The 144179-nt window shown below is 46.4% G+C and overlaps 1 protein-coding gene across 1 annotated transcript; it reads right to left on the reverse strand.

The window, feature by feature from the left end:
• Positions 1–1436: 1436 nt before the first annotated feature.
• On the reverse strand, positions 1437–108044 carry CAPN2 (calpain 2). The gene is made up of 21 exons (XM_088461859.1): positions 107683–108044; positions 100248–100317; positions 86235–86353; positions 77418–77551; positions 76472–76640; positions 74567–74650; positions 73796–73881; positions 73509–73583; positions 55586–55746; positions 52760–52929; positions 45652–45663; positions 45243–45454; positions 44766–44802; positions 43531–43596; positions 38812–38869; positions 27033–27097; positions 24258–24326; positions 19898–19976; positions 10618–10734; positions 9708–9766; positions 1437–2107 (listed from the first exon to the last, which is right to left on the reverse strand). The coding sequence occupies exons 1-21, from the start codon at positions 107917–107919 to the stop codon at positions 2084–2086; spliced, it is 2103 nt and encodes a 700-aa protein (XP_088317985.1). The 5' UTR covers positions 107920–108044; the 3' UTR covers positions 1437–2083.
• Between the last annotated feature and the right edge of the window lie 36135 nt (positions 108045–144179).

Genomic DNA, 144179 nt, shown 5'->3' on the forward strand with positions numbered 1-144179 from the left:
TTCAAAACCATAGCCAAAAACCTAATCCTGGTCAAACTACACCACCATGCCAAATTTGGTGGAGCTAGGTACAAAACTCTGGCCGTGCATAAAGGACAGACAGACACTCTCGTTTAATATATAGATAGAACAGCTGCAAATTGGGCACTTGTGGGGGAACGAGCCAAAATCAGGGTTTACATGGAGCTTGATGAGTTACCTCCTGTTCTTCTGATCCGCAGTGAATCTGTCTCACTCTTCCCATTGGGCCTATAGGAAACGTTCTCAACTGGTGTTGACACCTTTCTCCCTTGAACTTCCCATTCATGTGCACTGAATTTGTGTGGGAGGAGCATAGACAACCACTCACCTAGTTTCCAAAAGGCCAGCCAGAAATGGTGTGGGGCTGTTAGAGAAGGCATGGACATTAGCAAACTCCAGACAAAGCTAATTTTTTATAGAATGGTGATTGGATTATCAATTTAATTCTCTCATGGCGTGCTCGCTGTCAGATACTGTGATCTCTGCCTTTATGCTGGAAAACACCACTTCTGTTTTTTTTATTTTTTAGATTTTTATTTTTCAAAGTTATAATTTGCTTTTATAGTTTATACACATTCTGTAGTTGTAGTGTATATAGCAGACGTGCAGCTCCTGACATTTCCAGTAGGGGCGCCCATAGTGAGGCCTCCTGGCATGGCCTCAAATGCTGGAAAATAATAAATACCTCCATCTGAACATGCTGGTAATGGTTACATCAGCGCTCATGGTTAACACAATTCATGCTGCCACCATGAAGAGTTAATTGGGAGCCCTGACGATTACAGTACCACAGGTATTATTACTCAAACAATAATATCACACATATACACCTGGGAATGCTAATCTCTGTTATAAATTCATGGAGATCACACTAGAATGAAGGATTTTTAATTAGAGAATAAAGTACTCCAATGCCTAACGGTTACAAAAAATGGATTAAATTACACTAATATAAATATATGAAAATGAGTTTCAGAACCTGAAAAGAAAATAAGACAGAAGTTGTAAATTAAGATTATGGGCCAGATGCACTAAAGATTTAAGAGTGATAAAGCGGAGAGAGGTAAATTACCAATCAATCAGCTCCTGTCATTTTTCAAAACAGCCTGTAAAGTGACAGGAGCTGACTGGCTGGTACTTTATTTCTCTCCACAGCTTAGTACATAGACCCCTATGAGTTCTGAAACTGCGGTCACCACTTTGGACGTGGGCTGGTGCATCTCACCCTAGCCGGGTTCTGCTCAGGAACGCACCTGGAATATTGCTTTCCTCTGTATTTTATACACTGGGCTGACCCCGCGCCTTGCAGCAGCCCCCTCTTCTCATGGTGTTTTTTTTGCATTATAACAACACGGGTAGATAAACCAGTTATTCCTAACCTCTAGCCCAGCTATGGAATAAATACAGATGAAACCTTGTTATTTCATTTCTTTTATTGACCAGTATTTAAAATTAAAGTTACAGAACATCCAGAGCAATGCTCATAGTATATAAATACATCTCTTCCTAAAATATAGCACTTCCAGTTTTGCATAGATCGTTTTATTGGTGAGCATGGAGACTTCTTTGCCTAAAACCACATCCCCTGTTACTATAACACACACCACCACCTTAATGTACCGGTCTGACGCACACACAGACAGCCATTAGACTTTCAATTCATTGGATATTATATATATATTTAATAATATACACACTGTATTCTCTCAGTGATTAATGCTGCCTGTTTGTGGTCAGTGGCGTCACTATATAATCCATCCTACGTCCAGTATTCTAAGCAATTATTCTCATGGATAAACCAGTTTGGTTGATGCTGTAGTAGCAACGAGCTTAAAGGCAAAGGAAAGGTCACTTCCAGATACATCGTCCTAGTAACCGCATGGCGGGACCCTCTACAGAATAGGGGTTTACATTCCTGCGTAGCGGCAGTAGAACATATTCGGGCCTAGTCCCTTTGACAGAAAGTTGTCACAAAAAGGCACAGAGATCCTAAACATAACATCTTGTACATTTCTTGTAGTCTGGTTTCTCCCGGTGCGTAGTGAGGGCAGCGTCGGTCTCCTCATAGTACGGTGTACGACAACCACTGAAAGGACAAGCGCTCACGTTATTACAGGTCTCCTGACGCTCTTACCTTACAGTACATTACAAAATAAGTTCTTCATCATGGATGGAGGTGCTGACAAACTGTAGCTCAAGTTGCTCCTCATTGCTACGGAGCATACAGGACAGCGGGACGGGAATATGACAGGATGGCCGCAGGCCGGCCAGGGTAGCAGCAGGATTATTATTTAACTACGCACTACCCATGGGCAGTATATAGTCACCAATAGTGTGCATAGGCTGCTGTGATGTTTCTTATTCAAAGTGTATTTTATTTTCCAAGAGGAATCACATTTAGAGTATTATAAGGGTTATACAGGAGGAAAACAGTAACTGAAATCTCTACTTGTGTAAAACTACTTTGAAGAAACTGCACTTTGGCCTCTCTCCAAATGAAACGCCTGCATTCTCCATACCCTGGACACTACTTACTAAACACCCTATTTCTACTTCAGGGTCCATAGGGGGTCCACAGGGTTGACCTTGGGGTTATAGCTGGAACAGGATCCATGGGCACCACACAGTTAAGCTTTTAGCTCCCAGGATGCACTTGGGTCCTCCTCTATACCCCGCCCCCGAGCCACAGGCACCTCAGTGTAAGCTGGTGCCCGGCCGGAGTCGGTCACCGCGCAGGGGGGCTGCAGGAGCAGCCCCCAGAAGCTTTTTATTTTAAGTTAAATTTTATTTATTTTTAATCTATTTTTACTACAGACGGCAGCGAAGGGCTGTCTGTACAGACGCCCACGCTGCCGCTCTGATCCCCGACTGGCGCCGCGACGCCAGTACTGATCTGGGGATCGCGGCGGGAGGACAGAGTCCGTACTAGCCGGACTCTGTCTACCTCCCAGGACTGCTGCCGGAGTCGCCGGGGATTCAGGTAAGCCGCGCGTCGCTGGCTAGCGGCGGCGCGCGGAATGCCTTAAATGCAGTCCTTTAGCCTCCGGTCCTGGGGACAGACCGGAGGCTGCTGGCAGTGGCGGTGGGCCCCCCCCATAACCCGTGGGACCACTAGACCACCAGGGATAACCGGCAAGCGGGAAGCCAGCATCCCTGGGGTTAATGGCCAGCCAGGGGAGGAAGCCTTCCCTGTCAGCGGCTCCTCCCCTCAGCTCAGCACGCCTTTCAGCACGCAGTCTGGCGTCGCTGAGCTGCAGATTCCTCGGCCACTCCTCCTCTGAGGTCTCCAGCGGCCATTTTCCCAGTGGCAGCGCAGATCTCAGGGAGCACGCGGACCGGTCCCCCTGTGTACCTCTCCCCTGATTAAGGACAGTGTACACAGCAACTATAGCCCTCCCAGACACTGAATCTGGGCAGGTTGATTGTAGTGTAAAGGTGCAGTGAGTATATCTTCCTGCATGGTATGTGACTTTTTGCTAGTGCTGCCTGTCTCTGCTTATTTTCCGCTTACTGTCAGCTTATACCTATCCCTTTACTTCTCCTACAAGCCCTGCAGGTGTGTGGGGGAGGGGCGTTTCTACTGACCTCACTTATATAGATCACGTATTTGTGAGGTCCGTCACATATAGTTGTGTGCTACTCAGTGCCATATTGTGGGCTGTTGTTCAGCACACCGGTGAGTGCGTTTTACTTCTACCCTGGTGCCAGATATATAATATATTCTGTCATGTCAGACGAGGAGGTTGAGCGCTCAGTGGCTCCGGTGTTGGCCTCCTGCGGACGCTGTTCTGCAGGAGTAGATAGGGAGGATTTGTCACAGGATGGCCTGTGTAGTCGATGCCAGGTGGCTCCTGGCCCATCCAGACCTTCTCTGGCGCAGGAACCACCGTGGGCGATGTTTTCTCAAGTGCTGGTGTCTATTGCAGACCGTCTGTCGGTCCCGACTGCTCTCCCTACTAGGGCGGTGCCCCAGCCGACCATCCCCCATTCCCCGGGTGTCCCGCAGTTATTGCGGAGTCCTCCTGGGTCTCAATCAGTTGGTCCCTATGCGGGGTTGCCTATGTATATACAGGCTTCCCCTGTGCCGCAGCAGCCTGTGGTACCTTTTCAGGCCCCTATGGCGACGCCTCCACCATGGGTGGATGTGCTCTCCAACTCCGTGCAAAATTTGGCGGCCGCTTCCTCGGCTTTTCAGTCAATGTTGCAGACTGACATGCCTTCTAGGATTTCTAAACGCCCACTCATGACACGGGCTGCTCAGGTATCGGACTCAGAGGGTTCCTCAGATGATGGGGAGGTCCCTGATGACACTGACTCGGACGCCTCGGTCCAGGAAATGGATACCAAGTCGTCCATTAATGTGCGAGCACTAGTTAGGGCGGTGCGAGCTATTCTTCTTATAGAGGATGAGGCACCGGTTCCTAGGTCGAAGTTTCCTAGTTTAAAAAAAACTAAGGTGGCTTCTGCGGTGTTTCCCCTGTCGGATCAGTTGACGGATCATATGGCGGTAGCTTGGCAGGCGCCCAGTAAGAGATTCCTTCCTCAGAAGCGGTTGGCTTCTAATTACCCCTTCCCTGAGGCACATTGTAAAAAATGGGAAACTCCACCGGCGGTGGATTCCCATGTCACCCGTTTAACTCAGGGCGCCACCTTACCATTACCGTCGATATCCTCACTGAAGGATCCCACGGACAGGAAAGTTGAGACTTGCTTAAAGTCTATTTACTCCCTCTCCGGGGCGGTGGCCCGACCGTCCATGGCCATTTCCTGGGTGGCCAAGGCCATTGAGGGGTGGGCCAATGCATTGGAAGATACCTTCCCGGACGACGCTCCGGATGTCCAGCGGGCGTTGTTGGGACAAATGAGGGACGCCGCTTCTTACATTGGAGAAGCTTCTTTAGATGCTAGTCTGCTGACCTCGCGGGTATCGGCTGCAGCGGTGTCTGCCCGCCGATCCTTATGGTTGCGGTCCTGGAGAGCGGACTCTGATTCAAAGAAAGGTCTGGAGGCCTTACCTTTCAATGGGGAATTACTATTTGGTCCGGACTTGGACAAAATAGTGGACACCCTGGCTAAATCCAAGTCGGCCTTCCTCCCTTCGGCGGCACTGCCTGCTAAGGTTCGGAGTTCGGCTTTTCGTTCCTTTCGGGTTCAGGGTAAGGCGAAAGGTCAGTCCTTCCCGAGACAGTCTGCGAGTAAGACGGCCTCTAAACCCAAGAAGCAAGCCTGGAGTGCTCGGCGCCCTTCTTCCAAGCAGGAAGATAAACCTGCGGCCTGATGGGACGGGCCTCCCTCTGGGGGACCTCAGAGTGGGAGGCCGACTTCTTCTATTTGCCCAGTGCTGGCACAATACCACCACGGATGCCTGGGTTCGAGAAGTGGTCTCCCAGGGGTACGCCCTGTCTTTTCGGCACAGACCACCCCACCAGTTTTTCTGCACAAGTCCTTCTCAGAACAAGACCAAGGCGTTACAGGTTCAGGAGGCTATAGAGTCCTTGCTGAAAGCAGGGGTCATTGTTCCCGTTCCTCTATCACAACGAGGGACGGGGTATTATTCGTCTCTGTTTCTGGTGCAGAAACGCAATGGTTCTCATCGCCCTATCCTCAACTTGAAGTCTCTGAACAAATTCCTCAGAGTTCCCAAGTTCAGGATGGAAACGTTACGTTCCATCATTCTGGCGATGGAACCGGGGGATTACATGGTGTCCCTGGACATCCAGGACGCCTACCTCCATGTTCCGATAGCATCTTCACACCAGCGGTATCTGAGGTTCGCTATCCTTCAACACCACTATCAGTTCCGGGCGCTACCCTTTGGTCTCTCCACGGCACCGAGGGTGTTCACGAAGATTATGGCGGTCATGGCCGCACATCTTCGGAACCAGAATGTACGGCTGCTGCCGTACCTGGACGACCTCCTGTTGCTGGCGAGCTCCCCGGAGGTACTGCTTCAACATCTCCACCTGACGATCGCTTGCCTGCAAGCACACGGGTGGTTGATAAATTGGAAAAAGTCCTCTCTGATTCCATCACAGCGGATGGTTCATTTGGGAGCCCTGCTGGATTCGCGTCAGCAAAGGATCTTCCTGACTCCGGAGAAGGTCGCCTCACTACAGCTGCGGATACGCAGTTGCCTGAGCCGTTGCCGCCTGTCGGTCCATTCGGCTATGAGAGTTCTGGGGTCCATGGTGTCGACATTCGACATGGTGGAATTTGCCCAGTTCCATTCCCGGCCCCTGCAGGGGCTGATTCTATCAGAATGGAACGGGTTACCTCACCGGATCCGCTCTCAGGTGCTGGTGTTGTCTCCGGACGTTCGGCTATCTTTGGCTTGGTGGCTTCAGACAGCTCATCTGGTCGAGGGGCGCCCATTTTGGATCCCGGACTGGGTCCTGCTCACGACAGATGCCAGTCTCCGGGGTTGGGGGGCAGTGACCGGCTCTTTGTCGCTTCAGGGTCATTGGTCAGCGGAAGAAGCACTTCTCCCCATCAACATCCTGGAACTGGGGCAGTATACAAGGCCCTGCAGTCGTCCGGCCCCGCTCTTCACGGAAGGGCGGTACAGGTGCAGTCCGACAACGCCACCACGGTGGCGTATATCAATCACCAAGGCGGAACTCGCAGTCAGGCAGCGATGTCGGAGGTGTCTCGTATCCTGTCTTGGGCGGAGGGTCACATTCCAGCGATCTCGGCGGTCTTCATCCCCGGAGTCCTCAATTGGGAGGCGGACTTCCTCAGCCGTCACGACGTGCATCCCGGGGAATGGTCGCTTCACCCAGAGGTGTTTCAGCTACTCGTGGACAGGTGGGGACTGCCGGAGCTGGACTTGATGGCCTCCCGTCACAATCACAAGTTGCCCGTTTACGGGTCAAGGACAAGAGACGCAGGTGCAAGTCTGGTGGACGCGCTGTCGGTGACATGGACGTTTCACCTGGCGTATCTGTTTCCTCCGATATCCCTGCTTCCTCGGGTTCTGCGGAAATTCAAGCAGGACGGCGGCATGCTCGTGCTGGTAGCTCCGGCGTGGCCCAGACGTCCTTGGTACTCCGATCTGAGGAGCCTCTCCATCGACGCTCCGTACCTTCTTCCTCAACGTCGGGACCTGTTGTCTCAGGGGCCCTGCCTTTACCCGGATCTGGGTCGGCTGTCTTTGACGGCGTGGCTCTTGAGACAGCCGTCTTGAGGTCTCGGGGCTTCTCCAGTTCGGTTATTGGTACCATGCTCAGGGCACGCAAGCCTGCTTCAGCACGGATTTATCACAGAGTGTGGCACACTTACTTTCAGTGGTGTGAGTCCAGACTTTATGATCCTCAGGTGTTCCGAGTTTCTAGGATCTTGGAATTTCTTCAGTCAGGATTGGATCTCGGCTTACGCCTTGCATCTCTGAAGGTTCATGTGTCCGCCTTGTCCGTGTGGTTTCAACGGCGGATTGCAATACTACCAGACGTTCACACCTTTTTCCAAGGTGTTCTCAGGATCCAGCCTCCCTTTGTGCCTCCTGTGGCTCCTTGGGACTTGGCGGTGGTGCTACGGGTCCTGCAGGGTCCTCCGTTTGAGCCTCTTGAGGCGGTGGAGCTCAAGTGGCTGACATTTAAGACGGTTTTTCTCCTGGCAATTGCTTCGGCCAGGAGGGTGTCTGAATTGGGGGCGCTTTCCTGTCGCCCTCCTTTCCTGATTTTTCACCAGGACAGAGCGGTGCTCCGCACTCGTCCTGAGTTTTTGCCCAAAGTGGTCTCGAAGTTCCATATTAATCAGGAACTTGTTGTGCCAGCTTTTCAGTCCCCTGATCTTTCAGCTGGTGAGACTTCCTTAGATGTGGTCCGGGCGCTTAGAATTTATGTAGACCGGACGGCTTCGGTTAGGAAGTCTGATTCCTTGTTTATCCTCTTTGGTTTTCACAAGAGGGGTTGGCCTGCCAACAAACAAACGTTAGCCCGTTGGCTTCGTTCCGTTATTTGTGAGGCTTATGCACAGGAGGGCTTACCTGTGCCAGCCTCTGTTAAGGCTCATTCCATTCGTTCTGTGGGTCCCTCTTGGGCTGCTAGACGTGGCGCTTCTGCTGTTCAGCTGTGTAGGGCGGCCACTTGGTCTTCAATTCAAACGTTTTTGAGGTTCTATGCGTTTGACACCTTTGCCTCTCAGGATGCATCCTTTGGGCGCCGGGTACTCCTTTCAGCACAGGAGCGTCCCCGCCCTTAGTTGTACTGCTTTGGGACATCCCCAAGGTCAACCCTGTGGACCCCCTATGGACCCTGAAGTAGAAAACAAGAGATATGGTAAGAACTTACCTTTTGTTATCTCTGTTTCTACGAAGTCCATAGGGTCCACAGGGCGCCCGCCCTGACGCACCTGGCTTCAAATGGGCTGTGTGGCTGGTCACCAGTTTTCCGTCTCCTATTGCTGTGAGTATGGTTTCTTGTGTGTTCCAGTCTTCCTTCTCTCTGTTCCATATTCTCCTCCGGCCTAGGCTGCTTACCAACTGAGGTGCCTGTGGCTCGGGGGCGGGGTATAGAGGAGGACCCAAGTGCATCCTGGGAGCTAAAAGCTTAACTGTGTGGTGCCCATGGATCCTGTTCCAGCTATAACCCCAAGGTCAACCCTGTGGACCCTATGGACTTCGTAGAAACAGAGATAACAAAGGTAAGTTCTTACCATATCTCTTGTTATATAGCTCCTGGACACTCTCCCCAACTGGACCTCAGTGACCTGGCGTTGAAAATCTGTCCACCCACCTTAAATCAGGGCTTCAGAGATCCAGGCCGGGCTCAGGGGAAGGGGGCGTGACCTAATTACAGGAGGCATGCCTAGTCTCCTTAGGGAAAAACAAAAAAAAAACCCTTTCTGCAGTGGTGCGGAGAAGGGGGGGGGGGGTGATGTGAGCCCCTCAGTCCGGTGCAACTGCAGGGGGGAGGCACGACCAGTGTGAATGCTACTCCCCACAGCAGCAAGCCGTCTCCCACTGCAGCCCAGCACACGGCAGTGTGTGCTGGGCTGCTGACAGGTAGGGGGAGGAAGGCGTCAGACCCAGAACCCTCCAGCAAGCCCAAGCAATTAGTACCCACTCCCCCTGACCCAAATACTATAACATTGTCCCCTAACACTAAAACCCAAACAACCCTAATCCCCTATTAACCTTAATCCCTAACCCCCAATACCCCCCCCCCTAACTCTAAAACGCTAACACTAATAATCTAACCCAAAAGGGGCAGACTAGGTGGGCTAAATGGTCCTCATCTGCTGTCAAATTCTCTGTTTCTATGTAATATAAATAAAAAATGAATGTATAGAAGTGTGAATGCTACGGATTTGTGCTATTGCCAGTGACTTATGGTGCCTGTTTCACTTATCATTGTCACATCAATAACTTCTAAACTGCCCGGTTCTCCTAGTGTGGTTTCAGGTAGTGAAATTGAGAGATGAAAGCAGGTTCTAAGCTGAGCCTCATTACAAAAGTCAGTATTACACCAAAAAATCTATTTACTAAGACAAATTCCTAGATGAAATTGAAGTCTGGGATCCTTTACTGCAGATGGAGAACAAATACAGAGTTGATATTGGTTTGTCTAAAATATCACTTTGGGATCTGTAGGTGACTGTGGCAGTAATTACTAGTAACCACTAGATGGTGCTAACATTTTCTGTATCTGACACGTGACGGATCATATCAGGAATTAGTTTATACTCACAGAAGTCATGCTGAGCGGCACCACCCCGCTGTTGTCTACATCCATCTTCTTGAACAGTTCTGCAGATTAGTAAGAGAGAAATAAATTCATTTGGAGAAGACAGAGGCAGCGGACAGGGAGGTTTGGCAGAGACCAGCGCCACTGTATCAAAATGGGCTCAGGACTGCAAGATATGGGGCGCAGGGATTTAAAACCAGAGGGGTGAAAATAACATTGCAGGTGTGGGCAACCCCCAGCTGCCATGGAACTACAAGTCCCAGCACGGCCCACTGGCTTTTGTGAATTGTGGGCCTGATTCAGAGCCGGACGCTATTTGCGCTCACTTGTTCAGAAAAAGGGGCTGGCTATTTAAATGAACCGTTCGCTCTTTGCGGTCTGTTCACGCCTCTATGTCTGAATGAGCGAACAAAACATGCGAACATAATTTTGAAAAAAACGCCCCCTGGCCGCTCGCATCATACGTCATGTCCGCTATTTATTAGATTAATCGAGTACATCGAAAGGCGTATGAACTGCTCGCTATTCTTGTGGTTTGGTTTTTCCTACCACAATCATGAGAGCAGTTCTGACTATAAAACAACCCAGTGACGTGGTCAATGAGGCTGCTTTGTTAACTATGCACACCCATAAAACGCCCGATTTGACCTTTGAGCACGCCTGCGTTCGGATCTCCACTCCCCGTTTTCAAGCACCTTCCCCTGTTACCACCCAAAAACGCCTCATTCTGTCACTCAAAATAGCAGGCATTCGCTATTTAGCGAGCACATGATTTTCGGCCGCACTGACTGGTATGCGCATGCTTATTAAAATCCGTACACATGCGCAGTTGTGCAAACATTGCTCGGAACGAACGAGCGACCGCTTACAAGCGGCTCTGAATCAGGCCCTGTGTCTATCGCCTGTCACTTACTGAACATGATCTCCAGCCTCAGCAGACATCTCACAAAGTTATCGAAGTCGATGGAGAGGTCGTCATCTGCGAAACGGGCCACGAGCAGCTGGTGGAGCTGGGAGTTCAGCTTAAATCCTGCAAGTACAGCAAGGAAAACGTGAGAGACCACGTACAATGTCACCAGGGGCGCTGGGGGAGGGTCCAGTCCCATCCGACAACCCAGTTGTGCCACCTTAAGGGGTGGGTGAGTGCGGGTACCAGTAGTTTCCTATTGCATGTGCCAAAGCTTTGTCGGCAGCTGGCATGGTCTGGTCACAGAATCTGAGGCCACGTGGCCCCAAGAAGCGGCAGCAGCAGCGCCATCTGCAGTATTTGTGCAAATTAAAGTTGTCACCTCACGGCCGCACTCCACGCTTTGTGGCTCGCTACAAGGTTATATTCCCCATCTATGCCCACTTGGATGGCAGGGAATGACACTGTACACTGGCTGATGAAGTCGGTCCTCTCCGTGAAGGGGATTTAGACATTACCATGATTGATAATAATAATAATTAGTGTAGGACACTTGGAGGGGTATTCAATATGAAAGGTTAACTTCCCTGGCGAAGTTAACGTTTCATATCGGAGTTTTTTTCTGCGTAAAGGTATGGTGCGCGCTCCCGCTTATCCCCGTATTCAAAATAAAATTAACGAAAACGGGAAACTCCGAAGTTGGATTTGCGTAAAGTAACGAATTTTTCCTTAAAATAATTGTAAGACCCCCCTAAAGTTGTAAAAACATGGGGGAACACTATGGATACCCCCGTTTTAGCCTTTAATTGAAAGTCGGGGATTTAAATAGCCGCAGCAGGTGTTTTTTCCCGACATTGAAGAAGTGATGCAGAAGAGCACTTAGGTTATTTTTTTCGTTTTTTTAAGTGGTCCCATCAAATTTGGGGTACATGAAAATGGGTACTAGCATATTTTGATGTCACTAAAGTAATTTTTTTAAAATTCTGCATTTGTGCACCTGCCGCTATAATTCTATTCTAGAAAACACCTGCCGCATACATGCAGAATAGCCCTGAACCTATTTCCCTATTGTTAAACGATTTTTTCCCATTTTTTTTTTGCACCCCAATTTTTTTATTACTTTTTTGGGGTGTCCCTATTTTTTTTAAAAACTTTTTTTGACACAGTTCTTTTTTTTTTTTACCAATTATATTTTTATTAGATACCGTAAATAAATTGAAATATTATAATAATCTCAACAATAACATATACAAAAAATAAAATAAAATAATATTTAAAAACACAATAAAATAAAAGGAGGGGGACAAAAGAAAAAGAGTAAATAGCTAAATTTTTGATACTACACACTCAGAAAATACATACAAATATCACATTTTCAAAACGGTATTGTATAACCCAGTTCTATATCGACAAAACAATACACTTTTGGAACTCAAGAGACAATATTATTGGAAGGAGAATGTAGTATTCCAATATCAGTTGGGCCAGGTCTCAAGGGATTTCCTCCCAGACTATCCCTATATTCTTTCCATTTAAACCACAGCATATGGGGCGAAGAGACCGCAGTAGAATAGTTACTGTCCGCTGTCTCAAAATCACAATGGCAATTTACTTTATTTATTATATGACCTAAGCTGGGCACACAGTCTGTTCTCCACAATTGAGCAATAGCAGCTTTTGCAGAAATCAGAATGTGCCCCAATATATATCTATCTCCCTTTGATAAGTTCCCTGGGAAAAAATGAAACAGAGCAATAACCGGGTCCAGTGGTATCCCCACTCCCGCAATGTCCCCAATCAAGGTGAACACTTCGACCCAAATAGGTCTCAGTAGAGGGCATGACCAAAATACATGGAAGATACTGCCCACTTCTCCACACTTTCTCCAGCAAAATTTAGAAATGGATGGCCAAATCTTATGTTGTTTCTCAGGGGTGAAATATGATCTATGGAGCAATTTTAAGAACATTTCTGAGTGGTTCATACAACGGGACATCTTATAGCAGGTTCGAAAAACCATTTCCCAATCTTCCTTTTCCAATGTTCTTGACCAATCCTTCTCCCATTTTTGTAATGATGTGAATTTGTTTGGTCTATTCTCCGTTATTAGCTGTTGATACCACCATGTAATGCCACCTTTTTGAGTAGAGGACTGGAATTGTTTTAGTATATACCCAGGTAAGGAACTGTGTTGGAGATTGAGGGAGGGTAGGCTCTGAACCCAATGCCGCATCTGCAAGTATTTAAAAAAATCCTGTTTCGGGAGACTGAACTTACTCTGAAGCTCAGAAAAGGAGATAACTTTTCCACCCGACATCATATCCCCCAATGAATTAATTCCTGCAGCATTCCAAGACTCCACCTGTAGGTTTCCAATTAGTCTAGCTATACAAGATAATGAGAGAGCAGTTGTCGGTAAGGAAACATCTTCACGCTTAATAACGAATCTATTCCATGCCTGTATTGTGGCACCAACTGAACCAGAGTGCCTGGAACTTGGGGGCTCTGCGGCGACCGGAAGCCATAACAAATCTGGGAGAGCTAGGGGTTTAACGGCCTCCGATTCCCACGCAACCCAAGGTTTAATGTTATCCTCCATAAACCAATCTCTCGCCTGATTTATCAAACAAGCATACTGGTATTTCTCTATATCTGGGAATGCAACTCCTCCTTCAAGTTTAGGTAAAGAGAGAGTTGCTCTTGCTATTTTCGGCCTACCCCCTTTCCAGATGTATCGGCCTATGGCTTTGTTAAATTTATTGCACATAGGTTTAGGAAGAACTCTGGGAATAGTACGAAACAGATACAGCAGTTTTGGCAGTAGCACCATTTTAAAGGCAGCTATTCTGCCCAGCCAGGATACTTCATGTAGCATCCAGTCTTTCAAGGCCACTTCAAAATTGGCCAGTAGAGGGGCATAATTGCATTCAATTATATCTTTGGTTCTAGTCAGGCGCACTCCTAAATATTTCAGGGAACATGATACCCATGAATAGTTAAAGGATGATTTTAAAAATTCTAATGTGTCCGTGGGGATATTTATTGGGAGGGCTTCGGATTTATTAGAATTAAGCTTATATAATGAGACCCTTGAATAAGCATCCAGCAGATGGTGTAGAGCAGGGAGGGAGTCTCGGGGATTATACAGACTAATCAAAACATCATCCGCAAATAGACAAATTTTGTGGCTAGTATTCCCCAGCTTAGGGCCCTGAATTTCATGTGACCCTCTGATTTTTTCAGCCAGAGGCTCAATTGCTAGCGCGAAAATTAATGGGGAGAGAGGACACCCCTGACGGGTGCCATTAGAGATGCTAAAATTAGAGGAAAGGCAACCGTTTACATATACCCTAGCTGAGGGGACCGTGTACAATGCCAGAATGGAATCTACAATTAATCCCTGAAACCCAAATTTCGTAAAAACCTCCCGGAGGTAGCCCCAGTGTAGTCTGTCGAAGGCCTTTTCCGCGTCTAATGATAAGAGTAGTAGTTGTTTTTGAGCCTTCTCACAATGTTCTATAATATTAAAGGCTCGTCTGGTGTTATCAGGTGATTGGCGACCCATAACAAAACCCACCTGGTCTGCATTAATTAAAGATGGTAGCAGTGGGTTGAGTCTTAAAGCTATTAATTTGGCGAAGAGCTTAATATCAGCATTTAGTAGAGCAATGGGCCTATAATTCTGAACCTCAGTGGTGGGTTTGCCTGGTTTATGAATGGCTATAATCTGGGCTTCTAGCATCTCTTTGGGAAATATTCCTGACTTGGTAGCTTCATTAAACACTAGTAAAAGTACCGGCGCCAAATCCGCCTTGTAAACCTTATAAAAATTAGAGGGATATCCATCAGGACCAGGGGCTTTATCTAAGGGCATGAGATCTATAGCTTTCTCAACCTCTTCTATGGTCCACGGAGCATTAAGAGTTTCACATGTGGCCGAGTCTAGGACAGGGAGATCTACATCCCTGAGGAACTCTTTAATTCCCTCTAAGCTTGGTTGAGGAGTTAAAGGATCCTCCCGTAGATTATATAATTTAGCATAATACTCAGCAAAGGAGTTTGCTATTTTAAACGGATCGATCACCCTACCCCCTTTCGATTTATTAATCGAATATATCTTTTCTCTAGCCCGCTTTCCTCTTAACTTACGGGCAAGTAATCTCGATGCACGGTTTCCAAATACATAGAACTTCTGATTCAAACGGGCAAGGTTCCTATGCACCTCCTGTAGTAAAAAGACATTAAGTTGCTTGTGTGCCCCAGCTAACTCTTTATATATGGTTTTATTTGCTGGGTCCGCTTTATGAGCTGTTTCTAGTGAGTTAACAACCTCTTCTAAGTTTGCCCATTTTAATCTATATTCTCGTTTAAACTTGGCGGCAATTTGTATTGCAGAGCCCCGAACAACAGCCTTCAAGGTGCACCAAAAATTAAAGACAGAGGTCTCATCTGGTTTGTTATTGATTAAGTATTCCGATAAGGACTTCTGAATATGTTGTTGAGCCTCTGGCTGAGCAAACATATGTTTACCTAATCTCCACGGGCCAGGGATATGTTGTCTATGTGCAATGTCCCATGAAAAGAAAATAGGGGAATGATCAGACCATGCCATAGGCATAATATCTATTTTTTTAATAGAAGATAGCGTAAATTTATCAGCTAGTACTAAGTCTATTCTTGAGTACGAGCCATGAACATGTGAGAAAAATGAGAAATCTCTATCTGCTGGATGTTTAATTCTCCAAATGTCATATAGCTCATATTCTGCAAGGAGCTGTCGGAATCCTCTAGAACACTCGGTAGACTGCCGATTCCTGGGCAAACTTTTACTGGACCTATCTAACAAGGGGTCGGGCACAAGGTTAAAGTCTCCCATAATAATAATGGCACCTTTACTGTATTTCTGGAGAAAAGCACAAAATTTCCTACAAAAATTCAATTGACGTGTATTGGGGGCATATAGGGACGCTATGGTAACCTCCTTACCCTCTAATTGACCCACCAGCACTAAATATCTCCCTCCCGGGTCAGAATATTGTTTGTTCAGTACAAATGAACAATGTTTTGAGATAAGGATTGCTACTCCAGCTTTCTTAGATGGACCGCTAGCCATATAGCAAAGGGGAAATCTATCATTATTAAACGCTGGTGGAGAGGAGACGCAGAAATGTGTCTCCTGAACTGCTACAATTTGAGCCTTTAATTTATGGAAATGATTTAAAGCGAGCCTTCTCTTATGCTGTGAATTAAGCCCTTTGGCATTAATTGATATCAGATTAACCATAATAAAGTATTATGAGATAGTTGAAAACCAGTGGGAATTTGTAACCCCTGAGCTGTGTATAGCGACAATTTGAATCAGTACATCTTGGCCTACTACAATCAAATAATAAAAAAACAAAAGGGGGAAGAAAAAATAAATGAATAAATAAAAAACAGAAAAATAAAAACACAATGATAAAAATTAAATAACAACAAAAAGATAAACTAACTGAAATGCCCTCACTTGAGGTCAGAGACGGTTGCCTAACCATGGCAACACGATTGGGGTACATGGGAAATTAAACACATGTCATACACCACCTTAAACAACATTAGGAATACAAGGTCATAACTATAACCTAGATCAGCGGAACTTCTAGACCTGAGATAAGATAACTTGAATTTCTCCCCAGCCTACAGAGGAACCCATTTAGACACTATGACCAACATAATAACAAAGAATCTAACTCAATATTACAGTCTTACGGTTCTTGAGACTAATCAACTCTACCATATAGGCATGGGGAAAAAACAAAGTTATTCGAAATCATTACGATTCAGCAGTCGACCAGTCCTTCTGAATATGGCGAAGAGGAGAGCATCTAGAAGAGGACACTTCTACCTTCATCTCTGAAAGAAATTTCTCACCCTCTTCAATAGAGGAAATGGTGGTCAAGGAGCCATTGCGTGAGATGAGGAGTTTAGTAGGAAAGCCCCATCTGTAAAGAATATCAGCTTTTCGAAGGGCAGAAGTGATAGGTTGAAGTGAACGTCTCTTTAGTAGAGTAGCCTGCGATAGATCTCCATATAATTGCAACTGGCCCATAACAGCGGCCGTTTCCTCCGATGGACGACCAGCTTTCAACAGAGCCTCTTTAATATGGAAGAAGTGCATACACATGAGGACATCTCTTGATGCGTTCTCTGGTGCCCTTTTGGCTTTGGGGAGCCTATGAATACGGTCAATCAAAAGATCAGTAGATTTCGCAGAAGGAAGAAGCTTTTGAAACAGAGACATTGTGTAATCGTGGAGGCTGCTATTGGATATATTCTCAGGAACGCCTCGTAGCTTTAGATTATTTCGGCGTGAACGGTCCTCCAAGTCACACACTTTATCTTTGAGTGATGCTATTTCATTCTGCATTGCTTCATGCATTGTGATGAGATCGTTATGTGACCCCACCACTTCACCCATTTTCGTCTCCAAATCATCCGTACGACCTCCAAGATCATCTATGGAGTGTTGACAAGACTGAAGAGTAGCCCGAAATTCAGCTGCAACTTCATTTTTAAATTGTGAGAGGAGTTTTTTCATTGTACCCACTGTAAGAACTTCTCCATCCTCTGAAGTATCCTGAGAGGGGCCCGGAGGTGTCGCCCCTTCGCTTTGTGCAGGTTGAGATATAGCGGACCCCTTTCGTGCTGCAGACTCCTCAACAGCCTTTGATTTAGGAGATTGAGATGAGGCTTTGAAGAAAGAAATTTGAGAGACAGGTTTCTCGACTCTCGGCTTCTTAGGCGCCATGTATGATATTAAGATTGTTGCAGAATAGAAATATGAATTAGCACAGACACACCAACATGCAATGACTTCAATATGCTGAACTGATCTCAGGTCTTACTATAGGCGGTATTGAACATGTGTTAAAGTGAAGCAGCGACTACATCTCACTGAGTTCAGAATATACTTGCAGAGTAATTACTGATAGATTTGATCAAATAAAATAAAATTGGCTGTGCTCAAGCAGAAGAGTCGGCCTGAATACTTTCCAAAATGGCCACCGGACCTTTATAGAGATCTCATTTCAGGCCCGGCTGTGCTGGGGAAAATCTGCCCCTGACTCTTGGATGTCAGGACTGGGGGAAAGGCAGGAGGGGAGCAATCTCAAGCCAGTTTATATCAGGCAGCCTAAGCCACCTACTCACACCAGCAGGACAGCGCAGTTGACAGATGCAGGCTGAGTGCAGGACGCCCAGCTACTAATACAGCCGACTCCTGGGGCCTGTTAATCCTCCTTCTAGAGGGTAAGGTGAGCACCAGCAGTCCCTCAAAGAGATCTCCGGAAAATGCGGGGCAGGAGAGAGAGGCTACCTTAAGGCGCGAGTTGCGCGTTACCGCGGGGCGCTCCGGCGGGTCCCACTCCAAATCCAGTCCCCGGCTTCACAGGTCTGACAGGCCTCAGTGCGTTGCTATGCGCCGGTGGTCGGCTGACACTTTCCCCGGACTTCTGACACAGCCGCAGGTGTCCCAGCAGACTCCCGAGAGGCCCCGCAAAGCGCTTCAGACCTTTGGGGTCCGGGAGAGGGTCTCATTAACCCCTTTTGTAGGGGATTCAGCAGGAGCCCACAGGGATTGTGTCCACTCGCGTCTGCAGTCAGGCCACGCCCCCGACACAGTTCTTTTTTAAATGTCAATCTCAGGGGTGCAGGCTATTTTTTTTAAGCCTGCACCCCTAAACCCCAATTCTGCACTTTTTTTCGACACCTATTCAATGGTGAAAAGTTATCACCGTTTTTTATCAAAGAGTTTTCAAAACTGCGATAAGTCTTTGGTTTTAGTTTTACACCGTATTCAATTTCAGTGATATTAACGCAAAAAACGATGTTATCGCACCCATATTGAATACCCCTATTGGTCTCTCTGCAATGAGTCCGTAAAGTACACAAGTACCCAATTCTATAGTTATTACAGGACCCCAGCTTGAATATGCTTCAGCACTTACATACCAAAATACAGATTCATTATTTACTGAAGTTTTGCAACAAATTACACTGTCTAGTAATATACTCACCTAGGACATTATGAGAAATCCCATGTACAGTAATTCTGGTCATTTCAGCTAGAAGCTCGTTTGAGCAAAATGAAAAACAAACCCCCTCCCTCTGCCTGAGATTATTCACCCAGCAGCACCGTGGTTAGTACACGATTCTAAATAACAGATCTCAGGGCAGACTCCGTACCATCTGGACCTTAGGCAGGAGCCTGGGTTGCCTAAGGGATGTCCTGGCTAGAACTCAGGTTACAGATATATAACAATATGGTCCAGACGCCAAGTGTGGTGTATATGGAATAAAAATAAATAAATCACAGTCCTCAAACAGCAGTAATGGCTGCACACCTATAGAGAGGTTTTCGACAACCCTCTCGCAACGTAAAGAAGCCAAAAGAAAAAAATATAGGTGGCGCTTAACCACACGGCACTACAAGTATAGGTGTATATATAACCCTTTTATTGATGTATAGACTGAAAACTCAACTACTGTTACATAATTAACATTAAAAAACTCCCGGGAGTGGGGTGGCTTACCAGGTCCTGTACATTTTTGACCGAAAACGCATCTTAGTCACAATCGCATACGACAATCCGCTTCAGTGGACGGCACTGATTAATGTGATATACGACATATGTGTGCGATGAAATCTGTATACAAAGCACAAACGGAACTTGGCGTGATAAATAGCTGCGGCCGCTGCATCGTAACGCTTTGTATACAGATTCCGTCTCAGTCACACAGATATACAAGTGTTACATATCAAATTAATCAGAGCAGTCTCCTGAAGTACTTTGCCGCATCCAAGCGCGACTTAGATGCATTTTTTGGATGAAAGAGAGACGCAGAGGTGCACGGGACCAATAAGGGCTGTTTGGCGTAATTACAGCAATAGTGTATGAGGACACATCTGTACATTTAGGTAGTGGACAGAGACATTATTTGTATAAACCGCACCGCCCTAGATTATTATTAGTGATCAATGTTTGCATTTTTTTTTTTACTATGAAAAAATGGTTCCGGTACTTACCCAAAGTTACAAGTTAATACAAGATCTATAGCAGTTCCGCACTCTGGATAAGGGTTCATATATTTATTTTACTAATTTCTGAACTCATTTAACTGATTTCTTACTGTTTCTGGAACCCATTTTGAAAATGAAAACAAAATAATATAAAAAAGGTGATGTGTATCCCCCCCCCAAAAAAAAAAAAAATCACTGGCAATAAATGGGGTCTAAAAGTCTACTTACCTGCTTTCTCAAGGGCTTTCCTCATCTCAAAGGAGCTCATTGTCCCCGATCGATCCACGTCAATACTACGGTAAATTGCCTACATTAAGCAGCAAAAAAAAACCAAACAAACCATCAGTACTGCTTCTGGCCAGTAGATGGCAGCGCACCCATTCACTAGTATAGCTCAGCTGCAGGAACAGAACTAAAAGGTTATAGACAATGGATGACTGTGAGGTCAGGTACATATTATGACCCATCATGTAGGTGTTCACTGTAGGTGTTTCCTGAGCTCCATAACTGAGCCTAGCAGATGTTACCCACTTATCCAATGATGTAGTCATTAGTTTGATTAGGCAAGAATGGGTTGGCCATCAGTCCGTATATTCCCAATGCTTATAGTTTGTCAGAATTTGTGGGTTTTTGTTTGTCCACCTGCCTCTTGAGGATTGACCACAAGTTCTCAATGGGATTAAGGTCTGGGAGTTTCCTGGCCATGGACCCAAAATGTTGATGTTTTGTTCCCCGAGCCACTTAGTTATCACTTTAGCCTTATGGCAAGGTGCTCCATCATGCTGGGGGCACCTGGAAAAACGCTTGTCCGGAGAAGGAAAGGTGAGCGCTACCAGTAGTCAAGTGGCTCGGGGAACAAAACATAAACATTTTGGGTCCATGGCCAGGAAACTCCCCAGACCTTAGTCCCATTGAGAACTTGTGGTCAATCCTCAAGAGGCAGGTGGACAAACAAAAACCCACAAATTCTGACAAACTCCAAGCATTGATTAGGCAAGAACGAGCGGCCATCAGTTAGTATGTGGTCCAGAAGTTGATTGACAGCTGCCAGGGGGAATTGCAGGGGTCTTGAAAAAGAAGGGTCAACACTGCAAATATTCACTCTTTGCATAAACGTAATGTAAATTGTCAATAAAAGCCTTTGACACTTATGTAATGCTGTAATATTACCTCAGTATACCATAGTAACATCTGACACTTATGTAATGCTGTAATGTTACCTCAGTATACCATAGTAACATCTGACACTTATGTAATGCTGTAATGTTACCTCAGTATACCATAGTAACATCTGACACTTATGTAATGCTGTAATGTTACCTCAGTATACCATAGTAACATCTGACACTTATGTAATGCTACCTCAGTATACCATAGTAACATCTGACACTTATGTAATGCTGTAATGTTACCTCAGTATACCATAGTAACATCTGACACTTATGTAATGCTGTAATGTTACCTCAGTATACCATAGTAACATCTGACATTAATGTAATGCTGTAATGTTACCTCAGTATACCATAGTAACATCTGACACTTATGTAATGCTGTAATGTTACCTCAGTATACCATAGTAACATCTGACACTTATGTAATGCTACCTCAGTATACCATAGTAACATCTGACACTTATGTAATGCTGTAATGTTACCTCAGTATACCATAGTAACATCTAACACTTATGTAATGCTGTAATGTTACCTCAGTATACCATAGTAACATCTGACACTTATGTAATGCTGTAATGTTACCTCAGTATACCATAGTAACATCTGACACTTATGTAATGCTGTAATGTTACCTCAGTATACTATAGTAACATCTGACACTTATGTAATGTTACCTCAGTATACCATAGTAACATCTGACACTTATGTAATGCTGTAATGTTACCTAAGTATACCATAGTAACATCTGACACTTATGTAATGCTGTAATGTTACCTCAGTATACCATAGTAACATCTGACACTTATGTAATGTTACTTCAGTATACCATAGTAACATCTGACACTTATGTAATGCTGTAATGTTACCTCAGTATACCATAGTAACATCTGACACTTATGTAATGCTGTAATGTTACCTCAGTATACCATAGTAACATCTGACACTTATGTAATGCTGTAATGTTACCTCAGTATACCATAGTAACATCTGACACTTATGTAATGCTGTAATGTTACCTCAGTATACCATAGTAACATCTGACACTTATGTAATGCTGTAATGTTACCTCAGTATACCATAGTAACATCTGACACTTATGTAATGCTGTAATGTTACCTCAGTATACCATAGTAACATCTGACACTTATGTAATGCTGTAATGTTACCTCAGTATACCATAGTAACATCTGACACTTATGTAATGCTGTAATGTTACCTCAGTATACCATAGTAACATCTGACACTTATGTAATGCTGTAATGTTACCTCAGTATACCATTGTAACATCTGACACTTATGTAATGCTGTAATGTTACCTCAGTATACCATAGTAACATCTGACACTTATGTAATGCTGTAATGTTACCTCAGTATACTATAGTAACATCTGACACTTATGTAATGTTACCTCAGTATACCATAGTAACATCTGACACTTATGTAATGCTGTAATGTTACCTAAGTATACCATAGTAACATCTGACACTTATGTAATGCTGTAATGTTACCTCAGTATACCATAGTAACATCTGACAAAAAGGTTTAAAAACAGTGAAGCCGCAAACTTTGTGAAAACCAAAACTTGTGTAATTCTCAAAACTTTTGGCCATGGCTGTAGACAGATGCTTGCACGGGTCAGTGCGATCTGTGCTACAAGCACCTTTGTAATAAAATAAATTAAAAAAAAATCAATAAAGATACAGATGCATGGAAGGATCAGTTAGATACGTCCGTGTATCTGTGGAAAAAAAAAAACCATTAATGAAAGTGTAAAAAGAAAAAGAAAAACAGCGTGCACCCCAAAAGCACAACCAGGCCTGGGCTTTTCACAGCCGGTCCCGGTTGTTAAAATGGGTGTAGTAGGTATTACCGACGGACGCATGTCCAGCGGTTCAACTCCCGACAGCGGCAGCCCGGCAAGGGTGAAAATCCAGGTCGTCCCTAAGGTAAGTATCGCTAACCTAATTCCCCCCCCTAACATTAACCCTCCCTTAGGGGTGCCTAACCCTAACCTCCCCCCCAAGTGTCTAAACCTAACCCCCTTTCTCCACCGCCTAAACCTAAGTCCCCCGGGGGGGGTGCTTAACCCTAAGTCCCCCCCACCCCGGCTGTCCCTGCCCGGCATCGCCTCGATTGGGATGCCGGGTGTTGGTCTTCCGGCGTCTGGTTAATGACAGGCGTCATTAGTACCACGCCGGGATTAGAACGCCTAGAAGCCGGCGGTCGGGATTTAGACCGTCGGCTTCCAAACTACATACCATTAAAATACAGGGGACAAAAGACCTAGGCGTCCCCTGTATTTAGCACAACCAGTACTGGACTCTGAGACGGTCCTGGTTATGGAAATAGAGGGGACAAACAGTGTAGGGGTCCCTTGTATTTTCCATAACCAGCACCAGACTTTTTCTAGCGGGGGAGTAATGCCACAGCCAGAGGAACCCTTTCACCGGGTCCCCCGGCCAAAGCATTACCCCTGACCGCTAGTCAGTCCAAGCCAAAGACCCATGAGGAGGTGGAGACCCCCCCAATAAAGGGGTTCCCCTCTCCAGGGCAACCCAGACCTAGGCTGATAGCTCGGCTATTCCCGGCAGCCCTGGTGCGGTGGGTGCATCTGTGTCATCCATGACATCGTTCACCGTGCGTACACACAAAAGATGTGTTGCAAATCGTTGAAAGACAGCTCATGATCTTTCTGCATTTGAAGAGATCACAGACCACGACCAACAACGCATCAGCATAGTTATCATGCCTACACACGGCACTATTTGTCGTTCCAATCAGTCGAAAACTGCACTATCATTTCAAATATCGTACAGTGTGTGGGGGCCTCAACAGGAGGGGTCTAGATGCACTTCTAGGGAGGTATTTATCAATACTTGGAGAGAGAGAAAGTACCAACCAAGCAGCTCCTAATTATCATGTTACAGGGCTGTGTTTGAAAAATGACAGTGAGTAGCTGATCGGTTGTTACTTTATCTCTCACAATTTTATCTTTCTCCAAGACTGAATAAATACCCCCCCATGTGTTGGTATTAGGTTCGATGTGCCGTTTGTCGCGTTTCGGAATGACACACTGTGCTACCCCTAAATCACCCATTTTTGTTTGCTACAATAGGGGCAGGCACAGAAATCGTGATTTAGAGGGTACTGTATATGACAATTATACACGCTGCAATACAACACGGGCACATCACGCCCGCAAATCGTGGCAAAGAATGGCTGTCAAACTTCTGTGACGTTTACAGTCTGCTTATAGGGCGTGCCTTTCACTAATATCCGTTGATAAGTATATTGTACATTCAGAGGTACATACTTCTGTTTAATATATGCAAAGAGGATAAAATAGGTTTACGGTGCATTTTGCCTAGTTTACCCCTATGACGTTACAGGACGACAGAACTACATGTAACACTTACTTGGTATTTCTGTAATTTGGACCAGAGAATGTTGAATTCGGTCAGCCCTAGTTTTCCGGTCCCATCAGACTGTAACAATGTTTCAAGTTAAAGAAAAAACACATAAATGAAGACAAAGCTTTTCTGCCAATCACAGCTTGTGTATCAGTTACCCAGGATTCCTTCACCAAACCAGGGGCCTCTTTGTACGCTTGTCCATGTAGTGCAGCACAGCCCAATACTGTGAGGGCCACATTAGAAGGGGCCTCAATATAATGTAACTTAGCATAAATACATAAACCACACTTCATGCCATACAATATATCTGTTACTATCTTTAAAAAGTCCCAACAGCAACAAAATTGTCGGGGAGGGGAGTACAGCTATGCAAGGCCAGAGGCGTGGTTATACACAGGGGGAGGCACAAGGTGCCTCTCACCCACCTCTGTAACAGGTTTCTTCTCTTAACTCCCCCCACCCCCCTTCCCTGTTACAACACATTTCCCTACCCTGCATATTACTCATTTATTCTAATATGAGGGGCTGCGTAATGTGAGGGGCTGCGTAACGTGAGGGGCTGCCAGACAACGAAACGCAGCCTCACGAGCGGATACTTTACCCCCGAGTCAGCACTGACAGGCGGTCTAGCGAATTTGCGGGGGGAGATTTATCAAATCTTGGAGAGTGATAAAGTGAACACAGATAAAGTACCAACCAATCCACTCCTGTCATGTGGATTGATTGGTACTTTATCACCCCCCCCCCGCAGCCTAACCCTCACCCCCCCCGCAGCCTAACCCTCCCCCCCGCAGCCTAACCCTCTCCTCCCCACAGCCTAACCCTCTCCCCACCGCAGCCTAACCCTAACCCTCCCCCCCCCGCAGCCTATCCCTCTCCCCACTGCAGCCTAACCCTCTCCCCCCCACAGCTTAACCCTAACCCTCTCCCCACCGCAGCCTAACCCTCTCCTCCCCACAGCCTAACCCTAACCCTCTCCCTACCGCAGCCTAACCCTCTCCCCACCGCAGCCTAACCCTCTCCTCCCCACAGCCTAACTCTAACCCTCCCCCCTACAGTCTAACCCTAACTCACTCCCCACCGCAGCCTAACCCTAACTCACTCCCCACCGCAGCCTAACCCTAACTCACTCCCCACCGCAGCCTAACCCTAACTCACTCCCCACCGCAGCCTAACCCTAACTCACTCCCCACCGCAGCCTAACTCTAACCCTCTCCTCCCCGCAGCCTAAGTCTAACCCTCTCCCCACCGCAGCCTAACCCTCTCCCCACCGCAGCCTAACCCTCTCCCCACCGCAGCCTAACCCTCTCCCCACCGCAGCCTAACCCTCTCCTCCCCACAGCCTATCCCTAACCCTCTCCCCACCGCAGCCTAACCCTCTCCTCCCCACAGCCTAACCCTACCCTTCTCCCCACCGCAGCCTAACCCTCTCCCCACCGCAGCTAAACCCTCTCCCCACCGCAGCTAAACCCTCTCCCCACCGCAGCTAAACCCTCTCCTCCCCACCGCAGCTAAACCCTCTCCTCCCCACAGCCTAACCCTAACCCTCTCCTCCCCACAGCCTAACCCTAACCCTCTCCCCACCGCAGCCTAACCCTCTCCCCACCGCAGCCTAACCCTCTCCCCACCGCAGCCTAACCCTCTCCCCACCGCAGCCTAACCCTCTCCCCACCGCAGCTAAACCCTCTCCCCACCGCAGCTAAACCCTCTCCCCACCGCAGCTAAACCCTCTCCCCACCGCAGCTAAACCCTCTCCCCACCGCAGCTAAACCCTCTCCCCACCGCAGCTAAACCCTCTCCTCCCCACAGCCTAACCCTAACCCTCTCCCCACCGCAGCCTAACCCTCTCCCCACCGCAGCCTAACCCTCTCCCCACCGCAGCCTAACCCTCTCCCCACCGCAGCCTAACCCTCTCCCCACCGCAGCCTATCCCTATCCCTCTCCCCACTGCAGCCTAACCCTCTCCCCACTGCAGCCTAACCCTCTCCCCACTGCAGCCTAACCCTCTCCTCCCCACAGCCTAACCCTAACACTCTCCCCACCGCAGCCTAACCCTCTCCCCACCGCAGCCTAACCCTCCCCACCGCAACCTAAAACTCTCGCCCCCGCAGCCTAACTCTAACCCTCTCCCCGCAGCCTAACCCTCCCCCCTCCACAGTCTATCCCTCCCCCTCACAGCCTAATCCTAACACTCCCCCTTGTTCCTAACCCCTAACCATAAACCTAACCCTCCCCCTAACCCTAATACTTAGCATTGGGATGCCAGCGGTTGAAATTCTGAAGCCAGGAATTCCACTGCTGTCGGGATTTCTGGTGCCGGCATCCTGACCGCCGGGATGGTAACGACATCCCTGCTGAATAGGCCCCTTACTGCTTAACAGATTATCTGGGGGACCATCCCTAAAATATACTAAATTACATAATAAAATTATCCTCACAGTGACCGCAGGAGGCACTTGGCGTCTGCCCCTCACAGTGACCGCAGGAGGCACTTGGCGTCTGCCCCTCACAGTGACCGCAGGAGGCACTTGGCGTCTGCCCCTCACAGTGACCGCAGGAGGCACTTGGCGTCTGCCCCTCACAGTGACCGCAGGAGGCACTTGGCGCCTGCTCCTCACAGTGACCGCAGGAGGCACTAGCTCTTGACAGCATGCCCTGCAACAGTTTTTGCAATCCCTAATAGCGGGGCAGGGCATGCTGGGACTTGTAGTTTCACAACAGCTGGAGGGCCACCGGTTGGTCAGGTAATTGAGGCGTGTAGCACCATTGGGAGGATACATCCAGCAGATCCACGATGGTCTTGCAGGTTTCTATACTGAAGCCGTCAGATCTGATGTCATCCTCTAAATGAGACAACAAACAGCAGCAGCCGGTTACCAGATATAATGATCTCTCTTACCACATTACTAACCCTATAATCTCCGACACGGCAGCATAAAGGTGACATTACCTGTGTATTACATAGTATCTATATTACGGCAGTGTCAGAACACATTACTAACCCTATAATCTCCGACATGGCAGCATAAAGGTGACATTACCGGTGTATTACATAGTATCTATATTACAGCAGTGTCAGACCACATTACTAACCCTATAATCTCCGACACGGCAGCATAAAGGTGACATTACCCGGGTATTACATAGTGGCTATATTACGGCAGTGTCAGACCAGCATTACTAACCCTATAATCTCTGACACGGCAGCATAAAGGTGACATTACCCGTGTATTACATAGTATCTATATTAGGGCAGTGTCAGACCAGCATTACTAACCCTATAATCTCTGACACGGCAGCATAAAGGTGACATTACCCGTGTATAACATAGTGGCTATATTAGGGCAGTGTCAGACCAGCATTACTAACCCTATAATCTCTGACACGGCAGCATAAAGGTGACATTACCCGTGTATTACATAGTATCTATATTAGGGCAGTGTCAGACCAGCATTACTAACCCTATAATCTCTGACACGGCAGCATAAAGGTGACATTACCCGGGTATTACATAGTGGCTATATTAGGGCAGTGTCAGACCAGCATTACTAACCCTATAATCACTGACACGGCAGCATAAAGGTGACATTATCCGTGTATTACATAGTATCTATATTACAGCAGTGTCAGACCAGCATTACTAACCCTATAATCTCTGACACGGCAGCATAAAGGTGACATTATCCGTGTATTACATAGTGGCTATATTAGGGCAGTGTCAGACCAGCATTACTAACCCTATAATCTCTGACACGGCAGCATAAAGGGGACATTACCCGTGTATTACATAGTGGCTATATTAGGGCAGTGTAAGACCAGCATTACTAACCCTATAATCTCTGACACGGCAGCATAAAGGTGACATTACCCGTGTATAACATAGTGGCTATATTAGGGCAGTGTCAGACCAGCATTACTAACCCTATAATCTCTGACACGGCAGCATAAAGGTGACATTACCCGTGTATTACATAGTATCTATATTAGGGCAGTGTCAGACCAGCATTACTAACCCTATAATCTCTGACACAGCAGCATAAAGGTGACATTACCCGTGTATTACATAGTGGCTATATTACAGCAGTGTCAGACCAGCATTACTAACCCTATAATCTCTGACACGGCAGCATAAAGGTGACATTATCCGTGTATTACATAGTATCTATATTAGAGCAGTATCAGACCAGCATTACTAACCCTATAATCTCTGACACGGCAGCATAAAGGTGACATTACCCGTGTATTACATAGTGGCTATATTAGGGCAGTGTCAGACCAGCATTACTAACCCTATAATCACTGACACGGCAGCATAAAGGTGACATTACCCGTGTATAACATAGTGGCTATATTAGGGCAGTGTCAGACCAGCATTACTAACCCTATAATATCTGACACGGCAGCATAAAGGTGACATTACCCGTGTATAACATAGTATCTATATTACAGCAGTGTCAGACCAGCATTACTAACCCTATAATCTCTGACACGGCAGCATAAAGGTGACATTACCCGTGTATAACATAGTGGCTATATTAGGGCAGTGTCAGACCAGCATTACTAACCCTATAATATCTGACACGGCAGCATAAAGGTGACATTACCCGTGTATTACATAGTGGCTATATTACAGCAGTGTCAGACCAGCATTACTAACCCTATAATCACTGACACGGCAGCATAAAGGTGACATTACCCGTGTATAACATAGTGGCTATATTAGGGCAGTGTCAGACCAGCATTACTAACCCTATAATCTCTGACACGGCAGCATAAAGGTGACATTACCTGTGTATAACATAGTGGCTATATTAGGGCAGTGTCAGACCAGCATTACTAACCCTATAATCACTGACACGGCAGCATAAAGGTGACATTACCTGTGTATAACATAGTGGCTATATTAGGGCAGTGTCAGACCAGCATTACTAACCCTATAATCTCTGACACGGCAGCATAAAGGTGACATTACCCGTGTATTACATAGTGGCTATATTACAGCAGTGTCAGACCAGCATTACTAACCCTATAATCACTGACACGGCAGCATAAAGGTGACATTACCTGTGTATAACATAGTGGCTATATTAGGGCAGTGTCAGACCAGCATTACTAACCCTATAATACCTGACACGGCAGCATAAAGGTGACATTACCCGTGTATTACATAGTGGCTATATTACAGCAGTGTCAGACCAGCATTACTAACCCTATAATCACTGACACGGCAGCATAAAGGTGACATTACCCGTGTATAACATAGTGGCTATATTAGGGCAGTGTCAGACCAGCATTACTAACCCTATAATCTCTGACACGGCAGCATAAAGGTGACATTACCTGTGTATAACATAGTGGCTATATTAGGGCAGTGTCAGACCAGCATTACTAACCCTATAATCACTGACACGGCAGCATAAAGGTGACATTACCTGTGTATAACATAGTGGCTATATTAGGGCAGTGTCAGACCAGCATTACTAACCCTATAATCACTGACACGGCAGCATAAAGGTGACATTACCCGTGTATTACATAGTGGCTATATTACAGCAGTGTCAGACCAGCATTACTAACCCTATAATCACTGACACGGCAGCATAAAGGTGACATTACCTGTGTATAACATAGTGGCTATATTAGGGCAGTGTCAGACCAGCATTACTAACCCTATAATATCTGACACGGCAGCATAAAGGTGACATTACTCGTGTATTACATAGTGGCTATATTAGGGCAGTGTCAGACCAGCATTACTAACCCTATAATCACTGACACGGCAGCATAAAGGTGACATTACCCGTGTATAACATAGTGGCTATATTAGGGCAGTGTCAGACCAGCATTACTAACCCTATAATATCTGACACGGCAGCATAAAGGTGACATTACCCGTGTATAACATAGTGGCTATATTAGGGCAGTGTCAGACCAGCATTACTAACCCTATAATCTCTGACATGGCAGCATAAAGGTGACATATCCCATGTATTACATAGTGGCTATATTACGGCAGTGTCAGACCAGTATTACTAACCCTATAATCTCTGACACAGCAGCGTAAAGGTGACATTACCCGTGTATTACATAGTATCTATATTACAGCAGTGTCAGACCAGCATTACTAACCCTATAATCTCTGACACGGCAGCATAAAGGTGACATTATCCATGTATTACATAGTGGCTATATTACGGCAGTGTCAGACCAGCATTACTAACCCTATAATCTCTGACACGGCAGCATAAAGGGGACATTACCCGTGTATTACATAGTGGCTATATTAGGGCAGTGTCAGACCAGCATTACTAACCCTATAATCACTGACACGGCAGCATAAAGGTGACATTACCCGTGTATTACATAGTGGCTATATTAGGGCAGTGTCAGACCAGCATTACTAACCCTATAATCTCTGACACGGCAGCATAAAGGGGACATTACCCGTGTATTACATAGTGGCTATATTAGGGCAGTGTCAGACCAGCATTACTAACCCTATAATCTCTGACACGGCAGCATAAAGGTGACATTATCCGTGTATTACATAGTGGCTATATTAGGGCAGTGTCAGACCAGCATTACTAACCCTATAATATCTGACACGGCAGCATAAAGGTGACATTACTCGTGTATTACATAGTGGCTATATTAGGGCAGTGTCAGACCAGCATTACTAACCCTATAATCACTGACACGGCAGCATAAAGGTGACATTACCCGTGTATAACATAGTGGCTATATTAGGGCAGTGTCAGACCAGCATTACTAACCCTATAATATCTGACACGGCAGCATAAAGGTGACATTACCCGTGTATAACATAGTGGCTATATTAGGGCAGTGTCAGACCAGCATTACTAACCCTATAATCTCTGACACGGCAGCATAAAGGTGACATTACCCGTGTATAACATAGTGGCTATATTAGGGCAGTGTCAGACCAGCATTACTAACCCTATAATCTCTGACATGGCAGCATAAAGGTGACATATCCCATGTATTACATAGTGGCTATATTACGGCAGTGTCAGACCAGTATTACTAACCCTATAATCTCTGACACAGCAGCGTAAAGGTGACATTACCCGTGTATTACATAGTATCTATATTACAGCAGTGTCAGACCAGCATTACTAACCCTATAATCTCTGACACAGCAGCGTAAAGGTGATATTACCCGTGTATTACATAGTATCTATATTACAGCAGTGTCAGACCAGCATTACTAACCCTATAATCACTGACACGGCAGCATAAAGGGGACATTACCCGTGTATTACATAGTGGCTATATTAGGGCAGTGTCAGACCAGCATTACTAACCCTATAATCTCTGACACGGCAGCATAAAGGTGACATTATCCGTGTATTACATAGTGGCTATATTAGGGCAGTGTCAGACCAGCATTACTAACCCTATAATCTCTGACACGGCAGCATAAAGGGGACATTACCCGTGTATTACATAGTGGCTATATTAGGGCAGTGTAAGACCAGCATTACTAACCCTATAATCTCTGACACGGCAGCATAAAGGTGACATTATCCGTGTATTACATAGTATCTATATTAGAGCAGTGTCAGACCAGCATTACTAACCCTATAATCTCTGACACGGCAGCATAAAGGTGACATTACCCGTGTATTACATAGTGGCTATATTAGGGCAGTGTCAGACCAGCATTACTAACCCTATAATCACTGACACGGCAGCATAAAGGTGACATTACCCGTGTATAACATAGTGGCTATATTAGGGCAGTGTCAGACCAGCATTACTAACCCTATAATATCTGACACGGCAGCATAAAGGTGACATTACCCGTGTATAACATAGTATCTATATTAGGGCAGTGTCAGACCACATTACTAACCCTATAATATCTGACACGGCAGCATAAAGGTGACATTACCCGTGTATAACATAGTATCTATATTACAGCAGTGTCAGACCAGCATTACTAACCCTATAATCTCTGACACGGCAGCATAAAGGTGACATTACCCGTGTATTACATAGTGGCTATATTACAGCAGTGTCAGACCAGCATTACTAACCCTATAATCACTGACACGGCAGCATAAAGGTGACATTACCCGTGTATAACATAGTGGCTATATTAGGGCAGTGTCAGACCAGCATTACTAACCCTATAATCTCTGACACGGCAGCATAAAGGTGACATTACCTGTGTATAACATAGTGGCTATATTAGGGCAGTGTCAGACCAGCATTACTAACCCTATAATCTCTGACACGGCAGCATAAAGGTGACATTACCTGTGTATAACATAGTGGCTATATTAGGGCAGTGTCAGACCAGCATTACTAACCCTATAATCTCTGACACGGCAGCATAAAGGTGACATTACCCGTGTATTACATAGTGGCTATATTAGGGCAGTGTCAGACCAGCATTACTAACCCTATAATCACTGACACGGCAGCATAAAGGTGACATTACCCGTGTATTACATAGTGGCTATATTACAGCAGTGTCAGACCAGCATTACTAACCCTATAATCACTGACACGGCAGCATAAAGGTGACATTACCTGTGTATAACATAGTGGCTATATTAGGGCAGTGTCAGACCAGCATTACTAACCCTATAATATCTGACATGGCAGCATAAAGGTGACATTACTCGTGTATTACATAGTGGCTATATTAGGGCAGTGTCAGACCAGCATTACTAACCCTATAATCACTGACACGGCAGCATAAAGGTGACATTACCCGTGTATAACATAGTGGCTATATTAGGGCAGTGTCAGACCAGCATTACTAACCCTATAATCTCTGACACGGCAGCATAAAGGTGACATTACCCGTGTATAACATAGTGGCTATATTAGGGCAGTGTCAGACCAGCATTACTAACCCTATAATCTCTGACACGGCAGCATAAAGGTGACATTACCCGTGTATAACATAGTGGCTATATTAGGGCAGTGTCAGACCAGCATTACTAACCCTATAATCTCTGACATGGCAGCATAAAGGTGACATATCCCATGTATTACATAGTGGCTATATTACGGCAGTGTCAGACCAGTATTACTAACCCTATAATCTCTGACACAGCAGCGTAAAGGTGACATTACCCGTGTATTACATAGTATCTATATTACAGCAGTGTCAGACCAGCATTACTAACCCTATAATCTCTGACACAGCAGCGTAAAGGTGATATTACCCGTGTATTACATAGTATCTATATTACAGCAGTGTCAGACCAGCATTACTAACCCTATAATCACTGACACGGCAGCATAAAGGTGACATTACCCGTGTATAACATAGTGGCTATATTAGGGCAGTGTCAGACCAGCATTACTAACCCTATAATCTCTGACACGGCAGCATAAAGGTGACATTACCTGTGTATAACATAGTGGCTATATTAGGGCAGTGTCAGACCAGCATTACTAACCCTATAATCTCTGACACGGCAGCATAAAGGTGACATTACCTGTGTATAACATAGTGGCTATATTAGGGCAGTGTCAGACCAGCATTACTAACCCTATAATCTCTGACACGGCAGCATAAAGGTGACATTACCCGTGTATTACATAGTGGCTATATTAGGGCAGTGTCAGACCAGCATTACTAACCCTATAATCACTGACACGGCAGCATAAAGGTGACATTACCCGTGTATTACATAGTGGCTATATTACAGCAGTGTCAGACCAGCATTACTAACCCTATAATCACTGACACGGCAGCATAAAGGTGACATTACCTGTGTATAACATAGTGGCTATATTAGGGCAGTGTCAGACCAGCATTACTAACCCTATAATATCTGACATGGCAGCATAAAGGTGACATTACTCGTGTATTACATAGTGGCTATATTAGGGCAGTGTCAGACCAGCATTACTAACCCTATAATCACTGACACGGCAGCATAAAGGTGACATTACCCGTGTATAACATAGTGGCTATATTAGGGCAGTGTCAGACCAGCATTACTAACCCTATAATATCTGACACGGCAGCATAAAGGTGACATTACCCGTGTATAACATAGTGGCTATATTAGGGCAGTGTCAGACCAGCATTACTAACCCTATAATCTCTGACACGGCAGCATAAAGGTGACATTACCCGTGTATAACATAGTGGCTATATTAGGGCAGTGTCAGACCAGCATTACTAACCCTATAATCTCTGACATGGCAGCATAAAGGTGACATATCCCATGTATTACATAGTGGCTATATTACGGCAGTGTCAGACCAGTATTACTAACCCTATAATCTCTGACACAGCAGCGTAAAGGTGACATTACCCGTGTATTACATAGTATCTATATTACAGCAGTGTCAGACCAGCATTACTAACCCTATAATCTCTGACACAGCAGCGTAAAGGTGATATTACCCGTGTATTACATAGTATCTATATTACAGCAGTGTCAGACCAGCATTACTAACCCTATAATCACTGACACGGCAGCATAAAGGGGACATTACCCGTGTATTACATAGTGGCTATATTAGGGCAGTGTCAGACCAGCATTACTAACCCTATAATCTCTGACACGGCAGCATAAAGGTGACATTATCCGTGTATTACATAGTGGCTATATTAGGGCAGTGTCAGACCAGCATTACTAACCCTATAATCTCTGACACGGCAGCATAAAGGGGACATTACCCGTGTATTACATAGTGGCTATATTAGGGCAGTGTAAGACCAGCATTACTAACCCTATAATCTCTGACACGGCAGCATAAAGGTGACATTACCCGTGTATTACATAGTATCTATATTAGGGCAGTGTCAGACCAGCATTACTAACCCTATCATCTCTGACACAGCAGCATAAAGGTGACATTACCCGTGTATTACATAGTGGCTATATTACAGCAGTGTCAGACCAGCATTACTAACCCTATAATCTCTGACACGGCAGCATAAAGGTGACATTATCCGTGTATTACATAGTATCTATATTAGAGCAGTGTCAGACCAGCATTACTAACCCTATAATCTCTGACACGGCAGCATAAAGGTGACATTACCCGTGTATTACATAGTGGCTATATTAGGGCAGTGTCAGACCAGCATTACTAACCCTATAATCACTGACACGGCAGCATAAAGGTGACATTACCCGTGTATAACATAGTGGCTATATTAGGGCAGTGTCAGACCAGCATTACTAACCCTATAATATCTGACACGGCAGCATAAAGGTGACATTACCCGTGTATAACATAGTATCTATATTAGGGCAGTGTCAGACCACATTACTAACCCTATAATATCTGACACGGCAGCATAAAGGTGACATTACCCGTGTATAACATAGTATCTATATTACAGCAGTGTCAGACCAGCATTACTAACCCTATAATCTCTGACACGGCAGCATAAAGGTGACATTACCCGTGTATTACATAGTGGCTATATTACAGCAGTGTCAGACCAGCATTACTAACCCTATAATCACTGACACGGCAGCATAAAGGTGACATTACCCGTGTATAACATAGTGGCTATATTAGGGCAGTGTCAGACCAGCATTACTAACCCTATAATCTCTGACACGGCAGCATAAAGGTGACATTACCTGTGTATAACATAGTGGCTATATTAGGGCAGTGTCAGACCAGCATTACTAACCCTATAATCTCTGACACGGCAGCATAAAGGTGACATTACCTGTGTATAACATAGTGGCTATATTAGGGCAGTGTCAGACCAGCATTACTAACCCTATAATCACTGACACGGCAGCATAAAGGTGACATTACCCGTGTATTACATAGTGGCTATATTACAGCAGTGTCAGACCAGCATTACTAACCCTATAATCACTGAGACGGCAGCATAAAGGTGACATTACCTGTGTATAACATAGTGGCTATATTAGGGCAGTGTCAGACCAGCATTACTAACCCTATAATATCTGACATGGCAGCATAAAGGTGACATTACTCGTGTATTACATAGTGGCTATATTAGGGCAGTGTCAGACCAGCATTACTAACCCTATAATCACTGACACGGCAGCATAAAGGTGACATTACCCGTGTATAACATAGTGGCTATATTAGGGCAGTGTCAGACCAGCATTACTAACCCTATAATATCTGACACGGCAGCATAAAGGTGACATTACCCGTGTATAACATAGTGGCTATATTAGGGCAGTGTCAGACCAGCATTACTAACCCTATAATCTCTGACACGGCAGCATAAAGGCGGCATTACCCGGGTATTACATAGTATCTATATTAGGGCAGTGTCAGACCAGCATTACTAACCCTATAATCTCTGACACGGCAGCATAATGGCGACATTACCCGTGTATAACATAGTGGCTATATTAGGGCAGTGTCAGACCAGCATTACTAACCCTATAATCTCTGACACGGCAGCATAAAGGGGACATTATCCGTGTATAACATATTAAGGAAGTGTCAGACCAGCATTGCAGAACGTTGGGACTGTCTGACCAGGAGGAGCTTTGTTGCAATAGAGTAACAGCGACGTCTCACCGTCAGACACACTGACCGCGGGTTCTAAAGGGAGGATCCGTTTCCTCGTCAGAAAGTCAGGATGCACTAAAACCCGTCTGACTATGCCCTTAGTAATGTGCCCCGGCTTATAAATGCCCATCACAGGGCACAGGAACATCTCACCGATTACCACACCCTTTTATAAAACACATTTCAGACATTTTTATTTTACGTGCGACGTCTTACTCTTCAATATAAACTACATCCAGCCTGATTTGTTGTGGTCTTTATTCCGGTGCGAAGGCGGCGTTGGGGGCTGACGGAGCCGTGGCTTGGGCTTAAATAAAACTCCTGGTCACCATGGTAAAATAATGATGGCGTCCCCATAGTTTTCAGGGAGGAATTGTACCCTCTCCCCTCAGAGAAGAAGAGGACATCAGACTTCCCTCTCCCCTCTGAGCCATGCTTAATTATGGAGCCCTGGAATGTCGCATTGTGGAGATGGGGCTAGAAGCGGATTTCACACAGCTCATTAAGCTTCTTGCCGACTGAGGGAACTGCGCGATTCTCCTCAGAGAGGGCACTGCGCTATTCTCCTCAGAGAGGGCAGAGTCCACTGCGCTATTCTCCTCAGAGAGGGCAGAGTCCACTGCGCTATTCTCCTCAGAGAGGGCACTGCGCTATTCTCCTCAGAGAGGGCACTGCGCTATTCTCCTCGGAGACGGCACTGCGCTATTCTCCTCGGAGACGGCACTGCGCTATTCTCCTCGGAGATGGCACTGCGCTATTCTCCTCGGAGAGGGCAGAGGACACTGCTCTATTCTGCTCGGAGAGGGCAGAGGACACTGCGCTAGTCTCCTCAGAGAGGGCAGAGGACACTGCGCTAGTCTCCTCAGAGAGGGCAGAGGACACTGCGCTAGTCTCCTCAGAGAGGGCAGAGGACACTGCGCTAGTCTCCTCAGAGAGGGCAGAGGACACTGCGCTAGTCTCCTCAGAGAGGGCAGAGGACACTGCGCTAGTCTCCTCAGAGAGGGCAGAGGACACTGCGCTAGTCTCCTCAGAGAGGGCAGAGGACACTGCGCTATTCTCCTCAGAGAGGGCAGAGGACACTGCGCTTTTCTCCTCAGAGAGGGCAGAGGACACTGCGGTATTCTCCTCAGAGAGGGCAGAGGACACTGCGCTATTCTCCTCAGAGAGGGCAGAGGACACTGCGCTATTCTCCTCAGAGAGGGCAGAGGACACTGCGCTATTCTCCTCAGAGAGGACACTGCGCTATTGTCCTCAGAGAGGACACTGCGCTATTCTCCTCAGAGAGGACACTGCGCTATTCTCCTCAGAGAGGACACTGCGCTATTCTCCTCAGAGAGGACACTGCGCTATTCTCCTCAGAGAGGACACTGCGCTATTCTCCTCAGAGAGGACACTGCGCTATTCTCCTCAGAGAGGACACTGCGGTGGCAGCTACATGCAGCCCCGGCCAGCTATTTACCCTACCCCGTTGCTGTGGATACCCCAAATGTTTACACCACTACCCCTATACACTTCTTCGGTTAGCTATTTACTGTTTAGCTTCACTTTATTAATAAACTTAATTAAATAATAATAATCCTGCAGCAATCCCTATGGGTAACTATTAACAAATGTCTCCCACCTTCATACAACTGATGTATTACCATGTATATGCCCTACAGACACTTTAACAAAATATTTTGCCCCTCATTTATTTTCCATTCTGTGCTTTTCATTTTCAGCCATGTCTTTATATCATCAGAAAGATTCGCCCTGGCTGCTCTATTGTGCTCTCTCCATCGGCTACAATGTTACTCATAAAAGTATCTGTCTCTTATGCCAGGATACTAATGCACCCAATGAAACAAATACATGCTTGAAAAGCACTGCAGAAGCAAGAAGAAAAAAAAAGTAATGTATATAAAAAAAGCGGTCGGAGGGCTCATACAATTCAATAAGTTGAAGTCATGTGACATGTGGAACCCCTTTAGTGCAGGTGCATTACATAGTATTACATGCATTACATTACATACATGGGTTACGCTGAACGGCGGATACTCACGTTTCGATATCACCTTCTTTAGAATGTTACAAAGTTCGAATGCCGAGATCTCCTTATCCTTTGGAGAGAATAAGAGCGTTAGAGACCTGTACACTTGGGGGCCCCTTATATTTTATTATATTTCCCCATCAGTCAATGGGATCTATAGGGTAAAACACCCAATGGTAGTGGGATCCATTATCTAATTAGATTAGATTAAGGTGTTTACCAATAAAACATACAAAACTGATCAAAGGCAGACAACAGTCATAGGGGGGTCCCCAGCTGTCCCCCTGTATTTGTTATGTACGTAACCCATGATACATCTATGTATTACACTATGTTGATCATAGGGGTGGTATATATTACAGATGAGGGAATCTCACACCACTCAGTTGTAGAAACTAATGTCCCTGAATCAGCGGATCATGCGCAAATCCGCTCTCAAGCCCGGGCTAGGAGAGGTGCAGGAAAGGCCGGTTGCAATCTGCAGGTGGAGGGGGGTTTATTTATTTTGCATCCATGGGAGAGGGACTGGAGGTGGTGGATTAATCTGGCAAGGAAGCAGCCAACCTGATCTATAAACTGTGAGAACATTCATGTGTTGCATTATACACCATAGTAATCCCTGCTCCTCCTATAAACCAAACCATGCACTGAGGATCCACCACCCGACATCAGCCGCAGACTCTAGCCTCCCGTGGTTGCAGGAAATCGGCGCTTCCGACAAGAGGAGTCACCGGCTCCTGCCACTTGGTTACCTACTAGACAGAGCCTTGAGAGTCAGTGTTGTAGGTTTCCTAGTTTAATTGGGGCTGTAGTTAGAATACCGGACGCACGGGAAGCCGTCTGAAGGAAAGCCGGCGTCTAAATCCTGACCTAGTACAAAAGATAGGCGCCTAAATACCGACGCCTATCTGTAGCCTGACGGCGAAATCCCGAACGAAGGTAAGCGGGGACAGGATCAGCGATAGCTGGGGGGAGGGTTAGGTTTAGGCATTCCCAGGAAAACATAGGGCTAGGCACCCCCCCCCCGGGAGGGTTAGGTTAGGGGAACGGGGGGTTAGGGTTAGGCACAACCAGGGGGAGGTTAGGGTTAGGCATCCCCCCCTCCCCCGGGAGTGTGCAAGAAGGTGGGGAGACTTGTGGTTAGGCACCACCCTGGGAGTTTTAGGGCTAGGCACCCCTAAGGGAGGGTTGGGGGGAGAAGGGTAGGGTTTCCTGCCCTGTCGGGATTCTGGCGTCAGCTTTTCACCCGGCCGGCTGAAAAGTCGCTGCCAGTTTTACTGCCATAGTAGAATTTGTAAATGTATATCTGTATAATTATGGCGTCTGTCTCAGTACATATGCGCTGTCTTATCTGTATGTTGTGTTTTTCGCAAAATGATTTAAGGTTCAGCAAAATCTTCCTGGCAAGAGATGAATAGAACTCATTTACTTACAACGACAGGCATTGGTGGATGTGGGGTCATGGGGCTTGGCATTAATTTGCGAGAGGGGGCTCATTTTATAACCAGCCCCGTTACAGTGAGTTATTTCCAGTTGCTGGTTAGATATATGTATACTTGCTTGTTACATGCTCATTAAGAGCCCAGGATTAATGACCATCAGTTATTGTAGTTATTATTCAGTGTGATCCAAAATGACTTAGGGCCTGATTCAGAGCCGGACGCTATTTGCGCTCGCTCGTTTAGAAAAAGGGGCCGGCTATTTAAATTGAGCGCTTGCTCTTTGCGGTCTGTTGACGCCTCTATGTCTGAGCGAGCGAACAAAATATGTGCTCGCTATTTTGTAAAGACGCCCCCTGGCCGTTCACATCGTACGTCATCTCCACTATTTATTTGATTAATCGAGTACATCGAAAGGCGTCTGAACTGCTCGCAGTGCTTGTGGTTGGATTTTCCTACCGCAATCATGCGAATAGTTCAGGCTAAGAAACAACCAAGTGACGTGGTCGATGACGCTGCTTTGTTAATTATGCACACCCTTAAAACGCCTGTTTTGACCTTTTGGCACGCCTGCGTTCGGATCTCCACGCCCCGTTTTCAAGCACCTTCCCCTGTTACCACCCACAAACGCCTCATCCTGTCACTCAAATTAGCAGGCATTCGCTATTTTGCGAGCACACAATTTCCGACCGCAATGACTGGTTCGCGCATGCGTATTACAACCCATATGCATGCGCAGTTGTGCGAACATTGCTCGGAGCGAACGAGCGGCCACTTACGAGCGGCTCTGAATCAGGCCCTTAGTCCAATGACCACGGCCCTAGTGTAGAATCGCCAACGCTCGTCATTCTTGAGGAGGACAGTATATGACGCCATTCCGTCACTGCATACATGTCAAAGTGCCCCCATAGAAAGTTACAAAATACTCCATTTGTACGGAGCATCTGACGTGTTTTATGTTATGGAATTATACTTTCCTAACCCCATAGTCAGACCTGGTGTCCGATCATTATGGAAAGCAGAAAGAAAATCAACGTAATAAGGACAAACAGTATAGGAGCACAGCACAAAAACAGATACAATATAGTATTTGCTGTCAATATAACAGTGAAAACAAATGGATGCTATAAAACCAATGCGCTAAATTTGCGTCTGGCTGAGGCGACCGTACATACTACAGGTGACAGTATGAAGATGAACTCTGTGTAAAGAATGGACTAGACAGGTTAGTAGTACGATGTACTCCTCGCCAAACTGTCGCCACGTGAGAATTGTACCGAACCGTAACAGCTGCCTAATCCTTCCAACCTCTATATACTGGCACAGGGAGGTCGGAGCTAACTGATTACTTTTCCGCACCAGTTCCCACAGCCAGCTGGCGCAAACGCGGTGGCATTATAAAAAATAAAAATATACTGTTAGCACCAAGCGCTGTAATTGTTGTTAAATAGGTATTTGCCATACACGGTTACTGCTGGTGATGACCTTGATCTCTCCAGCAAAAGCACTCGGCACTAATTATTAATAGGTTTTTGTGGTGCCGGATTGCTTCCCCAATAAATTTGACCCCAAGGATGGCGCTTGTAAGCTAAAGAATGACACATACAGGTTCCTCCTGAAAGCTACACGTTTTGTCTGTACGAGCCCAGCATCACATTCACAGCAGGATCGCTAGATCCGGCGTCGCCAAACGCGCGGAAAGGTCACTGCTCATTTAGCCTATGGCGCATGGAAGTATGATGGAGACAGCAGCTTGGAGCTCCGATATGCCAAAGCGGGTACAAGGGGATGATGGAGAACCTGGTTACAGAATAGATTGTAAGCTCTGAGGCCCACTCCCACCCACAAATTTATCTACAGGCCGCCTGAACTAATTCAGGTAACAATTTTAGAAAGGTCTCTAAATAATTTAAGTTTGTGTATAGAACGTGTACGTTGTAACCAGAGATTATTGCCTGGCAGAGCTGAGGATCCCCCCTAGGCCGCTGCAGCGCTAATTAGTGTGCACTGGCGACCGCGGTACATAGCCCGCCCCTGCACAGAGATCTCATTCAGCGCTTGGATCGGGATAGGGAGACAGCGGGGAGCGAAGGGGGGGCTGTAAACCGCACACACAGTGATATGAACATCCTACCTCCGGTGCGAGCTTTAGCCATGAGAAAACAAAACCAAAACAAGTGGTTAGTAGGAAAACAATGGAAATGCGGCAGAACCCATGAAAAAAATATGTTAGTGCTTATTTCACGGACTATTATACTTATAATACAACTTTACTTATACTGTATACAGCAGCCACCAATATTCAGAACTATACGTGTAACACTTTCCACATGATAACAGAATTTGTATAGTTTGAAACTAATTACGTTTGCAGTGCAGCCGAAGCTATTGTTCTCTGTTATCAGGGGGGATAGGCTGGCTGAAGTGCCCTTTAGTCATAGCCCCTAACAGTCCCTATTTTTTGCAGGACAGTCCCAGTTTCCAACTGGAAAATGGATTAAGGCTTAAGGGCACAGCCACTGCTAAATTGGGGTACGTCAGGGCGGTATAGGCGTGTGGCCCGTCTAAATTTAAAAAAAAAAATTTTGTGGGGTGGGGGGATGAAGGAAATTGACATATATATATATTACCAGTATATTCCTTAACCCCCTTTCGCAGCTGAATATCGGAGAGGTCTTGCAAATAATTGGGACTGTTCTTAGACGTGCAGCAACGTGTGATAAATATTAGAGGTTTGCAGCTGTATCGGCTGAATCCTAGAACGTGAAGCTGATCACTATTTATCACTCTATGTCTAATCATCTTGATTTCAAAACATAACATATTGTATAACATACATTAAAATGTATTCGCAGTAAAGCACTTCAAAGAGTCATTTAAAATTCAGTCTCCGGATAACCATTGTTCTGCATGAATAATAGATGCCCAAATGCACTCGGTTATGGGGGAAAGGAGTGTTTATTAACAGTAATGTACAGTAAATGCTGGTCGGCATTTGCCATAGGCAAGAAATAACTATTGCACTACTGCGTTCTGTCTGCCCGTCTGTCCCCAGGAAACAGGCTGCGCCCACATGGAAATATCTTGTATGACAGAATTTATAACTGAATTAGCAAAAGGACAGACACACCTAGATAAGCGGAAAGCCTTGGGTGAGTTACGGGTGGTGGGTACACACGCTCATTGATGTGGCTGGGCAGTCTGGTTGGTTGGACAGATATAAAACAGATTCACATCATAATTACTAATAAGTGGACGAAAATTCTGAAATAAGTGATATCAATGTACTCACCTCGCCTGCCAGCTGCAGGAACAGCCTTCGGAAATTCGGATCAATATGGTCTTCATTCAGGTCAGGCTTTGGAAAAAATACAAACCATAAAATATTATGAAAACGGCTGAAACAATAGGAGATCGTTTACAGCATTTACAAAAAATATATATTTTTTCCTCTTGCAGTGTTCTATGTACAAATCTGATTATTTTAGGACCTGAGCAAAAACAAAAAGGGAATTCAAATAGAATAAATAAATATATTATATACATATATATTATGTATGTATGTATATATATATATATATATATATATATAGATATATAGAGAGAGAGATATATATAGATAGATATATATATATATATATATATATATATATATCTATCTATCTATATATCTATGTCCCTGGGAGCACTTATTTATAAATATTGTCCAGTTGTGATCCCCACTTTTTCAAAGAACGTTATATCTCTTTCAAAGGTGTAGGTTTCTGGGTAAGTGGGATGGTTAGGTCTTCTTCTCAAATAGAACCCTCGCATCAAGATTACCCAACAAATAGTAATCAGCCTTTCAGTCTTGTGTAAAACCATAGTAAAAAATACCCCTGATGAAGTCGAAATATTGACGAAACGCGTTGAGTATTTTGAAAATAGAAGTGATTTTCAGAAGAAAGCTGTATTACTATTAATGTAAGAACAGAGTTTACATTTTTTTATAAATACATTTTATTGGTTTTACACAAGACTGAAAGGCTGATTACTATTTGCTGGGTGATCTTGGTGCGAGGATTCTATTTCAGAAGAAGAAGACCTAACCATCCCACTTACCCAGAAACCTACACCTTATGAAAGGAGATATAACGGTCTTTGAGAAAGTGGGGATCACCACTGGACAATATTTATAAATAAGCGCTCCCTGGGACCTTTGATTTATAAATTTGTGCTTGGACATTTGGGTTCTTTTGACCAACAAAGGACCACCCCTAGGGAAGCCACTAATCTGTAAATTGTGTATTAATCTCGTGTGTAAATATTGTCAAATATAGCACAAATGTAGGATTTGTACTATATATATATATATATATATATATATATATATATATAATTAGTACAAATATCTTTTTGGCCCAACTCACCAGCTGTACAGTCACAGACTTCAGGCCGTGGGATGTTTTGGCGTTTTTATGGAGGGGGGTAAGGAAATAATTGCATATTGAGCTTCCATTTCAAATATGTATATAATGTAAAGCTTACCTCTTCAATGTTGGCCTCAATCTCATCATCGACAACTCTGAAACCATAAAAAACGATAAGTCAGTGCCTATGGCAAGAATGGAAGTGCCACATGAGCGCGCCAACCAGCCAGTGTTACAGCGTTTGTGCTACTGCGTTTGTGGCGTGAATTTCATGTGTTATGTATCAACGGTCGGCTACACTTGAGTCTTTACCAAACACCTCCCTGAAGACACGTCGCCAACCTCAGATGACATGACCTCAATGTTTCCACTGCAAACACATTGTCGCACTATTTTTTGCTAAATATCAACAGGTCAGGTGCCTACGGCGTGTAATAAGCGAATAGATTTCAGATCAGAAGGGTCAGAGTTTAGCAGATGAGGAGAAAGAAATGTACAGAAAATCTAATGGACGACATGCATCCCTGGTCTGGAAGCTGCTGCAATGGAGCGATTCGGCCACGAAGGGGTCACGAGATCGCCCTGCGATACTCACTGCGACTCTGCATTCTTCTCAGAGAAGACACGGACACAGAAGTCGCCCACTTTCTGGGGCTCAAAGGTGGAAGGGACGATGATATATTCCCCGGGCGGCAGGCGGAACCTGTTGAGGACTTCCCGTAGGTTTATGTAGGTGTCCGATCGATCTTTGGCCTTATTCCTCAGGAAGAAGTCTCTGCTCAGATGGACGTTTGTCTGTCCCTGCATCTGGAAAGGTGCACTAAATTAATATACAATAATAGTGTTCATTTGCCTATATAAGGAGGTGTCCACCCTCTGCATAATTTACCACCCCAGTCATTTACACATTTCTATTACTTTCCAGTGTCTGTCGTATACTTACCTTGTTATATACAAGTATAAAAACCTTTATGAAGGCAATAACTGGGACACAATGGACGTACCTGTGGTGGGACCTGTTAACATAAATAAAAAGTTAAAATTAACATATTGTACGTAGCATTATATACATACTGGGCATGAGTCAGGTGGCTCTCTCCTTACAGACGCAAAGTGTGTTTTGTTTTTTAACCAAACCGCGGATTTTATGTGGACCTAGGTTTGATTTTGAGTTGGCCGGATATCGCTTTGTGTGAAATGGGATCTAACTGGGCAGCAACACACAATGGCCCTCATTCAGAGCCGCTCGTTAGCGGCAGTACGCTCGTTCCGAGCGATGTTTGGACATCTGCGCATGCGTACGCTTTTTAGTACGCATGCGCGAACCAGTCAGTGCGGCCGAAAATCGTTTGTACGCTATATAGCGAGTGCCTGCTATTTTGAGTGACAGAATGAGGCGTATGTGGGTGGTAACAGGGGAAGGTGCTTGAAAATGGGGAGTGGAGATCCGAACGCAGGCGTGCTTAAAGGTCAAAACGGGCGTTTTATGGGTGTGTATATTTAAAACAGCAGCGTCATTGATCACGTCACTGGGTTATTTTAGAGCCAGAACTGCTCGCAAATTTGTGGTAGCAAACACCAACCACAAGAATAGCGAGCAGTTCATACGCTGGTCGATGTACTCGATTAATCTAATAAATAGCGGACATGACGTAGGATGCGAGCGGCCAGGGGGCGTTTTTAACAAATAAACGAGCGTATGTTTTGCTCGTTCGTTCAGACTTAGAGGTGTGAACAGACTGCAATGTGCGTACGGATCATTTGAATAGCCACCCCTTGTTTTTAAACGAACGACCGCAAACAGCGAACGGCTCTGAATGAGGGCCAATAGTCCTGTGTCATTCGAGTGTCAAAGGAGCGTCGCAGGCGTGTAGCTAAAGCCCCGTGTGATCCTGAGCTGTATATACGGGAAAGGGACGCCTGTTTCTGACCCGATCTCCTGCACCTGTCATGGTGCAAGTGTCGATTATGATGGTTGTGGCAGTTGGCGTTAAGCCGGTGTGCGGCACAGCTTCCTACTCACAGGTGCACGGATCCTCTCATTAGCTCGTACGGAATCTCACATTTGTATAAAATAGTAAATAAGGCTTTGGTGTGAAGTGGGCCTGATTTAGCAACGAGTTTTATCACTCACAGAGAGTGATAAAACGCGTTGCGTATGATAATGGTGCTCCAGCCAATCAGCTCCCAACTGTCATCTGATTGGCTGGAGCACCATTGATCACTCTCTGCGAATGATAAAACTTGTTGATAAATCAGGCCTACAGTTACTTTGCATAGGGCTCAGAACCAATTATCTATACCTGAGGCTACAATGTCTGTACACCTATTATCTATACCTGAGGCTACACTATCTGTACACCTATTATCTATACCTGAGGCTACAATGTCTGTACACCTATTATCTATACCTGAGGCTACACTATCTGTACACCTATTATCTATACCTGAGGCTACAATGTCTGTACACCTATTATCTATACCTGAGGCTACACTATCTGTGCACCTATTATCTATACCTGAGGCTACACTATCTGTACACCTATTATCTATACCTGAGGCTACAATGTCTGTACACCTATTATCTATACCTGAGGCTACACTATCTGTACACCTATTATCTATACCTGAGGCTACACTATCTGTACACCTATTATCTATACCTGAGGCTACACTATCTGTACACCTATTATCTATACCTGAGGCTACACTATCTGTACACCTACTATCTATACCTGAGGCTACACTATCTGTACACCTATTATCTATACCTGAGGCTACAATGTCTGTACACCTATTATCTATACCTGAGGCTACACTATCTGTACACCTATTATCTATACCTGAGGCTACACTATCTGTACACCTATTATCTATACCTGAGGCTACACTATCTGTACACCTATTATCTATACCTGAGGCTACACTATCTGTACACCTATTATCTATACCTGAGGCTACACTATCTGTACACCTATTATCTATACCTCAGGCTACACTATCTGTACACCTATTATCTATACCTGAGGTTACACTATCTGTACACCTATTATCTATACCTGAGGCTACACTATCTGTACAACTATTATCTATACCTGAGGCTACAATGTCTGTACACCTATTATCTATACCTGAGGCTACACTATCTGTACACCTATTATCTATACCTGAGGCTACAATGTCTGTACACCTATTATCTATACCTGAGGTTACACTATCTGTACACCTATTATCTATACCTGAGGCTACACTATCTGTACACCTATTATCTATACCTGAGGCTACACTATCTGTACACCTATTATCTATACCTGAGGCTACACTATCTGTACACCTATTATCTATACCTGAGGCTACACTATCTGTACACCTATTATCTATACCTGAGGCTACACTGTCTGTACACCTATTATCTATACCTGAGGCTACAATGTCTGTACACCTATTATCTATACCTGAGGCTACATTATCTGTACACCTATTATCTATACCTGAGGCTACAATGTCTGTACACCTATTATCTATACCTGAGGCTACACTGTCTGTACACCTATTATCTATACCTGAGGCTACACTATCTGTACACCTATTATCTATACCTGAGGCTACACTATCTGTACACCTATTATCTATACCTGAGGGTACAATGTCTGTACACCTATTATCTATACCTGAGGCTACACTGTCTGTACACCTATTATCTATACCTGAGACTACACTATCTGTACACCTATTATCTATACCTGAGGTTACACTATCTGTACACCTATTATCTATACCTGAGGCTACAATGTCTGTACACCTATTATCTATACCTGAGGCTACACTATCTGTACACCTATTATCTATACCTGAGGCTACACTATCTGTACACCTATTATCTATACCTGAGGTTACACTATCTGTACACCTATTATCTATACCTGAGGTTACACTATCTGTACACCTATTATCTATACCTGAGGCTACAATGTCTGTACACCTATTATCTATACCTGAGGCTACACTATCTGTACACCTATTATCTATACCTGAGGCTACAATGTCTGTACACCTATTATCTATACCTGAGACTACACTGTCTGTACACCTATTATCTATACCTGAGGCTACACTATCTGTACACCTATTATCTATACCTGAGGCTACAATGTCTGTACACCTATTATCTATACCTGAGGCTACACTATCTGTACACCTATTATCTATACCTGAGGCTACACTATCTGTACACCTATTATCTATACCTGAGGCTACACTATCTGTACACCTATTATCTATACCTGAGGCTACAATGTCTGTACACCTATTATCTATACCTGAGGCTACACTATCTGTACACCTATTATCTATACCTGAGGCTACACTATCTGTACACCTATTATCTATACCTGAGGCTACAATGTCTGTACACCTATTATCTATACCTGAGGCTACACTATCTGTACACCTATTATCTATACCTGAGGTTACACTATCTGTACACCTATTATCTATACCTGAGGCTACACTATCTGTACACCTATTATCTATACCTGAGGCTACACTATCTGTACACCTATTATCTATACCTGAGGCTACACTATCTGTACACCTATTATCTATACCTGAGGCTACAATGTCTGTACACCTATTATCTATACCTGAGGCTACACTATCTGTACACCTATTATCTATACCTGAGGCTACAATGTCTGTACACCTATTATCTATACCTGAGGCCTACACTATCTGTACACCTATTATCTATACCTGAGGCTACAATGTCTGTACACCTATTATCTATACCTGAGGCTACACTATCTGTACACCTATTATCTATACCTGAGGCTACAATGTCTGTACACCTATTATCTATACCTGAGGCTACACTATCTGTACACCTATTATCTATACCTGAGGCTACACTATCTGTACACCTATTATCTATACCTGAGGCTACACTATCTGTACACCTATTATCTATACCTGAGGTCTACACTATCTGTACACCTATTATCTATACCTGAGGCTACACTATCTGTACACCTATTATCTATACCTGAGGCTACACTATCTGTACACCTATTATCTATACCTGAGGCTACACTATCTGTACACCTATTATCTATACCTGAGGCTACAATGTCTGTACACCTATTATCTATACCTGAGGCTACACTATCTGTACACCTATTATCTATACCTGAGGCTACACTATCTGTACACCTATTATCTATACCTGAGGCTACACTATCTGTACACCTATTATCTATACCTGAGGCTACACTATCTGTACACCTATTATCTATACCTGAGACTACACTATCTGTACACCTATTATCTATACCTGAGACTACACTATCTGTACACCTATTATCTATACCTGAGGCTACACTGTCTGTACACCTATTATCTATACCTGAGACTACACTGTCTGTACACCTATTATCTATACCTGAGGGTACACTATCTGTACACCTATTATCTATACCTGAGGCTACACTGTCTGTACACCTATTATCTATACCTGAGGCTACACTGTCCGTACACCTATTATCTATACCTGAGGCTACACTATCTGTACACCTATTATCTATACCTGAGGCTACACTATCTCTACACCTATTATCTATACCTGAGGCTACACTAATCTGTACACCTATTATCTATACCTGAGGCTACACTATCTGTACACCTATTATCTATACCTGAGGCTACACTATCTGTACACCTATTATCTATACCTGAGGTTACACTATCTGTACACCTATTATCTATACCTGAGACTACACTATCTGTACACCTATTATCTATACCTGAGGCTACACTGTCTGTACACCTATTATCTATACCTGAGGCTACACTATCTGTACACCTATTATCTATACCTGAGGCTACACTGTCTGTACACCTATTATCTATACCTGAGGCTACACTGTCTGTACACCTATTATCTATACCTGAGACTACACTGTCTGTACACCTATTATCTATACCTGAGGGTACACTATCTGTACACCTACTATCTATACCTGAGGCTACACTATCTGTACACCTATTATCTATACCTGAGGCTACACTGTCTGTACACCTATTATCTATACCTGAGGCTACACTATCTGTACACCTATTATCTATACCTGAGGCTACAATGTCTGTACACCTATTATCTATTTTCATGTAATATCACTTGTTGGATTTCAGTCCGGTCACATTTAGCTCAAATATATCAGACTACGCGGTTACACAGATTAGCCTGTAGAGCGCTAATGTCAGGTACATGTGCTGAGGAAAAATAGAAAAAGGTATGGTGCGCAATTACAATCCAGTAAGAACAAATAAATAAAATTAATTAATTGACTCTACAGAGCTGCTACAGTTGGAGGGAACTGCAACCCACCAAAAAGTATAAGAATAGAAAGAATCAATACTGTAGCGCTAGTAGAGGCAATAAGCAATTTAATATCAATTATAATAATAAATGAAACATTGAAGCATGTGCACAAATATCAATACACTGTATCTTATAAAAGGTAAATATAAAACACTTTGAAAAGTAGCAGATATATTCCAAAAATGGTATATACACAATAATAGTGATATCGGGGAGAATTTCCACTAAGTTATAACCCCAATGGGTATATATTCTTCAAATAATATGCTGGTATGTGGTTTCTCCAAGTCAGCTAATTATCACATACATTGTTGGAGCCGTGATGTATAGTACCTGTATCTAACGGCTCACTTGTTCCTCAGGCAATAACTGGTGAGAGAAATCCAGTAGTGTGTAATGTGAGCGGCTGGGCTGTCTGCGGCCGTGTAACCATATGCAATCCCAGGTTTGATGCGCCGTCTGAGCAGAAGCCGCCGCTATACACGTTCAGCCGGTGGGATGAGTCGGGTGTACTCGTCCGGGAAAGTGGATGCAGCTGCTGCCGAATTTCTTCGGGTCTCAACCTGAGAGGGCTGGCGCAGTCTGAGTGGAGGAAAACTCAGACCGCGAGCGGGTGGTAGTGCTCTCAATCAGGGAGACTGTGGGATGCAGCTGCTAACCGGCAGGTGGTTAGAACGTTTCTCTCTATCCAGATGAGGTACAAAGAAGCAGGTCTGGTTCAAAGACAGTGTATCGCCCTGTAGCCTGATTGCATATGGTTACACGGCCGCAGACAGCCCAGCCGCTCACATTACACACTACTGGATTTCTCTCACCAGTTATTGCCTGAGGAACAAGTGAGCCGTTAGATACAGGTACTATACATCACGGCTCCAACAATGTATGTGATAATTAGCTGACTTGGAGAAACCACATACCAGCATATTATTTGAAGAATATATACCCATTGGGGTTAAAACTTAGTGGAAATTCTCCCCGATATCACTATTATTGTGTATATACCAATTTTTGGAATATATCTGCTACTTTTCAAAGTGTTTTTATATTTACCTTTTATAAGATACAGTGTATTGATATTTGTGCACATGCTTCAATGTTTCATTTATTATTATAATTGATATTAAATTGCTTATTGCCTCTACTAGCGCTACAGTATTGATTCTTTCTACATGTGCTGAGGCCAGGAGGCGGCACGGACAGCGAGTCTGGGGGCTGCTAGGCATCTAGCACTGGTAGAGATCCTACCTCTTAGAACACTATGTGATGGGCTAACTGCACAAAGATCAGTCACTCCCCCCCCCCCCCCCCCCCGGACATCACTGATAGGGGGCTGTCACCGTTCACAAAAGTGACAATACCACAGAGGGAAGCTCGGTAGCAGACATCCACCTGTATCCTCATGGGTTATACAGCGGATGTAATCTTATTTGTTGTTATTAAAGAGAGGGAATCATTCACATTAACACTGCCGGGCTAAGCCTAGAGCTACGTGCAAATGACAACACCGTGTTGTACACTGGGCGAATACTGAGGCAATGCACACGCACTGGCCAGCTCATGTTGCACGGCATGTTAGGAGACGGGCGTGCCTGGGTGCCCCCACAATGTAAATCTGATCATGTATTTTACACCCCCCTCCCGGAGGATTTCCTGAGCAGATTTTAGCCGGATTTGCTCCGAACCCTAAGTCAGCCCCTGTGCGTTTACGTGTATCCCATCTGTTATAATGGACTCACCTCGTAGATTGCGAATCCAATTGTGTGCATGTCCTCCCCTATCTTCCTCGCTTTCCTGCGGTTCTTCTGTATGAGACCCACAATGAAGGTGCAGCCGTCCTCCCCGTCATCCGGATCATCATCAGCCTCATCCAGTTTGATAAAGTACTGCGGGTTCATCCAGAACGTATCTGTAGCCAGAATGTATACCCGTGTAATAATGACACACACACTTTTATGCTGGGCTCATGTTCTGCTGGGCTACAGGTTATTCTAGTGCTGGGAAAATCCTAACAATCCGATTGGCTGCAGGTTAGTCTACTGCTGGGAAAATCCTAACAATCCGATTGGCTGCAGGTTATTCTAGTGTTGGGAAAATCCTAACAATCCGATTGGCTGCAGGTTAGTCTACTGCTGGGAAAATCCTAACAATCCGATTGGCTACAGGTTAGTCTAATGCTGGGAAAATCCTAAAGATCTGATTGGCTACAGGTTAGTCTAGTGCTGGGAAAATCCTAAAGATCTGATTGGCTACAGGTTAGTCTAATGCTGGGAAAATCCTAAAGATCTGATTGGCTACAGGTTAGTCTAATGCTGGGAAAATCCTAAAGATCTGATTGGCTACAGGTTAGTCTAATGCTGGGAAAATCCTAAAGATCTGATTGGCTACAGGTTAGTCTAGTGCTGGGAAAATCCTAACGATCCGATTGGCTACAGGTTAAGGCCCCCATACATCAGAGATGGATTGCAGCAATCGTGCAATTTGCAATCGATTGAAAAAGGAAAAGATTTTTATACAAAATCAATTGCAGAATTGCCACAATCTGCAATCGATTGAGAAAGGGAAAGATTTTTATACACAAATCGATTGCAAATTGCACGATTGCTGCAATCAATCTCTGATGTATGGGGGCCTTTAGTCTAGTGCTGGGAAAATCCTAATGATCTGATTGGCTACAAGTGGAACCAGCCCTGTGAATATTCTAATGAGCTGATCGGCTACAGGTGCGCTACCATATGCAGAATGGAGTGCAATATTCTGCGGACAGCTGAAAATATATTATAAAAGACACACTGTGGGGCAGATGTACTAGCAGTGGAAAGTGATAAACTACCAACCAACCAGCACCTGGACACAGCCTGTAAGATGACAGTTAGGAACTGAGTGGCTGGTAGTTTATCACTTTCCACAGCTTAGTTCGTACTTTCTCATTATGGGGGAGATGTACTGAGGAGCATTAAGTGTAACAGGCTTTTATTTATTTGATGTGGATGCTCCTTGCTGCGATTTTTATCTCCTGCACTTGCTAAGTTTCCCATAAAATTTTATGGGAACAGACAATGGGCGCACGCGAGGTTTGCAAAACATGTCCATGTAGTCTAATGTTAAGGTTTTCATTACCACCCAGCCCTAAAGGGGCACATCCACTAGGCGACTAGGGAAAGACGGTACGATTACAACATCGTAATTGTAGCGTCGTTCCCCATCCCCTGTAGTGCCTACACTGAACGATTAGTCGCTCAATGTAGGCACCCTCCCTCATCCCCGAACATGGCCAATCTGTCGTTATCGGCAGATTGACCGGCATGTTCGGGCGATGATTGATGTCGGAAACGACCAGCGGGTGCGTGACATTTTAGTGCACGATTCATGCACGAGTACTGAGCGACTGAAAGATAACGATAATGTTATCGTTCAATTGCTCATTAATATCGCCTAGTGGATGAGCGCCTTAACACACTGTGGGCCTGATTCAGCGGGTCGATGTTTGGCCACTGCACATGCGTACGCCGTAGCTGGCTCCGACGTGCGCATGCGCGAGACCCGGCTAGCGACGGACGGTCCGTCGCTCCGGGTCTCGCACCAAAAGGGTGCAGCCGTCGATTTTGATTGACAGCTGGCCCCGTTTTGGAGGTGGGCCGGGGGGGGGATGGCTGGCCAAATGGAGGCATTCCTGAAAGAACGCCGGACGTTTGGGGGCGGCCCCACTGACATCACGAGCTCGCTGGGGCTTGTGGGAACGATTCACTACCACAAGGGTCTCGTCACAAACCCCGATGGTCGAGACCATCGCGACCATCATCTGGCCGCTCGCAATAGCTGTGGGTGGTCACCCACAGCTATGCGAGCGGCAAGGAGGCCGCACAAAAAAAAAGCTCCCCGATTCAGAGCGAGCGCTCTGAATCAGGCCCTGTGAACGCTCTTTTGTGACAATTGTGAAAATAAAGTTTGATTTGTTGTTATAATACATAATATAATTCTTCCAGACCACTCAGTAATTGTAAAATTAATTTACTGTATACTATGCGCCAATAATATAGATCTTCCACACAGTACTTTCCATCCAACGCTAAACCTCATGTGTGAGCGGCCTTGTGGCATTAAATGTGGACATATGTCCTATATATTCAAGTATTTATAAATATACAATTGTTTTAATAAATAAAATGCAATAAATGAATCGGACTTAATAGCCAGCACTGTGATTATACCTCATCCTCACGGTATATGGACATATTAACATATAAACTTGTACAATCCGGAACCTTATTTGGAGGAAAAATCCCACCGGTACATATAGGTTTATATATTAGACAATCTCGTCTGGACACCAAGATTAGCGCAAATCTTCACATCTTAAGAAAACACTGTTCTTGCAGATAATTCGGTGTGGGAACTTTTCCCAGTCCATTAAGGTTAATTATAACACTGACAGCATCTGAAAATTGTCCTTTCCTCAACCTGGCATGATAACATTTTAATTTCCTATTCCGCTCTCAGAATAGCATTATTATATATAGGAGTGTAATAAACCAGAACAATGTATTAGTCTCCCCGGGTGTCACCTGGATAGTTCCTGCACCCTCCGGCCGTAGAACCTTTTCTCCACGTTCCGTCCATCTTGACCAAATTCCACTTCTTGTATTTGTCGGAGGCTAGAGTATCTGGGGTGAGGTTACAGATCTCCAGCCTGGAGTAGTGTCTCAGGAAATCATTAAAGGACATCCTGGTAGAGACAGAAAACCAGATAAATCGCTGTAACAGCAGCTATATATCACACCAACAGCATTGTGTGCAGATTCACAGGGTCTGGATTCATTTATCAGGCAAGCTGTAGCTATAGTACATAACACCTAATCTCCTGTGCTGAACTTTACATTCTAATCTATTCTCTCTTTACTTTTTACTTCACTTTTTATAAGAACATATGTAATTTACACACAGAGAACAGCTCCACTTAGCTTAGCGCATAGAACAAGACATAGGAATGTACAGCCTATGGGTGCACCGGGAATCACAGACCTCACCTAGGCTTTATGTAGCAGCCATTTTGTGACCTGGACCGATATCCTTGGGTCAGCAGCCTATCAATTCACTGTAGACCGATGACATCACAGAAGTACAACACGCTCCCATGTTTTTATTGGTGCCCAATGAAACCACTGATGCATTCTCTTTCTCATGAACACAAAATGGCTGCCTGGACACCAGGCTTCCTCCATATTGTCCTGTTTTCAATAGACAATACTATACTGAGGTGAGAGGTCATCAGAAGAAACCAAACAATGATTATATCTATATATTCTTTTTTTTCAGAAAAACTGGAAACTTCTGTAATAATTCCTTTCCCGTGACATATTTCAGAATGATATATTGACAATGGCTGTCCTGTAACAGCAGTTCTGGGAAAGGCTAATGACAATTCGTCTATAATCAGCAATCACAGGGGTGACAGACACCTGATTGCTAAATAACCGCACTGGGTGGAGAAAACAATAAAACAGAACAGAATTTTTATATCATTTATCTAGAATATAAACAGTGCAGAGTCTACTAAATAAACCACTGGTACAATATTATTATTATTATTATTAGGGGTGTGGACTGATAGACTCCAAAAAGGTAGACAGGCAGTAGGTCAACAGGGACAAAAGGTCAACATGGTCAAAAAGGTTGACATGCAAACTGTCGACACTGTCAACCCTAAAACATAACCCTCCTCATATAGTGCCTAACCCTAACCGCCCTGCTTCAACAGCCTAACCCAAGGGCCTGACCTTAACCAAAATCATTAATAATCATGAAAAACAATGTATCAACCTTTTTTGTGTTGACCATTTGTCTATTGACTTTTGACCCCGTCAACCTACTCACCCTCTACCTTTAGGTGTCTATATAGTTCCTGTCTATCTACCATCCCGATACCGGACAATGGGCCTGATTCAGCTTTGGGAATAGAGTGAGAATTAGCACTTAACTGTGAACCTGGACAAACCACATACATAATTTTTTTTGCATGTAGGGTAAATACTGGCTGCTTTTGCATGTAGCCCACAAATACTGCACAGCTTTATTATTACTCTACAATTTAGATGTCAGTTTGGACACCTCCCTCCCAAATCTAAATCTCTCTGCACATTTAAAATCTGCCCCCCCCCCCCGCAGTGATGATCAGTTACGTGCTAAATCTCACTCTATTTCCAAAGCTGAATCAGGCCCTTAGTTCCCTTCTTTTTTTTTTTATTTTTAGGATGTTCCTTCAAAAAGCGGTTTTAGTGAATTGCCCCCTTGCCAAACCGCAGAGCACAAGACACCTCCAAAATGTGGATAGAGGTGTCTAGAATTGCATTAAAAAAAAAACGCAGCCTCAATAATCTGCGGAATTTAATTTTAGAAGAAATAAAAATGATGGTTGGGGCGAAACTATATTAATAACACTGAAAACTAAATGACCAAAAGCAAAAAATCTCAGTATTTCAGTGTATTGTAATATACCCTGCTGGCTTACCAGTTACACCCAAATTACTCATCGCACAACATGTGGTGTTCATTTATTTCCACAGGAGGCCGGGTTTCCATTCCAGGCCGCCGTCCACAATGTGAGGCTTTAATGTAGAAAAGATTCAGTGACTGCTGGAAATCAAATCTCGCCTTATCGGATTTCTAGCAGCAGGGGGAGCCCTACTCTCCGTCCTGCCAATGTTACCAGGATAACTATTTCCTACTGCCCGTGGGTGAGGTTACGTGACTCAGCCCTGAGGTCTCATGCTCTTCCTTTATGCTCATGGAAAGAACATGTGTGTAACAAGAAAAATAAAAGTAAAATAAATATAGATATATAATATATGCAACTATTCTCATACTCTTAGCTTTAGAACTTGATATTTACTGAAAAGGATTTTTTTAAATGCCAAATTACATTTGTTCCGCAAACATCAGATGGTGGAGACTGTAGTGCAGGAATGTATAGCAGGAGGAATATGCACGAGCCTGTGTGCGTGTGTGTAAACAGACCATGCTACACTACAAGGGGGGAAGATACATGTATTATTTTGCATGCAGGGTAAATACTGGCTGCTGTTGCATGTAGCCCACAGATGCTGGACAGCTTTATATTTACACTGTAATTTAGATTTGAGCTAAGACACTCCCACCACCCATTTCGCTTTGATCCCAGGCAAAATCGGCCCCATTGCACATACACACGCACCGCAGATATAATAAATAAAAGCCTTTACATAGTACTATTATTAGTCAGCATGAATTACTACTGACTGTGCACAGACTACACTTAACTTGATTTGCAAACTGCTTGTTCTGTACTAAATTAGGGTTCTGGCACATCCCAGCCACACAGAAACCAATTACCATCCGGACAGACGGAAACGTTTATTTCATTATATTAATTCTTATGGATTAGAAATGAAAACAGAAAAAATTGTAAATTTAAAAACTTACATTTTTTTTTCCTATAACAAGTCGGATATATAAACTTTCATTTCACCCGTAGATATGGCAGCACTTTGTATTACAGGTAGGTCACATATGGCGCTGGTGCCCAGTTACTGGGTGTATGGTCCTACATGGTACATCACACGTAGATATGGCAGCACTTTGTATAGCAGGTAGGTCACATATGGCGCTGGTGCCCAGTTACTGGGTGTATGGTCCTACATGGTACATCACACGTAGATATGGCAGCACTTTGTATTGCTGGTAGGTCACATATGGTGCTGGTGCCCAGTTACTGGGTGCATGGTCCTACATGGTACATCACACGTAGATATGGCAGCACTTTGTATTACAGGTAGGTCACATATGGCGCTGGTGCCCAGTTACTTGATGTATGGTCCTACATGGTGCATCACACGTAGATATGGCAGCACTTTGTATTACAGGTAGGTCACATATGGCGCTGGTGCCCAGTTACTAGGTGTATGGTCCTACATGGTGCATCACACGTAGATATGGCAGCACTTTGTATAGCAGGTAGGTCACATATGGCGCTGGTGCCCAGTTACTGGGTGTATGGTCCTACATGGCGCATCACACGTAGATATGGCAGCACTTTGTATTACAGGTAGGTCACATATGGCGCTGGTGCCCAGTTACTGGGTGTATGGTCCTACATGGTACATCACACGTAGATATGGCAGCACTTTGTATAGCAGGTAGGTCACATATGGCGCTGGTGCCCAGTTACTGGGTGTATGGTCCTACATGGCGCATCACACGTAGATATGGCAGCACTTTGTATTACAGGTAGGTCACATATGGCGCTGGTGCCCAGTTACTGGGTGTATGGTCCTACATGGCGCATCACACGTAGATATGGCAGCACTTTGTATTGCTGGTAGGTCACATATGGGGCTGGTGCCCAGTTACTGGGTGTATGGTCCTACATGGTACATCACACGTAGATATGGCAGCACTTTGTATTGCAGGTAGGTCACATATGGTGCTGGTGCCCAGTTACTGGGTGCATGGTCCTACATGGTACATCACACGTAGATATGGCAGCACTTTGTATTACAGGTAGGTCACATATGGCGCTGGTGCCCAGTTACTTGGTGTATGGTCCTACATGGTGCATCACACGTAGATATGGCAGCACTTTGTATTACAGGTAGGTCACATATGGCGCTGGTGCCCAGTTACTAGGTGTATGGTCCTACATGGTGCATCACACGTAGATATGGCAGCACTTTATATTACAGGTAGGTCACATATGGCGCTGGTGCCCAGTTACTGGGTGTATGGTCCTACATGGTGCATCACACGTAGATATGGCAGGACTTTATATTACAGGTAGGTCACATATGGCGCTGGTGCCCAGTTACTGGGTGTATGGTCCTACATGGTGCATCACACGTAGATATGGCAGCACTTTGTATTACAGGTAGGTCACATATGGCGCTGGTGCCCAGTTACTGGGTGTATGGTCCTACATGGTACATCACACGTAGATATGGAAGCACTTTGTATTACAGGTAGGTCACATATGGCGCTGGTGCCCAGTTACTGGGTGTATGGTCCTACATGGTGCATCACACGTAGATATGGCAGCACTTTGTATTACAGGTAGGTCACATATGGCGCTGGTGCCCAGTTACTGGGTGTATGGTCCTACATGGTGCATCACACGTAGATATGGCAGCACTTTGTATTGCAGGTAGGTCACATATGGCGCTGGTGCCCAGTTACTGGGTTTATGGTCCTACATGGTGCATCACACGTAGATATGGCAGCACTTTGTATAGCAGGTAGGTCACATATGGCGCTGGTGCCCAGTTACTGGGTGTATGGTCCTACATGGCGCATCACACGTAGATATGGCAGCACTTTGTATTACAGGTAGGTCACATATGGCGCTGGTGCCCAGTTACTGGGTGTATGGTCCTACATGGTACATCACACGTAGATATGGCAGCACTTTGTATAGCAGGTAGGTCACATATGGCGCTGGTGCCCAGTTACTGGGTGTATGGTCCTACATGGCGCATCACACGTAGATATGGCAGCACTTTGTATTACAGGTAGGTCACATATGGCGCTGGTGCCCAGTTACTGGGTGTATGGTCCTACATGGCGCATCACACGTAGATATGGCAGCACTTTGTATTGCTGGTAGGTCACATATGGGGCTGGTGCCCAGTTACTGGGTGTATGGTCCTACATGGTACATCACACGTAGATATGGCAGCACTTTGTATTGCAGGTAGGTCACATATGGTGCTGGTTCCCAGTTACTGGGTGCATGGTCCTACATGGTACATCACACGTAGATATGGCAGCACTTTGTATTACAGGTAGGTCACATATGGCGCTGGTGCCCAGTTACTTGGTGTATGGTCCTACATGGTGCATCACACGTAGATATGGCAGCACTTTGTATTACAGGTAGGTCACATATGGCGCTGGTGCCCAGTTACTAGGTGTATGGTCCTACATGGTGCATCGCACGTAGATATGGCAGCACTTTCTATTACAGGTAGGTCACATATGGCGCTGGTGCCCAGTTACTGGGTGTATGGTCCTACATGGTGCATCACACGTAGATATGGCAGCACTTTCTATTACAGGTAGGTCACATATGGCGCTGGTGCCCAGTTACTAGGTGTATGGTCCTACATGGTGCATCACACGTAGATATGGCAGCACTTTGTATTACAGGTAGGTCACATATGGCGCTGGTGCCCAGTTACTGGGTGTATGGTCCTACAAGGTACATCACACGTAGATATGGAAGCACTTTGTATTACAGGTAGGTCACATATGGCGCTGGTGCCCAGTTACTGGGTGTATGGTCCTACATGGTGCATCACACGTAGATATGGCAGCACTTTGTATTACAGGTAGGTCACATATGGCGCTGGTGCCCAGTTACTGGGTGTATGGTCCTACATGGTGCATCACACGTAGATATGGCAGCACTTTGTATTGCAGGTAGGTCACATATGGCGCAGGTGCCCAGTTACTTGGTGTATGGTCCTACATGGTGCATCGCACGTAGATATGGCAGCACTTTGTATTACAGGTAGGTCACATATGGCACTGGTGCCCAGTTACTGGGTGTATGGTCCTACATGGTGCATCACACGTAGATATGGCAGCACTTTGTATTACAGGTAGGTCACATATGGCGCTGGTGCCCAGTTACTGGGTGTATGGTCCTACATGGTGCATCACACGTAGATATGGCAGCACTTTGTATAGCAGGTAGGTCACATATGGCGCTGGTGCCCAGTTACTGGGTGTATGGTCCTACATGGTACATCACACGTAGATATGGCAGCACTTTGTATTACAGGTAAGTCACATATGGCGCTGGTGCCCAGTGACTGGGTGTATGGTCCTACATGGTACATCACACGTAGATATGGCAGCACTTTGTATTACAGGTAGGTCACATATGGCGCTGGTGCCCAGTGACTGGGTGTATGGTCCTACATGGTACATCACACGTAGATATGGCAGCACTTTGTATTACAGGTAGGTCACATATGGCGCTGGTGCCCAGTGACTGGGTGTATGGTCCTACATGGTACATCACACGTAGATATGGCAGCACTTTGTATTACAGGTAGGTCACATATGGCGCTGGTGCCCAGTTACTGGGTGTATGGTCCTACATGGTGCATCACACGTAGCTATGGCAGCACTTTGTATTGTAGGAAGGTCACATATGGCGCTGGTGCCCAGTTACTGGGTGTATGGTCCTACATGGTGCATCACACGTAGATATGGCAGCACTTTGTATTACAGGTAGGTCACATATGGCGCTGGTGCCCAGTTACTGGGTATATGGTCCTACATGGTGCATCACACGTAGATATGGCAGCACTTTGTATAGCAGGTAGGTCACATATGGTGCTGGTGCCCAGTTACTGGGTGTATGGTCCTACATGGTGCATCACACGTAGATATGGCAGCACTTTGTATAGCAGGTAGGAAACATATGGCGCTGGTGCCCAGTTACTGGGTGTATGGCCCTACATGGTGCATCACACGTAGATATGGCAGCACTTTGTATAGCAGGTAGGTCACATATGGCGCTGGTGCCCAGTTACTGGGGGTATGGCCCTATACGGTGCATCACACGTAGATATGGCAGCACTTTGTATTACAGGTAGGTCACATATGGCGCTGGTGCCCAGTTACTGGGTGTATGGTCCTACATGGTACATCACACGTAGATATGGCAGCACTTTGTATTACAGGTAGGTCACATATGGCGCTGGTGCCCAGTTACTGGGTGTATGGCCCTATATGATGCATCACACGTAATATGGCAGCACTTTGTATTACAGGTAGGTCACATATGGCGCTGGTGCCCAGTTACTGGGTGTATGGTCCTACATGGTGCATCACACGTAGATATGGCAGCACTTTGTATAGCAGGTAGGTCACATATGGGGCTGGTGCCCAGTTACTGGGTGTATGGTCCTACATGGTGCAACACACGTAGATATGGCAGCACTTTGTATTACAGGTAGGTCACATATGGCGCTGGTGCCCAGTTACTGGGTGTATGGTCCTACATGGTGCATCACACGTGATATGGCAGCACTTTGTATTGCAGGTAGGTCACATATGGGGCTGGTGCCCAGTTACTGGGTGTATGGTCCTACATGGTGCAACACACGTAGATATGGCAGCACTTTGTATTGCAGGAAGATCACATATGGTGCTGGTGCCCAGTTACTGGGTGTATGGCCCTACATGGTGCAACACACGTAGATATGGCAGCACTTTGTATTGCAGGAAGATCACATATGGTGCTGGTGCCCAGTTACTGGGTGTATGGCCCTACATGGTACATCACACGTAGATATGGCAGCACCTTGTATTACAGGTAGGTCACATATGGCGCTGGTGCCCAGTTACTAGGTGTATGGTCCTACATGGTGCATCACACGTAGATATGGCAGCACTTTGTATTACAGGTAGGTCACATATGGCGCTGGTGCCCAGTGACTGGGTGTATGGTCCTACATGGTACATCACACGTAGATATGGCAGCACTTTGTATTACAGGTAGGTCACATATGGCGCTGGTGCCCAGTGACTGGGTGTATGGTCCTACATGGTACATCACACGTAGATATGGCAGCACTTTGTATTACAGGTAGGTCACATATGTCGCTGGTGCCCAGTTACTGGGTGTATGGTCCTACATGGTGCATCACACGTACATATGGCAGCACTTTGTATTGTAAGAAGGTCACATATGGCGCTGGTGCCCAGTTACTGGGTGTATGGTCCTACATGGTGCATCACACGTAGATATGGCAGCACTTTGTATTACAGGTAGGTCACATATGGCGCTGGTGCCCAGTTACTGGGTGTATGGTCCTACATGGTACATCACACGTAGATATGGCAGCACTTTGTATTACAGGTAGGTCACATATGGCGCTGGTGCCCAGTAACTGGGTGTATGGTCCTACATGGTGCATCACACGTAGCTATGGCAGCACTTTGTATTACAGGTAGGTCACATATGGGGCTGGTGCCCAGTTACTGGGTGTATGGTCCTACATGGTGCATCACACGTAGATATGGCAGCACTTTGTATTGTAGGTAGGTCACATATGGCGCTGGTGCCCAGTTACTGGGTGTATGGTCCTACATGGTGCATCACACGTAGATATGGCAGCACTTTGTATAGCAGGTAGGTCACATATGGTGCTGGTGCCCAGTTACTGGGTGTATGGTCCTACATGGTGCATCACACGTAGATATGGCAGCACTTTGTATAGCAGGTAGGTCACATATGGCGCTGGTGCCCAGTTACTGGGTGTATGGTCCTACATGGCGCATCACACGTAGATATGGCAGCACTTTGTATTACAGGTAGGTCACATATGGCGCTGGTGCCCAGTTACTGGGTGTATGGTCCTACATGGTACATCACACGTAGATATGGCAGCACTTTGTATAGCAGGTAGGTCACATATGGCGCTGGTGCCCAGTTACTGGGTGTATGGTCCTACATGGCGCATCACACGTAGATATGGCAGCACTTTGTATTACAGGTAGGTCACATATGGCGCTGGTGCCCAGTTACTGGGTGTATGGTCCTACATGGCGCATCACACGTAGATATGGCAGCACTTTGTATTGCTGGTAGGTCACATATGGGGCTGGTGCCCAGTTACTGGGTGTATGGTCCTACATGGTACATCACACGTAGATATGGCAGCACTTTGTATTGCAGGTAGGTCACATATGGTGCTGGTGCCCAGTTACTGGGTGCATGGTCCTACATGGTACATCACACGTAGATATGGCAGCACTTTGTATTACAGGTAGGTCACATATGGCGCTGGTGCCCAGTTACTTGGTGTATGGTCCTACATGGTGCATCACACGTAGATATGGCAGCACTTTGTATTACAGGTAGGTCACATATGGCGCTGGTGCCCAGTTACTAGGTGTATGGTCCTACATGGTGCATCACACGTAGATATGGCAGCACTTTATATTACAGGTAGGTCACATATGGCGCTGGTGCCCAGTTACTGGGTGTATGGTCCTACATGGTGCATCACACGTAGATATGGCAGGACTTTATATTACAGGTAGGTCACATATGGCGCTGGTGCCCAGTTACTGGGTGTATGGTCCTACATGGTGCATCACACGTAGATATGGCAGCACTTTGTATTACAGGTAGGTCACATATGGCGCTGGTGCCCAGTTACTGGGTGTATGGTCCTACATGGTACATCACACGTAGATATGGAAGCACTTTGTATTACAGGTAGGTCACATATGGCGCTGGTGCCCAGTTACTGGGTGTATGGTCCTACATGGTGCATCACACGTAGATATGGCAGCACTTTGTATTACAGGTAGATCACATATGGCGCTGGTGCCCAGTTACTGGGTGTATGGTCCTACATGGTGCATCACACGTAGATATGGCAGCACTTTGTATTGCAGGTAGGTCACATATGGCGCTGGTGCCCAGTTACTGGGTTTATGGTCCTACATGGTGCATCACACGTAGATATGGCAGCACTTTGTATAGCAGGTAGGTCACATATGGCGCTGGTGCCCAGTTACTGGGTGTATGGTCCTACATGGCGCATCACACGTAGATATGGCAGCACTTTGTATTACAGGTAGGTCACATATGGCGCTGGTGCCCAGTTACTGGGTGTATGGTCCTACATGGTACATCACACGTAGATATGGCAGCACTTTGTATAGCAGGTAGGTCACATATGGCGCTGGTGCCCAGTTACTGGGTGTATGGTCCTACATGGCGCATCACACGTAGATATGGCAGCACTTTGTATTACAGGTAGGTCACATATGGCGCTGGTGCCCAGTTACTGGGTGTATGGTCCTACATGGCGCATCACACGTAGATATGGCAGCACTTTGTATTGCTGGTAGGTCACATATGGGGCTGGTGCCCAGTTACTGGGTGTATGGTCCTACATGGTACATCACACGTAGATATGGCAGCACTTTGTATTGCAGGTAGGTCACATATGGTGCTGGTGCCCAGTTACTGGGTGCATGGTCCTACATGGTACATCACACGTAGATATGGCAGCACTTTGTATTACAGGTAGGTCACATATGGCGCTGGTGCCCAGTTACTTGGTGTATGGTCCTACATGGTGCATCACACGTAGATATGGCAGCACTTTGTATTACAGGTAGGTCACATATGGCGCTGGTGCCCAGTTACTAGCCTACATGGTGCATCACACGTAGATATGGCAGCACTTTCTATTACAGGTAGGTCACATATGGCGCTGGTGCCCAGTTACTGGGTGTATGGTCCTACATGGTGCATCACACGTAGATATGGCAGCACTTTCTATTACAGGTAGGTCACATATGGCGCTGGTGCCCAGTTACTGGGTGTATGGTCCTACATGGTGCATCACACGTAGATATGGCAGCACTTTGTATTACAGGTAGGTCACATATGGCGCTGGTGCCCAGTTACTGGGTGTATGGTCCTACAAGGTACATCACACGTAGATATGGAAGCACTTTGTATTACAGGTAGGTCACATATGGCGCTGGTGCCCAGTTACTGGGTGTATGGTCCTACATGGTGCATCACACGTAGATATGGCAGCACTTTGTATTACAGGTAGGTCACATATGGCGCTGGTGCCCAGTTACTGGGTGTATGTTCCTACATGGTGCATCACACGTAGATATGGCAGCACTTTGTATTGCAGGTAGGTCACATATGGCGCAGGTGCCCAGTTACTTGGTGTATGGTCCTACATGGTGCATCGCACGTAGATATGGCAGCACTTTGTATTACAGGTAGGTCACATATGGCACTGGTGCCCAGTTACTGGGTGTATGGTCCTACATGGTGCATCACACGTAGATATGGCAGCACTTTGTATTACAGGTAGGTCACATATGGCGCTGGTGCCCAGTTACTGGGTGTATGGTCCTACATGGTGCATCACACGTAGATATGGCAGCACTTTGTATAGCAGGTAGGTCACATATGGCGCTGGTGCCCAGTTACTGGGTGTATGGTCCTACATGGTACATCACACGTAGATATGGCAGCACTTTGTATTACAGGTAAGTCACATATGGCGCTGGTGCCCAGTGACTGGGTGTATGGTCCTACATGGTACATCACACGTAGATATGGCAGCACTTTGTATTACAGGTAGGTCACATATGGCGCTGGTGCCCAGTGACTGGGTGTATGGTCCTACATGGTACATCACACGTAGATATGGCAGCACTTTGTATTACAGGTAGGTCACATATGGCGCTGGTGCCCAGTGACTGGGTGTATGGTCCTACATGGTACATCACACGTAGATATGGCAGCACTTTGTATTACAGGTAGGTCACATATGGCGCTGGTGCCCAGTTACTGGGTGTATGGTCCTACATGGTGCATCACACGTAGCTATGGCAGCACTTTGTATTGTAGGAAGGTCACATATGGCGCTGGTGCCCAGTTACTGGGTGTATGGTCCTACATGGTGCATCACACGTAGATATGGCAGCACTTTGTATTACAGGTAGGTCACATATGGCGCTGGTGCCCAGTTACTGGGTGTATGGTCCTACATGGTGCATCACACGTAGATATGGCAGCACTTTGTATTGTAGGTAGGTCACATATGGCGCTGGTGCCCAGTTACTGGGTATATGGTCCTACATGGTGCATCACACGTAGATATGGCAGCACTTTGTATTACAGGTAAGTCACATATGGCGCTGGTGCCCAGTTACTGGGTGTATGGTCCTACATGGTGCATCACACGTAGATATGGCAGCACTTTGTATAGCAGGTAGGTCACATATGGTGCTGGTGCCCAGTTACTGGGTGTATGGTCCTACATGGTGCATCACACGTAGATATGGCAGCACTTTGTATAGCAGGTAGGAAACATATGGCGCTGGTGCCCAGTTACTGGGTGTATGGCCCTACATGGTGCATCACACGTAGATATGGCAGCACTTTGTATAGCAGGTAGGTCACATATGGCGCTGGTGCCCAGTTACTGGGGGTATGGCCCTATACGGTGCATCACACGTAGATATGGCAGCACTTTGTATTACAGGTAGGTCACATATGGCGCTGGTGCCCAGTTACTGGGTGTATGGTCCTACATGGTACATCACACGTAGATATGGCAGCACTTTGTATTACAGGTAGGTCACATATGGCGCTGGTGCCCAGTTACTGGGTGTATGGCCCTATATGATGCATCACACGTAATATGGCAGCACTTTGTATTACAGGTAGGTCACATATGGCGCTGGTGCCCAGTTACTGGGTGTATGGTCCTACATGGTGCATCACACGTAGATATGGCAGCACTTTGTATAGCAGGTAGGTCACATATGGGGCTGGTGCCCAGTTACTGGGTGTATGGTCCTACATGGTGCAACACACGTAGATATGGCAGCACTTTGTATTACAGGTAGGTCACATATGGCGCTGGTGCCCAGTTACTGGGTGTATGGTCCTACATGGTGCATCACACGTGATATGGCAGCACTTTGTATTGCAGGTAGGTCACATATGGGGCTGGTGCCCAGTTACTGGGTGTATGGTCCTACATGGTGCAACACACGTAGATATGGCAGCACTTTGTATTGCAGGAAGATCACATATGGTGCTGGTGCCCAGTTACTGGGTGTATGGCCCTACATGGTGCAACACACGTAGATATGGCAGCACTTTGTATTGCAGGAAGATCACATATGGTGCTGGTGCCCAGTTACTGGGTGTATGGCCCTACATGGTACATCACACGTAGATATGGCAGCACCTTGTATTACAGGTAGGTCACATATGGCGCTGGTGCCCAGTTACTAGGTGTATGGTCCTACATGGTGCATCACACGTAGATATGGCAGCACTTTGTATTACAGGTAGGTCACATATGGTGCTGGTGCCCAGTGACTGGGTGTATGGTCCTACATGGTACATCACACGTAGATATGGCAGCACTTTGTATTACAGGTAGGTCACATATGGCGCTGGTGCCCAGTAACTGGGTGTATGGTCCTACATGGTGCATCACACTAGCTATGGCAGCACTTTGTATTACAGGTAGGTCACATATGGGGCTGGTGCCCAGTTACTGGGTGTATGGTCCTACATGGTGCATCACACGTAGATATGGCAGCACTTTGTATTGTAGGTAGGTCACATATGGCGCTGGTGCCCAGTTACTGGGTGTATGGTCCTACATGGTGCATCACACGTAGATATGGCAGCACTTTGTATTACAGGTAGGTCACATATGGCGCTGATGCCCAGTTACTGGGTGTATGGTCCTACATGGTGCATCACACGTAGATATGGCAGCACTTTGTATAGCAGGTAGGTCACATATGGTGCTGGTGCCCAGTTACTGGGTGTATGGTCCTACATGGTGCATCACACGTAGATATGGCAGCACTTTGTATTACAGGTAGGTCACATATGGCGCTGGTGCCCAGTTACTGGGTGTATGGTCCTACATGGTACATCACACGTAGATATGGCAGCACTTTGTATTGTAGGTAGGTCACATATGGCGCTGGTGCCCAGTTACTGGGTGTATGGTTCTACATGGTACATCACACGTAGATATGGCAGCACGTTCTATAGCAGGTAGGAAACATATGGCGCTGGTGCCCAGTTACTGGGTGTATGGTCCTACATGGTACATCACACGTAGATATGGCAGCACTTTGTATTACAGGTAGGTCACATATGGCGCTGGTGCCCAGTTACTGGGTGTATGGTCCTACATGGTGTATCACACGTAGATATGGCAGCACTTTGTATTACAGGTAGGTCACATATGGCGCTGGTGCCCAGTTACTGGGTGTATGGTCCTACATGGTGCATCACACGTAGATATGGCAGCACTTTGTATTACAGGTAGGTCACATATGGCGCTGGTGCCCAGTTACTGGGTGTATGGTCCTACATGGTGTATCACACGTAGATATGGCAGCACTTTGTATTACAGGTAGGTCACATAAGGCACTGGTGCCCAGTTACTGGGTGTATGGTCCTACATGGTGCATCACACGTAGATATGGCAGCACTTTGTATTACAGGTAGGTCACATATGGCGCTGGTGCCCAGTTACTGGGTGTATGGTCCTACATGGTGCATCACACGTAGATATGGCAGCACTTTGTATTGTAGGTAGGTCACATATGGCGCTGGTGCCCAGTTACTGGGTGTATGGTCCTACATGGTGCATCACACGTAGATATGGCAGCACTTTGTATTGCAGGTAGGTCACAAATGGCGCTGGTGCCCAGTTACTGGGTGTATGGTCCTACATGGTGCAACACACGTAGATATGGCAGCACTTTGTATTGCAGGTAGGTCACATATGGTGCTGGTGCCCAGTTACTGGGTCTATGGCCCTATATGGTGCATCACACGTAATATGGCAGCACTTTGTATTACAGGTAGGTCACATATGGCGCTGGTGCCCAGTTACTGGGTGTATGGTCCTACATGGTGCATCACACGTAGATATGGCAGCACTTTGTATTGCAGGTAGGTCACATATGGGGCTGGTGCCCAGTTACTGGGTGTATGGTCCTACATGGTGCAACACACGTAGATATGGCAGCACTTTGTATTGCAGGTAGGTCACATATGGTGCTGGTGCCCAGTTACTGGGTGTATGGCCCTACATGGTACATCACACGTAGATATGGCAGCACCTTGTATTGCAGGTAGGTCACATATGGTGCTGGTGCCCAGTTACTGGGTGTATGGCCCTACATGGTACATCACACGTAGATATGGCAGCACCTTGTATTACAGGTAGGTCACATATGGCGCTGGTGCCCAGTTACTGGGTGTATGGCCCTACATGGTACATCACACGTAGATATGGCAGCACTTTCTATTACAGGTAGGTCACATATGGCGCTGGTGCCCAGTTACTGGGTGTATGGTCCTACATGTTGCATCACACGTAGATATGGCAGCACTTTGTATTACAGGTAGGTCACATATGGCGCTGGTGCCCAGTTACTGGGTGTATGGTCCTACATGGTGCATCACACGTAGATATGGAAGCACTTTGTATTGCAGGTAGGTCACATATGGTGCTGGTGCCCAGTTACTGGGTGTATGGTCCTACATGGTGCATCACACGTAGATATGGCAGCACTTTGTATTGCAGGTAGGTCACATATGGTGCTGGTGCCCAGTTACTGGGTGTATGGCCCTATATGGTGCATCACACGTAGATATGGCAGCACTTTGTATTACAGGTAGGTCACATATGGCGCTGGTGCCCAGTTACTGGGTGTATGGTCCTACATGGTACATCACACGTAGATATGGCAGCACTTTGTATTGCAGGTAGGTCACATATGGCGCTGGTGCCCAGTTACTGGGTGTATGGTCCTACATGGTGCATCACACGTAGATATGGCAGCACTTTGTATTGCAGGTAGGTCACATATGGCGCTGGTGCCCAGTTGCTGGGTGTATGGTCCTACATGGTGCATCACACGTAGATATGGCAGCACTTTGTATAGCAGGTAGGTCACATATGGCGCTGGTGCCCAGTTACTGGGTGTATGGTCCTACATGGTGCATCACACGTAGATATGGCAGCACTTTGTATAGCAGGTAGGTCACATATGGCGCTGGTGCCCAGTTACTGGGTGTATGGTCCTATATGGTGCATCACACGTAGATATGGCAGCACTTTGTATAGCAGGTAGGTCACATATGGCGCTGGTGCCCAGTTACTGGGTGTATGGTCCTACATGGCGCATCACACGCAGATATGGCAGCACTTTGTATTACAGGTAGGTCACATATGGCGCTGGTGCCCAGTTACTGGGTGTATGGTCTTACATGGTGCATCACACGTAGATATGGCAGCACTTTGTATTGCAGGTAGGTCACATATGGCGCTGGTGCCCAGTTACTGGGTGTATGGTCCTACATGGTGCATCACACGTAGATATGGCAGCACTTTGTATTGCAGGTAGGTCACATATGGCGCTGGTGCCCAGTTACTGGGTGTATGGTCCTACATGGTGCATCACACGTAGATATGGCAGCACCTTGTATTACAGGTAGGTCACATATGGTGCTGGTGCCCAGTTACTGGGTGTATGGTCCTACATGGTACATCACACGTAGATATGGCAGCACTTTGTATTACAGGTAGGTCACATATGGCGCTGGTGCCCAGTTACTGGGTGTATGGTCCTACATGGTGCATCACACGTAGATATGGCAGCACTTTGTATTGTAGGTAGGTCACATATGGTGCTGGTGCCCAGTTACTGGGTGTATGGTCCTACATGGTACATCACACGTAGATATGGCAGCACTTTGTATTGCATGTAGGTCACATATGGCGCTGGTGCCCAGTTACTGGGTGTATGGTCCTACATGGTGCATCACACGTAGATATGGCAGCACTTTGTATTGCAGGTAGGTCACATATGGCGCTGGTGCCCAGTTACTGGGTGTATGGTCCTACATGGTGCATCACACGTAGATATGGCAGCACCTTGTATTACAGGTAGGTCACATATGGTGCTGGTGCCCAGTTACTGGGTGTATGGTCCTACATGGTACATCACACGTAGATATGGCAGCACTTTGTATTACAGGTAGGTCACATATGGCGTTGGTGCCCAGTTACTGGGTGTATGGTCCTACATGGTGCATCACACGTAGATATGGCAGCACTTTGTATTGTAGGTAGGTCACATATGGTGCTGGTGCCCAGTTACTGGGTGTATGGTCCTACATGGTACATCACACGTAGATATGGCAGCACTTTGTATTACAGGTAGGTCACATATGGCGCTGGTGCCCAGTTACTGGGTGTATGGTCCTACATGGTACATCACACGTAGATATGGCAGCACTTTGTATTACAGGTAGGTCACATATGGTGCTGGTGCCCAGTTACTGGGTGTATGGTCCTACATGGTACATCACACGTAGATATGGCAGCACTTTGTATTACAGGTAGGTCACATATGGCGCTGGTGCCCAGTTACTGGGTGTATGGTCCTACATGGTGCATCACACGTAGATATGGCAGCACTTTGTATTGCAGGTAGGTCAAATATGGCGCTGGTGCCCAGTTACTGGGTGTATGGTCCTACATGGTGCATCACACGTAGATATGGCAGCACTTTGTATTGTAGGTAGGTCACTAATGGCGCTGGTGCCCAGTTACTGGCACTGTGCGTGTTGGCAGGGAGGGCGTTAATATTTGCATTGTTAACATTCTAATATGTTCATTTTTGGGGCACATTTTTTCTAGGTGAAGATTGCCCATAATAGAGAAATAGATCTATAAATAGATATATAAAGGGAGCAGAGACACAATAATTGCTAGTAATACTAAGTCACATAAAAACAAATGTAATAAATTAAGAACACAAAATCTATAACTAAAACAAATGTATTCTGCATTTTTATGTTGCTGTATAATGTAACTCATCCTAGCGATTTGCACATACCAAAACTCCCCATCGTCGCATCTCTTGATCAGTCGGTCTCTCTCGCTGGGATCCACAGAATTCCATTCGCTTGAGCTGGATAGACGAGACAGTAACATTTATCAGTAGATTTATCATAGATCCTGGCATTTTATTACACTGCATTTAGGTGCAAACTTAGCCACAGCTATCAGTCAGCAATCAGCTTTTATCTATCTCGTGCAAGTCAATGAAAGCTAATGTCTGATTGGACGTTCTATTTCATGTTAGTAAACAAACTCTACGGCCCTTGTCCGCCAAGTACTCACTTATCACTCCAGGCTCCAGTCCACTCGACCTCTCCCCAAGGATTTCGAATCCGGATCAACTTCTCCGGACGACCTCTGTAGCCAACCTGGGTGGACGAGAATGAATATTCATCATGTACGAAAGGGAAAAATCTGTCTATTCAAATGAAATGGAGGTAAAAAGGGTATTATATAATACAGGGACATACGTACAATGGGTAGATAAGTCCTGGTGCCAGTTAGCACAGCAGTGGCCATAACAGGCCAAAAGCATTGAGATCAAAAGAATAAATAATATAACTAAATTACGGTACTAGGCGATTTAATTTTCCTGCTGCTGCAGTCAGGGCTACAAGTGATAAATATTTGATAAATCATCATATTAATTTACTGATTGATAAAAAACACAGAAAAACAAAAACACTTTTCAGACAAAAATGCGGCGGAGGTGAATCTGTAATACAAGTAATTTTACAGTAAACCACCAATTAAAACAAAAAAATGTTTAGTAAAGCTCTACTGTATATGATGTAAGGTTGTTTTATGTTTTATCAGAACAATAGAGGGGTACAGGAACATGGTGATAAGCACCAACACCATCTGTGAGGAGTTTGTATGTTCTCCTTGTGCTTGTGTGGGTTTCCTCACTATTGGTATGCGTGTGCCTGTAATGGGTTATTAGATTGCAAGCTCCACTGCAGCACTGCTTGCCGTGAATAAAACAATTATTCTCTGACTGTACAGCAAATAAAGAATAAACCGTTATCGTACGGCTGAGAATAGGTCACCCACCTCCTCTGCGGCAGTCACGGAGTACGCGTGGCCCTTCACCAGTTTCTGGAAAGTAATCGCCTCCGTCTCGGCCGCACTTGTGATCTGCAAGATGGAGAGAGGCGAAACGGTTCCAGCGTGTTTGCTAACAGCCAGAGGCTACTGAACGCGATGACACAGTACCCCACAGAGAAGGACACTATACACCCTCCTTTGTACGCCGTGAGCTCACCTAAAGGGAGACCCTTTTAAACTTTTCACTACAGAAGAATTTAAAACTGCTTTGAACTTGTGAACAAAGGTCCCACAGCCCTTCCCTATCTTATTTATCAATGTTCAAGGAAAAATATAATGTTCTGGTAACGCACAAAATACATTGTGCGTAGAGTATGGATGAAGCTGAATTATTAGGAATACATAGAATACGTCTCATTCATAGACAGACAGAAATAACAACAGCTCCATCCTAAATCCTTGAGAGCCTCATTAGAATTATCACTTCTTCACTGCCAATAGGTATATTCATATCTCTTCTGTATCAATGAACCATATTTCTAAGTAAATATTACACTTTTGCAGCAGTTTCGTACAATAGATTAAGCAATTCCTAACTGGAGGGATTCCTGTTCCTAGCAAGCAATCAGACACTGTACAACTTGTACTATATAGACCAAAGCAAGCCACCCATCCATCCACTTGTACTATATAGACCAAAGCAAGCCACCCATCCATCCACTTGTACTACATAGACCAAAGCAAGCCACCCATCCATCCACTTGTACTATATAGACCAAAGCAAGCCACCCATCCATCCACTTGTACTATATAGACCAAAGCAAGCCACCCATCCATCCACTTGTACTATATAGACCAAAGCAAGCCACCCATCCATCCACTTGTACTACATAGACCAAAGCAAGCCACCCATCCATCCACTTGTACTATATAGACCAAAGCAAGCCACCCATCCATCCACTTGTACTATATAGACCAAAGCAAGCCACCCATCCATCCACTTGTACTATATAGACCAAAGCAAGCCACCCATCCATCCACTTGTACTACATAGACCAAAGCAAGCCACCCATCCATCTACTTGTACTACATAGACCAAAGCAAGCCACCCATCCATCTACTTGTACTATATATAGACCAAAGCAAGCCACCCATCCATCTACTTGTACTATATATAGACCAAAGCAAGCCACCCATCCATCTACTTGTACTATATATAGACCAAAGCAAGCCACCCATCCATCTACTTGTACTATATATAGACCAAAGCAAGCCACCCATCCATCCACTTGTACTATATAGACCAAAGCAAGCCACCCATCCATCTACTTGTACTATATATAGACCAAAGCAAGCCACCCATCCATCCACTTGTACTATATATAGACCAAAGCAAGCCACCCATCCATCCACTTGTACTATATAGACCAAAGCAAGCCACCCATCCATCCACTTGTACTATATATAGACCAAAGCAAGCCACCCATCCATCCACTTGTACTATATAGACCAAAGCAAACCACCCATCCGTCTACTTGTACTATATAGACCAAAGCAAGCCACCCATCCGTCTACTTGTACTACATAGACCAAAGCAAGCCACCCATCCATCTACTTGTACTATATAGACCAAAGCAAGCCACCCATCCATCTACTTGTACTACATAGACCAAAGCAAGCCACCCATCCATCTACTTGTACTACATAGACCAAAGCAAGCCACCCATCCATCTACTTGTACTATATAGACCAAAGCAAGCCACCCATCCATCTACTTGTACTATATAGACCAAAGCAAGCCACCCATCCATCTACTTGTACTATATAGACCAAAGCAAGCCACCCATCCATCTACTTGTACTAGTGCTACAGACGTCCCCCTTATCACTCGATAAATAAGACATCACTCACATCTATAGAGCAGCCCAGGAGAGACCCCATCTTCAGAGCCTTCTGGATGATCTTGTAGAGATCGGCTGGAGCCTTGTTTAGTTCGTACCACTCGGCAAGACCCCCAGTGAAGTCTTCGAAGCCCTCGGTGGTGGCACCGCCAGACAGAGCCTCGTAAGATCCATTCAGCCTGCAATGGACGACACAGCGGCACTTAACCGTAACTTGTTTTAGGAGCCATTAATGGCCACCTTGAGCTTTCTGCACTCCGGTGCCAGCGTATACAGTGGTACAGGGCAGATTATAGCACCAGGGATGAGATCACAGCACAGCCTTGATCAACACAGCAAAAATGTAATCCCTATATCCGCTAACGCATTTCGCCTATACACCTTTGTGTTCTTTGAATACTTTATCTGCTATGCAGTTAGTCGGGCAGACGGATGGGCCATGTGCATGGATCTGTGATGTAAATGGTGACCCTTCCAATACTGCCTATCTAATACAATGACACCGCTGACATGTTGTATCCACGTGCTAAAGTATCAACTGCAAATATCTCTCCACCATCTGGTCCAATCTGTGCTCCCGATGCAATAGGTGTCTGCAGTTATGGAATTCTAAATTCTCCCGTCACCTGCAGGAGACAGAGCCATTGCAGCGCTGCAGAGGAACCTCCACCCTGAAGTTAAAGCCTTATTCTTATTTAGCCTAGTTTGCTTTCTTGTGCAATAACACTGGGGCTGAGGGAAGAGGGGCATGCAAGGCTGCTTTGCGGATGGATCGTGCAATTATTTGCTCTGGGCATGCTCCGTAGCTGACAGTACTCACCTATGGGCGATTGCAGGTAGTGCAGATCTTGGTAGCATTTGTGCTGGCGGCTGCACGGGCGTAACTGGGTGATCCAAATGAATATTTTTTTTTTCCCCTGCAATACAAGCTCGATATGCGCGCCTCACGTACTTACTTGGCATAGGCTTTCTCCAGCAGTGCGCTCCAGAATTCAGTCCCCTCAGCGGAGTGCACAAAGACAAGCTCCCCATTTTTGGTCGGCAGACGATCATCTATCACCACATCCACCCATTCGCCAAACTGCCAGAACTGGAAGACGAGGAGAAACGGTTATTACTGGAGAAACTGGTCACATCCTCACCCTCATCATCTCATGCAAATAATCCCATCCCGCAAACGGACCTGATTCATGCAGCTAAGCGCATAACTAGGAACTCTCCTTCCTAACCCTCTCCACGCGCTGCCCCATAACATTGGTTACAAAAGCCGGTGCATGATGTCCCAAAATAGGGTTTACGAAGCGGTCCTACAAATGTTTTCAGTATGTGCATTATAGGTTATACGTTGTAGGCCTCAATCATTATAGGTTATATGCTGTAGGCCCTGATCATAGTGTGTGTATTATAGGTTATACGTTGTAGGCCTCAATCATTATAGGTTATACACTGTAGGCCCTGATCATAGTGTGTACATTATAGGTTATACACTGTAGGCCCTAATCATAGTGTGTACATTATAGGTTATACGCTGTAGGCCCTGATCATAGTGTGTACATTATAGGTTATACGCTGTAAGCCCTGATCATAGTGTGTACATTATAGGTTATACGCTGTAGGCCCTGATCATAGTGTGTACATTATAGGTTATACGCTGTAGGCCCTGATCATAGTGTGTACATTATAGGTTATACACTGTAGGCCCTGATCATAGTGTGTACATTATAGGTTATACACTGTAGGTCCTGATCATAGTGTGTACATTATAGGTTATACGCTGTAGGCCCTGATCATAGTGTGTACATTATAGGTTATACACTGTAGGCCCTGATCATAGTGTGTACATTATAGGTTATACACTGTAGGCCCTGATCATAGTGTGTACATTATAGGTTATACACTGTAGGTCCTGATCATAGTGTGTACATTATAGGTTATACACTGTAGGCCCTTATCATAATGTGTGCATTATAGGTTATACACTGTAGGCCCTGATCATAGTGTGTACATTATAGGTTATACACTGTAGGCCCTGATCATAGTGTGTGCATTATAGGTTATACACTGTAGGCCCTGATCGTAGTGTGTGCATTATAGGTTATACACTGTAGGCCCTGATCATAGTGTGTACATTATAGGTTATACGCTGTAGGCCCTGATCGTAGTGTGTGCATTATAGGTTATACACTGTAGGCCCTGATCATAGTGTGTACATTATAGGTTATACACTGTAAGCCCTGATCATAGTGTGTACATTATAGGTTATACACTGTAGGCCCTGATCATAGTGTGTACATTATAGGTTATACACTGTAAGCCCTGATCATAGTATGTGCATTATAGGTTATACACTGTAGGCCCTGATCATAGTGTGTACATTATAGGTTATACGCTGTAGGCCCTGATCATAGTGTGTACATTATAGGTTATACGCTGTAGGCCCTGATCATAGTGTGAACATTATAGGTTATACACTGTAAGCCCTGATCATAGTGTGTACATTATAGTTTATACACTGTAGGCCCTGATCATAGTGTGTACATTATAGGTTATACGCTGTAGGCCCTGATCGTAGAGTGTGCATTATAGGTTATACACTGTAGGCCCTGATCATAGTGTGTACATTATAGGTTATACACTGTAAGCCCTGATCATAGTGTGTACATTATAGGTTATACACTGTAGGCCCTGATCATAGTGTGTACATTATAGGTTATACGCTGTAGGCCCTGATCATAGTGTGTACATTATAGGTTATACACTGTAGGCCCTGATCATAGTGTGTACATTATAGGTTATACGCTGTAGGCCCTGATCATAGTGTGTACATTATAGGTTATACACTGTAGGCCCTGATCATAGTGTGTACATTATAGGTTATACGCTGTAGGCCCTGATCATAGTGTGTGCATTATAGGTTATACGCTGTAGGCCCTGATCATAGTGTGTGCATTATAGGTTATAAACTGTAAGCCCTGATCATAGTATGTGCATTATAGGTTATACACTGTAGGCCCTGATCATAGTGTGTGCATTATAGGTTATACACTGTAGGCCCTGATCATAGTGTGTACATTATAGGTTATACACTGTAGGCCCTGATCATAGTGTGTGCATTATAGGTTATACGCTGTAGGCCCTGATCATAGTGTGTACATTATAGGTTATACGCTGTAGGCCCTGATCATAGTGTGTACATTATAGGTTATACGCTGTAGGCCCTGATCATAGTGTGTACATTATAGGTTATACGCTGTAGGCCCTGATCGTAGTGTGTGCATTTTAATGTTTCACCTTTGCCAGACATTTGCTATAGCCTGCAGCATTAGTCCTGCCTATATTACAAAATATGCATTTAACCAGTTAAATGCATTATATACCTCACACCTCTGCACCATTCCAAGCGCTTCCAGATTTTTTTTCCTATTTATAACAATAATTTGGAAGCAACTGAAAAATAAGGAGCACTTAGGAAAAAGTATAAAAAATATGAGATATGGTGAGAACTTACCCTTGTTATCTCTATTTCTACGAAGTCCATAGGGTTCCACAGGATACCTTGGGGGTATAGGTGTGACGTCAGTCGCAGGGCACCAAAGAGTTAAGCTTTCAGCCTCCCAGGATGCACTAGGTCCCCCTCCTATACCCCGCCCCCGGGCCAAGGCACCTCAGTTAGTTACCAAGCCATAGGCCGGAGGAGGAGAAGGAAGAGAGAGAACAAAGATCTGGACACATACAAGAATCACATTCTCACCAGAGGGAGACGGAAAACCGGTGACCAGAGCAAAACCCATCTGCAGCACAGGTGCGACAGGGCGGGAGTCCTGTGGAACCCTATGGACTTCGTAGAAATAGAGATAACAAGGGTAAGTTCTTACCATATCTCATATTTTCTACTTCAGGGTCCATAGGGTATCCACAGGATACCTTGGGGATGTCCCAAAGCAGTATCCTTTAAGGGTGGGGACGCTCCTGTGCAGAAAGGAGAATCCGCCGCCCGAAGGAAGCATCCTGAGAGGCGAAGGTGTCAAACCTGTAATACCTCACGAAGGTATGGACAGAAGACCACGTAGCAGCCTTGCAGATCTGAACTGCCGAGGCACCACGTCGAGCTGCCCACGAAGGACCCACAGACCTAGTGGAATGAGCCTTCAGAGAAGGAGGGACCGGTAGGCCTTCATGAAGATAAGCTTCAGAAATAGCCATACGGATCCAGGCTGCCAAAGTTTGCTTTGAAGCAGGCCAACCCTTTTTACGGAAGCCAAAGAGGACAAACAAAGCGTCCGACTTCCTAAACGAAGAAGTGCGGTCAACATAAGTCCTTAAGGCCCGCACAACATCCAAAGAGGCCTCACCCACGGAAAGACCCGGTGAGTTAAAGGCCGGAACAACTATTTCCTCGTTAATATGAAACTGGGAAACAACTTTGGGAAGAAACTCGGGCCGAGTGCGGAGCACTGCCCTGTTCCCATAAAAAACCAAGAAAGGGGGTCTACAAGAAAGAGCCCCTAACTCAGAAACACGTCTGGCCGAAGCAATGGCCAGAAGGAAAACAGTCTTAGCTGTTAGCCATTTAAGATCCACTGAGCCCAGTGGTTCAAACGGCGGTCCTTGGAGAGCCCTCAGGACCACAGTCAAATCCCAAGGCGCCACAGGTGGAACAAAGGGCGGCTGAATGCGGAGAACACCCTGCATAAAGGTGCGCACATCCGGGATTGTAGCAATCCTACGGTGAAACCAGACAGATAGGGCCGAAACCTGTACCTTCAAAGAAGCAAGGCGAAGCCCATGATCTAGTCCCGCTTGCAGGAAGGCGAGAATCCGAGACAGACGAAACTCCCGCGGTGCATAACCTCTCGGTCGACACCACTGGAAGAACGTATGCCACACGCGATGGTATATCCTCGCGGAAGACGGTTTCCGAGCTCGTAACATGGTACGCACCACAGAGCTGGAAAACCCCCGGGACCTCAGCATGGCCGTCTCAACAGCCACGCCGTCAAAGACAGCCGAGTCAGGTCCGGGTGAAGGCAAGGACCCTGAGACAGAAGGTCCGGTCGTAGCGGCAACCGCAGAGGAATGTCCACGGACAGACCCTGAAGGTCTGAGAACCAGTGCCGTCTGGGCCACGCGGGAGCTATCAACAGGAGCGTCCCTCCTTCCTGTTTGAATTTCCGGATTACCCGTGGAAGAAGGGAGACCGGAGGGAACAGGTATGCGAACCGGAACGTCCACCGGACGGACAGAGCATCCACCAGAGACGCCCCTTCGTCTCTTGTGCGAGACCCGTACACCGGCAACTTGTTGTTGTGCCGGGACGCCATGAGGTCGATTTCTGGAAGACCCCACCTGTCCACCAGTAGTTGAAAAACGTCCGGGTGCAGGGACCATTCCCCCGGATGAACGTCCTGGCGACTTAGAAAGTCCGCCTCCCAATTGAGCACTCCCGGGATGAAGACCGCTGATATGGCCGGAAGATTGCGCTCCGCCCAAACCAGGATCCGAGAGACCTCTACGAGAGCCGCCCGACTGCGAGTTCCTCCTTGCCTGTTTATGTAGGCCACGGTGGTAGCGTTGTCCGACTGGACCTGCACCGGGCGACCCTGGAGAAACCGCTGTGCCTGCTGGAGAGCATTGAAGACCGCACGGAGTTCCAAGATATTTATTGGAAGCTCCGCTTCTGTCGGCGTCCACCTGCCCTGGAACAAGTGTGGACCCGAAACTGCTCCCCAGCCCCGAAGACTGGCGTCCGTTGTCAACAGGACCCAATTTGGAACCCAGAACGGACGTCCCTTGTTGAGGTGGGTCGTCTGTAACCACCACGTAAGGGACAGGCGAACCTCCTGGGTGAGCACAATCGTCTGGGACTTCAGAGACTGAGTCAGCCCGTTCCACTTGGACAGGATCAGGTGCTGCAGAGGTCTGGAGTGAAACTGGGCGTATTCCACCATGTCGAACACCGACACCATGGAGCCCAGTAACCTCATCGCCGAGTGTAAGGACACCCGGCGGCTGTGCAGACAACTGCGCACCCTTGACTGTAAAGCAGAGATCTTGTCCACCGTCACGAAGATCCTTTGCTGTCCCGAGTCCAATAAGGCTCCAAGATGCAGAATCCTCCGAGACGGGATTAGAGTGGACTTCTGCCAGTTGATTAGCCAGCCGTGCCGTTGCAGCAGTGCAATGGTCAGGTCCAAGTGGCGTAACAGGAGCTCTGGAGATCCTGCCACCAATAACAGGTCGTCCAAATACGGCAACATGCGGACTCCCTGCAGCCGCAGAGAAGCCGCCATGACCGCCATCACCTTGGTGAAAACACGTGGTGCTGTTGCCAGGCCAAAAGGTAACGCCCGAAACTGGAAGTGGTCGCTGCTGATTGCAAACCTGAGGAACTGTTGATGGCGCCAAAGAATAGGGACATGCAGGTAAGCGTCCTGTATGTCCAATGACACCAAGTAGTCCCCAGGTTCCAGCGCCAGAATGATGGACCGTAGGGTCTCCATCCGAAACTTCGGGACCCGCAAAGACTTGTTGAGTGCTTTGAGGTTGAGAATCGGACGATATGACCCATTGGGTTTCTGTACCAAAAATAGATTTGAATAGAAACCCTGGCCCCTCTGGGAGAATGGAACCGCCACTATAACTCCAGCCTGGAGCATAGTGTGCAATACCTTCCGCAGCTCCGTAGCCTTGTTCCGGTCTGATGGGAGACCCGTGGTGAAGAAGCGAGCCGGGGGTCTGTGCCGGAAGGAGAGGGTGTATCCGTGGGAAACCACCTCCAGAACCCAAGTGTCTGTCGTAGTGGTCGACCAACACTGGGCGAACTGTAGCAGGCGGCCTCCCACCCTGGGATCCCCCAAAGGGAGGCCCGGACCGTCAGGCCGCAGGCTTGTCATCTGGCTTGGGGGCCGGACGTCTGGTACTCCATGCCTGCTTCCGGGGCTTGACCGATTTCTTAGGGCCAGCCTGTCGAGGAAACGACTGTGGTTTGGGCCTGCCCTGGGCCCTAGATGACCGAAAGGACGATGGTACCGAACCAGAAGGAGCAGCGGCCGACGGGAGACAGGCAGATTTGGCTGCCGCCAGCGTGGCCACAATCTTATCCAGATCCGGACCGAAGAGTACTTCTCCGGTAAACGGCAACGCTTCCAGACCTTTCTTGGAATCTGCGTCCGCCTTCCAGGATCGCAGCCACAAGGTGCGACGAGCAGCTACCGCTGCTGAAGAAATTCTAGACACCAGAGTACTAATGTCTAGAGCCGCCTCGTTGATGTAGGTGGCCGAATCACGGAGATTGCCAATCAACTCCGCCTGATCGGCCGGACAGTCGGATTCAAAAGAAGCCTCTAATGAATCCGCCCAGCGCTCCATCGCTCTGGCAACCCAGCAAATGGCCATAGCCGGCCGTGCTGCCCCCCCTGCAAGGGAATAAGCGGACTTCAGGCAGATTTCTACCTTGCGGTCCGTAGCATCCTTAAGGGAGGACATGGATGGCATCGGCAATGTGGCACTACAGACAAGACGGGTCACGTGAGAATCCACCTGTGGAGGGGATTCCCACTTAGCAAAATAATTATCCGCGAACGGATAAACCACCGCCAGGCGTCTCTGCGGCTGGTATCTTTTGCCAGGTTGTTTCCACGCCTCCTCTAAATGGTCCACCAACTGACCCGAAAGAGGAAAGACTGTGGCATCGCCCTTCACATCTTTGAAAAAGGCATACTTAGATTTAGCCGCTGGGGGAACTTCGTCCTCAATCACCAAGGCTGTGCGGACCGCCCGAATAAGTCCAGGAATATATACTTTGGACTTAGCATCAGCGTCCTTAGTATGGAGAGGTTCCTGATCGTAAGGATCTAGAATCTCCCCATCATCAGACGTCCCTTCGTCATCCTCATAAGGAGCGGACAGAGACGCCACCGGCCTTTTATGAGACCGCATCACAGACTCCCCTTGCAACACATCCGACAAGTGCTGTACAGAACTCGTCAGGGAGTTAACCCACGCTGGCTCCTGAGAACCCGGGAGCGGGGAAATAGGGAGACTGTGGGGTACAACCAATTGTCGTGGGAACCCCTGCATGGGTGACGACACCACAGACTGCTGGGACAAACCCATCGGAGTAAACGCGGGCTGCGGAGCTAACTGGCCCACTAAAGCTGTTAACGCCTGAGCGAAACAAGCCCAGGGTGGCTCCTGTACCGGTGCTGTAACCGTAATAGGCCGCGCCATGGACAAACACTGCCGGCAAAGGCCCTCCGCGCTACCCTCCCCCTCCGCTAACGGTACTTTGCACGTGGTACACTGTAGCCGGAGGGGAAAATCACTTTCAGACATGATGGCACCACGTATGTGACCTCTCTCACCAATTAAGTATTAAATAGGCGAGAGACCACCCTGCAGCACCGCACCGCAAGGGCTTTAGCAGAAAGAACAGGGACAGTAATAAAGCTGACAGTTTAGAGAAGAAAAGATTACAGGCAGCAGCGCTAGCACAGTCACATACAATGCAGAAAAATAACAATTCCTGCACTAACAGCGCTGATCACTCAACTACACAGACACAGGGCCTGGTAGGACACAGCGCTGCATACACAGACCTGACCACAGCGGAGGAGAGGTATGCGGGGGGACCCAGACCACGATGCTTCCGTCCAGCGCTTCCAGCAGCGTTCACCATGCGTTCTGGAGAAGATGGCCGCCGAGGAGCAGAGAGGAGGCTGGCCTGGGGGAGGAGCGCTGCCACAGGACCAGTCGGCAGCATGCAGAGAGGGCTGTGTGCAGCGGGGGAGGCGCCGGCTGTGAGACAGGGAAGGCGCGCTCCCCTGGCATGCATTTAACCCCTGGGACGCCGCAGCGCTACCGCTCTGCTGCGGTCCGCTGTCCCAGGGGGTAGTGGAAGCGCAGGTTGGTCGCCTGGCTCCACGCTGCAGCCAGTCCCCAGGGAGCCCCCTGCCTGGGGACTTAGGACCATGTGATCAGCGGGGACCCACCGCGGGACCCCGCTGCTTACCTCTGTCCCCCTTGAATCCGGCCATGGTCCGGAGCATCTGGGGTCACCGCTAGCTGTGACCCCAGACGCCCACCAGCATCCCCGGATCAGTACCGGCGTTCTGGTACCGGCGGGGTGTAGGGAAGACAGCATGGACGTCAGGACTGACTGTCCATGCTGTTCATCCAGTTGTGCAGCCACAGCTGCATGAAGAATAAGCTTCAGGGGCTCTTCTAGCCCCCACTCCAACAGGTGCACCCGACTCCGGCCGGGCACCAAACTAAACTGAGGTGCCTTGGCCCGGGGGCGGGGTATAGGAGGGGGACCTAGTGCATCCTGGGAGGCTGAAAGCTTAACTCTTTGGTGCCCTGCGACTGACGTCACACCTATACCCCCAAGGTATCCTGTGGATACCCTATGGACCCTGAAGTAGAAATAGCAAATATATTCTAAGCCACTTTGTCTCTTTCAACAGGCTAACTATTGCAGCATCGGGCTATTGCGGATGCATGTCGTATCGTCAATCCTGCGAATGACGCATCCACAGAAGGACTGCTCTCATTTCCTAAATGAACGCCATCCTCTATACCCAAAACCACCTTTACACCTTTGTATGGAGTTATACTATAAGGCAAAGCTCCATTTCTCCTCTTCAGTAGACCGATTGCTGACGGATGATCACACCTTGCCCCGATATTGACACTAAAATAGCTGGGGCACTTCAGGGCACAGATTCGTTCTCTCCCTTATGGAATCTTACAGATCTATCTTACACCGGTATTACCTGGAAATGGAATATTCCTGAGTAGCTGTCCTGGAAACTCTGATCTGGGGGGACCACACGGGAGAGGATCTGCTCATTGAGAGTGAGCGAGGCGATGGCGGCCAGCAGCCAGCAGTCCCCTGGAAGACAGAGAACGGGTTATCCGAGGCCGGAGGAGGCGGTTAGTCTGAGAGCTGCTGTGTCTGGGTCAGGCTTACACTGTATGGATGGATGCATCACACCGCGCAGAGATAATAAAGCCACCGTTTCACAGTAACGCTTATCATGTAGCGTGTGTGCGCGTGTGTGACACTCAGCTGGCTATTATACAAGGAATAAATGGAGTGTTTATAGGTAATCATACTGTTAGGAGGTTGATGTAAAATCAAAAAAGGTATTTATCAAAGTACAGACAACTGAAGCACTGTGTAGTCTCCGTACTTCTCTGTAGAAGCCAAATCTGGGTGCAAATATCATAGTTTATAATGAATGGTTTAGAATAACATTAGATCACTCATTCCATACCTTGAGGTCGCTCTAGAGAGGCAGACACAGAAATAGGCTTCCTGTTACCATTAGGGAAACGGAATGGGCCGGCGGTTCGATTCCCGTCAGCGGCAGCCCGACAGGAGTAGAGTGCGACGCAGCGGAAGCCCGACAGCGCTGGAAATCCCGATCGTGGATAGGTAAGTATCCACTAACCTAACCCCCCTAACTCTAACTCTCCTTAGGAGTGCCTAACCCTAACCACCCCTTCCCCTTTACCTAAACCTAAGTCCCTCGGGGGGGTGCCTAACCCTAACCCTCCCTCCCCCTAGCCTAACCCTAACCCTCCCAGGGGGGTGCCTAACCCTAAGTCCCCACGGGGGTGCCTAACCCTCCCTCCCACTAGCCTAACCCTAACCCTCCCAGGGGGGTGCCTAACCCTAAGTCCCCCCCGGGAGCCCTAAACCTAACCCTCCCCCCCGCGGCTGTCCGCTCGCGGCGCCCGGCCTCACTACGATCGTGATGCCGGGTGCCAGTCTCCCGGCGTCGGGGAAATGCGGGCGTCTACATCTAGACACCCGGCATTTCACCCATGCCGGGATAAGACAGTCGGGAAGCCGACTGCCGGTATATAGGCAGTCGGCTTCCAGATTGCTTCCCAGGGAAACCAAGGTGGTTGCCTGGAGGGGTGGCGCAAATGATTAGGGGCGTTTTCACACACAAGTATAGAGAAGTACATTGTAAATATATTGGGCATTCCCGGGCAGTGGCTATTGAGATGCACGGAGATGGTCCGTCATATTAGGCGCGTTACAGGATTGTCGCAGCCGTATCGCTGGACTGGTTGCATACACAGGGACTATTCGCTCACATTGGAGGCTGTACTCTCACGGAAAAGCTGCACCTAGCATAGGGGCTGGTGCGACCAATGGTGGCGTGTAAAGACAGACACTAGTGCAGGGGTGGCCAAAGTCAAAGAGCCCAAAAATATCTGTAGGTATGTCAAACAGCCGAGATCATGTGCACGCCGCAGGCATACATGCAAAAGGGGTGTGGCCTTGTGCCAGCTAGGCCACGCCCCTGGAATGAATGTTGTAGGAGCTTGTAAAAGCGCATGCACACAATCACCCTGGAGGTAACTATTAAAGGGAAAGGAAAAGCCAGAATAATATAAAAAACATTGAAAAAAAACCCAGATCCACATAAAATACAATGACTCAAGCCACATCCACATAAAATACACTAAAAAAGCCACATCCACATAAAATGCACTGAAAAAGCCACATCCACATAAAATGCACTAAAAAAAAGCCACATCCACATAAAATACACTAAAAAAAAGCCACATCCACATAAAATACACTAAAAAAGCCACATCCACATAAAATACACTAAAAAAGCCACATCCACATAAAATACACTGAAAAAGCCACATCCACATAAAATACACTGAAAAAAAGCCACATCCACATAAAATACACTGAAAAAGCCACATCCACATAATACACTAAAAAAAAGCCACATCCACATAAAATACACTGAAAAAGCCACATCCACATAATACACTAAAAAAAAGCCAAATCCACAAAAAATATTGTAAAAAATAACAAAACAGATTCACATAATTAAATCCAACTCCCCATGTGTCACTTCAACCCCTCCATGTGTCACTCCAACAGCCCCATATGTGTCACAACAGCAGCCTCTCCATGTGTCACTCCAGCAACCCCATATGTGTCACAACAGCAGCCTCTCCATGTGTCACTCCAGCAGCGTTGGGAACCGGCAGGGGAGACACATCTGGACAATGGAAGAGCCACAGGTTGGCCACCGCTGCTCTAGTGGGTGCCTCAGTTCCTGCACATTCATACACCGGGGAGGGGCTTTTTAGTGGCATCAGGCCCTGCATAAGGGACATAACACTCAGCCAGTGATTTAATGCCAGCAGCTCCATGTGACTGTAGGTGGGAGCGCGACACATGGTGATGTTGGTGAGGGAGAGGGGGGGGGCCACATTTCTGATGGCAAGTAGAGGGACATTAACCTTAGTGCTGGCCCTGTACAGCCACCAATAATTCATCCACTCGCATTACTCTATGTATAATAATCTGTATATTTCTCTACAGTGATACACAGATGTCTCAGGATTATAGTTAGTATAACGCCCGATGACGAAACCATTTACCAGGTAACACTGCCCCCATTTCTGTTGGGGGCCAGTCTGGGGGTCTCCCCACATTTACATCGTTGGCAGCTGTAATAAAATTCGGAGTATTTAATTTGCATCACATCACTCTGTAGCTATACATGTAAATATGTCACATTTTATTTCCCAACGCTTCCCCGTGGCCATCGTGGCAATGCAGCGCGTGACCTGCGCTCTGTATCCATGAGCCAATGCAAGTACCACTCTGTAGATGAATAAACATTTGCTGAACCCTGTGATTTGGTGGGAGGGGAGTGTGAGTGCTGCTCTGAATAGGAGATCTGTGCCTGCGGCTGCATTTTATTATATAGCTGATTATGCAACTGCATTCCAGGCCCTGATGGAAAACGCCAGCAATGTGCACTCACAGGGGGGTGTTAGAGCGAGGGGAGGAAGACACGCTGCAGGCTCTTCCCATACAGCCGGCTGCACACTCGGGGCCTGGGACGTAATAAGGGCATTGGTGTGACGTAATGACACAACCTGTATCTGAGCTCACAGGTGCCTGTATCTTGCACTTTTGGATGAGGGCAAATCATAGGGGGGAATTCAATTCAACGCGCTACTGAATAGCGACAGGAGGGACTCCTGAACCTATTCAATACACCGCACTGTTTGGGCGCGCTAAGGATTTCTTCTTGCACCCCCCTGGGGGTACACGGCTGTTTTTCTGCATAGCGCGGCGCTAACAGCCGCGCGCCCGGCACTTTGGTCAGATAATGCCAGTTACCGTGCCTTAACACCCTTGTTAAGGCGCGATGACCGCGATAACCAGCATTCTCCGGCCACACAGCGCACTGAACTGAATAGCTCCGGGAGATCGCTCTTGGCACTATTCAATTTGCGTTGAATTAAATCGCCCCCAGTGATAGCAAAGAAAAAAAAAAATCTTCAAAAAAATTTCCTGTGCAGACGTCTCTAGCATGTGCCAATATGAAGTCTATGGCCCAAATGTAACAGGCTTCAATCACCTGGTCCAGGTGCAAATCCGGCAAGATCGCCTCTAGATGTAAAATGACAATTAGTTCTAAAGCAGACCCAGGATGTTGTTTTTCCTTGAAACTAATGGCCACTTTAAAACAAGCGACTACGGACAGCTGCAAGGAAGAGTCTGTGCAATACCGTCCCACTAAAACGCAACGAAATACTAGGAAATAGACAACCCCTGCATGCAACTGTGATCTGAGTGCTGCATCTGTAGACTCTGCTTCGGATCACCAACGCGACCAGGTAACAATAACGCATTTCCCTACTCACCGACGTATCTATTAATTGTTGCTCTGTCTGTACTTGAGTATAGGAGATTTGCCATAGACAACCGTGTTATATAACCGAAGACGTTCTAGCTAACAATGATTGATCAAAGGGAAAATCCACCTTCAGACAACTTTATCTCCCCAGCAGATGTGTTTATTTCATTGCCCCTGGTGCCCTAAGCAATTGCCCCCCTGATCCTGGCTATAAATAGGGCAGCACAGACGGTGTAATGGTTAGTGTTACTGCCTCACAGCACTGAGGTCATGGGTTCAATTCCTACCATGTGGAGTTTGTATATTCTCCCTGTACTTACGTGGGTTTCCTCCCACACTCCAAAAATATACTGGTAGGTTAATTGGCTCCGTACAAAAATTACCCCTAGTGTGTATGTGTGTGAGCACATGTGTGTGAGCTCCACTGGGGCAGGGACTGATGTAAAGCGCTGCGGAATATGTGTGCGCTATATATATATACTGGTAATAAATAAATAAAAAGGTGCAATAAAAGGTCACATATCTGGCTGAATCTCTGTAACGTGTTCCTGCACGGACTGACTATCCGCTGCTGCAGGGTTCCAGGTGTAATCTGTCATTTCCAGAACGGTAATGTAACACATAGGAGTACACGTTACTCTCTGCACTAATGTAGGTAACAGAATATTGTCGCATTAAATGTTCTACAGGTTCATCGTTTCCTCCCGGAATCTCAGGTGTTCTTCAGGTGAATAAGAGCGGCCACTCGATCTGCCTCCTATTCTTACTCCCGGCTATAGGGTAACCGATGAAAGAAGAGGACACACAACACCTGCACCTGTCTCCATCTCCTAACAACGGACGGGGCCCAAAGTGTCTATTGACACAACAGACGGACGAGGGGACATTGTGTAGTGGCTGAGTCACCCTCTGCAGCCGCAGGAGTTCCCATACGGGGTGTGGAGGAGAGTCACACCCTCACCTGCTAAGCAGGTCACAGGGATTTGGCAATGCTGAGTGAGGAATATTATGTACAGAGAAAAGTTACAAAGGTATTATAATGATATTTCAGTATAACCACAACGTGATCACATCTCCCTCACTGCAGAGAACGGAATGGTGATTATAACCACAGGCAGTCATGTCAGCTCAATAAAATAAGTATCTATTCTATCTGGATAGTAAAATAAGGACAATAGTCTACCACTCAGGACAAATACGGTAACTATGTGCGATTAGCAATGCCGGCCGAATGTATCATAAACATTTCCTTATATAGCGTCAACATGTTCCATCGCGCTTTACAATCACATTCTACAGCGCCAAACGCAATTAGCGCAGATTCTCCAAGAATTAAGAGCACAGACACCCCATGAAGTCATGCGCTGAGGACTACGCTCCGTGTAGCAGGAGGGATCAGTAATGACCTAATCCAATTGTCGGGATTAAGGAGATCCACATAACAGCACCATTTGGGATGCGGTCATAACCCCGGCACATGGGATCCCAAAGGTAAGTAGTGGGGTTAGGGGGAGGGTTAGGTTAGTGCTAGGTACAGGGTGGAGGGATAGGTGTAGGATGCTGGGAGTTGGAGGTTAGGGTTAGGCACTAGGGGGGGAAGTTAGGTTTAGGCAGGTGTCTGTATCCTAACCCTGTCAGGATTTTAACTGCCGGGATCCCGAGTGCTGACATTCTAAATCCAACCCAACCATTTGGGGTCATGCGAGAACTGGGGCTGAGAAACAATGTTTTAAGGTGCATACACACACACACAACGATTATCGATATAGTTTATAGTTCATCGTTGAAAAAATCGTTCACTTTCTGAGTTAAAATGATGACCGATTATCGTTCATGCGCGTTCACATTTGTAGTTCAGTCAGACTGACCAACTCAACGATTTTCAGTAAGGGAATATGCAAAAATCGTTTCTAGTTCAAAAAAATCGTTCATTACATTTAGTAAATGAAAGATTTTAGTAAACGATTTTTGTTCATTTTTCCCTTGAAAAAATTAACGAAAATTGTTTACTAAAATCGTTCATTTACTAAATCGTTGTGTGTGTATTCACACACAACAATTTTGTTACCAACGATTTTCTGAACGATTTTCTGTCAGATTATCTGTCAGATTTTTTAAAGTGTAATGAACGATTTTTTTGAACTACAAATGATTTTTGCATATTCCCTTAATGAAAATCATTGCATTGACAAGTTTGACTGAACTACAAACGTGAACGCACATGAACGATTATTGTTCATAGTTTGACTCAAAAAGTGAGCGATTTTTTCAAACTATTATCGTTAACGATATCGTTTAACAATAATCGTTCAAAAAATCGTTTAACACAAGGCTTCGGGCCTAGGGGGTCATTCAGACCCGTTCGCGAGCAAAGGACGCTCGCAAACGGGTCGATGTTCCCCCACTGCGCATGCGCACGACGGAGGGAGCTCCGTCGTGCGCATGCGCGAGACCCGGACTGCGACAGCCAAGCTGTCGCTCCAAGTCTCGCACCAAAGGGGGCGTGCTGTCGATGTTGATTGACAGCACGCCCCCTTTGGTGGGCGTGCCAGGGGCGTGCCTGCCAGACGGAGGCGTTTCCATGGGAACACCTACCATCTGGGGCCGGCCCCACTGACATCACTATGTCTGATATCTGATAGAGCCAAAATCACTCCTGGGCTTGCGGCAGCGAGACCCTACCGCAGGGTCTCCGTCGCAAGCACGAGGGTCGCGATGGTCAAGACCATCGCGACCATCATCATGGACGCTCGCATATGCTGTGGGTGGTCACCCACAGCTATGCGAGCGTCCAAGAGGACGCTCCATTTTCAGGGAGGAGGGCACTGATTCAGAGCGAGCGCTCTGGTCAGAGCGTTCAGCTCTGAATCAGGCCCCTAGTTCCCCTGCCTCATATGTTGAGCGGAATCACTGATAGACACTTTCACAATGGGTTCTAGATTCTAGAGAACAGCACAATAATATTCCCCTGCACCCAGCAAGATGCATCAGGATACACCGGAGGGAAACACTACATTAACCCACTGCTCTATGCAGTGCACATATGCACGCCATCTATTCATTTCACGGCGATTGTTTCACCGGCACTCCCCCCCTCGCAGAGCACTGCGGCCCACAGTTGGGGCTGGCTGTTTTAGCGGGGCGCCTCCATAAGGGCAGGGCACTAAAACATCCTAGCTGAAACACTAAAGGTACAGGGGCTTATAGATATAAATAATAAGAATCAAACTATAATAAAGCAGCTGCCGCTTCACCTGAGGCGACCACCCCTCAAAAAAAGAAAAACAGATGATAAACAAAGATGAACTCCCTGCAATGATGTCATGCTGTGCGCACACTGGGACTGCAGCAGCAGCTACTGCGGATATTATGGAGACATCCACAGCTTCCACTCAGCTGAGAGCCTTCTGTGAGGTAATTACTGCTGCGGGACTAAAGCCATTACGGATAATACGATCTGGCAGGACAAGACGCAGGTACTGTATATCACCGACTGTCTCAGAAGTTTTTGCAGCCTCATGTAAAATTTTGTAAATCGCCTGGTTATCAGAAGAGATGGCGCCATTTTATACGTTTTATGAGTGACCAACCTGGGAACAGACACAATGGGCCGAATTCAATTAGCCGCGAAAAGTGCCATTTGGAGATAAGTTTTCGCCGACTTGCGCTTTTCGACTGTTTTCAAAGTATCTCCGTATTCAATTCCCGGCCTAGGCGAAAACTCCATAGGCAAAAACAGCCGAAAAAGTTTCTACAGCAAAAGGCAGGAGAAAAAAAAAAGTGCAAAATCCATATATTAGGGTATAATGTGGGGACTTGTTTCAGATCCCTTTGGACACCCCCCTAATGACTAATTAGTCAAAATATATCTTAATTCACCCCAAAAAAAGACATGTCATTTATGGGGATAAAATGTAAAGAGTGTTTAAAAATGGGTAAAAAGTGGGGGGCCTGATATTTTGGGGGGCTATAGTGATGAGACAGATGTTTTTGGGATTGCAGCAGTTGTAATTTTTTTTATTTTTAAATCTTCATTTTAGAGACATCAAAATATACTAGTAGCCATTTTTATGTACCCCAAATTTAACTACGGTACTTATTTTTCTGCATACATTGCTTTCTATAATTTTTCCACACATATGCAAATATGCATATAACAGCCCTTTGCAACAAAATAAGTTCACTAAATATTTTTATTAAGGCTCCTACTACTATGTAGATTCCCAGGGTCACTTAGCCTTTCTATGGGGTACAGACTGATATCCCCAAATGTCCTTTTCGCTAGTTTCGCTTTGTAAAACATTCGCCTGTCCGTGTTTTCGCCTGTTTTAAAAGGAACATGCATGGAGAAAGCATTGCGTCAAAGCGTCAAAGCAGGCGAATTCAATCAGCGGCTAATTGAATTCGGCCCAATAACGGGAAATGCTGGTTCCCTTGCGTAGGCCAAAGAGTCCGTCACATGCTGTAAACAGCTGTACTTGGACTGTACAATAGAAGTACCTTACACAGGTGTATTCAGCTCTTATAGGGGGAGCTGTGCTTTGTCCTTACACGCAAATCTTCATGGATACTGGCGTAATTAACACCGGCATGTGATGAGTGGCGGGATGCATCCAGAAGGCAAGTCTGATCATCTTGTTCGCTAGCTGTTGAGGAACTACATGTCCCATAACACCTAGCCTGCTTCTGACACCCACTTACATTAGACCTGGCGGTTTCCTGTACTAGCACATCTCTCAGATATACACATATCAGGAACTGATTGCTCTGACTGACTCCTCAGGGGGTAGGTTACGAGATTACAGAAAGTGCGGGACGCGTTGCGCAGGTGACGCCTTGTGGTGGCCAGGGCTAGTTTTGCGTGGACGTGGTCACAATGCAAAGTGTTAAATCCTGTGATGGCAGAAGATCGGAGAATCCTATGTACAAACAAGATGCTGGATGATACACGGATGGAGGAGGCACATTTATAGGGGCAGGATCCCTCCGGCAAACGGACAACAACTCACACTAATGGGGGCATATGTAATAGGTGCAGGGTGGGCGGTGCCCCTGGGTATGTACACAACCATTATACTATACTTACCTCTCTGAAGAAATCACTGGTAAAATGACGCCAGTGAGAGTGGTGGTCCACATGGAGACTGCACGCGGACCCCCCTCCTCTCTAGAACCGTCCCGGCTTATACTGCTGGTGGGACACAGTTTAACCCTTCCAGTCACACTTTAGTATTTTAGGAGAAAGATGGACAAGGTGACATAAATGAACGGAGTTGGACATACAGTATTAGTACCGAGGCGTTAGTAGTGCGCATTTTCAGACGCAGTTCTGTATAACGGAATGTGGGTGCGTTTCTTGCTATGCACATGTGCATAATTGCTAAATGAAATGTTCCGCAGGTAGGTATACTGTAAAAGCCCCTTTCCGACTGAAACACTAAAATTGTGACTGATGGATGATACAGCGCCCGCGCTGCATCCAAGGACGCAGCCATTGGCTTCTGCACGCTCAGAAAATGGGGCCGACACGCTCTCATTTTCTGGGACGCTGCCTGACACCGCCCCCAAACGCCAGCGGAATGTCAATCAGTGCGACTTCTGAGCATAGGTAGATCTAACACCATCGGGGGAGGTACGTAAACCATAGTATGTGTGTACGTCTTTGAATTTGGCCCAATAACAATGAGCGTTGCCCAGGTGGGAAATTGGTTAAAAAAACCCAAATGGGATGTGGGGGGGGGGGGGGGGAATCAGCCTCGCTCTAATACATACATGTATAATACGGCGTCAGTATGATTTACCGCTGACCGCATGGCCGGCGGTTCAAATCCCAACAGCGGAAGAACGGCAGTGAAGATCCCGACAAGTAAGTATTTTTTCTATTTACTAACCTAACCTCCACCCCTAACCCTAACCCTCCCTTAGGGGTGCCTAACCCTAATCTCTCCCCTTAAGTGCCTAATCCTAACCCCCCCTTCTCCACAGCCTAACCCTAAGTCTCCCGAGGGGAGGGGCTAACCCTAACCTACCCCCCAGAGGTGCCTAACCCTAACGCCCCCCTTCCCCTAGCCTAACCTCCAGGGGGGGTGCCTAACCCCAAGTCCCCTCCGGGAGCCCCTAACCTAACCACCACCCCCCCTGCCGGCTGTCCGCGCCTGCCTGGCCTACCTTCGATCGGTATGCCGGGTGTCGGGCTCCCAGCGTAGGTCTAATGACAGTCGGGATTTCCATGCTTGTCATTAGACACTTGCCGGGATTAGACAGTCGGGATGCCGACGGTCGGCATTTAGACCGTCAGCATCCCGACTGCATGCTGTATCATACATCGGGTCTTAGGAAATCCAACTGTTTTTGTTTTTTTTAATTCATATCCCCCAATTATTTAGAAGATGATTTGCAAATAATTGTTACCAATGTTACCGCTGGTAGAAAAATAAAAGTTGTTTCTAACCAGTCTACTTGTGAGTTGGTGATTTTAGCAGATTCAGAGTGCAACTTTCCAGTATCTGATAAACAATGTGAGAATCATCCTTGTTGTAATATATGAATTTAAACAAAAGTAACAATTGCTTTCATATTAGTAAATAGAGTTATAGAGGTGACGCGGCGATCTAATGACCGGGACCTTGTCAGCAATCGGCCCGCCCTTAGCATGAATTATGAGTCTATTCCGGGCCCTGTGGGTGCAGCCCCATATAGTGTACACAACTGAGTCAACAATGGCTGCTCCAGAGGGTGAAAAAGCAAAAAAGTAAAAAAAGTTATTTTATCAGTGTTTTCTTTGGGGTAAATGTCCCCATATTGTTTTTAGAACAAGCGCTGGTTCAGTATGATGCCAGGGTAATATCCTGCTCATTCATCCTGAGACATGTAGTTCCACAGTACTTCTGCCAATATATGAGTGCGTGGCGTATTAAAGTGGCATAAAACCACAACGGAATAAGATAGGGCAGCACAGACGGTGTAATGGTTAGCATTACTGCCTCACAGCACTGAGGTCATGGGTTCGATTTCCACCACGGCCCAAACTGTGTGGAGTTTGTATATTCTCCCTGTGCTTGTGATAAGGAAAAGAGGGCCTGATTCAGAGCCGGACGCTCTGACAAGGGCGCTCGCTCTGAATCAGGGCCCTCCTACCTCCCACAGCTGACGAGCGGCCAAAAAGATCGTCGCGATGGTCAAGACCATCGCGACCATCAGGCTTGCGATGAGACCCTGCGGTAGGGTCTCGCTGCCGCAAGGCCAGGAGTGCTTTTGACTCTATCAGAGCCAAAATCACTCCCACTGACATCACTAGTGATGTCAGTGGGACCGGCCCCAGACGGTAGGCGTTCCCATGGGAATGCCTCCGTCTGGGCAGCAACGCCCCCGGCACGCCCCCCAAAAGGGGCGTGCTATCCTCACCATCGACAGCACGCCCCCTTTGGTGCGAGACCCATAGCATCGGCTTGGCCGTCGCTATGCGGGTCTCGCGCATGCGCACGACGGAGCTCCCTCCGTCGTGCGCATGCGCACTAGGGCACCATCGACCCGCTTGCGAGCGCTCAGCGCTCGCGGGCGGGTCTGAATCAGGCCCAGAGAGTGTAAGCCCCACTGGGTCAGGGACTGATGTGAATGGCCAAATATTCTCTGTAAAGCGCTGCGGAATATGTGTGCGCTATATAAATAACTGGTAATAAATAGATAATATGGTAAAGTGATTTAGGCTGTTTGGTTACCATGGTGATCTGTAACAGGAAATCACAGAATGAACCCTCTTCCTATCACACCAGTCACTTCCTCTCAGGTCTGCAAAATCCACTACTGCTGCTGCCTCACAGAGGAGGGGGCAGCGATCAAACAGAGGGATTTATATACTCATACCTCTCAACATGACCCTCTCCAGGAGGGACACAATGATCTGGTCCTGGACTTCCCTGGTAATTTATGATTGGTGGTGGCTCCAGAGGCGGGGCTGCAGCACAGTCCAAAATTCAAATAGGGGAGTCACACCAACTGCCAGTGAGTCCCAGCCAGTGATGTTGGGCAGCGTGTGAGATGACAGTTGGTGTGACTCCCCTACTTGAATTTTGAACTGCGCTGCAGCCCCGCCTCTTACCAGGGAAGTCCAGGACCAGAGCATTGTGTCCCTCCTGGAGCGGGTCATGTTGGGAGGTGTGTATACTTATGTCAAGGAAGTCACATATATATGTATGTGAAAATGGAGGAAAAAAAAAAAAAGTGATTATTTTCAGCTGCCAGTGTGTTGTTTTTTTAAAGCAATAGTCAATAGTAACGAGCGCTGTAAATGAGTGAAAAGCAAGCACAGTGGTCGTTCGGACACTGAACTACGGGCCGGATTCACTACGCATCGCACCTGCGAGTGCAATAGCGATTACGCACGCAGTTCTACTGCGATAGTATGCTAATTCAATTTCGATCGCTATGCCGTCGCAGCACAACATAAGGACGCCCACTTTACCTTACACACATCCGTAATGTTTAGCAAGACTGCCAAACCATCGGTAACAGTGAGTACCATCGCTGCCTCACGCACACTTACACAGGCTCTGGCCTTGCTAAATTGCTAACTTCCACGCACGCGACGAGTTCTCAGGCTGCGTATGGCATGGAGTATGGCAATGGAGCTGAAACGCACTGGCACGTCTGCGTTTCACCAGCCACCCCCCGTCACCGCCCACAAACGGTGCTTCCTGTCAATCACCCTGCGATGGGTCTGCGTAGCCACTTCGATGGCAGTCCCGATCGCAGTGGCTAGTTCGCGTACTGCAATGCATACACATGCGCAGTATGCAACAACCAGACGATTGCGTGCGTATTAGCAACTGAGTTCCTCGCAGAATCAGGCCCTATATTAATTGTAAAGGTAAAAAATACCTAGATAAAATACTTTCCTTCGGTATACCGTCCCCTAGCCGGAGCTCCCAGCGTTGCCGCACGCAGCGGTTTCTCCGATGCCAGTTCACAAACCTATTAAGGGAGCCAACTTTAAATGGCAGAAGAGGGGGGGGGGGAATGTGAGTGGGTGGACCAATGTCAAACTGCACCCTGTGATTGGTTGTTCCCCATCACCACACCTCCCTCAGCTTGCGCCTTGGGTGGTAAAGGGAACGGAGCAGCTCCAGCAGAAACAGATGCACAGAGCAGGACGACACCTTAATAAAATTAATGTGCGCCGTATAATTCTGGTTCAGCGTATAATTGCTCCAGATTGATCCATAATTCATGTCTATCAGAGAAATTAGGAGGATGTGACACAAAAAAAAAAGAACTTTATAAAGTTTAGGCGCAAGCACTTGGAGACACTTTGCACTAATCGTGCCCATGTGGCACGGGAGGCAGCCGGCTTCCCGACTGTCTTATCCCGGCAAGGGTGAAATGCCGGGCGTCTAGATGTAGACGCCCGCATTTCCCCGACGCCGGGCGCCGCGAGCGGACAGCCGCGGGGGGGAGGGTTAGGTTTAGGGCTCCCAGGGGGGACTTAGGCACCCCCGAGGGGGGACTTAGGGTTAGGCACCCCCCCGGGAGACTTAGGTTTAGGCAGCGGGGAAGGGGTTGGTTAGGGTTAGGCACTTGGGGGGGAAAGTTAGGGTTAGGCACCCCTAAGGAGGGTTGGGGTTAGGGGGGTTAGGTTAGTGGATACTTACCTGTCCACGAACGGGATTTCCAGCGCTGTCGGGCTTCCGCTGCGTCGCACTCTGCTCCTGTCGGGCTGCTACCAATCCCTGTGGCACAATCTTTGAGGAATAATATTTAGCAACGGAGCAGCGACATCAATACATAAACAAATTATATTGCGAGACGACATCCTTTAAGGAAACCTTTCAGTTCAATAACGCCCCCGCCTTCCTTTTCACATCCCCCAACCCCAGACTCTCAGTCCTGCCAGTCTGCAGCTACAGGAGCAAAATTACATACTGTAGTTATATAAGTTTATAGACTTGTAATTGTCTGTAACAGTCTAAAGTACTTCTGTAACTTTGCTTTTTGTTCTGTCCCCTCTGTGTGGCGCTACAGAACCCTGGGGGCGCCATATAAATAAAATATAATTATGAGAAATAGTCCCTGTGTAAATGCAGGCTCTGGTCTTACCTAGCGCTCCCTGACAAATATCAGTCCGAGTTGCTCCTCCGCTGATGAACTGAGGGTTGGAACACAGATCCTAAAACACAAGAAACTCTGTTAGGTTCTGGAACGGACACAAGACCCCACTAACCACAAATTCTAAGAGGAAATTACAGAATGAATTGAAACTGGTCCCCACAGTCACACTGAATGTTACCCCCACCTCTGCAGAAGCTGTGAATCCTAAAGAATACGAGTGTGGGGTTTCCCAGAATGGGGTCATTCCGTGTCAAATCAACACACTGATTTTACCTCACCAGCTCAGATTTTGATTACATTTGGTATATGGAGAGTATACATGTAGTTTAATGGCCCGTACACACGGGACGATCAGACAACGATCAGATATCGTTGTCTGATCGTCCTGCATGTGCTGGATGTTCGATATAGAACATCCAGCAACATGCACCAACCTCCTAACGACTTATCGATCTCACGAGCAACAATAGAACAAACAGTCGATATCGATCATCCGTGCCCGTGCATTGACCATCGTTTGGTCGTTAAAGGGGTTGAATAAAAGAACGATATAAACAATCAAACAATAACGACATCATTATCGTTTATATCGTTCTTTTAAGTTGGACCGTGTGTATGCACCATAAGAAACATACAAAAAATTATTTAAATATCTCATGCCGTTTCCAATATAGGTAACGTTTCCACAAATCTGTCAAAAACGCACAAACAGCATATTTTCAAATCGCTAACATTTTAGTATTTTACTTAGACTACATATATATTTTCACATAAGGTGTGTTAATTCGACACGGAATGGCTCAATGGCCCCATATCTCCCCCCCCCCCCCCAAGCCAAAAATCTTTCGATCACAATATTTATTTAGCAAAACCTTAAAATCCAGGTGAATCGAAATTAACAGGACAAGTATCACCTTTATCAGGATCTACAGAGAAGTACTGGGTGGGTTCTATGGGATGAACAACGTGGGTGTCCTGGTTTATTTGATTACAGGCCATCAGCTTCCTAAGGATATAAAACTCAGAATGACTGTGTGTGGGCACAAAATGGCCGCCAATTCCCATCAATATCTAGCAGAGAATTTGGTTTGCGGTCACCATGGGGCAAAGTCACACGACCTGAGCCTAAATGCACAGGAAAAGCGCCAGGGTGAGTCTGTACAGTGATAGCGGAATGTCTGCTATCGGCAGGCCGTGTAATGCTAATTTCTGGCACTCAATTCAATGTACAGCACTGCGGTATATGTTGGCACTTTGAAAGCAAATTAATAATAAAAGCAAAATAATAATAATAATAATAATTACTGAATTCACTGGATGCAGCTTTAACAGTTTCCAAAACGGTGACCAACTGGTCATTATAACAAAATTCAACATGGACCATGTACACAGATCGCTGAATTTTCAGTCTATTTGGTGCACGCTATAACTGCATGGACAGTATATTGTTACAGCCTTTACCGTAGTGATTATCTGACAGGAACCCAGGTTGCTTTCCCCATCCAGGTTTTGCAGAGCTAGGAAGGGCACCAAGGATGAACGTTACACCATGTAAGCACCTTCCCCTCACTCTGCTACACAATTCCCCTTAGTAATTGTCCCCACTGGGGAACTGTCCTGCTCTTTTCTAAGCAATTGCTTTGAGGAGAATTATACACTGATCAGCCAAAACATAATAATAACCCATTTAGTACATGCAAATGTTTCATACAGTTTTTTAGTCAGACGTAGACGTTTGCTGCAAGAAAGTGTCAAACAAGGATTCACTATTCCATTTCATTTATATGTTAAGCAAATTACACGGACTTGCGGCATTAAGCATTTTAATATAATTTTAATGGAAATCCTTTGCTTAAACAACTACTCTTTGAATTTAAAGCGTCCCCCTAGAGGCAGCCATTTTGTTTGTTGACCCAATATTTATGGAGAACTAATGAATTCATATCGAAACTAGCGACATCTCCACATCCTCGTGAATGGTTAGGCCACGTTCTCATGGACATTGATTTGGCCCACAAAATGGCTGCCTCCCTTGTAGATGAATGGGTACACTTCAAACGTTGCAGTCGGCGGCATCAGATCAGAGTCGTGTGAACAGTCCCCTAGAAGGTCATTGGTTATAACATTCAGTCTGTTGCAGCTGCTTAGGATGGATTGCCATTATCATTTATGAATTACCGTTTCTGCACGCTGTAATACCGATTGGTGCGACCATAGACGCCAACATCGGTCGCACCATCCACACTTGCATCCGCCCTATGGCAGGTGCAGTGTCCCTGTCTGACCACGGCCTCCGATGCCCGCGTCTGTGTACTCAGCTGCTTGCATTGACACCCCCGTGACAAACCCACTGAACGGACCATTTTTGCGTGCATGAACAGCCACCTCCCCGTCACCGTCCAGGAACGCCATCGCTTTTCCAGAACATTTCCGATAGCGTGAGTCTTGATCGCAGCAGCGCCTTTGTGCATACACTCCTTCCGTCGCAGAAGCTATAAGAAATTTTCACACAAGCGCAGTGGCATGTTTCCTTTTCCTTTTATGCTGCGAATCCAGTTTACATTCGGGACATGGCCAGGAGGATTATGGGAAAACAATAACTGATTCCCAAAGAGCATTGCCAATTTATAAATAGGTACTGTAGCCGCTGCCGATACAGCTAATGTACATCGCCTAATGCAGGACCGCTGACACCGCAACTTCTGCAGAGCACTCAGGCCCCGTCCTGCGGATCATCCAGCGTTTATGGTGATGACGTGACAAGGCTGATGGTTATTGATGTGAGATTGGGTCTCTCAGTCATTACTTCTACTGAAATCTAACAGACTGCAGCTCCCCGTGCATCTGATGTGTCTCTGGGTATCACCACATGGGTCAGAGATTGAGGAACTATGGTCCAATAAACAGGTATCAAACAGGGGTTGTGTACATGGCGCTTGGGACTTATCCCACCAGGTTAGGATACAGGCACCTGTCGGTAGGTATCCTAACCCTTCTCCTGCCCCTAACCCTCCCTCCCCGCAGCCTAAACCTAACCCCCCACCCCACAGCCTATATGTAACTGTGCGGACACACGGGATGATTAAAATGCTCGATATGAACGATAACGATATCTATCATATCGTTAGCGTTCACATTGTGCATTTTTGGTCCCTTCCAACCCACCAACGACCTGCGATGCACGGGCATGCATGGACAATAACGATATCATCCATCGCCAGTGCATGCAGGCCAACCTGGACGATATCGACCAGCCTACTATAGTGACCCGCCATCATCCAGCACTCCGGGAAGGTGCAGGAAGATCTGTCAGCGATATCATTACCGCTGACGGATCGTACCGTGTACACGCACCATAACCCTCCCCCTAACACTCCCTCTAACCCCACTACTTACCTTCAGGATGTTGGTGCCAGTATTCTGACAGGTGTTGGGATTCTGTCTCCGGTTGCTGAGTTTATAACTACATCCCGTCAAACAGGCCTAGTTATTTACTAAATAACGATCGTATTTATCTCAGTCTTCCCCAATAAGTTATGCAAAAAATTGATGTACATAACAAAATACAACTAGTTCACTGCAAACGAACAAACCGAGCCCCCAATAAGTACAATGATAAAATCCCACTGTGAAATAACTAGAACATAATATACGACATAGATATGTACAATAAATTCATAATGGTTTTGAGTCATCGAAAGGGCTAATTCTGAGTTTGGAGCAAAACAAACAAGAGAAAGTAACTTTGCACCTTGGTAAAACCTTGTTACACTGGGAGGGAGGGGGTGGGAGAAGGCCGATGTAAAATGTGCAGAGAAAGTTAAGTTGGGTATACACCATATGGTGGTGCGACCCACCGATGCGATGTAACGATACATGACGCGCGCCGTACACACTGAACGATCCGGAGAACAATGGTGCAATGTATCGCTGCATGTAACTGCATTGCGTCGCTTATTACAATGTCCCATCAGGCGTACACACTATACGATGTGTACAATATATTGCTTCAGGCCATGTTGGAACGATATATCGTACGAGGGATCGTATAGTGTGTACCCAGCTTTAGATTTGGGATATGCGTGTCCTAGCTCACATTTACATTGCAGTGTAAAGGCCCCTTACACAATATTGCTAATGATTTCCACGATTCCAACGCATCGGAACGACAAATCATCAATATCGTGAAGTGTGTATGCACTACATCAGGTAGTGCGCGACCTTGTGGGGCCGTCAGCCATATCGCCTGATCTTTTGTACATGCAGGAAGATCAGGCAATGCAGCTGACGATCTCATACAGTGCTGTGCGGCGGAGGTTGGCATATCGGACAGTAGGGCACCAGTTTGCCCAGTGTGTACGGACCGGCCCATATATTGGTCCGTAGGCCGCATCGCTGGGAACACAATCGTTTATTATGTACCCAGCTGAAGAATAAAGCTGTCCAGCATTTGTGGGCTACATGCAAAGCAGCCGGTATTTACCCCTCCATATGTTACAGCATGGTTTGTCCAGGTGCAAAGTTACTGCTTTGATTTGCTACCAACTCAGAAGAATCATCACCATTATCAGCTCTAGAACTTGGGTGCTTAAAATATGGGTTTGTTTCACCAACGAGAACCAGATCATCCATTATGCATCGTAGCACACACCTAGGGGCCCAGGTTATTTTATGAACTGGTATGAAACAGCAGTTTTGTCAATAGTCCCACTGAAAGGGGACTAGCTAACCTAGGTGTGTCCCACACATGTACAGTATAGCCAGTAATAACCCTCTGCTTGTTACACATCATTATCAGTGATCCGTCCATTATAACACCACAGTAACTATACCATAATTACCTATAATAGTCCTATTCCCCTAGGTCCTAGGATAACTAGGGTGATGGTTTAATCAACTTTTTCTATAAGGAACCATTAATATTAACGCTCTGGCAAAAGTACATTATTATTTCATTTATAGAAATCTTCTTTAGTTATCGTACTATGTACTTATGCAATAATACAAGGGAACATTCAATTCAGAGAAAGAAACTGAATGCTAATTAAGCTACATGCTTCATTTAATTAGGGGACAGAAAAAAGAGAGTAATTGCTTGGACTGATTTAATTACTATAATTGGTTTGTGTATGCCCTCTGATATTACAGAATAGCCAGACATAAATCCATATTGTAAATCATTGTGCACCTATATAGTGTAATATATTATTCCACGTTACAGAGGTGCGGTGTTACATTTAGTAATGGGGTTCATGGGCCCAGGCCAGAGAGCGGTGCAGGAATATAGGGGGAGTCTGAGTCATTAAACACATTTCTGTTTCATATGAGGAGAGGGGACTTGAGGGGCAAAACTACCATTATTATCCCTGATCTGTAATCCCAGCACAGTGGTCACTGTATTACACACAAGTCCCAGGTACAATAATGCAATAAGTCCTCGTGTCCTCCCTGGGCTGGGGCTCAATTTCCTGGGATTAATATTTTCTTAAATAACTTTAACAAATAAATAATAATAAAAATAAATACATTTCACTTTACATAGCCACATGCAGCCCTGTACCAGCCCTCTAGTGCAGAGGATAGGCCCTGCTGTTGTGGAACTACAAGTATCAGCAGTGTCATCCAATCATCAGGCTGTGACTTGTAGTTCCACAACAGTTGCAAAGGAACACGAGAGAGACTGCCTGTGAGTGACAGAGATAGAGACAGAGACTGTCTGTGAGTGACAGAGAGAGAGACAGAGAGGGAGATTGTTTGTGAGTGAGAGAGAGACACAGAGTGAGTGACAGAGAGGCAGATAGAGAGTGTCTGTGGGTGACAGAGAGAGAGACAGAGACTGTTTGTGTGAGAGAGAGAGAGAGAGAGAGAGAGAGAGAGAGAGAGAGAGACAGAGAGACTGTCTGAGTGACAGAGACAGAGAGACTGTCTGAGTGACAGAGAGACTGTCTGAGTGACAGAGAGAGAGAGAGAGAGAGAGAGACTGTCTGTGAGTGAGAGAGAGACTGTCTGAGTGACAGAGAGAGAGAGAGAGAGAGAGACTGTCTGTGAGAGAGAGACTGTCTGTGAGTGACAGAGAGAGAGAGACTGTCTGAGAGAGAGACTGTCTGTGAGTGACAGAGAGAGAGAGAGAGAGAGAGAGAGAGACTGAGTGACAGAGAGAGAGACTGTCTGAGTGACAGAGAGTGAGAGAGAGACTGTCTGAGTGACAGAGAGTGAAAGAGAGAGAGACTGTCTGTGAGTGACAGAGAGAGAGACTGTCTGAGAGAGAGACTGTCTGTGAGTGACAGAGAGAGAGAGAGAGAGACTGAGTGACAGAGAGAGAGACTGTCTGAGTGACAGAGAGTGAGAGAGAGACTGTCTGAGTGACAGAGAGTGAGAGAGAGAGAGACTGTCTGAGTGACAGAGAGTGAAAGAAAGAGAGACTGAGTGAGAGAGAGACTGTGAGTGAGTGAGTGAGTGAGTGAGAGACTGTGAGAGAGAGAGAGACTGTGAGAGAGAGAGAGAGAGAGAGAGAGAGAGAGACTGTGAGAGAGAGAGAGAGAGAGAGAGACTGTCTGTGAGTGACAGAGACAAAGAGAGAGAGAGAGAGAGAGACACTGTCGGAGAGAGAGAGACTGTCTGTAGTGCCAGAGAGACACAGTCAGAGAGACTGAGTGACAGACACTGTCAGAGAGAGAGACAGAGAGTGTCTGAGTGACAGAGAGAGACTGTCTGTGAGTGAGAGAGAGAGAGAGAGACTGAGTGACAGAAAGAGAGACTGTCTGAGTGACAGAGAGAGAGAGACTGTCTGAGTGACAGAGAGTGAAAGAGAGAGAGACTGTCTGTGAGAGAGAGAGACACTGTGAGTGAGAGAGAGACTGTCTGTGAGAGAGAGACTGTCTGAGTGACAGAGAGTGAAAGAGAGAGAGACTGAGTGAGAGACTGAGTGAGAGAGAGACTGAGTGAGAGAGAGACTGAGTGAGAGAGAGATTGAGTGAGAGAGAGATTGAGTGAGTGAGAGACTGAGTGAGTGAGAGACAGTGAGTGACAGACAGTGAGTGACAGACAGTGAGTGAGAGACTGTGAGAGAGAGAGAGAGAGAGAGAGACTGTCTGTGAGTGACAGAGACAAAGAGAGAGAGACAGACACTGTCGGAGAGAGAGAGACTGTCTGTAGTGCCAGAGACAGAGAGACACAGTCAGAGAGACTGTGAGTGACAGACACTGTCAGAGAGAGAGAGAGACTGTCTGTAGGAGACAGGTAGAGAGACTGTGAGTGACAGAGAGAGAGACAGAGAGTGTCTGAGTGACAGAGAGAGAGAGAGAGAGTGTCTGTGAGTGACAGAGAGAGAGAGAGACTGACTGTCTATGAGTGACAGAGAGAGAGTGTCTGTGAGTGACAGAGAGAGAGAGAGACTGACTGTCTGTGAGAGACAGAGACATACCGTCGGTCTCTTCCATTCCACCCCCTGGGTTTTGGAGGAGTTGGGTCCCAGCTCGTTGAACCCCAGGGAGGAGTGTATGGCCGGGAATGAGACGTCCTTGAAGAGGGTCCCGGCTTGGAGGCACTCCGCCCTCAGTGCCTCATAGTCTTGGTCGAGGTACTTTAGAGCCTTCTCATTGGTACCATAGCCGGAGGCCAGAGCCCGGTCATGGGCCAGCCGGGCAGCCGCTCCGATCATGCTGCAGCCGGGGAGTAATGATCCAGGTATGAGGCAGCAGCTCCAGTGTAGTAATAATCACAGTGATACAATGTCTCAGGCTGTCTGACTGCAGCTGGGTACCCGGCCCCTCCCGCAGGGTGTGCCCCATCTCCGCCCCATCTGCATGCTGCCCCATCTCCGCCCCATCTGCATGCTGCCCCATCTCCGCCCCATCTGCATGCTGCCCCATCTCCGCCCCATCTGCATCCTGCCCCATCTCCGCCCCATCTGCATCCTGCCCCATCTCCGCCCCATCTGCATGCTGCGCCCCCACCGCAAACTACTGCGCTAATACAAGGGAAATGGGACATTCCTCCTCCTCAGTTACCTTCCAGGTGTTACAGTGGATGTCCCTCTTTGGGTTTGGGGTACGGTACACGTCTGTCCCCGCAATAGGCAGACAGATGATCTCTGTGTTTATTGTTCTGTCTGATTTATCATTTCTAAAACTCTGACCTGTGACAGTACCACTGCTCTCACTCTGTGTGCTAGGTGTCATTCTCAGTATATGTGATGTATGCACAGTACCACTGCTCTTACTCTGTGTCATTCTCAGTATATGTGATGTATGTACAGTACCACTGCTCTTACTCTGTGTGCTGGTGTCATTCTCAGTATATGTGATGTCTGCACAGTACCACTGCTCTTACTCTGTGTCATTCTCAGTATATGTGATGTATGCACAGTACCACTGCTCTTACTCTGTGCGCTGGTGTCATTCTCAGTATATGTGATGTATGCACAGTACCACTGCTCTTACTCTGTGTACTAGTGTCATTCTCAGTGTATGTGATGTATGCACAGTACCACTGCTTTTACTCTGTGTGCTGGTGTCATTCTCAGTATATGTGATGTATGCAGAGTACCACTGCTCTTACTCTGTGTCATTCTCAGTATATGTGATGTATGCACAGTACCACTGCTCTTACTCTGTGTCATTCTCAGTATATGTGATGTATGCACAGTACCACTGCTCTTACTCTGTGCGCTGGTGTCATTCTCAGTGTATGTGATGTATGCACAGTACCACTGCTCTTACTCTGTGTGCTAGGTGTCATTCTCAGTGTATGTGATGTCTGCACAGTACCACTGCTCTTACTCTGTGTACTGGTGTCATTCTCAGTATATGTGATGTCTGCACAGTACCACTGCTCTTACTCTGTGTGCTAGGTGTCATTCTCAGTGTATGTGATGTCTGCACAGTACCACTGCTCTTACTCTGTGTGCTGGATGTCATTCTCAGTATATGTGATGTCTGCACAGTACCACTGCTCTTACTCTGTGTGCTGGATGTCATTCTCAGTATATGTGATGTCTGCACAGTACCACTGCTCTTACTCTGTGTGCTGGTGTCATTCTCAGTATATGTGATGTATGCACAGTACCACTGCTCTTACTCTGTGTACTAGTGTCATTCTCAGTGTATGTGATGTCTGCACAGTACCACTGCTCTTACTCTGTGTACTAGTGTCATTCTCAGTATATGTGATGTATGCACAGTACCACTGCTCTTACTCTGTGTACTAGTGTCATTCTCAGTATATGTGATGTCTGCACAGTACCACTGCTCTTACTCTGTGTGCTGGATGTCATTCTCAGTATATATGATGTCTGCACAGTACCACTGCTCTTACTCTGTGTGCTGGATGTCATTCTTAGTATATGTGATGTATGCACAGTACCACTGCTCTTACTCTGTGCGCTGGTGTCATTCTCAGTGTATGTGATGTATGCACATTACCACTGCTCTTACTCTGTGTGCTAGGTGTCATTCTCAGTGTATGTGATGTCTGCACAGTACCACTGCTCTTACTCTGTGTGCTGGATGTCATTCTCAGTATATGTAATGTCTGCACAGTACCACTGCTCTTACTCTGTGTGCTGGATGTCATACTTAGTATATGTGATGTATGCACAGTACCACTGCTCTTACTCTGTGCGCTGGTGTCATTCTCAGTGTATGTGATGTATGCACAGTACCACTGCTCTTACTCTGTGTGCTAGGTGTCATTCTCAGTGTATGTGATGTCTGCACAGTACCACTGCTCTTACTCTGTGTACTAGTGTCATTCTCAGTATATGTGATGTATGCACAGTACCACTGCTCTTACTCTGTGTGCTAGGTGTCATTCTCAGTGTATGTGATGTCTGCACAGTACCACTGCTCTTACTCTGTGTGCTAGGTGTCATTCTCAGTGTATGTGATGTCTGCACAGTACCACTGCTCTTACTCTGTGTGCTGGTGTCATTCTCAGTATATGTGATGTCTGCACAGTACCACTGCTCTTACTCTGTGTGCTGGATGTCATTCTTAGTATATGTGATGTATGCACAGTACCACTGCTCTTACTCTGTGTGCTGGATGTCATTCTCAGTATATGTGATGTCTCCACAGTACCACTGCTCTTACTCTGTGTGCTGGATGTCATTCTCAGTATATGTGATGTCTGCACAGTACCACTGCTCTTACTCTGTGTGCTGGTGTCATTCTCAGTGTATGTGATGTATGCACAGTACCACTGCTCTTACTCTGTGTGCTAGGTGTCATTCTCAGTGTATGTGATGTCTGCACAGTACCACTGCTCTTACTCTGTGTACTGGTGTCATTCTCAGTATATGTGATGTCTGCACAGTACCACTGCTCTTACTCTGTGTGCTAGGTGTCATTCTCAGTGTATGTGATGTCTGCACAGTACCACTGCTCTTACTCTGTGTGCTGGATGTCATTCTCAGTATATGTGATGTCTGCACAGTACCACTGCTCTTACTCTGTGTGCTGGATGTCATTCTCAGTATATGTGATGTCTGCACAGTACCACTGCTCTTACTCTGTGTGCTGGTGTCATTCTCAGTATATGTGATGTATGCACAGTACCACTGCTCTTACTCTGTGTACTAGTGTCATTCTCAGTGTATGTGATGTCTGCACAGTACCACTGCTCTTACTCTGTGTACTAGTGTCATTCTCAGTATATGTGATGTATGCACAGTACCACTGCTCTTACTCTGTGTACTAGTGTCATTCTCAGTATATGTGATGTCTGCACAGTACCACTGCTCTTACTCTGTGTGCTGGATGTCATTCTCAGTATATATGATGTCTGCACAGTACCACTGCTCTTACTCTGTGTGCTGGATGTCATTCTTAGTATATGTGATGTATGCACAGTACCACTGCTCTTACTCTGTGCGCTGGTGTCATTCTCAGTGTATGTGATGTATGCACATTACCACTGCTCTTACTCTGTGTGCTAGGTGTCATTCTCAGTGTATGTGATGTCTGCACAGTACCACTGCTCTTACTCTGTGTGCTGGATGTCATTCTCAGTATATGTAATGTCTGCACAGTACCACTGCTCTTACTCTGTGTGCTGGATGTCATACTTAGTATATGTGATGTATGCACAGTACCACTGCTCTTACTCTGTGCGCTGGTGTCATTCTCAGTGTATGTGATGTATGCACAGTACCACTGCTCTTACTCTGTGTGCTAGGTGTCATTCTCAGTGTATGTGATGTCTGCACAGTACCACTGCTCTTACTCTGTGTACTAGTGTCATTCTCAGTATATGTGATGTATGCACAGTACCACTGCTCTTACTCTGTGTGCTAGGTGTCATTCTCAGTGTATGTGATGTCTGCACAGTACCACTGCTCTTACTCTGTGTGCTAGGTGTCATTCTCAGTGTATGTGATGTCTGCACAGTACCACTGCTCTTACTCTGTGTGCTGGTGTCATTCTCAGTATATGTGATGTCTGCACAGTACCACTGCTCTTACTCTGTGTGCTGGATGTCATTCTTAGTATATGTGATGTATGCACAGTACCACTGCTCTTACTCTGTGTGCTGGATGTCATTCTCAGTATATGTGATGTCTGCACAGTACCACTGCTCTTACTCTGTGTGCTGGATGTCATTCTCAGTATATGTGATGTCTGCACAGTACCACTGCTCTTACTCTGTGTACTAGTGTCATTCTCAGTATATGTGATGAATGCACAGTACCACTGCTCTTACTCTGTGTGCTGGATGTCATTCTCAGTATATGTGATGTCTGAACAGTACCACTGCTCTTACTCTGTGTGCTGGTGTCATTCTCAGTATATGTGATGTATGCACAGTACCACTGCTCTTACTCTGTGTGCTGGATGTCATTCTCAGTATATGTGATGTCTGCACAGTACCACTGCTCTTACTCTGTGTGCTAGGTGTCATTCTCAGTATATGTGATGTCTGCACAGTACCACTGCTCTTACTCTGTGTGCTGGATGTCATTCTCAGTATATGTGATGTATGCACAGTACCACTGCTCTTACTCTGTGTGCTGGATGTCATTCTCAGTATATGTAATGTCTGCACAGTACCACTGCTCTTACTCTGTGTGCTGGATGTCATTCTTAGTATATGTGATGTATGCACAGTACTACTGCTCTTACTCTGTGTGCTGGATGTCATTCTTAGTATATGTAATGTCTGCACAGTACCACTGCTCTTACTCTGTGTACTAGTGTCATTCTCAGTGTATTTGATGTCTGCACAGTACCACTGCTCTTACTCTGTGTGCTGGATGTCATTCTCAGTATATGTAATGTCTGCACAGTACCACTGCTCTTACTCTGTGTGCTGGATGTCATTCTTAGTATATGTGATGTATGCACAGTACCACTGCTCTTACTCTGTGTACTGGTGTCATTCTCAGTATATGTGATGTCTGCACAGTACCACTGCTCTTACTCTGTGTGCTAGGTGTCATTCTCAGTGTATGTGATGCCTGCACAGTACCACTGCTCTTACTCTGTGTGCTGGATGTCATTCTCAGTGTATTTGATGTCTGCACAGTACCACTGCTCTTACTCTGTGTACTAGATGTCATTCTCAGTATATGTGATGTATGCACAGTACCACTGCTCTTACTCTGTGTGCTGGATGTCATTCTTAGTATATGTAATGTCTGCATAGTACCACTGCTCTTACTCTGTGTGCTGGATGTCATTCTTAGTATATGTAATGTCTGCATAGTACCACTGCTCTTACTCTGTGTACTAGTGTCATTCTCAGTGTATGTGATGTCTTCACAGTACCACTGCTCTTACTCTGTGTGCTGGATGTCATTCTTAGTATATGTGATGAATGCACAGTACCACTGCTCTTACTCTGTGTGCTGGCTGTCATTCTCAGTATATGTGATGTATGCACAGTACCACTGCTCTTACTCTGTGTGCTGGCTGTCATTCTCAGTATATGTGATGTCTGCACAGTACCACTGCTCTTACTCTGTGCTGGCTGTCATTCTCAGTATATGTGATGTCTGCACAGTACCACTGCTCTTACTCTGTGTGCTAGGTGTCATTCTCAGTGTATGTGATGTATGCACAGTACCACTGCTCTTAAGGCCTGATTCAGAGCCGAACGCTATTTGCGCTCGCTCATTCAGAAAAATGGGCCGTATATTTAAATTGAGCGCTCGCTCTTTGCGGGCTGTTCGCCTCTATGTCTGAGCGAGCAAACGAAACATGCGCTCGCTATTTTGTAAAGACGCCCCCTGGCCGCTCGCATCCTACGTCATCTCCGCTATTTATTAGATTAATCGAGTACATCGAAAGGCGTCTGAACTGCTCGCAGTGCTTGTGGTTGGATTTTCCTACCACAATCATGCGAACAGTTCAGGCTAAGAAACAACCAAGTGACGTGGTCGATGACGCTGCTTTGTTAATTATGCACACCCTTAAAACGCCCGTTTTGACCGTTTGGCACGCCTGCGTTCGGATCACCACTCCCCGTTTTCAAGCACCTTCCCCTGTTACCACCCACAAACGCCTCATCCTGTCACTCAAATTAGCAGACACTCGCTGTTTTGCAAGCGCTCGATTTCCGACCGCAATGACTGGTTGGCGCATGCGCATTACGACCCATACGTATGCGCAGTTGTGCGAACATCGCTCTGAGCGAACGACCGGCTCTGAATCAGGCCCTTAGTCTGTGTGCTAGATGTCATTCTCAGTATATGTGATGTATGCACAGTACCACTGCTCTTACTCTGTGTGCTGGTGTCATTCTCAGTATATGTGATGTATGCACAGTACCACTGCTCTTACTCTGTGTACTAGTGTCATTCTCAGTATATGTGATGTATGCACAGTACCACTGCTCTTACTCTGTGTGCTAGATGTCATTCTCAGTATATGTGATGTGTGCACAGTACCACTGCTCTTACTCTGTGCGCTGGTGTCATTCTCAGTGCATGTGATGTCTGCACAGTACCACTGCTCTTACTCTGTGTGCTAGATGTCATTCTCAGTATATATGATGTATGCACAGTACCACTACTCTTACTCTGTGTGCTGGGTGTCATTCTCAGTATATGTGATGTATGCACAGTACCACTGCTCTTACTCTGTGTACTAGTGTCGTTCTCAGTATATGTGATGTATGCACAGTACCACTGCTCTTACTCTGTGTACTAGTGTCATTCTCAGTATATGTGATGCCTGCACAATACCACGGCTCTTACTCTGTGTACTAGTGTCATTCTCAGTATATGTGATGTATGCACAATACCACGGCTCATACTCTGTGTACTAGTGTCATTCTCAGTATATGTGATGCCTGCACAGTACCACTGCTCTTACTCTGTGTACTAGTGTCATTCTCAGTATATGTGATGTATGCACAGTACCACTGCTCTTACTCTGTGTGCTGGATGTCATTCTCAGTATATGTAATGTCTGCACAGTACCACTGCTCTTACTCTGTGTGCTGGATGTCATTCTTAGTATATGTGATGTATGCACAGTACTACTGCTCTTACTCTGTGTGCTGGATGTCATTCTTAGTATATGTAATGTCTGCACAGTACCACTGCTCTTACTCTGTGTACTAGTGTCATTCTCAGTGTATTTGATGTCTGCACAGTACCACTGCTCTTACTCTGTGTACTAGATGTCATTCTCAGTATATGTGATGTATGCACAGTACCACTGCTCTTACTCTGTGTGCTGGATGTCATTCTTAGTATATGTAATGTCTGCATAGTACCACTGCTCTTACTCTGTGTGCTGGATGTCATTCTTAGTATATGTGATGAATGCACAGTACCACTGCTCTTACTCTGTGTGCTGGCTGTCATTCTCAGTATATGTGATGTATGCACAGTACCACTGCTCTTACTCTGTGTGCTGGATGTCATTCTTAGTATATGTAATGTCTGCATAGTACCACTGCTCTTACTCTGTGTGCTGGATGTCATTCTTAGTATATGTGATGAATGCACAGTACCACTGCTCTTACTCTGTGTGCTGGCTGTCATTCTCAGTATATGTGATGTATGCACAGTACCACTGCTCTTACTCTGTGTACTAGTGTCATTCTCAGTGTATGTGATGTCTTCACAGTACCACTGCTCTTACTCTGTGTGCTGGATGTCATTCTTAGTATATGTGATGAATGCACAGTACCACTGCTCTTACTCTGTGTGCTGGCTGTCATTCTCAGTATATGTGATGTATGCACAGTACCACTGCTCTTACTCTGTGTGCTAGGTGTCATTCTCAGTGTATGTGATGTATGCACAGTACCACTGCTCTTAAGGCCTGATTCAGAGCCGAACGCTATTTGCGCTCGCTCATTCAGAAAAATGGGCCGGATATTTAAATTGAGCGCTCGCTCTTTGCGGGCTGTTCGCCTCTATGTCTGAGCGAGCGAACAAAACATGCGCTCGCTATTTTGTAAAGACGCCCCCTGGCCGCTCGCATCCTACGTCATCTCCGCTATTTATTAGATTAATCGAGTACATCGAAAGGCGTCTGAACTGCTCGCAGTGCTTGTGGTTGGATTTTCCTACCTCAATCATGCGAACAGTTCAGGCTAAGAAACAACCAAGTGACGTGGACGATGACGCTGCTTTGTTAATTATGCACACCCTTAAAACGCCCGTTTTGACCATTTGGCACGCCTGCGTTCGGATCACCACTCCCCGTTTTCAAGCACCTTCCCCTGTTACCACCCACAAACGCCTCATCCTGTCACTCAAATTAGCAGACACTCGCTGTTTTGCAAGCGCTCGATTTCCGACCGCAATGACTGGTTGGCGCATGCGCATTACGACCCATACGTATGCGCAGTTGTCCGAACATCGCTCGGAGCGAACGACCGGCTCTGAATCAGGCCCTTAGTCTGTGTGCTAGATGTCATTCTCAGTATATGTGATGTATGCACAGTACCACTGCTCTTACTCTGTGTGCTAGATGTCATTCTCAGTATATGTGATGTATGCACAGTACCACTGCTCTTACTCTGTGTGCTGGTGTCATTCTCAGTATATGTGATGTATGCACAGTACCACTGCTCTTACTCTGTGTACTAGTGTCATTCTCAGTATATGTGATGTCTGCACAGTACCACTGCTCTTACTCTGTGTACTGGTGTCATTCTCAGTATATATGATGTATGCACAGTACCACTGCTTTTACTCTGTGCGCTGGTGTCATTCTCAGTGTATGTGATGTCTGCACAGTACCACTGCTCTTACTCTGTGTACTAGTGTCATTCTCAGTATATGTGATGTATGCACAGTACCACTGCTCTTACTCTGTGTACTAGTGTCATTCTCAGTATATGTGATGTATGCACAGTACCACTGCTCTTACTCTGTGTACTAGTGTCATTCTCAGTATATGTGATGCCTGCACAATACCACGGCTCTTACTCTGTGTACTAGTGTCATTCTCAGTATATGTGATGTATGCACAGTACCACGGCTCTTACTCTGTGCGCTGGTGTCATTCTCAGTATATGTGATGTATGCACAGTACCACTGCTCTTACTCTGTACTGGGTGTCATTCTCAGTATACTTTACGCCTGCATAGTACCACTGATCTTACTTTATGCTGGGTGTCATTCTCAGTATAGGTGATATCTGCATAGTACCACTGCTCTTACTATGTGTGCTGGGTGTCTCTGGCTCTGCGTGTACTAGGCTATGGCTCAGCCTGTGCTAGGCTCTGCGTGTGCTAGGCTATGGCTCAGCCTGTGCTAGGCTCTGCGTGTGCTAGGCTATGGCTCAGCCTGTGCTAGGCTCTGCTTGGAACTCACTGGGGCCTATGCAGAGTTGCAGGTGCACTGCACCAACAGAACTAAGGGCCTGATTCAGACCCGGTCGCAAGCGCTGAGCGCTCACAACCGGGTCGATGGTGGCCCACAGCGCATGCGCACGACAGAGCCGACTCCGTCGTGCGCATGCGCGGGACCCGGCTAGCGATGGGAAATCCGTCGCTCCGGGTCTCGCACCAAAGGGGGCGAGCTGTCGATGTTGAGTGACAGCTCGCCCCCTTTGGTAGGCGGGCCGGGGGGGTGGCTGCCCAAACGGAGGCGTTCCCATGAGAACGCCTGCTATTTGGGGACGGCCCCACTGACATCACAAGTGATGTCAGTGGAGAGCTTCCGGCTCTGTTAGAGCTAAAAACTCTCTGGGGCTTGCGATGAACGAGACCCTACCACAAGGGTTTTGTCGCAAGCCCGATGGTCGCGATGGTCTTGACCATCGCGATCATCATCATGGCCGCTTGCAATAGCTGTGGCTGGTCACCCACAGCTATACGAGCGGCCAAGAGGCCGATCCCCCCCCCAAAAAAGACCGGCCCTGATTCAGAGCGAGCGCTCTGTCAGAGCGTGCGGTTCTGAATCTGGCCCTAATTGCGTATATTCGTCTCTATGGCAAGGTGCAAATTCTCAGTCTGAACATGGCGTCCTGTGACAGCGCTACTGCATGGGTAGGCTACCTAGGTTGGTAGGCAGACTGGACACGTAACCAATCACCAGTCAGGGAAAATGAATATTAATGTGCCCAGGCAGCTGTGGGCAGGATATCCGTACCTGCTGGCTAACACTGCGTCCTGTGCAGTAAAACCAAATGAAAACTAGGATTTGAATGTCGTTTAGTAAACTCTTAATATTTACATATCATTTGCATATTCATAGGGATGTTTGCCCTGGAAGCCATCCATACCATGTACATTGTGCAGCGGAGCTTTATCTCTCACACATGAACCCGATACAGGCAGGTGAGGCATCACCCGTTCTACCACCTGTTTGCACACAGGTGAGGAGGGATCACGTGCCATAGGTCAGTACGGTGCCGCCCGCCTGCACCCTGGGCAATGGCACTTGTGATGTTTCCACCCAGAAACATCCATTTCACTGAACCAGAAAACCGGCTGTGGACGTAATAACCAGCCACGCTCAGAACCTCGTGGCTGTTGTTGAATCGTACAATGAACCTTTATTACATTCCTGCCTATAAACCTCTAAGATTCACCTGCCTAGAACCTCTAAGACAAAACCTGCCTATACCTCCTAAAACCATAAGGTTTCGCTAATTAGCGCTGTGTTTAATTATACCATTAATAAAACTCTAAGACAGTGGAATAGCGGTCCAACGCGCTAAAGATTATTATTCAGGTAAAAGTACAGATGTTACCACGCTATGAGCTAACAATGAGCGCAAAATAAATTGTACAGTTATTAGGTCATAAGGTACAGTCAATACATACGCGTGCGCCCTGGGACCAGATACCGGCATCAGTAATGAAACCTTCGTCGAAACAGCATAACAGGAACACCGCAGACTGGGATCTCGTTTCAGAGCACTCACATATATACCCGTACTGGGATAAGCAATACAATAGAATACGTTGGCAGGTTCTCATTGGTTCCTCTTCTTGCTTCTTCCGTTACGGTACAATTCATAGGTCAGTGCAAAGACTCAACCCAGCCTCTAACAGCCTGATTGTGTCCACTTTCCCGCTGCATAATAAATCTAGTCTAAACTATGGCATAAAACATTTCAAGGAGTTATTCTCTCTATCATTCATATTTCATAGCCGCATGTTCTGGTCTTCTCACCAATGCCACCGGAACGCTGTGGGAATAGAGTAGGGGTGTGCACCGGCCACTTTTCGTGTTTTGTGTTTTGGTTTTGGATCTGGATCTTTCTTCGTGTTTTGGATCTGGATTGGTTTTGCCAAAACCACCCTTCCGTGTTTTGGGTTCTGGGTTTTGTGTTTTGGATCTGTATTTTTTTGAAAAAAAGCATAAAAACAGCTAAAATCACAGAATTTGTAGGTTTTTCTGCTCCTATGCTATTATTAACCTCAATAACCTTAATTTCCACTCATTTCCAGTCTATTCTGAATACCTCACACCTCACAATAGTGTTTTTATGTCCAAAAGGTTGCACCGAGGTAGCTGGATGACTATGCTAAGCGACACGAGTGGGCGGCACAAACACGTGACCCATCTAGGAGTGACACTGCAGTGGCAGACAGGATGGCATTGAAAAACTAGGCCCCAAACTGTACATAATGCAAAGAAAAAAAAGAGGTGCAAGATGGAATTGTCCTTGGGCCCTCCCACCCACCCTTATGTTGTATAAACAGGACATGCACACTTTAACAAACCAATCATTTCAGCGCCAGGGTCTGCCACACAACTGTGGCTGAAATGATTGGTTCGTTTGGGCCCCCACAAAACAAGCTGGCAATTAATCTGTCCCTGCACAAACTGGCTCTACGGAGGCAAGAAGTCGTCCTCATCCTCCTCATCCACAGATTCCTCACCCTCTTCAGTGTTATGTACATCCTCATCCTCACAGAGTATTAATTCGTCCCTGCTGGAACCACAGGTCCCTCTGTACGTTCTGGAGGCTGGTCTCCCTGGAAGAGTTGATCATTCATTTTATGAACATCATCTTCTCCACATTTTGTGGAAGCAACCTCCTACGCCTTTCGCTAACAAGGTTCCCGGCTGCACTAAACACTCTTTCGGAGTACACACTGGAGGGGGGGCAACTCAGGTAAAATAGAGCCAGTTTGTACAGGGACCTCCAAATTGCTTCTTTTTCCTGCCAGTACAGGTACGGACTGTCTGACATGCCTACTTGGATGCTGTCACCGATGTAATCCTTTAACAGACAGACGCACGCTTGTCGCTGCTGCTTTGAGGATTCAAGTGCGGCTACAGCCCACACAATTCACAAAGACAGAAAAAAAAAAAGAATATTTTTATTGTTTGTGGAGCACACTTTGAGGGTTACACCACCCTCTAACAGACAGACGCACGCTTGTCGCTGCTGCTTTGAGGATGCAAGTGCGGCTACAGCCCACACAATTCACAAAGACAGAAAAAAGAAGAAGAATATTTTTATTCTTTGTGTAGCACACTTTGAGGGTGTCACCACCCTTTAACAGACAGACGCACGCTTGTCGCTGCTGCTTTAAGGATGCAGGTGCGGCTACAGCCCACACAATTCACAAAGACAGAAAAAAGAAGAAGAATATTTTTATTGTTTGTGGAGCACACTTTGAGGGTGTCACCACCCTTTAACAGACAGACGCACGCTTGTCGCTGCTGCTTTGAGGATGCAAGTGTGGCTACATCGCACACATTTCACAAAGACAGAAAAAAAAAGAACAATATTTTAATTGTTTGTGTAGCACACTTTGAGGGTGTCACCACCCTTTAACAGACAGACGCACGCTTGTCGCTACTGCTTTGAGGATGCAGGTGGAATCTAGACGGGATTTGGAACCGAGGACACACTACCTCCATCAATTGTCTAAATCCCACTGCACTAATGTCGGATACCGGACGCACGTCTAACACCAACATAGCAGTCAAGGCCTCAGTTATACGTTTTGCTTCAGGATGACTGCTGTCGTACTTCATCCTCATCGCTAGGGACTGTTGGAGGGTCAATTGTTTAGTAAAAGTAGTGATGTTCCTACTTCCTCTCTGGGATGATGAACAACTCCCAGCAGCAGCAACAGCACTAGTAGGAAGTGGTTCTTGATCTTTCCCTATTTTATTTTTATCAGAGAAAGTTTGGTCCTCCATTTATGTTATATTGATATATATACGTGCGGCTAAAGCGCACACAAACACAGAAAATATTTTTTTATTTTTGCTGGAGAGTAGTGCACTTTGTGGGTTACACCACCCTTTAAGAAATGAGCCAGCCGGCTCTTTACTTATGGGACACAGGCGCACGCTTGGCGCTGCTCCTTTGTTGATGCACGTGCAGCCACAGTGCACACAATTCACAAACACAGAAAATAATTTTTTTTCCGTTTGGACTGGAGTGTACTTTGGGGGTTACAGCACCCTTTAACGGTCAAGCCAGCCGGCCCTTTACTTATGACACAGGCGCACGCTTGGCACTACTTTGTTGATGCACGTGCGGCTACTGCGCACACAATTCACAAACACAGAAAATAATTTTTTTTTTGGTTTGGACTGGAGTGTACTTTCGGGGGTTACAGCACCCTTTAACGGTCAAGCCAGCCGGCCCTTTACTTATGACACAGGCGCACGCTTGGCACTACTTTGTTGATGCACGTGCGGCTACTGCGCACACAATTCACAAACACAGAAAATAATTTTTTTTTTGGTTTGGACTGGAGTGTACTTTGGGGGTTACAGCACCCTTTTTAACGGTCAAGCCAGCCGGCCCTTTACTTATGACACAGGCGCACGCTTGGCACTACTTTGTTGATGCACGTGCGGCTACTGCGCACACAATTCACAAACACAGAAAATAATTTTTTTTGTGGTTTGGACTGGAGTGTACTTTCGGGGGTTACAGCACCCTTAACGGTCAAGCCAGCCGGCCCTTTACTTATGACACAGGCGCACGCTTGGCACTACTTTGTTGATGCACGTGCGGCTACTGCGCACACAATTCACAAACACAGAAAATAATTTTTTTTTTGGTTTGGACTGGAGTGTACTTTCGGGGGTTACAGCACCCTTAACGGTCAAGCCAGCCGGCCCTTTACTTATGACACAGGCGCACGCTTGGCACTACTTTGTTGATGCACGTGCGGCTACTGCGCACACAATTCACAAACACAGAAAATAATTTTTTTTTGGGTTTGGACTGGAGTGTACTTTCGGGGGTTACAGCACCCTTAACGGTCAAGCCAGCCGGCCCTTTACTTATGACACAGGCGCACGCTTGGCACTACTTTGTTGATGCACGTGCGGCTACTGCGCACACAATTCACAAACACAGAAAATAATTTTTTTTTTGGTTTGGACTGGAGTGTACTTTGGGGGTTACAGCACCCTTTAACGGTCAAGCCAGCTGGCCCTTTACTTATGACACAGGCGCACGCTTGGCACTACTTTGTTGATGCACATGCGGCTACTGCGCACACAATTCACAAACACAGAAAATAATTTTTTTTTTGGTTTGGACTGGAGTGTACTTTGGGGGTTACAGCACCCTTTAACGGTCAAGCCAGCCGGCCCTTTACTTATGACACAGGCGCACGCTTGGCACTACTTTGTTGATGCACGTGCGGCTACTGCGCACACAATTCACAAACACAGAAAATAATTTTTTTTTTGGTTTGGACTGGAGTGTACTTTCGGGGGTTACAGCACCCTTAACGGTCAAGCCAGCCGGCCCTTTACTTATGACACAGGCGCACGCTTGGCACTACTTTGTTGATGCACGTGCGGCTACTGCGCACACAATTCACAAACACAGAAAATAATTTTTTTTTTGGTTTGGACTGGAGTGTACTTTCGGGGGTTACAGCACCCTTAACGGTCAAGCCAGCCGGCCCTTTACTTATGACACAGGCGCACGCTTGGCACTACTTTGTTGATGCACGTGCGGCTACTGCGCACACAATTCACAAACACAGAAAATAATTTTTTTTTGGTTTGGACTGGAGTGTACTTTCGGGGGTTACAGCACCCTTTAACGGTCAAGCCAGCCGGCCCTTTACTTATGACACAGGCGCACGCTTGGCACTACTTTGTTGATGCACGTGCGGCTACTGCGCACACAATTCACAAACACAGAAAATATATTATTTTTTTAGCACTTGGGGGGAGCACCCCTGATGGACAGAGCACCCCCTGGACAACACTACAGCACCTCTTTAGGACTGGGACACTGCACAGGACTTTGGAGTGGACACAGCCCCTATGGAGAACTGACTGCACAACACAGTCCAGCCAGCCCCTATGGACTTTGAAGTAGTGGACACAGCCCCTATTAACAACAGCAGCACAGCACAACACAGCCAGCCCCTATGGACTTTGAAGTAGTGGACAACAGCAGCACTACACTACACTACACTACACAGCCCTAACTCCCACCCTCCCTCTTCACTGTCCACAGCCGAGTGAGAAAATGGCGCCGACGTGGGTACCTTATATAGGATCCAAAACCCGCAAGACTCGGAAGGCGGGATGATGAAGTTTTGCCTCGATTTCAGATCCGAGTCAGGCGGGAAAAGTCGAGCCTGATTCGGATCGGACTCGGATCGGGGGGGCTCGGGGGGGTTCGGATTTCAGAAATCCGAACCCGCTCACCCCTAGAATAGAGTAGATCAGTACGGCACCAATCACGGTCCACTTGCCATTTACTAAACCATAGTTACAGAAAACATTAATTTCTTTATATGCTGACATTGCGATTAAACCAAATAATAATCATTCCTTTCTTGCTGCGGGACCATTGCTTTTAAATGTGTATTCGGGGAGAAATTACATTAAATTGTGTTGTGCGTTTGAGGGTCTGTGGGGCACTTAGCGACCAGCACTAAGTTGGAAAGGCTTCTGTGTATGTGTGTGAGCATGCCAGTATGGGTTTGGGAAAGATCACTAAAAAGCTGGCTGTGCGTCTAAATAGCTATTTTGCGTTGTCCTATGTTTAACATGAAGTGCAAGGAAAACACCACTAATTTGCTACTTTTGCTACATCGCGTATGTGTTAATGTGAATGCAGGGGAAAACACCACTACTTTGCTACTGCTCAGATATGTTTGTGGTGATTTTAATGTGTTGCAAAGTTATTTTATGTCTGCTAAACACCGTCGGTAGGTGTTTGGGGAAGATTGTGAAAAAGCTGTTCGTGCTACTTTTTAACAACTTTGCTACTTTTCAAATATATGTCTGTGATGATTTTAATGTGTTGGAAAGTTATTTTATGTCTGCTAAACACCATCGGTAGGTGTTTGGGGAAGATTGTGAAAAAGCTGTTCGTGCTACTTTTTAGCAACTTTGCGTTGTGAGTAGCAAAATTGCTACTTTTAGCAATTTTGCACTGTGGATTGTGTACTATGTATTTTTGACAAAATGGCGCTTGTGTAAGCTTTCTTTTCTAAAATGGAGTCTTGCTGCCATTCACAAGATGGTGTCTTGAGGCCAGTCGCAAAATGGTGTCGTCGTGATTAAATTTTAAACTGAACTTGTCTCAGCCAATTATTCTGCTTCGACAGTCCACCCTTTGATAGCAAACAACATGCTATCACAATCTGCTATTAGGATTTAATTTAGGCTTACATTTATATATTATTTTGTGTTATTATGGGATGGCACAAGGTGGTTCTTAATCCATCAATAATGTGTCTCTGGGTGGGGACATAAAACTACTATTATACGCACACCGCGGATCTTGGGAGATCATGTGACAGGTGTGGGAATGCACCAGTCTTATAACAGCAGTCTTGAAGGTGAATTTGAGACTTTACATTTTCTGGGTGTTCTATAAATAACATTTCAATAATATCCTCTATGCATGTCTAAATATTATACATTTAAATGATGGTACTTCCTAGCTCAGGGTTGTAATGCAGTTCTGTATCTGCCTCGGTATACATATTATCATTTCTAACCACCATCACAGTTTCATTCCTTCGTTTCACTCTGTTTTTACATTTTCCACACTTCAACACAATAGGAACACACCGGACGCATATGCCAATTACTATGATGACAATCAGTATAAGGATCAAGAATTTGCCTTTGCTGGCGATCACTTCCTGGACCCATTCCCCTAGACCTGAGAACCATTTCACTGGGTTCAGCCATGACACCCATCCTTCTATCTTTTCCCCTACTTCAGCCACTGAAGCGTTATGGTTCTTGCGAAATTCCCACTTTAGCTGCAGAATTTCATCCATCTTCCGGTCTATCACCTCCTTAGGGTCGCTGGTATCATTGGTGACATAGGTGCAACATTTTACTCCAAATTGAGTGGCCAATGTTATGCAATACCCTCCAGTAACAGCTGTTAAATAATTCAACACTAGCCTGTGTTGCACCAGTTCTTTCTTGTACGCTTGCAATTCTCTCCCTGTGTACCTGAATGTGTCATCGTACATCTTGGTGATATTTATCTATTAATTTAGCAAGTTCTTGGATATATCTAAAATTTAATGTACCCCTAGCAATTCTGGTGGGATCCAGGGCGACTAGAACTTGGAAGCTAGTTGTCTCACTGATTAACTGAGCGGCTTTATGCATATCACCAGGTATCATATTTCTCTTGCCTCTGTGTTCATATTGAGTGTGAAGATATGGTGACGGTGTGTTTTTATGTATACTCAGCATTTCAACATGTGTGAGGATCATAACTTCTGGGACTACTCTTCCCAGGTAACACAAACCATCGGAACTCGGGGAGAGCCATTTATACGCTTTTCTTCCACATATAAAATATACATTATCAGGGAGAACATAAGGAATGGTATGCATCATTATCATTAAACACATTTCTCTTGCAAACAATCCTATCTCAGGCTCTTCCATCTGGTATATGTAAGTTTCTGGTTGTATTATTTTAGCACAATAACCATCTGGTACTTTACCAATCATTTCTTTGGTGGAACTCAATGTATACCGGTACCTAAAATATTTCCCACTTGATTTAATTGAGCGTAGCAGATCATAGTTTATGGACTCATTATCAGCTTTTTGTGAGAAGGTCATCGTCTGATTATTCCCCGTCACTTCCCAACCTCCGGGTTTATTGGGGTTGGTTATGTTCAAACACAAAAGTGATCTATCTACTTGGAATTGATAGAGTTTGAAATGAGGTGGTTTGGATGAGAGGAATTTTCCATTCAATGTTTTCCCTTTTTGCAATTCTAAAATTTCCGTGGTATTCAGCGGAAATGGCACCAACCCTACGTTATGCTGTCCGTGGGGCACATGTGAACACACCCAGCAATCAGTTTGATTTAACACTTTGCCTACCATGCTATGATAATCCTCTAAAGGATACCCTCCCCAGTACGGATTATATTTTGGTTGGCACCGTTGGATACAGTTCTCATCAACTAGGGACCCACAAAGCTCACAAATACAGGAATCCTCAGACGATAACCCTCCACACCTTCCCCGAGTATCCGGGATGATAGCTCTTTTAACAATAACAGTACTAAGATTGGAAAGACACTCCCCTGATTGCCATTGCACTCCTCCTGTCTCCACTCCATCGGCACTGCCATCAGCTCCCGTTTCCTCAATTGGTCCCCCATCACAGACACTGGATATGCCTGGACTGACCAGGATGGTGAACACTCTAAAAGAGAATATGAAAATGAACACAGCAGGCCTGTCCATCTTAACAACAAGTCCTGCAAAATTTCTCTCGGTTCAGGTATCTCACTACGACCTTTTCAATCCTCCCGGAACAAGCTCGCGAGTGACAGGTCCACACTATCAGCCTTGTCTCCGGCTTGTTTCTCCACCAGTTGATTGACCTTTTTGCAGTGAGTCGAATGGACCCAGGTATCTCTCTCGGCCACCTTCAAAGATGTAGTACTCGTCAGCAGCACCTGGTATGGAACTTCCCACCGGTCAGTCAAACAACCTGAACACAAGAAATTTCTGATCATTACATATTCTCCTGGTTCAACATCATGACAGTTAGTTTCAGGCATATCATTAGACAACAATTTCAGTTTCTGCTGCTGTTGCTTTAACTGCCTACTCATTGATATAAGATACTTTACAGTTACCTCGTTGTTACCCTTTAGATCTTCCTGTGGACTTATAATCAAATGAGGTTGTCTACCGAACAATATTTCAAATGGGGGCAGGTCTAGGAGTGGTCCTTATGCTATGTAGGACCAAGGGTAATGCTTCTGGCCATCCTAGTCCAGTCTCTGCCATGATTGTACTTAGCTTATTTTTAATAGTCCCGTTCATCCTCTCTACCTTGGCACTGGCTTGCGGTCGGTAGGGGGTGTGAAGTCGGCTATTAATACCCATCAGCTTACACATATTTTGGAAAACATCACCTGTGAAATGGGTTCCCCTCTCACTCTCGATGATTCTAGGGATACCGTACCTGCAAACAAATTCCTGAACTATTTTTTTGGCAGTAAATGCAGCAGTATTAGTGGCCGCTGGGTAAGCCTCAACCCAGTTAGAAAATACGTCTGTGCACACTAACACATACTTAAGGTTCCTGCAGGGTGGTAATTGGATGAAATCAATTTGTATCACCTGGAAAGGTCCATCAGTCGGTGGAATGTGGGACGGTTCGGTAGGGATCGCTTTCCCTATGTTCTTTCTCAAGCAGGTCAGACAGGACATTGCTATCTTCTCTGCTTGTGAAGAAAAACCTGGTGCGCACCAGTATGCCCTCACCAACTTGCACATACCCTGTTTACCCAGGTGAGTCAGACCGTGTGCTGCCTCAGCCATGCTGGGGTAATATGCCTTGGGGGCTACTGGTTTACCATGTCCGTCCCTCCAGAGCCCAGAGGACTCTTGCCCACACCCCTTGGACTTCCAAATGGATTTTTCCTGATTTGAACACAAATTTTGCATCTCAATTAATTTTAGCATGTCAACGGTTTGGAATGACATAATTGTTTCAGTTGGAGAAAACATTTTTAATCCTGCTGCCCATTTTGCAGCTTCATCGGCTCTGTTGTTGCCCAGTGACACAGGGTCATCCTCACATGTGTGGGCTTTACATTTAATTACTGCCACTGCCTTGGGCAGTTGGATTGCTTCTAAGAGATGTTTTATGTGTCGGGAGTGTGCAACTGGTGTGCCTGCTGCTGTCATAAAATTTCTCAGACGCCATAGAGCCCCAAAATCGTGCACTACCCTGAACGCGTACCTCGAATCAGTGTAAATGTTAGCAGATTTGCCTGCTGCCAGTTCACATGCTCTAGTCAGTGCTACTAACTCTGCCACCTGGGCCAAGTGAGGAGGACCGAGAGGTTTAGCTTCCATGATGTCTGTGTCATTTACAACAGCATAACCTGTACATAACTCACCTGTGTCTGTTTGTCTATGACAACTCCCATCCGTATAAAAAGTTACATCCACATTCTCTAAAGGTGTGTCATGTATGTCAGGTCTAGCAGTAAAGGTCTGATTCAGATATGTCATACAATCGTGCGTATCATTATGTCTGCCGAACTCATCTCCCGCCAGCAACTCTTCTCCTTCCACCCTTTGTACATCATGTTGTACATATGGTAGGTATGTTGCTGGATTCAGCGTACTGCAACGTTTAACAGTAATATTTGCAGGAGCGATTAGGGCTAGTTCCCATTTGGTGAACCTAGCTGAGGAGACATGTCTGGTTTGAGCTGAGTTCAACAGAGCAGATACAGCATGGGGAGTGTAGACAATCATATCATGGCCCAATACTACGTCCTCACTTTTACTCACCAATAGAGCGGTAGCTGCTACACTTCTCAAACAAGTGGGGAGTGATCTTGCTACCGTGTCCAATTGGGCACTGTAGTATGCTACGGGCCTACTGGCATCACCATGTTTTTGTGTAAGGACACCTGCAGCACAACCATCGGCTTCCGTACAATACAAATCAAAAGGTTTTTCATAGTCAGGTATTCCCAATGCAGGAGCTCTTGTCAGACTATCCTTAAGATTAAGGAAAGCCTGTTCTGATTCCTCTGTGTGTATGACACGATCGGGCTTTGAGGAAGAGACTAATTCCTGTAAAGTTAAGGCCAAAATAGAAAAACCTGGGATCCACATTCGGCAATATCCACACATTCCTAAGAAGGTCCGACACTGCGGCAGTGTCATGTTTTGTATGGCTTGTATTCTATCTGTTGTAAGGTGTCGTAACCCCTGGGTTAGGCAGTGTCCCAAATATTTTACTCTGGATTGGCACGGCTGTAGTTTGTCCTTAGCCACCTTGTGACCTGTTTGTGAGAGATGAAGTAACAAAAGTTTAGTATCATTCAAACATGACATAAACGAGTCAGAACATAGCAATAAATCGTCCACATATTGAATTAGAACAGATCCATTGGCAGGTTGAAAAGATTGTAAACAGTCGTGCAATGCCTGGGAGAAGATACTGGGGCTGTCTATGAAACCTTGGGGTAATCGTGTCCATGTGTATTGTAAACCTCTGTATGTAAATACGAATAGATACTGACAGTCAGGATGGAGAGGCACAGAGAAGAAAGCAGAACAGAGGTCAACGACAGTGAAATGGGTTGCATTTGGTGGGATCTGCATCAAAATAATAGCTGGATTTGGCACTACGGGGAATTGGCTCTCTACTACCTTATTAACACCTCTAAGGTCTTGTACCAGCCTATAGCCCCTCCCACCACTCTTCTTCACTGGAAAGATGGGACTGTTGGCTACACTAGCTGTACGGACTAAAATTCCTTGTTGTAACTATCGCTCAATTATTGGAAACACCCCTAATTCTACCTCCTGTTTTAGTGGGTACTGGGGAATTTTTGGAGCTTGCCTACCGTTTTTTAAGTTTACCATTACAGGGCTTACATTTGCCATTAATCCAGTGTCCTGTCCATCCTTAGTCCAAAGGGAATCTGGAATTAGGGACAACATTTCGTCTACTTGTGATGGGGTTTCATTTAAAACTGTAGAGTGATACATTATCCTTTGAGGAGTGTCTAACATATCCCGCACTTCGTATACCATTCTCTCTGGGATATCTAAATATACACCATCAGGAGTGCAATATATAACACATCCCATCTTACATAACAAGTCTCTGCCCAGTAGGTTAGTAGGAGCCGCAGCAGCCAGAAGGAAAGAATGTCTGGTATGCAACGGCCCAATAGTAACCTCTGTGGACTTTGTTAAAGGATAACGTTCCACTTTACCTGTTACACCCATTGCTGGTACTGTCTCGTTGGTCACCTGTAAATTAACGGGAGATTTCATCACTGACCTGGTCGCCCCTGTGTCTACAAGAAAAGGATATTCAGTACCAGCTACATCAACCATCATGACCGGTTCTTCCCTAGTACTTCCCGTTAACCTGACTATCTGTAGACTACAGGTATGACCTGACCCCTAGCGTTGGCTACCGTTCTCCAATAAAGCATTTACGGCTACAATTGGAGCTGGTGCCTGTTGAACATTTGCTGGCCTTTGTGCATATCCTTTATGAGGATATCTAGGTTTTCCTTGATGTGGGATTCCTACTCCTTTTACTGTGCAGTTTCTACTTAAGTGTCCTGTTTGTTTACAGATAAAACATGTTCGTGTTGTGAGGTTTGCGCAGAGGGTAAAGGTGGTGGATATGGGTAAGGATAGGGAGGGTAAGGGTATTGTGGGGGATAAGAAGTTGGTGGATAGCCTGGGACCTGTGGTTGCATCGGGTTAGTGGGATAGAGTTGCGTTTGTTGTTGAGTGGGGTTAGTGAGAGTGAGTGTGTGTGCAAGTGCAAGTGTGTCTGTTGGCTGTGATGTTACCATCATTCCCTCCAGAGCTTGTATACTGACAGCCATCAGTTTCTCGCTCTGGGCTTCTCTCTTTTTGGAGATGTTCGTATCATGTTCAATGGTGGTTTCTATGAGGGTATCTATTGTAAGTCCCCGCCAGCCAGGCTGTGAGGTCTGTACCCGAGTTTTTAAACTCTCTTTCAGACCGTCCACAAGTACTGTGATTATCATTCCCCGGTGGTGAGTGCTATCTTTAATATCCTCTATCCCAGTGTACTGGGTGATAGCCTGCAGAGCCCGATCGCAGTAATCTTCTGCAGTCTCACTCTCTTTCTGTTTAATTGTGAAAATTTTGTTCCAGTTAACTACTACTGGAAAACATATACCCAATTGAGTTACTATGCGGGAAATGTTACCTTGGTTTACTTGATCTGTTAAGGGGACGTCACCATCCAATACACAATCCGTGATAAATTTTGTCACGTCGGTATTGCGTGGCAGACAGGCCCTTAACACCACACGCCAATCTTTATTAGTGGGCTCATGTGAACTACCCAAATTTCTCAAAAATCTTTGACATTTGGCTAGTTCCTTTTTGGGATCGGGGAAATCATTTATGATGGAATTTAGTTCTGCTCTTGTCCAAGGACAATGCATTACTACTTCCCTCGTGGGCACTATACCGTTTGCGTCTGCATTCCCATTTGGAACAGTTATTGTCCGAATGGGATGCAGACCAGTAGCGCTGCTACCTTTGACCTGGTTACCTGGCTGGGGGTTTAATCTGCTGCTGCTACGTATGGTATTAACAACTTCCTCTATGGGTGCAGAGTGTGTTAACACTTCCCTTGCTGTTACCGATGGAGATGGCGGCACCACCCGTGATTGTGGTGATGCAGCATCTATCATTTGCACAGCATGGGAAATGGCAGACATTACAATAGGCTCATCATCCACATCATAAACATTTTCTTTAAGGTTGCTTAAGAGAGGGTACAAATTGTTTGTTACATTTTTATGGTTTTTTTTTTCATTGACTGCACCTACACCCCCATCCGCATAGGGTGGTGGTGGTGTGCGTGAACCATCTGTACTACCTTCTGCGACGCTACCTTGCAGTGCGTGCGCACTATCTAGCGATGCATCTGCAGCGCTATTTAGCATCACCGGCGCATTGCCCGAGACTGTGCCCGCGACGCCTGCTTGCGTTGTGGGTACCTCCTTCAGCCACATTTCCCCCTCGTGCTGTCACAGTTTTAAACATTCAAAATATTTAACCTTTTTCTCTCGGGAGCGCATCAAACTGATGTGATCCCGAACATTATCTAACACATTTTTATCAAAACTACCAATTCTGGGAAACGGTCTAACACTCTTCCTCGTCATATTAAACCATAAATCACAATACCTTATTGCATAAGTATCGTATTTGGTATGCATGAAACGATGGGCCGATCCGATCGGCGCCTCCATTAGCAGCACATCATTGCCTAACATTTCTACTGTTTGCATGGCTCCCATTCTGGGACAACTCCTACGCTTTCCAATAAAAATTTAAACCGGTGAAAGACAATCAAGATACTTTCACTTACCTGCGGACGATTTAAGTTGGCGGCGCCCACACACCTGGATAAGATTTAGTAAGGCAACTTCCACACCTGGATAAGATTTGAAAAAGGCAACTTCCACACCCGGATAAGATTTAGTAAGGCAACTTCCAAGCCTATGAGAGTTTATATGTCGGCCACTCTCATGCACCTCTATATAACAAAAGACAACATGTACACCTGCTACTGTGTATAGAACAGTAAAGCTGCTTACCGAGTGACTAGGCTAACCCTTGCACCTAGCCCTTAAGGATCATACGATACCCTTAACTTTGTTCAACAAATATTCACTGTTACACACTTTTTTCCTGCGCAGAAAAATACACGTTTAACCCAGATATTGGTAATAGAAAAAAATGTAAACCTCAATGGCTTTGTTCAAACACGTGGCAGCACAACCGGAAGTACGTGTACACAATTGTGCGACTAGTCGCATACACAGTGATGCGACCAGACCCACGTGTTATTACCTTAACGCTATTATGCTACTCCCTCTAAACTTTTATCAACGAGAGAAAACAACTTTTCTCTCCTTGTCCCTGGATTCTGATCAGCGCTTCCTCTACACAATAACTGGCAGTACGCTCTCAGCAACACTGTGGTAATGAAAGACTAATGCGTCTCTCAAAAGGCGCCTCCACCCTTTTGCTGAGGGAACTGACCGAGTGTTACTGTGTATCAGATAACGTGATAAACCTACGAGCCCCCAACTGTTGAATCGTACAATGAACCTTTAGTACATTCCTGCCTATAAACCTCTAAGATTCACCTGCCTAGAACCTCTAAGACAAAACCTGCCTATACCTCCTAAAACCATAAGGTGTCGCTAATTAGCGCTGTGTTTAATTATACCATTAATAAAACTCTAAGACAGTGGAATAGCGGTCCAACGCGCTAAAGATTATTATTCAGGTAAAAGTACAGATGTTACCACGCTATGAGCTAACAATGAGCGCAAAATAAATTGTACAGTTATTAGGTCATAAGGTACAGTCAATACATACGCGTGCGCTCTGGGACCAGATACCGGCATCAGTAATGAAACCTTCGTCGAAACAGCATAACAGGAACACCGCAGACTGGGATCTCGTTTCAGAGCACTCACATATATACCCGTACTGGGATAAGCAATACAATAGAATACGTTGGCAGGTTCTCATTGGTTCCTCTTCTTGCTTCTTCCGTTACAGTACAATTCATAGGTCAGTGCAAAGACTCAACCCAGCCTCTAACAGCCAGATTGTGTCCACTTTCCCGCTGCATAATAAATCTACTCTAAACTATGGCATACAACATTTCAAGGAGTTATTCTCTATCATTCATATTTCATAGCCGCATGTTCTGGTCTTCTCACCAATGCCACCGGAATGCTGTGGGAATAGAGTAGATCAGTACGGCACCAATCACGGTCCACTTGCCATTTACTAAACCATAGTTACAGAAAACATTCATTTCTTCATATGCTGACATTGCGATTAAACCAAATAATAATCATTCCTTTCGTGCTGCGGGACCATTGCTTTTAAATGTGTATTCGGGGAGAAATTACATTAAATTGTGTTGTGCGTTTGAGGGTCTGTGGGGCACTTAGCGACCAGCACTAAGTTGGAAAGGCTTCTGTGTATGTGTGTGAGCATGCCAGTATGGGTTTGGGAAAGATCACTAAAAAGCTGGCTGTGCGTCTAAATAGCTATTTTGCGTTGTCCTATGTTTAACATGAAGTGCAGGGAACACACCACTAATTTGCTACTTTTGCTACGTCGCGTATGTGTTAATGTGAATGCAGGGGAAAACACCACTACTTTGCTACTGCTCAGATATGTTTGTGGTGATTTTAATGTGTTGCAAAGTTATTTTATGTCTGCTAAACACCGTCGGTAGGTGTTTGGGGAAGATTGTGAAAAAGCTGTTCGTGCTACTTTTTAGCAACTTTGCGTTGTGGATTGTGTACTATGTATTTTTGACAAAATGGCGCTTGTGTAAGCTTTCTTTTCTAAAATGGAGTCTTGCTGCCATTCACAAGATGGTGTCTTGAGGCCAGTCGCAAAATGGTGTCGTCGTGATTAAATGTTAAACTGAACTTGTCTCAGCCAATTATTCTGCTTCGACACTGTGATGGTATACGCACATAGGGCCGGGTTAAGGGATTTGTGCTGCATAGTTAGGGGGAGAAAAACCTTCTAAACATTGCAACCAATCAGATTCTAGCTATCATTTAGAATGTACTAGATATAATGCACTAGATATAATGTACTAGATGTATGATATTTAGATGCTGATTGGTTATATAGCCATCACCTCTACTTGTTCTCTATAGGAGGTTGGATAAACCTCCTCCTTAGTTGAATGGACTTGTCTATGGTGGCGTGCACCACTATATAGTTACTTTCTGCAGCTGAAAGCTTGCGGATTGCTTTGCTATATACTGTAATAGGTAGGAGATGATGGTGAGACGAGGCTGTATCTGTCAGGGATGAGGCTGTTTTCTCATTCCTGTGGCATCCCGCAGTAAGGGCCTGATTCAGAGCTGCTCACGAGCGCACAGCACTCGCAAGCGGCTCGATGTTTCCCCACTGCGCATGCACCGCGTTCAGCATGCGCAAGCCCCGCCGAGCGGCTGAACTTCAGTCACCGCGGGGTTCGCTACTAGATGGGATGGCTGTTAATGGTGAGTGACAGCTCGCCCCGTTTTGTAGGCGGGGAGAGGGGGTGGCTGCACAAACGCAGGCGTTCCCTTACGAACGCCTAGCGTTTGTGGGAGGCCCTGCTGACATCACTCGTGATGTCAGTAGTGGACTTCCTGCTCTATTAGAGCAGGAAGTCCACTCGGCCTTGCGGTAGCCTAGGCCCTACCATAGGGTCTTGTCGCAAGGCCGATGGTCGCGATAATCACGATGGCCTCCTGCCCGCTCGCACAAGCTGTGGGAGATCTCCCTCAGCTTAGTGAGCGGCAAGAGAAAAAAAAACACGCCCATCAGACCCTGCGAGCTGTCTGCGGCAGCGAGCGGGTCTGAATCAGGGCCTAGGTGTATAGAGGTGATGGAGCATACATGTAAGATGGTGATTGTCGGAACTTGCAGGATCCCTACTTCGTTGTTCTTCGGAGTTCTGGATAGCCAACTGTGCCCAGTGCTGGTGCCTTCCTTTACCTTGTACACTGATCCCTGCGGATGCCCGCTATACACGCAGGTGAAAAGTGTAGGTTGGAACATTTAGGACTCCCTCTGAAAGGACGCCTAGAATGCTACACATCACTGTCAGCCCTGCAGCGGTACGTACCTATTACGCTTCTCACATCGGAGTTCTAACCATAAGTGCTAATATCACCGTATAAAGGGGGAGATTGGATTGACCTCCTGACATCCAACGCCCGCATCAGGATACAAGAAGGCACCAGCACAAATGACACATTTAAATGAATAAAAATCTTTAATTAAATAGAAATGTCCTTGAAAATCCTCTTTCACCTGTGTGTGTGTGTGTGTGTGTGTGTATATATATATATATATTTTTTTTTTTTATATATTTTTTTAATACAGAGACCTTTTTTTCTTTACAATCCAAAGTGAATGAAATACAGTAAATAATAAAAAGAGAGTAGCTCCTTTCAAAGCATCTTTGATGTATGACAATGGGCCTGATTGATATGACCATGGGCTGCACCCAGACTATAGATATATGATGTATGCACGCAGGCTATAGATATATGATGTATATATATGATGTATGTATGCAGGCTATAGATATATGATGTATGCACGCAGGCTATAGATATATGATGTATATATATGATGTATGTATGCAGGCTATAGATATATGATGTATATATAATAAATATATGATGTATGTATGCAGGCTATAGATATATGATGTATGTATGCAGGCTATAGATATATGATGTATGTATGCAGGCTATAGATATATGATGTATATATATGATGTATGTATGCAGGCTATAGATATATGATCATAGGCAAACGCAGGGGGGGTTTCCATCTGCCTGGAAACCCCCCTCCCCAGCCCACACCATGACCACAATAGAAATAGTAATATAATAGAATGTCACTAATGCTGCATGTTCTTCTCAGTATCACAAATGAAATAATTAGCACCACCTGTGGATCTTTTAACATGTATCAGACAGTAATAAATAACCTGTGCACCAACTAGAAGATCTGGAAAACATGCACTGTTAAAGATGCACTGCTATAGAGCCCAATATGTACATATATGTCCAGGGCAGTTCTAGGTTCTTCTGCTGCTCCTCCAGGCTCCCGGTCTTGCTCCAATAGTTTGGAATGGTGTCCACATCTAATATACAGTAAATACATTCAGCTCAGGCAGGATGGCCTTAATGACGCATCTAATGGCTTACTGTGATCACTGGTCCTGTGCATGCTGGTATTATTACACACAATACATTTTGTATGATGCTTATTAAAGCTGGTTAAGTACTAATTCTGCCCTCTTCATGGACAGGCCACACTCGTTCTAAAATTAAGCATTTGGAAACCCCCCTCTGGAAATCCTGCGTTTGCCACTGATGATGTATGCACGCAGGCTATAGATATATGATGTATGTACGCAGGCTATAGATATATGATTTATGCACGCAGGCTATAGATATATTATGTATGTACGCAGACTATAGATATATGATTTATGCACGCAGGCTATCGATATATTATGTATGTACGCAGGCTATAGATATATGATTTATGCACGCAGGCTATAGATATATTATGTATGTACGCAGGCTATAGATATATGATTTATGCACGCAGGCTATAGATATATTATGTATGTACGTACGCAGGCTATAGATATGATGTATGCACGCAGGCTATAGATATATGATGTATGTACGCAGGCTATAGATATATGATGTATACACACAGGCTATAGATATATGATGTATGCACGCAGGCTATAGATATATGATTTATGCACGCAGGCTATAGATATATTATTTATGTACGCAGGCTATAGATATGATGTATGCACGCAGGCTATAGATATATGATTTATGTACGCAGGCTATAGATATATGATTTATGCACGCAGGCTATATATATATTATGTATGCACGCAGGCTATAGATATATGATGTATATATATGATGTATGTACGCAGACTATAGATATATAATTTCGCCTTGCTATTATGCAAATGCAGCAAGATGACATCACCCGGTGGTTGATGGTCGCGATGGTGGACGGCGCCAGGCCTCTGGCCAGTTGAGCAAGCCTCAGCTTTCTCAGTCTGGCCTGGGCAATTGAGTTCACTGCTGAATCAGGCCCACAGTCACCAGCATGAGAAACGGTTTCTGATTGGCTGAGCGATATTGACTCTCTCATTTTTTTTTTTTATATAATGACTTCCTTTATGACTGCTTGTTAAATATAGAAGACATTTCTTCATTACAATATGACTGTAAGAATAATATATACAAATACAATATTATTTTAAAATATGATTAATGATTAGTTTATTCATTAGTGTGTCATAGCATTGGAAAACTTTATGGTGGGGCCGCATCCATAATAATGGCATAAAACCTTTGTTGGGGGTTCAGAACCCCAGGTTATATAATGGGCCCATCTGTAGGTTGTAAGTGTATGAAACTTATAAATAGGTGGTAGATACGGAATGGGTATGAAGTCCCGGCAGCCGACAGTGCAGGTAAGTACCCTATACCTACCCCTCTCCCCTTAACCCTAACCCTCCCTTAGTGGTGCCTAACCCTAACCTCTCCTCTAGTGCCTAACCCTAACCCCCCCTTGCCGCACCCAGGATCTAACCCTCCCGGGGGGGTGCCTAACCCTAACCCGTTGGGGGCGCCTAACCCGTAGGGGCGCCTATCCCTAACCCATAGGGGCGCCTAGCCCTAACCTCTCCCCCGCCTAAAACCTAACCCCGCTACGCTCCCTATAACTAACCCCCCGCACGGCTAATGCTAAGGGCACCCCGGTCTTACCTTGTTCGGGCTGGCATCCTTCAGCGATCCAGCGTCGGGATAAAGATAAGCATCAGTATTTTGGCGCCTATCTGAAGTCTCTTGTCGGGATTCGGTTCTCGGTATTGAGACCGGCGGCCTTACGGGCGCCGGTCATATCATAACTAGACCCCGGTAGATACACTGAGGCTCTTGTCACATTGGACCTGATTCAGACCCGTTCGCTAAGGAGTGATCGCTCGCTGCTGGGCGATTGTTGCTCAGTGCGCATGCGTATAATTTGGACTGCGCAAGCCAGTCTTAGTGATGGGGAATTGTGCTCTCGTAGTACACAGACTGGACGCTACTTTGAGTGACAGCGCCGTTTGTGGGTGGTAACAGGGGAAGGTGCTTGTCATGCCACCAAAACGCTGTTTAAAGGGCGTGCATAATTAGCAAAGTAGCGTCATTGTACACATCACCTGCATGTATTTCAGCCAGCGCTGATCGCTGTGCTTGCGGTGGGGAAAGGCAACCTCAAGGGCTGCGAGCAGCTCCGATGGCTCACGATGTTACCGATTAATCAAAAACAATTCCAGCAGATGAGGTGTGTTGCGAGGGGAAAGGGGGCGTCTTTACACACTAACGAGCGCTCAGTGCCGTAGCTCGCTAATACATAGTGGGCGCCCATATATGGCCCCTTTTTGCCAGCGAGCGACCGCATCTTGCTAGCAGATCTGAATGAGCTCCATTGTCAGAAATAACTGTAAAGTTACCATTTCAGGCTATGCCGTCACTCCTGTAAAAACCAGTTTTTCGGAGACCTGTTTGGCTGGGAAATCCCAGGTTTGCAGAGAGCCCATACGTTATACTCTAAGGCGTTCCGTTCGCAGCTGCAGGCATAATACAGCCTTCTCCTGTCACTGAGCATCATTATTACATTCCATTAACATCTAGGACGTGATTCTTGGCGGCGCGCAATGGCGACGTTCACGTAGTTGAGCAAATTTTTTTGCAAATCCGCATACACCAGAAACTCTGAAGAATCCCAAGCGTTACACAGAGCGTACGCACAAAGGTGCTATTGCGATGGAGACGGGCAGTATCAGAAGGGCGGTGGGAAAGTGATGGGCATCCTGGGCGGCGGCTAGGTCCCTTCAGTGGGCGTGTCATGGGAGTATCGGGGGCGTGTCAATGCAAGCTCTGCATTCACCAACGCACAGCCACATGCATAGGAGGCCGTGGTCAGGGGGAGACGCTGCGTTCACTAACGCACAGCCACATGCATAGGAGGCCGCGGTCAGGGGGAGACGCTGCGTTCACCAACATACAGCCACATGTATGGGAGGCCGTGGTCATGGGGAGACGCTGCATTCACTAACGCACAGCCACATGCATAGGACCCGCGGTCAGGGGGAGACGCTGCATTCACCAACGCACAGCCACATGCATAGGAGGTCGTGGTCAGGAGGAGACGCTGTATTTAACAACGCACAGCCATATGCATAGGAGGCCATGGCCGGAGGGAGACGCTGCATTCACCAACGCACAGCCACATGCATAGGAGGCCGCGGTCAGAGGGAGATGCTGCATTTAACAACGCACAGCCACATGCATAGGAGGCTGTGGTCAGGGGGAGACGCTGCATTCACTAACACACAGCCACATGCATAGGAGGCCATGGTCAGGGGGAGACGCAGCATTCACCAATGCACAGCCACAAGCATAGGAGGCCGCGGACAGAGGGAGACACTGCATTCACCAACGCACAGCCACATGCATAGAGGCCGCGGTCAGGGGGAGACGCTGCACTCATCAACGCACAGCCACAAGCATAGGAGGCTGCGGTCAGGGGGAGACGCTGCGTTCACTAACGCACAGCCACATGCATAGGAGGCCGCGGTCAGGGGGAGACGCTGCGTTCACCAACATACAGCCACATGTATGGGAGGCCGTGGTCATGGGGAGACGCTGCATTCACTAACGCACAGCCACATGCATAGGACCCGCGGTCAGGGGGAGACGCTGCATTCACCAACGCACAGCCAAATGCATAGGAGGCCGTGGTCAGGGGGAGACGCTGCATTCACCAACATACAGCCACATGTATAGGAGGCCGTGGTCATGGGGAGACGCTGCATTCACCAACGCACAGCCACATGTATAGGAGGCCGCGGTTAGGGGGAGATGCTGCATTCACCAATGCACAGCCACATGCATAGGAGGCCACGGTCAGAGGGAGACGCTGCATTCACCAACTTACAGCCACATGCATGGGAGGCCCCGGTCAGAGGGAGACGCTGCATTTACCAACGCACAGCCACATGCATTGGAGGCCGTAGTCAGAGGGAGACACTGCGTTCACTAACGCACAGCCACATGTATAGGAGGCCGTGGTCAGAGGGAGATGCTGCATTTACCAACATACAGCCACATGCATAGGAGGCCGTGGTCAGGGGGAGACCCTGCGTTCACTAACGCACAGCCACATGTATAGGAGGCCTTGGTCAGAGGGAGATGCTGCATTCACCAACGCACAGCCACATGCATAGGAGGCCACGGTCAGAGGGAGACGCTGCATTTACCAACGCACAGCTACATGCATAGGAGGCTGTGGTCATGGGGAGACGCTGCATTCACCAACTCACAGCCACATGCATAGGAGGCCACGGTCAGAGGGAGACACTGCATTCACCAACGCACAGCCACATGCATAGGAGGCCACGGTCAGAGGGAGACGCTGCATTTACCAACGCACAGCTACATGCATAGGAGGCTGTGGTCATGGGGAGACGCTGCATTCACCAACGCACAGCCACATGCATAGGTCCCGTAGTCAGGGGGAGACGCTGCATTCACCAACGCACAGCCACATGCATAGGACCCGCGGTCATGGGGAGACGCTGCATCCACCAATGCACAGCCACATGCATAGGAGGACATGGTCAGGGGGAGACGCTGCATTCACCAACGCACAGCCACATGCATAGGACCCGCGGTCAGGGGGAGACACTGCATTCACTAACGCACAGCCACATGCATAGGAGGCCGCGGTCAGGGGGAGACGCTGCATTCACCAACGCACAGCCACATGCATAGGAGGCCGCGGACAGAGGGAGACGCTGCATTCACCAACGCACAGCCACATGCATAGGAGGCCGTGGTCAGGGGGAGACGCTGCACCTGCTGTATGCCTGGTGCAAGTGTCGATGGTGCGACCGATAGGTATTACCGCGTGCACGGGCGGTAAAAATGGGTGTTTCAGGCCTTGTAGATTCGGCTGTATGGATGTACACAAGGGAAGGAGTTTGTATCGGCATTTGCATAAACTCGCAGACGGACGGCCGCCGCTAATAAACGCAGCTGCGCACGCTTTCGCATGAGACTCAGAATCAGCTCCTCTATGTGCCTATAAGCGGCTGCGTCCAGAGACGCTCAGTCGCTCACACAGGGCGCCGTGGTCAGACGGAGAAACTGCATCTTCCATAGCGCTGGTGTAAGTTTCCATGCTGTGTCTAAACATGCACCGAGACTGGAATGCCTCGCAGCACGGCGCTGCAAGCGAGCGTCTCAGTATAACGAAAATTGGCAGCGGCATCAGCGAAAGAGGCAGGCGCAGCTGAGGCAAAAGACGCGTCTACATTGCGACTCAGAATCAGCCCACTATGTGCTAATTACGCCCTCTTCATGGGCTGGCCACAATCACTCTTCCATTTGTATTATTTATATATAACCCCCCCTCTATAGATCACGTGTTTTATCTGGTTTTGCATCTCTCCCTTGTGGTTATAAGACTTATACAGCCATAGAAATATCGTCCCTGTTTGGTTGTTATGGGAGAATAAATACATCACGTTTTTTTGTTACTTTGTTAATGATGAATGAGATGTTAGATCCTGTGTAAGGTCAGTGTCTCATTATCATGCCCTGTATACTGTGCTGAGGACAGCGAGTGCGACGCTTGTATACCGGCTTTCCAAGGGCTTGGTTTATTGAAGCATGATACAGGTCCTCATTCACTACGGATCGCTTTTCTGCTTATACGCACGCAACACAGTTGCTAATATCAGCGGTGACATGTAAATGCATTCGCATTGCGATCACAGCCTGACATAAGGTCGCCCACTTCCCCTTACTCACATCAGTAACGTTGAGTAACATCGGACAGTTAATGAAGCCCAGACCCTACTCAGGAATTGCTGACATCAGCGCACACTATGAGGCCTCAGGCTGCGTATGTTATCGCAGTGGATAATTTATGCACGTCCCTGCAACGCCGTAGAAACGCACTGGCACGCCTGCATCTTCCTGGCCACCCCTCCGTTACCACCCACAAACGGCACTTCGTATCAGTCACTCTGCCATGGGTCTGCGTAGCCCCTGCGATCGCTGTCACGATCGCAGTGGCTAGTTCGCGCACTGCGATGCATACTCAACAATCGACCGATTGCGTATGTATAAGCAGCTGCGTTCCTTCAGTGGCAACTCCAGGCATGGGCAAGCAGGTCCGTCGCCCGGAGCGCCATTGTAACCGGCGGGCTCAGGAAAAAGCCCACTCTCCCCGCGGCGCTAAATTCAATATATACACTCAGGGGGAGGGAGCGGAGGAGGGGAGGGGCGGCAACACCGGACGGCGCTGTGCGCAGCAAAACCCTTGCGCCGGCCTCGCGTTCCTTGCTGAATCAGGCCCACAGTCACTTCTGCTGTGATTGCACCTGAAATTCATTAATTGCCGTAAACACTTCTATCAAAGATCAGTATTATCGGCCGGATTCATACTGTAGTTGTACACAAATCCGAAGTCTTTTGACGCGGATTTCCATGCCTCCGGCTGAGGAGTTTTAGCAGCCATTCTGAGTAAGCTCAGACTTATTCAGATGGCTGTGACGCAGCACTCGGATCTGTGATGCCGACAGGAAGCGTCTATTTTCTACAAACACCTCCTGCGGGATTACCACATTTTCACATCACTGCTGCGCAATGCGATCAGCGTACAACTCTGAATTACCCCCCATGTTTTTAAATTCTTTTTTTGATCTTGCAACGCAATAATACCAAACTCAGGGCCTGATTCAGAGTGGGTCGATGTTTGGCCACTGCGCATGCACACGCCGGAGGCGGCATGCGCGAGCCCCGGCTAGCGACGGGCGCTCCGTCGCTCCGGGTCTCGCACCAAAAGGGGGCGGCTGTCGATTTTGATCGACAGCTCGCACCGTTTTGGAGGCGTGGCCTGGGGGTGGCTTCACAAACAGAGGCATACCCAAGCGAACGCCTGCCGTTTGTGGGCGGCCCCACTGACATCACAAGTGATGTCACTGGGAGAGCTTCCGGCTCTATAAGAGCCAGAAGCTCTCTGGGTCTTGCGGCCACGAGACCCTACCACAAGGGTCTCGTTGCAAGCCCGATGGTCGCGATGTTCTTGACCATCGCAACCATCTTCCTGGCAGCTCGCAATAGCTGTGGGTGGTCACCCACAGCTATGCGAGCAGCCAGGAGGCCGCATAAAAAAAAAACGCCCAGATTCAGAGCGAGCGCTCCTATTTACTGACATATCCCCTGGGCAATTGCAGTGAATATTTCCCCGTAGTGTATAGTGCAGTGAGAGGTGCTATACCGAGACTGATGGACAGACAGTATCACACCCACAGGTGTGTCACCAGACGCAGCAAAAATCTGTACACGTGTGCAGCGAGTTTCTGTATTTGCACCAAGTCGCAGTGTATTTTCTGCCATCTTTGTAAGAGCAGTATCTTCACCGTAGTGATGAGTACTTCACGTGCGGTACTTCGGTTGTCATGTCACTGATTTTAGAAAAGCAAAAACATTGTACAAGTTTCTCTGTTGAGTCATATAAATTGGTGACTCACAGCAGGAAGGTGATAAGTTTCCTCTGCTCTGAGCAGGGTGCGAGAGTCACTAATTATTGTACTTGTCCGTCCCAACCCCATCCACCTCATTACCCCGGGCTCTGCTCCCCAGGGGCTCCGTCCAGGTTTCTGGCCAGTTTCATACTGCTGGATGTAGTAGAGTCACACAGCACGCAATCCCAATTTTATTTTAGCACAAATCACCATAGGTTATAATCAGTGAATACAATGTGCCAAAAAACCCCACAAAACAATACATTGTACAGTAGGGTGTATAAGGGAGTCTATTCATTATCACTGAAAATTAACATTATCACCTGCCTTTGTAGAA

Source organism: Taudactylus pleione, unplaced genomic scaffold, assembly GCF_031769625.1.
Source record: "Taudactylus pleione unplaced genomic scaffold, aTauple2 ptg001117l, whole genome shotgun sequence".
In the NCBI taxonomy this organism is placed as follows: Eukaryota; Metazoa; Chordata; class Amphibia; order Anura; family Myobatrachidae; genus Taudactylus; species Taudactylus pleione.

Bases quoted from the DNA above. Each gene is read 5' to 3' on its own strand.
- CAPN2 (XM_088461859.1), bottom strand. From the start codon at position 107,919: ATGATCGGAGCGGCTGCCCGGCTGGCCCATGACCGGGCTCTGGCCTCC. The intron at 100,318-107,682 runs GTATGTCTCTGT...CTTGTGTTTTAG, and splicing joins TGGAATGGAAGAGACCGACG to GATCTGTGTTCCAACCCTCA. The intron at 24,327-27,032 runs GTATCCTCCCAA...ACATTGTTACAG, and splicing joins CCATCGTGGATCTGCTGGAT to TCTGATGGGACCGGAAAACT.